This window comes from Chenopodium album, chromosome 27 (genome assembly GCF_948465745.1).
Source record: "Chenopodium album chromosome 27, dcCheAlbu1.1, whole genome shotgun sequence".
Taxonomy (NCBI): domain Eukaryota; kingdom Viridiplantae; phylum Streptophyta; class Magnoliopsida; order Caryophyllales; family Amaranthaceae; genus Chenopodium; species Chenopodium album.
The window spans coordinates 2,095,315-2,219,841 of record NC_137860.1 but is presented as its reverse complement, the minus strand read 5'-3'; the positions used below and the strand labels follow the sequence as shown (position 1 = coordinate 2,219,841).

General features: G+C 34.8%; 8 protein-coding genes and 1 pseudogene across 13 annotated transcripts; 5 read left to right on the top strand and 4 right to left on the bottom strand.

Moving 5' to 3' along the window:
- Nucleotides 1-30,614: 30,614 nt before the first annotated feature.
- Nucleotides 30,615-31,675, top strand: LOC145618977 (protein STRICTOSIDINE SYNTHASE-LIKE 10 pseudogene; annotated as a pseudogene).
- Nucleotides 31,676-39,932: 8,257 nt separating this feature from the next.
- On the top strand, nt 39,933-45,069 carry LOC145620364 (inositol diphosphatase DSP4-like). Of its 2 annotated transcripts, XM_081675030.1 has the most exons (6): nt 39,933-40,393; nt 40,718-40,811; nt 42,127-42,276; nt 43,804-43,861; nt 43,981-44,024; nt 44,133-45,069. In XM_081675030.1, the coding sequence occupies exons 1-6, from the start codon at nt 40,089-40,091 to the stop codon at nt 44,316-44,318; spliced, it is 837 nt and encodes a 278-aa protein (XP_081531156.1). In that variant the 5' UTR covers nt 39,933-40,088; the 3' UTR covers nt 44,319-45,069. The 2 variants fall into 2 exon arrangements, with proteins under 2 accessions (XP_081531156.1, XP_081531157.1); XM_081675031.1 differs by lacking the exon at nt 42,127-42,276 and having other exon boundaries at nt 39,940-40,393.
- A 4,111-nt stretch (nt 45,070-49,180) lies between these two features.
- LOC145621611 (1-aminocyclopropane-1-carboxylate oxidase 4-like) lies at nt 49,181-51,031 on the bottom strand. The gene is made up of 4 exons (XM_081676338.1): nt 50,830-51,031; nt 50,346-50,572; nt 49,877-50,210; nt 49,181-49,687 (listed from the first exon to the last, which is right to left on the bottom strand). The coding sequence occupies exons 1-4, from the start codon at nt 50,932-50,934 to the stop codon at nt 49,385-49,387; spliced, it is 969 nt and encodes a 322-aa protein (XP_081532464.1). The 5' UTR covers nt 50,935-51,031; the 3' UTR covers nt 49,181-49,384.
- Nucleotides 51,032-61,342: 10,311 nt separating this feature from the next.
- LOC145619472 (uncharacterized) lies at nt 61,343-71,396 on the bottom strand. Of its 3 annotated transcripts, XM_081674169.1 has the most exons (11): nt 71,223-71,396; nt 70,974-71,078; nt 66,290-66,351; nt 66,086-66,169; nt 65,955-65,986; nt 65,730-65,811; nt 64,187-64,415; nt 62,998-63,225; nt 62,340-62,632; nt 61,646-62,036; nt 61,343-61,561 (listed from the first exon to the last, which is right to left on the bottom strand). In XM_081674169.1, the coding sequence occupies exons 1-10, from the start codon at nt 71,244-71,246 to the stop codon at nt 61,664-61,666; spliced, it is 1,512 nt and encodes a 503-aa protein (XP_081530295.1). In that variant the 5' UTR covers nt 71,247-71,396; the 3' UTR covers nt 61,343-61,561; nt 61,646-61,663. The 3 variants fall into 3 exon arrangements, with proteins under 3 accessions (XP_081530295.1, XP_081530294.1, XP_081530296.1); XM_081674168.1 differs by having other exon boundaries at nt 61,343-62,036; nt 71,223-71,395; XM_081674170.1 differs by having other exon boundaries at nt 61,343-62,030; nt 71,223-71,394.
- A 1,130-nt stretch (nt 71,397-72,526) lies between these two features.
- On the bottom strand, nt 72,527-76,483 carry LOC145620247 (4-hydroxyphenylpyruvate dioxygenase-like). Its single transcript, XM_081674884.1, has 2 exons — nt 75,153-76,483; nt 72,527-72,971 (listed from the first exon to the last, which is right to left on the bottom strand). Exons 1-2 carry the CDS (start codon nt 76,340-76,342, stop codon nt 72,785-72,787), a joined length of 1,377 nt encoding a protein of 458 aa, XP_081531010.1. The 5' UTR covers nt 76,343-76,483; the 3' UTR covers nt 72,527-72,784.
- Nucleotides 76,484-80,038: 3,555 nt separating this feature from the next.
- On the top strand, nt 80,039-83,485 carry LOC145621375 (protein JASON-like). Its single transcript, XM_081676106.1, has 6 exons — nt 80,039-80,384; nt 80,508-80,568; nt 80,667-80,758; nt 81,962-82,777; nt 82,858-82,940; nt 83,260-83,485. Exons 1-6 carry the CDS (start codon nt 80,217-80,219, stop codon nt 83,366-83,368), a joined length of 1,329 nt encoding a protein of 442 aa, XP_081532232.1. The 5' UTR covers nt 80,039-80,216; the 3' UTR covers nt 83,369-83,485.
- Nucleotides 83,486-93,703: 10,218 nt separating this feature from the next.
- Nucleotides 93,704-96,199, top strand: LOC145620329 (aspartic proteinase nepenthesin-2-like). Of its 2 annotated transcripts, none has more exons than XM_081674978.1 (2): nt 93,704-94,000; nt 94,190-96,199. In XM_081674978.1, the coding sequence occupies exon 2, from the start codon at nt 94,228-94,230 to the stop codon at nt 95,896-95,898; it is 1,671 nt and encodes a 556-aa protein (XP_081531104.1). In that variant the 5' UTR covers nt 93,704-94,000; nt 94,190-94,227; the 3' UTR covers nt 95,899-96,199. The 2 variants fall into 2 exon arrangements, with proteins under 2 accessions (XP_081531104.1, XP_081531105.1); XM_081674979.1 differs by having other exon boundaries at nt 94,174-96,199.
- A 12,373-nt stretch (nt 96,200-108,572) lies between these two features.
- On the top strand, nt 108,573-113,423 carry LOC145620279 (3-hydroxyisobutyryl-CoA hydrolase-like protein 5). 2 transcript variants are annotated; one of them, XM_081674924.1, is made up of 16 exons: nt 108,573-108,677; nt 108,919-108,971; nt 109,541-109,624; nt 109,707-109,775; nt 110,071-110,134; nt 110,226-110,299; nt 110,411-110,494; nt 110,579-110,663; nt 111,141-111,226; nt 111,655-111,776; nt 111,856-111,916; nt 112,005-112,103; nt 112,364-112,465; nt 112,544-112,585; nt 112,844-112,950; nt 113,092-113,411. In XM_081674924.1, the coding sequence occupies exons 2-16, from the start codon at nt 108,951-108,953 to the stop codon at nt 113,141-113,143; spliced, it is 1,152 nt and encodes a 383-aa protein (XP_081531050.1). In that variant the 5' UTR covers nt 108,573-108,677; nt 108,919-108,950; the 3' UTR covers nt 113,144-113,411. The 2 variants fall into 2 exon arrangements, with proteins under 2 accessions (XP_081531050.1, XP_081531051.1); XM_081674925.1 differs by lacking the exon at nt 108,573-108,677 and adding an exon at nt 108,692-108,812 and having other exon boundaries at nt 113,092-113,423.
- Nucleotides 113,424-114,175: 752 nt separating this feature from the next.
- On the bottom strand, nt 114,176-119,396 carry LOC145620280 (uncharacterized). Its single transcript, XM_081674926.1, has 4 exons — nt 119,299-119,396; nt 115,838-117,959; nt 114,690-114,755; nt 114,176-114,580 (listed from the first exon to the last, which is right to left on the bottom strand). The coding sequence occupies exon 2, from the start codon at nt 117,957-117,959 to the stop codon at nt 117,192-117,194; it is 768 nt and encodes a 255-aa protein (XP_081531052.1). The 5' UTR covers nt 119,299-119,396; the 3' UTR covers nt 114,176-114,580; nt 114,690-114,755; nt 115,838-117,191.
- Nucleotides 119,397-124,527: the final 5,131 nt, after the last annotated feature.

The window sequence follows — 124,527 nt, the reverse complement described above, 5'->3', positions numbered from 1 at the left end:
TGTATTTTTATACTCCATATCGTGCAAGTGTATTCTTATACACATAACTCAAGCATCAGTTCCATAGAATCGGGCTCATTTAGCTTAGACATACTATAGGGTGCCGGGCGTGCATCAATGACATGAACACATGATGAATAGATTGAATACTGACATGATGCACCTAGGAACTCACCTAAGGATACATTTTTTTTTACTATGTATAGGAGTATGTCCGTGTTATTCCAGTTTCACGTATAGAAGAAGCTCTGTTACATTCTAAAACGAGATTTGTGCAACACGTCGCTTCTGTTTTAGTATAGTCTATATATTCTCCGTCTTATCAGGTTTTATATAGCCAGTTTATTTGATAAATATAGAAATACAATTATGCAAACTCATCGGAAAATGGTACGAGTAAAAACGTAGCAATAAATCTGAATAGTCATTTTCTGGTAGCAAATAAAGTCACAGCACTAAGAAAGTAAGAATAGAAACTTTTGTGTCTGTAACGTGGAGTTTTACAAAATAAAAAGGTTGTTTCTTTGTCCTTCAAAAGTTGTACAAAAAAGGAAAATTTTTGCCATTATCATCATTCAAATACCAATTATTTCTATTTTTAGTCATTCGTATCATAACATGGGCAAATTGACATACCTTAAGGTGTTACTTTGGGACCTTATTATTTCTTTTAATTATTTTTTTCTTTCCTACGTTTTTACTAAGATATGCTCAATTTTTAGCCACTCGAGAGAAGATAACCTATTTTCATCAAGGATCACAAGCTTGATCGGTACACAACTGTTATCCCCGGGTATATAATAGACATGCCTCATATAGTCGTATTGTAAGATCTATGGCATACTCTCTCATCCACGTTACTAATAATCACTGTCACTTATTGCATAACTTGCAGCAACTCAGCAAGTATAACTTTTGGAAATTCAAGTCATTATTATATCACAAGTACTCATTATAATTGCGTTGTAAGGATAAAATTTACAATAACAAATACATTAATAAATTTGTTTAGATATGAATTGTTGCACAAAGTACTGAAACAAATGTAATTAAATAATTAAAAAAAAAAAAAACGTACCTTATAATACATTGAGTAGGGCAAATGCAAACCCTAGCTCTCTTGTATACAATCAACCATGAATTTATTCTAAAAATATAGTTCTTGTATTAATCTCACAGCTATGAAGTACATGAATATATTTTGCAAAGAAAAAGGAACACAAAATACATAGGAAAAAAAAATCACATATGTTAGAAAACAACTACGAGATGAGAAGAACACAAGACTTATATATATAGCTCAAGAGGGATAGACGAGGGAGGAGAGCATCCACGGACAAAGAGTGAGAGCCTTTGACTTTTAGCCTTTGAAAGAGCGTAGAGAACTGGTAGAGATTAACCCCAACGTCCCTGGACTTGCAAGGTCAAGAAAAGTCAAGTGATGTTCGTGGGGTTAGAAGCAGAGGAGATGACATGTAAGAAGACTAAGCTCAGGAGAGATATCGCCGAGGCCATTATCATGGCAAGTTTATTATTATAAGTAATAATTGATAGGTGATGGTCAAAGAAGATTTGATGATGAAGAGATAGGGTTTGGCTCTAAGGGAGGAGCCTGGACCTGATGAAACAGGAGGCATAATGTTCAATAAGATAGAAAAAATTTGAGAAAATTTATTTATTGGAAGAAATAAAGTGAGATGAAGTAGTGTGGAGGAGAGAGAAAGTAGTGCAAGTGTTAGGGGGTTGAGAAGGGCAGTATTTGAGCAGTGAATTAAAAAAAATAAAAATAAAAATAAAAAGAGTAGAAGTGAAAAATTAAATGGTCAGAGTATAATTGGGTGTCTGAATTAGGAGGGGAGGTGTTGATAAGTCATATTCTATTGCAGGGGGACATTGTGGATGATGATAGTTTGTTTTCTTGGACTTTGATGAGACTTTATGGATTTACATTTTGGGGCAAAATGAGAGTAGTGAGTAGGTGAAAAGGGTTAATTTTTCGACAACCCGTAATATATAAGGTTGTCGTTTTTGTACAAATTATGAGTGATACAGAATAAGATTGATGTTATATGGCCAATTGAATTAGTTTGGTTTAAATTACTAAGCTGATCGATCTATCTGTTTTATTTGATTTTAATGTTTTTAATGAAATTTATCTAAGTTACAGAGGATAGAAACGTATTACTCGCTAATTGGCCTCTCTTGCTCTTCCAAAATCTTTAGTGTTGATTAATATACTATGTAAGTTTCAAAGTTTTGCTTATTTAATTTGATTTGATTAATAATACTCGTCTCTCATAAATTAAGAAATTCCTTTTCTCCAAAGGGGCTAAGGTGTGTAAATCTCTCATCATTACTGTATTAGATAATTTCAGTATTCTACTAGACTAGTAGTTCATAGGGAGTAATTGGTAGGTTTGGTTTGTTGATCATTTCCCTATTAGTGGAATTAAGCTCTTTAATTACTTTTCATGCATTAACTAAGATCTAAAAAACTCGGTAAATTAAAGAAGTGTATGATTGGTATATGTGGACCCTTATAAAATTTTAAGCTCTTTAATTTGTGTTAATGTTTACAACCACATAATAATTAATAAAGGTATTAATTAACTATATACAGCTGATGTCAATTATCTTAAGTGATTAAAGTTTTGAATTTTTGATGTCTAAATACTCCGTACTATATATGAATAAATAATATCTACGTACATCCACGTAAATTTGATTTTAAATTTTTAACCATATAAACCCTATGCACACAAATAGGACTTAGGGCTTGTTCACATTTATTGAACTGAGCTAAGTTAAACTGAACTGATTAGAGCTGAACTGAATTGATTAGAGCTGAACTGAACTATATAGAGTTGAATTGAATATTTTGTAAGAGAAGAAAATTAAGAGTTGAACTGAACTGAACTATATGGAGCTGAATTGTATATTTTATGAGAGAAGAAAATTAAGAGTTGAACTGAACTGAAATTAAACTGAAGTGAACATGCCCTTATATCTCTTTGTAAATCTTTATATACCAAAAAAAAGATTGGAACTTTTCATTATACAAGTATCGAGTAAAGAAATAGAAAAAATAATAATTATGAATTAGCTCAAAGCTTGGAAATTAGAGTACAGATTTTGCATGCAATTCAGAAAATATTGAGAGACGAATAATGGAGAATAGTGAAGTAGAAACACAGTACAAAAAGGTAGTGGTCCAAAATTACATAATGTTCTGAATATGTAATTAGGGAGCTTGTTGAGTTGTTGGATGCATCATTAGAAAAGGATGCCCATGCCCTAACATTTATTGATTGGACCCCCTTTTTCCTTGGGTGCGAAATGTTAGGGATTATATTTATAGATCAACCATTTGCACAAATTTTTATTTCATTTACTATCTTGTTTTTTTACTAATCATTGGTGTTTTTTGAAGTTATTATTCATGGTTGTTAATATGATGGGATTATTAAACTAGTTTTTAACTCATGTAAGTGTACATGTTAATCTTTTTATTAGATTAGGTTATTGGGGCTGTGCAATATATGAGCTTTATTCTAGAGAAATCGAGAAAAATTAAGATAGAATAAGGCTTTGATTGATTGATTAATTTAATTTATTGATTCAGTATTAGATCAATAAAATTACATATGTAATTGGATTGGATCAAATTTAGAAAGGGAGAAGGGAAATGGAGAAATAAATTCATTTTGATGAGATACTTAAATTGAAGATTAAAGTACTATGTAAAGATTGAATAAAGAATATTTGTTGAAGTGTTGAACATTGAAGTCTTGAAAGGAGAAATTGAAGGGCAGTCATAAATTTTTTTTCTTAAAATTTCTACAAGTCGAGTCAATAAATTAACAAAAAAAAAAAAAAAAAAAAAATCATCAACATTATTTGATACGTCTGATCTAATTTCAAATAATCAATACAGAGTACTTAGAATTTTAAAATAAGATAATTAAAATCAAATGTGCCTTAAGGAATACTTTTTGTGGTCAATCGTTAGGTTTTCTCATAAATTAATTGATATGAATTTGATTATTATGAAAGTATTGAATAAACAAGCACACTAATGAGTAATGATGTAGTGATATGAATTAGGCTGAAGTTGAGATACAAAATCGATCTTTTAAAGTATCCTCTTTGTTTCAAATTAAATAGCTATCTAGCTACTTTAATTTATGGTCTAACAATATAATATTTATTTATTTATTTTTTGTTTAATTTTTTTTTATTAAGGACCCATAACATCTAGCTAGCTCGAAAGATCTTGGACTTTGGAGTTATTCTCTTTTGGAAAAAACACAACTTTTTAATTTTTATTTCTTCATAATCTATCTACAAGGCAATGTTTTAGAATCTAGAAAAATAAAATACATGTCATTTCCTTAAAATTGAGGCTCCTTCAATATATTTCTTCCGTTCATTTTTGGTTGACTTTTTACAGTCTATTTCATAGTCCATGAAAATGAATTTTAAGCATAATTTTGTTAGATTGTATCATCGTATTAATGTCTTTAATTGGTGATGCAACTCTATTACTACACTTGTGTTTTGATTCACAAATTTCCATCACCATCCAATACCACTCTCGAAAGTATAAGAAATTACCATCGAACTCTGTTCAATTTCGAGGATTGATTCATTAATCATTCCTACTCGACTAAAACGATATCATCAAAATTTTGTGATCTACAATTTGACAAACCTTGAGCCGATCTTCTTTGTCTAAAGATTAAATTTGAAGCTCTCAATCTGGCACTGAAGATATGTTTGTGGTCCAAAAGTAAAATTTGTTTTAGCTAGTAAGTTAGTAATTATATTTGTCAAGTGGTCCTTTGAGAATATTTAAGTGACCTTACTCCACTTGCTAAAATAATATTTACAAAAATTGATATAATAATTTTTGTAGGGCTAATAATAAAAGCATTTTCCTAGAAACAAAATCCAAAAGTTTATAAATTTTCCATTTTGTCGCTGTTTCAAAAATTCAGAACATTGTCATAATATAGTGCTGAAACCTCTGAATCCAAAAAATTATTCAGTAGAAAATAAAAATAAAAATTAACATGCAATAGTGTTAAGCATTTATTATAGTAATCAGAGGTGCTATAAGCCTATAATAATTTTGACCACTGATTTATTTTATTTTATTTTTATTTTTTTATTAAACCCATGCATAAGACTATAATTAAGAGCACAAATTAATACACCAATAAAAACACAATCATATACAGAAATACACCTTTCGTCCCAATTTACTTGCCTTACATAGGTGAGGTGTTTTACTATACGCTCTAATTTTCTTTTTAAGGAATTCTTTTTATCTATTTGTACACTTGAGTTAGGGCTTACACTGGTTCACCTATCAATTTTATACTCTATATTTTCATTTGCATAGAATAAATAATGTACAAAAAATTATTACCTCCACAATCGTTTTGAATATTTGTAACAATTTTACTAAGGGCTTCTCTTCACATTATTTTCAGTACAATTCAGTTCACTTCAACTTCAATAAGTTCAGTTCAGTTCAGCTCAGCTCAGTTCAGTTCAGTTCAATTCTTATCTTAATTTCCTTCTCTCATAAAATATTCAGTTCGGTTCAGTTCAGCTCCAATAAGTTCAATTCAGTTCAGTCAGTTAGACAGACCAAAATTACTTGTCAATGTATAAGTTTGACCATAACATACTAACGAATAGCTACACAATTACACATTTACACTTGACGTAGCATATTACCAATGTACTAGTTTAACCTAAATATTAAATATTTGCACAAATTATATATACATATATAAAAAGTTGATATTATTGTTTAAAAAAATAAAAGTTGATATTAAGGAATTTTATATAACATCTATTGAAGAACATTAACATGATGACATTTGTTATTTAATACATTAGTAAAAAAAACTATATTCATAATTAAAACGGTGCATATAAAGAGTCAAAAAAAAAAAGTTAAAGCACGTCAATTATTAAGTATTTTGGAATGGAGGGAGTAATTGTACAAATTCATACTCGTAAAGTTATACAAAAAAAAAACAATACTCCGATCCCGCATTTAAAACATATATATATATAGAGAAAAATTCAACAACATATTGTATGTATAATAGATCGGAATATTTATTGAGAACACTATTAAGTCAAAGTTAATATGTGAACAATTTTAAGTCAAATTATTGTAAGTATTCAGAAAATACAAGTAAATTCGAATAGTGGGAATATCTAAAAACTGTATTATTATTATTATTTTATTATTATTATTATTATTATTACTCCGTATTATTATTATTATTATTATTGTTATTATTACTATTATATTATTAATTAATTAATTAATTATTATTTTACTGTAGAGCAGGGGCAGTAGGAAAGAGAAGGAACATAAACAAAGCCCAAGGCAATAAGCTATAAATTGGTACTCTTCAATCTTCATCAATGTCACACATTTATTGACTTATGCCTTTTGTCACACTATTAAATAAATAAAAGTGAATAAAATTGCACCAAATTCATGCAAAAGACAAAATATTCAGAACCTTAATTCTCTTAAATGTCTTTATATGTGAAATGTAATGATGTTGGTTGCAGCAGATCGATCAAATACGACCAAATTATTTGCATTTTTCTACTGACTTCACTTGTGTATTGTGTGGTCAATCTCGATTTTATGTGTAAGTCAATTTAATGTTCCTCTATGACTTCCCTGCTATATATGCCACACTTGTTTGGTTTCTGATTTTCTAAATTATTTTTGACCTAATTTAGACTTTGTCAAATATTTATAATTAATTTGTTGAAATTATAATACAAACATGTTTGTTCAAAATTGTACATTTTGTATATCGTTGTATGTATAGATTTTAACTTTTTATGGACTTTGAAACGTCTAGAAACTACTAGATTATAGCTCGGGATTAAATTAATGGAATTGGTTGTTGATGACTTGAAGGGAATTTTGTAAAGGGGTTATATTTATAATATCATGTTTAAGGCTTAGAGTTTGTATTCTTCCATGTTCAATTTGAAGTGTATGAAGTGGGTTTAATAGGGTAAGATACACAGATCTACGTGAAAGACGGGCTGCTGACACCAGCTTAACAACTGTAAGTCAGTGCACGCATTGGTTTCCTAGCGCATCCCTTTTCCATAACGACAAATCTTTTAAATTTCGGCTATGTCATGTTCATTTAGAGCATTATGTGCTAGGTTTGAGCATAATTAATACATTGAGCTTTAAGTCAATTTAGGTTCGTGGAGGGAAGGTGAGGCTCTATTTTAGTATTTGAGAAGGTTTTGGGCTACTAGTTAGGACTTTGAGGTGTTGGGCCTAGTGAGGTTATTTTAGGGTTTGGAAAAGAATTTGATTGGATTTGAGTGAATGGAGATCTATATTGGATTTAGTTTGAAAGGTTATTCAACATTTTGTCGATCCATTTTCATATTCATACCAAATTGGATAAGTTATATTCTTAATATTCCATTTTCAGGTATATTTGGGGAAACACAAAATTAGGTGTTGCATTCAATGAAACGTCAAAAAAAAAAAAAAAAAAAAAGGTGATAAGGCAAATTTATAGGGACCTTTTTTTTTTTTTTTTTTTTTTTTTGAAGTGTTACGAGTATCAGTATCTATATTTATTATTTGATGCTAGTAAATTGTAGTTCGTACTATATATTTCTCAAATAGTTGGTGAAACTTCGAGTTTCAATTTATTCACCATATATAACTGAATTATTAAAAACAAACCATGTACCATACCCTTTAATGAAGTTCATGCAATATTTTATCAAAATGAGATAACTTAAGCATTTAGTGATATATATAATACTACTTCTTAATGATATATCTCCTCTAACCTTAATCAAGTAATACATATCTCCTCTCATTGTCCACACCAAAACAAACTACTTCTTAAGAATGGTAGTCAGCTTATCGCACATTGTTTTAAAATTAAATGCATGCATTGCATGCAATTGTTTTCGTTGCTACATATAAGATGCAACAAAGAGTTGTGATGCTATGCATAGATTACAAAAAAGGGTAATGTTTTGTATATAGCATATCTGTATCAAATAATTTTTTTTTTTAAACGGTACGGTGTAGTACAAAATATGGAATTATACCACAATCAGGCCCTGTTCATTTCACTTTAATTCAGTAAAAATCAATAGTTTCAAAGAAGAATTTAATAGAGATCTACGAATTAAAAATTGTTTAAGCCTAGTAACATTAATTTTAGTTAAGCAATAATAATTTCAATTAAACGAGGTCTTAATCCAACATTTTCTTTTAAAAAAAATTCTTAGTCCAACATCCTTGTTGGACCCACTTTTATTTTTATTTTTATTTTTATTTTAATTTATTTTTATTTAAGAAAACTCACTAACTTGCTCTATTATTATTCTGAAGTCAGACCAAATAAGGTTATGTTTGAAAACCAATCGAACAAGAAAGAGCTCAATAAATAAAACAAGTAATCGATAACTCACACACGTGTTTTTCTTTTATAATCCTGAAAGATCGATCCAAAACTCAATGATAAAGTATATAACCAATTCTAGGCTTCAATCAACTTAACCAAAACCCTCGAATTGGTTTATATAATTTATCACTCAAAACACTCGGATGACGCTAACATCAAGTTATCAACATCCATATACAAACAAGATTCAAACACCTAAAACGCCTCAAGTTATCAACATCCTAAACAAGATTCATACACACCTAAAAAGCCTTAAGTTATCAACATAAACAAGATTCAAAACCCTTTACCAAAAACCTTTTACCGAAAAGAAAAGAAACCGTCATTTCATAACTCTAGTTCTTGAGAAGTCGGCTACTTGCGAAAACAAACAACTAATTTAGAGCAAATTGATGGCAATTGGCAAATATTATTGGCATATAAATATAAATCCCACTTGGCTATTCGAGGTTTCTTTTTATGATGTTGACTCCTTAATTTTACTACTCCATGCAAATTAAATTGAGACCTACTCCCTAGCTAACATCATAGAGCTAGCAACAACACTAATGTAATCTACTATTATAATATACGTAGTGTTATGTGCTTGTTTATATTATACTCTTTCCGTTTCTAATTGATTGTCCTATTTGAAATCTATAAAGATAAATTTCAATACTATGATTTTCTATACTTTAAGATAAATATCATATCATATATATTTTGAGATATAATAATCATGTGAAATCTTGTTATATTCATGTATCTCAATTTTTAGTTTTGTAACACGTAATTTGAAATATATTAAGCCTGTTTTCACCTTATATATCTTCACTTGTTCCATGTTTAATAAATTCAAATAAGTTCAAATAAGTTTAGGTTACTAAGTTCAGATAATTTCAGATCAATAGAAGTCAAGTGTATAGAATACACTCTAATTAGTAATTACAATCATATATTGAAAATTGTACATAGCATATTGGATAAATAAAAAGAAACAAAGGGAGTACTTGTATTTAAAAAAGGACCACTTCTATTATTTAAAGTTTGTTGGGTGCATGAATGATGTTGGAAAGTTTAAAATTAAAGCATCTTATTGTCGCTTTTAAGGGGATTTGAGTTTAGATTTATGAGCTAATTTGCCTAATTAGATACTAGATTAGGTGATTTTTTTTCATCAGCAAGTGTAGAAGTTGACCATTTATATTGCTAGAATTGAATATGAACCCGTTAACGTAAAGAACACACGCAATTGAACATCCTCTATACTTGTTTGTTTGAAGACAACATCCTCCATATATAGTTATATACTGTACCTCACTTTCTTTTGTTCTTTTTAACAAGTATGCGAGGACTATGTAGGTTTTTTTTTTCTTTTCTTTTTTGAAGTGAGGACAATGGAGTTGAGGCTGTCTAAATCAATAATGTATTTGATGACAATAACAAAATCTATTCCCTACCTTATAATAAGTTTAAGAAAATTCTTATGAATAGTGCATGAACATTTGTATCCCTAAAAATATTCTTTTACATATTTATCCCCATTGAATTCAAAAGCCTTAAAATTGTCTCTTGAATCACCAAAATTGATTAATAATTTGTGTTTATATCAATATTTAAAGCATTTTTTTTTACTCTCATTTTTTACACTCTCCATTTTGTACAAAGTATATAATTATATGATGACTTGTTTAATTTATTTAATTCGTCTCATCAATAAGTACTTATTAAAAATTACTATGCAAATAGATATAATAAAATACCATGTGTTTCGGGGTTTTTTGTGATTCCCTCGGATACTGGTCACGCTCTGCTGGCAATGAGACTCGGACACCTGCAAAATAACGAATATTCCGGTGTACGGAATATTCGCCTCCGACGCTCAAGTTAGTGAACGGAAACGGAAAAGGCTAGAGAGAGAAAGTAGAGAGAAGTTGGAGCTTTTTGATGCTCCGTATTTATGTTATGTCGCCAAAATCCCCCTCCCATCATAAATGATTGGGGTATTTATAGGGGTGAGAACATGTACCCCTCTAGGGTTTATACCCTAGAATTTCGTGACATGATTGGCTGCGCAATCAGAAGTCGCCATGTGTCGTAAGGGGCGCCGTTTTACGGCTTTCAAGGTTTTCTCGGGATTTGGGCCTGAGGTCATCAGGGCCCTTTTCTCTTTCTGATTTTAGCATTGGGGCATTTAGAGATGGCTGACATGTGTCACTATGACCAGTGGACACGTGTCACATTCTCATAGGGCCACGTGTCACCTGTTTATTGGGACACGTGTCACTATGAGATTGGGCCACGTACCTGGGGTATTTTTACCCTAAACATTTGCCCCTCAGAGGGGGTGGCTCGTACACTTACTGGCCGCCTCCTCTGATCTTGCACTCTGGACGTCCTGGTACTCTGGAAGGAGTTGATCTCCTAACTGACCAGAACGGCCACTTTAGTGGGACTGGACGTCCTGGTACTCTGGGAGGAGTTGATCTCCTAACTGACCAGAACAACCACTTTAATGGGACTGGACGTCCTGGTACTCTGGGAGGAGTTGATCTCCTAACTGACCAGAACGGCCACTTTAATGGGACTGGACGTCCTGGTACTCTGGGAGGAGTTGATCTCCTAACTGACCAGAACGGCCACTTTAATGGGACTGGACGTCCTGGTACTCTGGGAGGAGTTGATCTCCTAACTGACCAGAACGGCCATATATCTTCTTTGGGGTAATCTGGGCTTCCATGATTTCAGATGTACTTCCTGGCTTTCTAATCATGCTTTGTACGTCTGAGAACTGGGCGGACGCTTTTCCTCTTAGATTTTCTCAATTTTTGGAGACTAAGTGCTGAAGGTGTTAATTGTTCATCTGGTCTCTTTCACAAGTTAACAGAACCCTAACGTCGTCCTGGCCTTTTCTTCGAGTGATTTCTCAAGAAATTACCGTTTGAGTGTTTAGGCGGGAAAGATGGTTTTACCATTTTGCTCTCCTGAATTCACTCTATAAATATGGGAGGTGAATTCTCATTTTCACACTTTACCCAATTGTGAATTCTAGAGAGAAGTCAGAGCGTTCTAGTGAGAGAAAGTTATTTTTCCCTTAATCTTCAAGAGCGCCGCCGTGAGTTTGAGTTTTCCGGGCATTTTTGAGCTTTCCGGTCAATCTTCAAGAACTTCACCACCACCTTCAGAACTTTCAGAACGTACAGAGGTAGGCCGTCTACATCTTCTCTTTTACTCGTTTTCTTTTTCTTTTACTTCAATTCTGGATCCATACTCGGCTTCGTCCGACTCTTCTCATGAGGCCGGCCGTTCGCCTGGGACTGAGGAATCTAGAGTGGACGGAGAAGAGTTGTCTCCTCCCTGGAGTGAGTCTATGTCTGATGCGTACATACTCACCCCCACTTATTCTTCTCTGTCCCAACAGGCAATGGCGAGAACCATGCGTACGCGTGAGCTTAACGCGGCCAGGAACCCAGACGGAAGTCTGGTTCATCCTAGGGTCCCTTATGACCCTAGTGATCCAAGTACAATGGTGGAGACTGACTCCACCGCCCAAACAACGACCGCCTCCACTGGCTCTCATCACTTGGCCGTGGAGGTCACTTCTTCCTTCGAGGAACGCCTTAGAGCTGAAGGCGCCTCGTCCGCACCCGCTCCGGAACTTAGGTTCCCTCAATTTGCCAATTCAGTCATGGATGGGGCTGAACTGGTAGCCTGTATGGACAACCCTTCCAACCCGGGGGCGGACGCTTCTGGTTCGTCCGTCCCTTCTTCTCAACCTCGGCCTCAACTGGGTGGGGCGGACAGACCCTTAACAGGAATCTCAATCCGTGAACCGTCCGCTCTGCCTATTCGCAACGCCCCTCCTTCGGGAAATGGGGCGGACGCTGCCAAGGATAAAGGCAAGCGTCCAATGGTCGAGGAGGACGTTCCTTCTTCGATGGGCGTCCCAAGCTCAAGGGGCCGAAGCTCGGCCGAGGCAGCAGATTTGGACAGAGTGCTGTCTTCAGAGTTTGGGAGTGCCCCTTCTCACCAAGTGGAAGAGGAGGAAGTTGAGAAAGAGGCCGTGGGTGAGACAGCCGAGGGCGAGGAGGCGGCCGAAGAGACCGTCGCCAACATTGATAACTTTAGGGACCCGTACGCCTGTACAATTGGGGAGACAGCCCTAAAGTTTTTAAAGAAAGATTTTGAGAAGTATAAGGAGTCCCTCCATTTGGGGGAGGGATTCGAGATTCAAGTCCCCAGGAAGGCCATTGCTGTGGCTATCTGGGATGAGGAGAAGCCGCGCAAACGAGCGTTTTGCGTTTACCGGGCCGCCTTTGATGTAGGGCTCCGCTTCCCTCTTCACCCATTCGTCCGGACTGTCCTGGACGAGTATGACATCGGCCTCTTCCAACTGACGCCAAACAGTTGGTTGAACATCTTTGGGTACTTAGTGACGTGCATCGCTAAGAAATTTACACCAGACTTTGCGGTCTTTTGTGAGATGCACTCACTCACTCGGCTGGAAAAGGAGGTGGATGGTTGGCTTATCTTGAGTGCAACCAGGGATTACATGGTCGTGGTCGACCGTGTCAGTAAGTGGAGGGACTGGAAGCACCGTTTCTACCGTATCAAAACTCAGGACGCGGAGTTCAACCTCCGCATGAACAGGTGCCGTCCAGAGCCTATTCAACTCGGACGCGGAGACCTCAAGCCTGACAAGCCGCCCATCCACCCAAGCCACGAACACCAGCTCGAGTACTTCAAAGTTAATCGAGTCAGGCGGGGCAACAAAACTGAACGGGTCCCTAGCCATTGGGTTCCACTTGCCAATTGGCTTAGGGACCCTATCTTCATGTCTGCGTACGGCCTGTACCAGAACATGCCCCAAGGTGGGCACCTAGATATATAAACTTTTCTGTACGCACATAGAATTCTTCAGAAAAATATTCTAACACTTTTGCCTTCTGTTTTTGCAGCGGAGGCGTACGCTATGCTTGACTCGGCCCAAAAAGCGGAGGTTGAGATGTCCGAGGTGGACTTGGCCAGATACAAGGCTCGCTTCAAGATGTACGAGCAACTCAAAGAGGTAAACACTTAGCTTATTTTTTGAATTTCTCATTTCTTAATGCGTCCGCTCTGCTATATTGGAAGGAGCCTACTTCCTGAGTTTGCACGGACGCTCTATGTCCGTTCATGCATGCTGACAGGGAGCTCCTTTCCCAAATCGCACGGACGCCATCAAATTGTTCTGACTTGGTGTTTTTGCAGACCTCCTCTTCCACCCCGAAGGCCAGGCGGAAGCAGCCGGCCACGTCCACTCCTGATGCAAACGCATCCAAGAGGAGAAAGACGGTTGCTTCCAAGACGTCTTCTCAAGCAGCGGCCATGGCAAAGTCGCAGACTGCTACAACGCAGTCTAAAGGAGAACAACCCCGGCTGACACAAAGCGGGGCCTCCAAGCCCACGGAACCTGTTGCTGGTCAGGTCCGTGAGGAGTCCGTCCCTTCGGACGGTGGGGATAGGTTAACCCCAGAACAAATGACCGGTCGCTGGATCGGGACGGTGCTGGTCAACCCACCGTCCAGCGACGCTGAAGGGAGCCGTCCGGAAGAGGAGGAAGCTCCTTTACCGCCTCCTCCCACCAACCGTTCTCCTCCAACCTTCTCCACTGGTTAGCCATCTTTTTCCTCACTTTTTATAAGTCTGTTGTAAAATTCAGCTAACTTCTCTTACACGGTCGTCCGCAGATATATCAGAGGAGATGCAGTTGAGGGTACCCGGCCAGTCACTGACTGGCGCGGACAGGAAGGCCATGCGCGAGGCCATGGTTCGCGCGGTCCCACAAGCGCAGCGTGATAAGCTGCGGGGGATCAACGAAGGCTTCCTCGGCCCCATGCTGAACTGCAGTGCCGAGGTAGACTTCTATCTCCTTATGTTTTTGCTCTCAACACTTAGCCAACTTTTTATATTTTTGACTGAGTTTCTTCCTTCTGTCCGCAGCTCTTCCTCCGTTTGAACGCCTTCCTAGATTGGAAGGACAAGGAGAATGAACGGTTGAAGAACGCTTGGATTGAAATCAGGAAAGCTGAGGACGCTGTAACTGGGACGGCCGCCGTCCAAAGGGTACACTTTGAGACCCAAATAACCGCGCTGTCCGACAAAGCGGCGCGGCAAACAGAGGACCTGGTCAAACTGGGCCAGGCACTCGAACAGGAGTCCTTGGCCAGGGAGGCCATGAGGGTTGAGAGGGACGAGGCCGTCCTGGAAAAGGAAAAATGGCGGTTGGGCTTCGAGGCGTCTGAGGCCCTGAAGAGCGAACTGAAGATGGCACAAGCCAACCTTAAGTCTGCGCTAGATGAAGCGGACGCGTTGAAGGCCGAGGTGGAAACCCTAAAGAAGTCCCTTGCGGACTATGAGGAGCAACTTAAAACTCCTCGGCCGATCAGCGTTGAAGAAGTCATCCGCATCGAGCAAAATGCAGAAGACAGGCTTAAGGCATACTTCTATGATGCCTTCAACTTGATGGTGGACGAAGGTGAAGCCGCCTACTACGAGGAACGCTTCAAAAAGCGGCTTCAGTACGTCTGCCTTAAAGAAGAGGCAAGGAAGGCCGGCATGCCTCCTCCAGAACTAGTAGTTACTTCCCCCGAGTCCGGAGAGGACGGGGATGAGGAGGAGGAGGAGGCGGACAAGAAGGCTGCCCCGGCCAAGGACGCCAAGATAGCGGAGGAGCCTGCCACAGATAACACGGCTAAGTAGAGCTCAGGTCCTCCAGCAGCCGTCTGCTCAGCTTTCCTTTTCTTTTTCAGCTTCCTGTGTACTTAGTTTATTTTGTACTTTTTCTTTTTTTTTTTTTTTTTTTTTTTTTGAGGCCGCCTGTACAAGCGGTTATGTAAGCATTTCGGCCGCCTTTGTGCGGTCTTATTAATGAAAGCTTTGTCCGCCTTATGGCGGCTCTTACTTCTGTTTCATACTTGGCAATTTTTTGCAAATTTTATGCTTTTTGCAAGTTTTCCGTACGTCTCAGTATTATGCCTTTTCGTACGCTTCTAGGGGTATGCCCCTTTATTCGGTGTTCGCCTAGTCCATTTTCTAAGTGGTTTGATTAACTTGGTAGTTTTTATGCCTTAAAAGGGCATGACGGCTAGCAGGTTAATCAAATCATAGTAATGATTGCCCTTGGGCTAGGTGAAGCACCGAATTAATTTAATCGGCCGTTCGGCTATCATTGTACGAGTGGTCCGTTGAATCTATCGCTCGGACGTACCCTAGAAATCCTGAGTATTATCTCAACTCAGAGATTCCTTGATTGGCCGGGCTAAATGCCTAGGTATGCCCTTGCCCTATTTATAAAGGACACTTGTTCTCTACACAAGTTCGGGATACCTTGCCTCAATCGTCCGCCTAGATTTGGGCGGACGCATCGATCTCTGAATTAAATCAGCTTCTTTTTTTTTTTTTTTTTTGTGTGTGGCCGAGTTGCTATATTGGGAGCAACCTTGCTTCCTTTTTGATTCGGCCATTCAAAAAGAATGATAGGCCGTGTTACTACATTGGAAGCAACTTTGCTTCCTTGTTAACTCGGCCATTCAAAAAGAATGGTAGGCCGCGTTACTTTATTGGAAGCAACCTTGCTTCCTTATTAACTCGGCCTTTAAACATAAAAACAACAAACAATTCAACAATGCCTGACTTTCATTAATTTTTGTCAAAAGTACATTGTTGTGGCCGTACGGCTTTAATTACAAGGCTCGGTCAGTAGACCTAGCTGTATAAACAGCTTTTTGGCTAAGTACTTAAAGAAACCAAGCTCAAACATGATACTTTTTCAAGTTATCAGTGTTCCATGTCCGTGGGATCTGACGGCCATCAATTGCCTCAAGGCGATATGTGCCGTCTCGGACTTCTTCCCTGATTCTGTACGGTCCCTCCCAGTTTGGAGTCAACTTGCCGTCCTCGTTGGCACGACCAACAGCTTCCATTTTTCTCAACACTAGATCCCCCATCTTGAGCGGCCGCTTAGACACTCGGCGGTTATATGCCCTTGTCATCCTTAGGCGATAAATTTCATGCCTAAGCGCCGCATTGCCCCTAGCTTCCGGAAGGAAATCTAGGGCGGTCTTCATGGCCTCCCAATTGGCCGATTCATCATAAAGCATTACCCGCAAAGTGGGCTCATACATTTCAATTGGGAGTACGGCCTCAGCTCCATAGACCAAAAAGAATGGAGTCTCCCCTGTAGAACTCTTTGCTGTTGTCCGTATGGACCATAGTACATTGACCAGCTCGTCTGCCCATAGGCCGCCTGCTTTTTCAAGCCTGCGCTTGATCCCATTTGCAATCAACTTGTTATAGGCCTCCACTTGACCATTGGCTTGTGGTCGGCCGACCGAGGCAAAGCAATGGGTAATGCCTTGGTCGCCCAGCCATTCTTTGAGTTGACGCGTCTCAAATTGGGGTCCATTGTCGAACACCATTGACTGAGGCACCCCATACCGAGTGATAATGCTTTTCCAAATGAAGGCTGACACATCCGTCCATTTAATGCCCCGGACGGCCTCAGCTTCAACCCATTTGGTGAAGTAGTCTACTGCCACCAATACATACCGTCTCTGGCCGGATGCAGGAGTATACGGTCCCAAAATGTCCATGCCCCATTTGGCAAAGGGGAGTGGACTACTGATGGCTGATAGGCTATTTGCTGGACGATGAATAAGGGTTGAAAATTTCTGGCACTTGTCACATTTTTTCACCATTTTCATGGCGTCCGATTTTAGGCTCGGCCAGTAATATCCCAACTGCGTCGCCTTTTCAGCTAAGGCTCGGCCTCCAATATGCGAACCACAATGCCCCTGATGAAGGTCATCCAACACATTATGCCCTCTTTCGGGAGTTATACATTTAAGGTAAGGCTTCACAAAGGCTCTTTTGAATAGCTCTCCGTCCTTCATCTCAAACCAGGCCGCCTTCCTCTTCAATAGCCAACCTTCTTTCGGATCGTCCGGAAGTATTCCATCCCTTAAGTAGGAAATGATTCCGTCCATCCAGGTTGAACTTCTATCTATTATATGAACGGGCTCGGCATCAATGCTCCTTTTTTCCTTTACCTCCCAAAACACTGATCTAGGAGTATCACATGACGCCGAGGAAGCCAATTTGGAGAGGGCGTCCGCTTGATGATTCTCTGAACGGGGAACTTGCTTGAGAGAGAAAAGCTCTAGGCCTTCGGCCTCATTTTTAACTAGCTGCATGTACTTCATCATGGCCGGCTCCCTGGCCTCAAAGCCACCATTGACCTGATGGACTATTAGCCGGGAGTCCGAGCATACTTCAATTTTGGTTGCCCCGGCCGCTTTACACATCCTTAGGCCGGCCAACAATGCTTCGTACTCAGCTTCATTGTTTGACGCTTGGAACTGAAACCTCAACGCGTACTCATACTTGTCTCCCTCAGGAGATTCACATATAATACCAGCGCCACACCCGGTCGCTGTTGCACTACCATCCACAAACACTTTCCAAACTCGGTCCCCGGCCGGCTGAAGATCAGGCCGTGTCATTTCAGCCAAAAAATCTGCAAAGGCTTGCCCCTTGATTGCCTTCCTTGGCTCAAATACAAGGTCAAAACCTCTGAGCTCTAAGGCCCACTTGAGCATGCGGCCGCTTGCCTCCAAAGTTGAGAACGGCTTCTTCAAGGGTTGGTCTGTATAGACCACGATTGAATGTGTTAAAAAATATGGCCGCAGCTTCTTAGATGCCATGTACAAGGCCAGGCCAAATTTTTCAATTGGAGGGTACTTCAGCTCAGCATTGTGAAGTACATGGCTGATAAAATACACTGGGACCTGATGGCCGTCTCTTTCAGCGAGAAGGACGGCACTTAGAGAGTGTTCAGAGATGGCAAGGTAGATGTATAGTTTCTCATTCTTGAACGGACTGACGAGGCGAGGCAATATATGCAAGTGATTTTTCAACTGTACAAATGCTTCCTCGGCCTCCTCTGTCCACTCGAACATGGCTTTCTTCTTTATGGTTTGAAAAAAGTAACGGCACTTATCCCCTGACCTTGACAAAAATCTTCCAAGGGCTGCTAAACAACCGGTCAGTCTTTGCACTTCCTTGACTGTTCTTGGAGACTTCATGTCAAGGACGGCTTGAATTTTTTCAGGGTTGGCCTCGATTCCACGTTGATCAATCAAAAATCCGAGAAACTTGCCGGACTCAACACCAAATACACACTTCTTTGGATTTAACATCATCTTATGCCGCCTGAGTTCGGCGAACGTTTCTCGTAGATCCTTGAGATGGTCGGCCGGCTCTTTTGACTTGACAATCATGTCATCAATGTACGCCTCCATGTTACGGCCGATCTGGTCTCTGAAGACTGTATTAACCAGCCTCTGAAATGTAGCAGGGGCATTCTTGAGGCCGAATGGCATAACCTTGTAACAGTACAACCCCTGCTCGGTCACAAACGCTGTTTTCTCTTGATCTTCTTCCCACAAAGGAATTTGATGGAATCCGGAGTATGCGTCCATGAAGCTCATGAGGGCGTGTCCGGCTGTAGAGTCAACCAAGCGGTCGATCTTAGGCAAGGGGAAACTATCCTTAGGACACGCCTTGTTCAAGTCCGTGTAATCCACGCACATCCTCCAAGTCCCATTCGGCTTTTTCACAAGAACTACATTGGCCACCCAATCTGGGTAAAAGCATTGCCGAATGAAACCGGCGTCCAGCAGCTTTTTTACCTCTGCTGCGGCCGCCTGATTCCTTTCTTCTCCGTGATTTCTCTTCTTCTGGCGGATAGGCTTTATCAAAGGATTCACGGCCAACTTGTGCACGGCCAGGTCAGGGCTTATTCCTGGCATTTCACCAACTTCAAATGCAAACACATCTTTGAATTCTCTTAACAGCCGCACTAACTCATCCCCAAGCAATTCCAAGGCTATAGTGCCGACACTAACTGTCCGTTCTGGGTGGTTGGAGTCAAGCACTATATCCTGGTGGCTGCCGGCCGGCTGGGGCCTCAACTCATCTGGCCGGCCGACAGTCATTAGTTGCTAGGCTTCCTCTGTCCTGGTCGCCTTACGCTTCTGGCCGACCTGGTATGCTGGGAGTGAGGCTCCTTCCTCCTTTACCTCGGACAACTTTGGGCCGCGTGCTGTTGGCTTCACGGCCAGCTGATTACATTCCTTGGCCATTTTCTGACTTCCTTGAATTGTTCCGATTTTTCCGTCTGACCTTTCAAACTTGAGCAACATCAAGTGAGGCACTATGACCGCCTTGGCTGCATTGAGAGTAGGGCGGCCAAGGATTACGTTGTACCCAGTCAACTCTTTTACCACAAGGAAACGGACGACCATGTCTCTTCCTTCCCCCTTCTGCCCGAAACGGATGGGAAGGTCAATCCGTCCGACTGGATGAATGATATTCCCCCCAAATCCTACTAAAGGATGAGTTATATCTTGGAGAGCATCTTCTGGGAAGCTTAAATTCCTCAAGGCAGAGAGACTTATGATATCGGCCGAACTGCCCGTATCAATCAATACCCGTCCCACCTTCAAATTTGCTATTTTCATTACAAAGACCATGGGATCATTGTGCAAAGCTCTGACCTCACCACGGTCAGCTTCACTTATGATCACTTCAGGAAATGGCTCGGCTTTAACAATGTCCATTTGCATCACATTTGACAGGTTTCGAGCGTCCTGCTTGATTCCTTTCATGGTGGGGCCGCCTGAGGCAAAGCCTCCTGATATGACGGCCACAAAACCTGAATCAGTGCTATTCCCATCATCTTCCTTGTCATTTTTCTTTTCGCTTTGTTGCTTTTTCTCGGACGTGTTGTCTGTCCGCTTGAAGGTGAATTTGGATTTGGTCACATAGGGTTTCAGTAGACCCTTGTCGGCCAACTTATCCAACAGTCTCTTCAAATTGATACACTCATTCGTGTCATGACCCACATCCTTGTGGTAATGACAATACTTGTTTTTGTTCCTGTACTGGGCTGAGCCTCTCAGAGGCTGAGGCTTCTCAAACTCAAACTTGTCTTTTATCTCCATCAAAATAGAGTACCCATCCTTGTTGAACTCATACTGAGGCTCGTATGTCTTGGTTTTCTTTGACTTGGGTTGCTGGTCATCAGCTACCCAGATTTCTTTTCTTTTGTTTCTTTCTTTCTTTCGACCGGCCGAGTCTTGCCGAGAAGATTGTTTCTTCTCAGCCCCCTTGGCCGGCTGTTCTGATTTGGTGAGCAAACAAAAATCCGCGGCCTCAATATAGGCTTCGGCTTCCCGCAATACACCTGCGTATGACCGAATCTTTTTTCTTACCAAATCAAACTTAAAACCATTATGCCTTAATCCCCGGAGAAATTCTGAGTAAGCCATTTCGTCCGGAAGATTATGAATTTGGGCTTTTTCTTGGTTAAACCTTTGGACGTACGAACGTAGTCCTTCATTCTTTTCTTGGACAATTGTAGCCAAGTTGAGACTTGTCTTTCTTGGTGGGATGTTGTATGAGAAGTTTCCCACAAACAACAAACTGAGGGTGGTAAAGCAATTGATGCACCCGGCTGGGAGGCTGTTAAACCAATCCTGAGCTACCCCTTTGAGAGTGGCCGGAAAGCATCTACACCATGTAGCATCATCTACACTTTGCAAGTACATCAGATTCCTGTACGAGGTAACATGCTCTTCTGGGTTGCCCGTACCATCATAGGCACCCACTAGTACACTCTTGACTTTTGCTGGTTGAGGAGATACTAATATGTCTTGCGAAAACGGAGGCGGCTTATCTCCCAAATTCAACAAACGCATCTGCCAGTCAATGGGCTGAGGCTGAGCGGACGTTCCAGCCAGGTAGGGAGTCTGGCCGAACATCTGACCATACGGCCCATTTTGCCCAAAAACTTGGGGAGTTGGTTGCATCCACCCATTGAGTACCTGAGGGGGCTGATATGGCAACGGCTGAACTGGTCGGGGAGTAATAGTATGACTCTTGCTAGAAGCAGCCGTGTTGGTGTATTGGGAGAAAGATTGGTTGGAGATTCCCTCCGGCATGGTTGGGGTAGAGGCCGTGTCAGAGTATGCGGCCCTCTCCTTTTGTTTGTGCCGAATGTAATCCCTTGCATCCTTAAAACGCTGGGACGGTTCAGCCTCTACTCTTTTTGGCTGTCTGCCCTTCCCCCCAGCCGACTGTGTTTTCGCCAGCAGGTCAGAGAAATTGGTCCGAGGGACTCGGGGAGATCTTCCGTGCGGACGACGGAATGGGGTATTACCAGCATCGGTTGCATTGGTCTTGTTGTTTGCTTTCTTAGAGATACTTCCTCCCCCTTTTTGCTGGACAGCCGCTAACTCCTTGCGGAGCTTAGTCAGCTCGGCCATTAAAGCAGCCGGGGAAGGTTGTTCGGCCTCTTCAAATGAGGCGGTCAAAGGATTGCTTGAGTGTATGGTAGTATGTATGTCCTCTACATATCCATCTTCGCCTGGACGAGGTCCAGAATTAGGTGCCTGACCCTCTATTGCCATAACGGACGAGTATCCCCACAGACGGCGCCAGATGTTTCGGGGTTTTTTGTGATTCCCTCGGATACTGGTCACGCTCTGCTGGCAATGAGACTCGGACACCTGCAAAATAACGAATATTCCGGTGTACGGAATATTCGCCTCCGACGCTCAAGTTAGTGAACGGAAACGGAAAAGGCTAGAGAGAGAAAGTAGAGAGAAGTTGGAGCTTTTTGATGCTCCGTATTTATGTTATGTCGCCAAAATCCCCCTCCCATCATAAATGATTGGGGTATTTATAGGGGTGAGAACATGTACCCCTCTAGGGTTTATACCCTAGAATTTCGTGACATGATTGGCTGCGCAATCAGAAGTCGCCATGTGTCGTAAGGGGCGCCGTTTTACGGCTTTCAAGGTTTTCTCGGGATTTGGGCCTGAGGTCATCAGGGCCCTTTTCTCTTTCTGATTTTAGCATTGGGGCATTTAGAGATGGCTGACATGTGTCACTATGACCAGTGGACACGTGTCACATTCTCATAGGGCCACGTGTCACCTGTTTATTGGGACACGTGTCACTATGAGATTGGGCCACGTACCTGGGGTATTTTTACCCTAAACACCATGCAAATATGCATAAGGTATAAAGACCACCAACAATAATTCTTCTTAAAGCGTCCATTGTGCACGTAAGAATCCCTAGTTATTTTAAATGTATTTACTATACGAGCATCATAAGTTCTAGCTAGCTCGTTTCATCGTTTATACAATTTTTTCAGACCACCTATAATAGTGAACGTATGCTTAGTTGACGATTACCTGAATTTAACATCTAAAACTTGTGTTTGACCATAGGTAGTTCTCTAGCTTGATAAATGGTTAGAAGATCAACTCAACCAAAAGCGTAGCATCCTTATACCCAACGCTTAATATTACACCTGAAAGTGAGGGGTAAGTGGATGAGATTTGAACCCGTAATATGTTTTATATACATACTATCATCAATATACAAGATTACTATTATACCTAGGTAATCCATGTTTATACACTAAATTATTCCCTCTTCTTTGTACTTCCTCGTCTTTGTATCCTATTATCTCCTCTAATGCGTTAGGAATGCCCTTCGTGAGGTTACTCTTTGTGCTTCCTCATTTTTGTACCCTACGAAAGGGATTCTTAACACTCTCCCGGTTCTCACTCTTAATTATTCAGATGTTAACAAGTAATACTTAATTAGTACTCCCTCTGCACAGTTTACTTGCAACATTTTGACTGGACACACTTGCCGATGTACATGTTTGACCGTTAATATCTTTTATTATATAATTATATAAGCTATAAAAAGTTTATATTAAGAAACTATACAATAAAATAGACCCAACAACATATTACATGATTACATTGGCTTTTATATAAAAGCTAAAAAAGATGGTTAAAGTGAGATGTGTGAATAGTGCAAAAAGTCAAAACGTTGCGAGTAATTTGGGACGGAGGGAGTACGTAGGATGACAGAAAAATTCAGATGTAATATAATCTTAATTATTACGTATTGCTCTTAATTAATAATTAAATATTCAGATGTAATACTTAATTATTCTTAATAACTCTTGGAATTATTCATTTTTTTGAGCTTGTTTAAACGACCAAAATCTCAAAAAAAAAAACCTAGCTAATGTACTTAGTATTCAAAAAGTTGACACCCAAGCGTTGATCTGGGTAGTAGAACTAGCTGACCTATGATGAGAGGTGTTAGTTAAGTAGGATTTTCCTTTTTTTATTACAAAAAGATAATAAAAAAATTTAATACATCAAAATGATATGGGAATTTTCACCATTCCTGCAAAATATCTCAATTATTTCTTAAATTGTAGGTAGATTTAGACTTATTGACACCAACAATATGTCAATATATTATGTATAGACTTATTCTTTCAATGGTGATTTCCAAATTTATAAATGTGAAAGTCAAAATTTTTGACATTATATACACACACGGTGTTCTTTAAATTAAATCATTGATCCCTAAGACTCTAAGAGAATTCCTATTATTGACGCATAATTCGCATTCACTTATTAGAAGTTGACAATATTACACTAATTCCAAGAGGATAAGCTACAAAAAGTACATTAATTTGAGTTAAATTCACGTTTCTTTTGTTTTGCAGTGCTAATTATATTGCTATACTAGTACTACGTATCGTTTCATGCATGTTCTTTCTTCTGGCAATTTGACTTACAATATGAGTACAATGTTATATAATTGGTTAATTTATATTCCGTACTAGACAATAAGACTAACTAGGTTTAGTTATACAATTCCACAAGCTATCTTGCTCTAATTTCTTGCTTGTACGTTATAAACTTATAATCACTTCTTCATTCATACAATACAAATAATATTTCTAGTATTTTTGTTTCCTCATTTAAGAAATTGAAAATATGTACTCACATATTGAATAAGTTGAAAGAGAGAAGAAATCATGTCCCCGAGAGTGAATCATGCATGGGATTAAGAGCTAATTACATTGCACTTTAAGGGTTCGAATTTCGAAAATGGGTTAATTATTGGCTAAACCTCATAAAAAAAATGATAAAATCATACGCATTTCAATATCATGCATTGAAATTATATTTTCCATATTGATTAACGTAGGCAATCAAAGTAAACTTTCTTGATGTTTCTATTACGTATACTAAGGGCCTGTTCACATTTACTTAATTTCAGTTCATCTCAGTTCAATTCAGTTCAGCTCCAATTAGTTCGGTTCAATTCAGCTCAGTTTAGCTTCTAATTTCATTCTCTCATAAAATATTCATTTCAGCTCAGCTCCAATCAATTCAGTTCAGTAAATGTGGACATGTCCTAAGATATTGTTAGAATAATATGTTCCCTTTGTTGTACTTATCTAAACTTATTTGAGCTTTTTACCCCTAATAATGGGAATGAGGGTGGCGGCGGTTCTAGGATGGCTGCGATGGGGACAGTGGAGGTGTCGATGATAGTGAAGTGGTGGTGGAGGAGAGGAGAGATATTTAAGAAAAAAGCAAAAATTACAAAAAAATTACCTATAAAACAAGTTGTAGGTCACATGTTTAAAGAAAATGGGGGTCAAAAGTAGAATGGTTTTGGAATAGGTCCCTGTTCACTTCACCTTAAAAAAAAATATTCAACTAAAATAATTTCTGTTCGGTAAAATTAATTTCATTTCAGTAAAAATAAGTTCAGCTCAGCAAAAAAAATTCTGTTTAGTAAAAATAATTTTTATTTAGTAAAAATCAGTAAACTTAAAGAAGAAATATAATAGAAAACCGGTAAAAATAATTTCAGTTCAGTAAAAATTAATTTCATATTAGTAAAATTAATTTCAAATCAGTAAAATTAATTTCAATTCAGTAAAAATAAATTAAGTTAGCAAAAATAATTTCAGTTCAACAAAAATAAGGTGAAGTGAATAGTGTGTAAATTAAAAATGGGATTATCACTACTAGAAATAGGGCCATTTCCGACGGAATTGTTCCGACGGACACCTAATTCCGTCGGAGATTTCCGACGGATTTTTAAAATCCGTCGGAAATCTCCGACGGAATAAAAATTCGTCGGAAAATATGTACTTTCCGACGGAATATTCCGTCGGAACTTTAAGTTTCCCGCGGAATTAATTTTTGTCGGTGATTAACGACGGAAATTCCGTCGGAGTCTAATTAAAAAAAAAAAACAAACAAAACCCTAAAACACCCCACTTCATTTAAGCTCGTTCCGCCCCCTTTATCTTTCTCCTACTCCTTTTCATTCTCTCTCCTCTCCTCATCTTCTTCTCTTTCTCTCTCCTCTTTTCTCGGTGTTCTCTATCTCCTCTTCTCCTCGTCTTCTCTTTCTACTCTGATCCTCTTTTCTCAGTCTTCTTTTCTCGCTTCGTCCTCCTCTTCTCTGAGCAAATTAATGGTTTTAAGGAACAAATTCGTGGTTTTAAGGAGCAAAGTCGTGGTTTTAAGGAGCAATTTCATGGTTTAAGGAGGAAATTCATGGTTTTAAGGTCAAGTTCGACCATGAAAATGCTAGATCTAGTGTTTTAATGGTCGAACTTGACCTTATATACCCAAATTCAAGACTAAATTTGGTTGATTGTGGTCGAATTGTTGTGGTAAGTGTAGTAGATCTACAAAGTTTTAATCTTTTGTTTTTAGTTTTTTTTTCTGTATTTTATCTTAATTTTTCAGTTTTTTTTTTTCGGGTTGAGGGGTCGGTTAAGGTGGTGGGTGATTTGGGTGGTTCTGGGTTAGGGTTCGGTGATAGTGGCTAATTTGGGTGGTTCTGGGCTAGGGTTCGGTGATGGTGGCTGATTTGGGTGGTTCTGGGTTAGGGTTCGGTGGTAGTGGCTAATTAATTTGGGTGGTTCTGGGCTAGGGTTCGGTGACGGTGGCTGATTTGGGTGGTTCTGGGTTAGGGTTCGGTGGTGGTGGTGGCTGGATCTTGGTTAGTTTGGGGAGTGACGGTCCAGGCTTAAGGTTAGTTAAGGGCTTGTGGTGTTTTGAGGTGGTGATGCGCCGCGCCGGTGGTGGCGCGGCGTTTTTTTTTTTAAATTCTATAAATCAGTTTCCGACGGAAATTCCGTAGGAATTTTCCGGCGGATTTGTGTCCGTCGAAAATTTCCGACGGACTTTTCTAGTGCCTGAAAATCACTTGCGACAAAAAGATTCCGTCGGAAAAGTGTTTCCGACGGAAATTTCGTCGGAAAAGTCGATTTTCCTACGAAGGGTGTTCCGACGACGGTTTCTGACGAAATTCCGTCGGAAACGGGTTTTCCGACGGAAAACAAGGTGTTTTCGAGGGATTTTTTCCGTCGAAAAACAGCAGTTTTCTAGTAGTGTATTTAGGCTTTTATGCATAGATAAAAATTCCAAGCTAAGCCAATTTAAGACTGCTTCTTAAATTCTTTTAGTTCAGCTTAAATTAGAGATCGATCCTAAGAAAACATAAGACTACTTCTCTCTAGTTCATCAGTTCGATCCAACCCAATTTTTCGAACCGCTTTTTTTTTTTTGACAAGAAGAGAAAGGATTTCATTAATGAAAGATAGTCCAACGGCACCTACAAACAATTCCGAAGAAATCTAAAATTCCAATACAAATACAATTCACCTTAGAACTAGTTACATCGCAGATTCGATCAACAATCGCCTTTATTAAAATCTTCATCAGAAGCAATATAATCTGTGAGTTAGCACTAATTCGACTTGAGATCCACATATGAATAGTTGTTTGGGTGAAAAAACTCATATAGCCTTCTAGACACTTTTGGAGATTGTAAAACCCTAAATCTTTAAACTTTGACAGACGAACAAACAAATAAAATAAACCTAATAGATCAAACTCCATCATAAAGATGTGATCTTTTATTGAAAGCAATTAAAAAGGTTTTTTGGGGCTTACCACCGGTAAAAATACCGATGGAAGCCCCTACAAAAATTTACAATTGAGATCAGAAGAAAAGAGATGGAAGAGAAAGAGAGAGAAGGAGAAGATTGAAGGAAAACCTTTAAAAAAGTAGAGAAAATCTAACAATGAAGGCTAGAAAAACTCTCCCAAGAGAGAAACCCTAAAGGGAACCAAAAAACCCTCCCAAGGAGAAAACCTAGAGGGCGAGTACGATTTTTTTTCTTCGAACCGCTTTTTGAATACCTTTAAGTATAATCAATTAACCATTACATAATGTTCCTACGTAGAAATAAATCAAGGATTTTTTTTTTTTCTAAATTAATGAAACCCTCGTGGGGGTGGAGGGGTGTGTTACACACAATATGACAACATCAAGTGTTAGTTTGGTACGTGGCGAAGAGGTTGCGCAAATGCAATAATGCAACTCCTCGCATATTCCCTGAATGTACTACTTCCTCTTTCTCTTCCTTCACCTCTACTTTCTTTTTTATGATTATTCCTCCATAATCACTAAATAATTGTTGGACCGAATATTTCCAAAAGTATAATATGACATAAAAAGTATATATTAAATATTATAAGCATGCAATTTTTTTGTGGTTAATGGTCACTAGTGTTACTAGCTCTATAGGGAACTCATTATTTTGATTTGATGCCCTTATTATTCTCTCTAATTTTAATAATTTTTTTTTGTCTAATTGTCTTGATTTTGTTCTTTATTTCTATGTGCCACTCTTAAAATATATTTTATGTCTAAAACTTTAGAGACCTTTTTGTATAATTTTTTATTGTTCTTAACATGGAAAGTAATTAATGTGACTAGTTAGTTCTTAATCTATTTTTTGACAATGAGAAAAAGTAGGAAAAAAAATTATTATATTAGAAATGTCACAATGTGCGGTGTTTGAGGTTAGAGTTGGCTTAGTGCTAGATCATTTCATCCAATATATTTGAAGGTAACTAATTGTTGAGTAAAAGCTAAACAAAGCAAAATTGATTGATTCAAAATTAAATGAATAAGTCAAATCTAACCATCCCAACTTAATAAAAAATTTATTAGCAAAGTGTTGTTATTTTTTAGGATCACAATGATGTTAAAGGACCAACTTAATAAAAAATTTAAACTAATGGTTAAATCACAAGAAAATCTTTTTATATTTTATCACGTCTCCTTTCACGAGAGCCCGTTGAACTTTAATTTAAATGTGGATGCAACATGAGCTCTCGTTATACCCAACACATAATATTCCACAAGAAAGTGTAGGGTAGATGAAATTTGAACTCGTGACCTTGATTCATGCTAGCTTTGATACCATGTTAAAGGACTAATTCAACCAAAAGTTTATTGAGCTAATGGTTGAAACCCGAAAACATATTTTTTTACTCTATTAGACAACTTTACCATAAATATATAGCATTTGAGATTGCATCAGTTCATATGTTCGTGGGTGTTAACGACAACTCTTGAATCTTGATGGTTGATATAAGCTTATCTGCCTTATCATAGTCCAGCTTGTAGACCGTTGTGTAATTAAAAAAACCGTTGGTTTTTATTAGCACCACGGTTAAACCATCACTATTATTGACATTATCAATACTCCATCCGTTTTTTTTATATGCATCACTTTGACAATTGCAATATTCACACACCATGATTGACTTAATTTTTTCACCTCTAAAAAATGAATAAATGTTATTATATTATATATCATTAGATTCGTCATAATGTCTAGTTTCATAATATAATTTTATTACAATTTTTACTAATACACAATTAAAGATATTTATAGTCAAAGTAGCGTCTCGGCAAATGTGCCGGTCAAACTGATGCATATAAAAAAACAGAGGGAGTAACTCGTAAGACGTTTGCTTATAATGACGGTTAGTGATAGAGAATATCCATATAATATTCTCATCCTAGGTTTAGGATATATTTTGTATAAAATTATTTTTGATATCTGTACATATCTTATAGTTACTTAATATGATTAAGTTTCTCATTGTAACCCTATAAATATTGATCAATGGAAATCACTCTAATCAAGGAGTTTCATATTATCTTACATTTAGCCGTTGGTGTATACAAACTAGTTTGCTAACACCGACCGATTCGCGAACCACGCAATTGTTATTTAGCTGTTATTACCTTATTGAATTAGGGAGTTATAACTACGAACTCTATTTTTTTTTTTTTTTGGACATTTTGTGAAAAACTACCTTATAAAGCACTTTTTTTTGCGAGAAACTACCTAATAAAAAAAATGTTGTAAGAAACTACCTTATAAAAGGATAAATGTTGTAAAAGACTACCCTTGGTCGAAAAAACATCGTTGACTTTTATTTTCCGGCGTTGATCATGTCACGTGCCAATTAAGGAAAAGGGAGGGAAAGAGTGAATTAAAAGTCACGTGATTGGCACGCGATGTGGTCTACGCCGGAATTTGAAAGTCAACGATGACTTTCCGATCAATGGTAGTCTCTTACAACATTACCCTTTTATAAAGTAGTTTCTTACAACATTTTTTTTATTAGGTAGTTTCTCGCAAAGAAAGTATTTTATAAGGTAGTTTTTTTACAAAATGTCCTTTTTTTTTTTTTAACAAAAAACTAAAATAAAGTTGTTTACAAATTTTTAGTGGAGTCAACAGTCAACTTTACTTTTCAAAGGGGTAATCCATATATAGATGTGAGAATTTGGCTTTTATAAGGATCAACGGTCAAATTCCCTCTTAAAAAGGAAAAAAAAAAAAAAAAAAAAAAAAAAGAGGACAAATTCCATTTACAAGTATCTAGTATTTTTAGTGCAAGAAATTTTCTCGATCAAGAGATTACGATTTGCCTTTCAGTGTAAAAGTTCCATGCTTTAACATATATAGAATCTTCTGAATAATGTTAGATCCAGATTATATCAACTTAATTAGGGTGTATATATATTTTCAAGTGTTACTGTTAAGTATGTACTCAGTATAATATTTGAACATGGTGGTGTTAACGAGAGTTGAGCAAAACTCCAATCAATCTCATGCAATAAAAAATTGTGGAAGTTAAAACTTACCACCAGTCAACCACCATCCCAACTTAATGGTTTTGACTTTAATAATGTTTTCTATTGGGTTAAAAGTGACCCAAATTCCATAAAAGTTATTACATGTATGTCTCTAGGTGTAAAAAAATTATGTATGTATATTGAGAAATTAACGGAGAATAGTGAAAATATATGAAATTGGTGAATGCTCATGAAGATTCTAGATTTATGTAATTATGTAAAGCAAGTATGTGTGTAGAAGTTCCTACGCACTTCTTGACTTCTTCCACCTCCATACACCACCTATATATATATGTAAGGTGTTGGACATCTGCTAAATTAGAGAGTAAATATCATATAATGGTTTGTATTGCTTTTTATTATTCATCAATTGGTTGAGTATTTATATAAAACTTATACTCATAAGATAAGAAATAATCTTTCTAAAAAATATACCATACTTTTTTTTAGTTGACACCTTTCTATTATCACGCTTGCCAACGCATGTTTTCAACAATTAATATCTTTAATTATCAACATTGTAAAATTTTAAAAAGTGAATATTAATAAATATACATTAAAACAATTCAAACAAGATCCACATGAATATGTTTTATCATATTTATAAACCACAAAAGTGAGTCAAAGTGTATTGTTTGAATAGTGTAAAAGACCTAAATATATTATTCTCATAATAAGATATATATGGAAAATATAATATAATGTAATACAAACCAGTGCCGAAGGAGTTAAATTCCGTTTTCTAAATGCTTTTCGACTCCGATACCGGTCATGAGTATTTTACCGATACAAGTTCTCGTTATTATCAATGGGATTTTCGGTCAATTAATAGAAGTGATCGAAGTGGAAGATTGCTAAGATATGATCCAAGACCAAACGCGTAACTGTTCTACTACGAGGACTTTCTTTCGCAAATGGGGTTGCATTGAGCAAGAAAAAAGACTTTATTCTTGTTTAGAAACAACAACATATCAAGTGCAAAAGTATTGGCTTACCGGTCCTAAAGCTGTAACCGTAGAGCTATTTCTTTAGCTTTCAGGATGACCAAATAATACCAACCGGAACACAAATGGTGATTTTTGGATTTCTCATAACCCAACTAAACCAATCAAAGTTAACGAGTCCGGAACGATCTTAGAAAGTTTAGATATAGAGCGAGCGACGTAACTGAGTTTCACAATAACTTGTGGATAGGTTCAGTTATTCAGAATTACATTATATACACTAGCTAAATTTTAATCATAATTTTATATAATGTTATTAGTAAACGTCTATTATTTATAGGATATGAATGTGTATTTATTTGTTTAAAAAAATAAAATAAAAATTGCATGCCTTTATTTATTTTTTGTTTTTCATACTTTTCAATCTCGATACTTTCATTGCGCACTCGCCAAGTCACCAACCCTAACATATTATGTGTTGGAGACTTGGGGTTACTAATTCCACGACTTTCAATTTCAAGTTGTATGTTTCAAAATAAGATTAATTTCTTTTTCTTCATGTTGTGATTAAGCTTATAATCAATGTAATAAATTGTGTCATGACTAAATCAATATTGATTTATGGTTAAAACCAAAATCAATTTCTAAATTTAAGAATGGTTGATTGCCCCTTTGTTCAATGGTGTTCTTAATTTTTTTTTTCTCTATTCCACACAAGAGAGGAGTATTTTTGTATCCATGAAGGTTAATTGCCAATAATCAACAATGGCATAACAACACAAATTCAATCAAACTTAGGAAATAATACTATGTCACACCATGACATTAATCTATAAAAACTTATTTTAATTTATTTGACAGTTATTGTAACATACACTATAATAACGCTAAAAATATATGAATCATTTATGTTATATAATATACTATGCTTGATCTATTTGATTCATCAATTTTTTTTGAAAATATTTTATCTTGTCTTGTTAGTAAAAATAATCTCAATATTTATCTCTTTGCTCAAAATAATCCATAAAATAATCCTGACTATGGATCATTTTTAAAAAATCTGAACTTTGAGGTCATTTGATTTTATTGATCCCAACCAGTCACCCAACCTGTAATACTAGGTTATAGGGCACGTGTCAACACGTGATTAGTTGAGAATTTTAAATAAAAATAAAAGAAAAACTAATAAAAATTAAAAGAAACCCTGCCCCCACCCATGACCACCCTCCCTACCACCTCCCACTGACCTGCTTCCAGAGCCCCGAACCACCGTTCACGTCAGCGCTCCCCTCCCCCATACCCTAAATCACCTAACCCCTAACCCAAAACCCCCCATATCCACACCCCGAAACTCTAAAAAAAAAAAAAAACCATCCCCACTACACAAACCCCCCAATCGACACTCATTTTTTTAGGGGATTCGCAAGTGATCTACAGTTGGTGCTTCCCAAATTTAGGTAATGAGGTTTTGGGGTGGGGGTTTTGTGGTTTAGGGGTTAGGGTTTGTAGACACCCATTTGTGTCTCCCCAAAACCAAACCCAGTGATGAATGCCTTTCACTTCGAACCATAATCGAATGAGGTGAAAGTGTGAAAAGTCTTGTGTTGCGGTTAATTTTTATTAAAAATCTTTTCTTTCAATCTGTTTTCGAAAACCCACTCTATTTTATGAAAACGTCCAATCTAGTTTAGTTTGTTCCATGATAAGGGTCCAATAATGATGTAGTTGGATGGGTCTTGAAAAGACCTTTCCAACGATATATTATAAGCCCAATTCCGATGAATAATGAGGAAGTTATGGCCAAAATACTAAACTGGGTCCAAGCCGGATTTTACCTACGACCCAATGATCAGGAGGAGGGTCCAAAGGTTTAATCCCATTCCTAAACTAATTAGGATTGATTAGAATCTTCTATAAGATTCTAGAATATCTTAATTATCCTTTTTTTTAAAGATAAGATTAAGGAATTTGATTTAAATAAAAACTTTCCTTTTATAAAAACTTTCCTTTTTTAAAGTCCTAATTCTATTCGAATTTAAAGATGTTCAAAGACAGTCAGATATTATTTTCGTGCCTCATATTTTTTATCCAAATTTTATATGGTTGGATAGATCTTGAAATTATCTTTCCAATGATATATTATAATATTAATTCCGAGCTATAACGAAAAAGATATGAAAGAAATACGAAACTCTATCCAAAACTGACACCCTTTCACTATTCGGCCATATCTTTTTTCTACAAAAGATTTTAATCTGATTCCAATTGCATTAGAAAGTAGACTTCAAGATCTTTCCAATGACATATTATATAACTTATTTGGACTTCTAGATCAAAAGATATGATAAAAACAAAATTCGCAAAAAACTGTCTTGTCGCGAAACGACAAGTCTGTCGCCTGGCGACAGGTCGAGTTTCTGGCGACAGAGTGGAGTTTTATTCCTTATCAAATTCTATGATTTTCCGGACTATTTTCCTTATAAATAGGGTCCCCGACCTCTGTTTTTATTCATCAACTCTCATTAAGAATTACTTAATTCTTTCTTTCTCTCTCTTTCTAAGCTAGCTTTTTTTATTAAACACAATACCGCATTCACAAGATTTAGAATCACCTAGCCAAGTTCGAAGTTGCCTTCGCCCTAGACGTGCAAGGTTTGATAATTTCTGAGGGTTTGGTCCCAAATCCAGTCTAAACTTTTTAACTCTTTCTTTTAATTTATTTAATTTAATTCTTTGATTTATTATTTTCATTGAAGTTTACTAATTAACTTGTGTATTTTGTTATTAGAAAGAGGTACGAAGCTTCAAAGTATGTAATCTTATTACTCTCTTTCAATGTAGAAAGCATGTTTATTATTTATTAATTAATTCCTAGTATCATGTTAGGATGTTATTTTATGCTTTCTAGAATCATGTTTAGGGTGCCTTTTATTATTTCTAATATCATGTTAGCATGTTAGTGCCATGTTAGGTTAAAAGCTTTGATCTTTATTGTTTAGTGACATGCTAGGATTTGTTATTAATCTTGTTAGTATCATGCCTAGGATCTTGCTATCATTATTAAGCTTTATTATGCCTTATCATGATTATTATTATGTTGCTTGATATTATTTATATTATTGTTGTTGCTTGATCACGCCTTTCATGCATGTTTAAAGGGAATTTGTACTTGAAATCACGCTTAATAAGATAATTAATAATTTGGTTTAGGTTAATGTGATTTTAATTCAAGTGATCGCCAATAATAGTTTTATTTGTGCATTAATATTCAACCAACATAGATTAAACAGGTTTAGGGTTAACCTAATGTTTGCATGTTAGTCGAAAAGCGCACATGAATACGAGCAGAACAAAGTAGAGGCCTATTTTATAGGGCGGGTCCTCTCTTTTATAGATTGGATTCGTACCCTCATCCCCGAACCTTATTTGGTTCAAGACCTTATGGAGTTGACGATCTCCTGGATCGTTTTGGGTTTACAAGTTCCTAAAACTTATTGGCGACTCTTTTGCTCTAGCTTTATTCCCTTTGGAACGCCACCATACTTTTAGTGTATGATCACAGTGGGGTTCAAGCTTGGGGTTATAGTGCTTGAAATATTCCCTACAGGGTTGTAGGGGGATGATGGGCAATGCCGAATCCAACGCCGGGGAGGTCTAGATGTGACAACGGTTAGAGGAAGGGGAGTACCTGGGCGGTGGGAGAGCGTTGTCGGAAAGTTGTTGGTGGGGTTGATTTTTTTTTTTTTTTAGTTTTTATTTTTGTAATTAATTTTTTTCAACCAATCACGTGGTGACATATGTATCTTAAACAATTTTTTTAAACCTCTTTAACAAGTTACGGGCCGGTCACTTAGGACCGTTAAAAGTGAATAACCCCTAAAGTTTGGATTACTTTAAGAGAACAGACAAAAGTTGGACGCGTTCCAAAAAAAAAAAAAAAAAAAAAAAAGGGACAAAAGTGCTAGAGATTAATTACCTTGATTTTACAGTTGTATAAATGGCAGAAAACAGAAGGAGGATGATGATTATATCGATTAGATGAGAATTACAGATTGGATGATAATTCCACTTTCGAGAGGTGGATGATCTCCTAATATGAACTTTCGAGAGGCTCACTCTCTCCCAATAACAAACTTCACACAATATTCAACATATCGTATTCCTCCTAATGAGGTCTATATATAAAAAAAAAACCCCATAACAACCCTCTAGCTTATTCCCCAAGTCACTACTAATAGACTATGACTAATATGCCTTTCCCCTAAATATTGATTCCTTGCATTATCCGCCACCCAAACTTTCACCTTGTCCTCGAGGTGGATAATAATCGGAACTCAATGCTCGGCCTCGACAACAATTTTCGACCTCGGCAACAGTGACTGAGAGTGGGTTGCAATGACCTCCAAAAATTGATGAAGTACAAGACTGGCTTTTATGGTTAAAGAATTGGTCGTATAAGAAGTGGAGTGATGAGGTGAAAGGCTGGAAAATGGTAGAAGAATATTTGGGCTATGAGTGTTGGAGAAAGAAAAAAGGGGCCTCAAGTCAGTGAGCCCACTTTTTTACTTAAGTTAGTCTGCTGGCCTTTCATCACTTTTGTAGTAGGTGACCTTGGCTGATTTAAATCCTTTGTAATTGCTTTAAGTGGTATTACCATAATACCCATACTCGCACATTCAATTTTTGACCTCCTCTCCAAGCCAACAAGAGATCTTCTCTCACACTCTTCTCTGTCTAGATTATTCTAGAGACCCCCAAGCAGCAAGCGTTCACTCTTGCCACCATCAATTGCGCTGCTCACCAAGGACCTTCTATCGACCAAGCCACCTCCGTCCACATCACCGTCGCCAGAAAACCCACCAGAAAAATCACCTTTTCCCACCCCACTACCTCTAAGACCAACGACCCTGAAATCTGACCCACTAGCAGCCCCTTGTTCAGGCTCACTACTCCAACAACCTAGACCACCACCAGTCCGCCAGTGTAAAAACCTGGTCCACCTCCTGATCTACTGCCATCAGCCCCTCCTTTCTTGAAAACAACCTCCTAGTGAACCACCCATACTACGTATACCACACCCCGTGCTCAACCCTCCACCAAATTCACTAGCACTGGTAAATCCACCTGCTACTTCACCACCTAGTTCGCCAACAATTTCACCTAGACCTCTACCTGTAAACCTATCCTCGAAATCGCCAAGCCTTCCCCCATAGTTGAGTTTCCATGCAAAACCCTCAACTTCGCAACCGATCTCACCGTCAAATTTTTCAGGGGTACCACGTCCCCCACCAGCACCCCACCTGTTTTCTTTACCATTGCGCCACCAGAGAATGAAGTTGCTAACAACGGAGTAAAAATACTGGTCAGATATGGAAATTTCTAGTTTGTCCTCATGCTTCTTTTACTCCCGTGATGCAATTTCTCCATCATATCACCACATGAAAATTTAGTGGTGGCTGACTACTCCGTAGCAGTGACTTGATGTTCTTCCTCCTTGAGCCCTTCCCGAATCAAACCTAGCTCCACTCTAATTTGAGAAAACGCTTCATTAAATATCTTCTCTAGATTTCTTTGAAGGTTATCAACAATTCTCTTCGTGGATTCCTCCATACTTTCGAAGAATTGCTTTGGTACCTCCTTCATTTTCTGTTCCAGTGATTATGACAAAATTGGAGCTCCGGCGACCTCTATTTTTCCCCTCTAGAAACAGAATTTCAGTAGCTTATTCTACTAGGATAGATGCTCTGGTACCAATTTGCTAGAATTTAGCTTGATTACAGCAGTATAAATGGCAGAAAAACAGAAGGAAGATGATAATTATATTGATTAAATGAGAACTATGCTAAATTAGAAGATAATTCCACATTCGAGAGGTGGATGCTCTCCTAATATGAGCTTTCGAGGGGCTCACTTTCTTCCAATAACAAATTTCACACAATACTCAGCATATCTTATTCCTCCTAATGAGGTCTATATATAGAAAATACCACCCCCTAACAACCCTCTAGCTTATTCCTCAAGTTACTACTAATAGACTATGACTAATATGCCTTTCCCCTAGATATTGATTCCTTGCAAAAAGTTGGAATAAATAAAATTGGAATTATTTTACTAATTTTTCCTAAATTAAATCAAAAAAGATGAAATAATAAGAAATATTCAAATCCATAATTACTTTATTTAACTTCTTTTTATTTGGAATAAGCTAATAGTGGAATAGTGACTATTACACTATCAAAAAGTCTTGCATGGACCTGGTTCACAATAATATTATTGTGGACCCGAGGTCTATACACACGCAACAGACATTATATTGAATATAGTGACCCTTATTTTTAATATAGTAACCTTATTTTTAACATAGTAACCTTTATTAAAACTAGTACAACGTTTAATAATATCGTGAACTTGAAATATGACGCTATTACCCTAATTTTAACATAGTGGCCTTTATTATTCATATTGACCAATATATAAAATGTTTCACTAAAAAAACTAACCACTTAGGCCTATATATTACCAAACTAACTTTTAATTTAACATAATGACCTTTTTTATAATTATAGTGACCCTTTTTTTTTATTAATAAAACAACCATAGTTTCTCTAATGTTAGTAGTCCACAATAAATTAGTGTGAACCAAGTCCATTTAAGAATTTGTATTACACTATTCATATGTCAAATTTGATCATGTTTATAAACGCTATATGTTGTTTATTTATTTACTAATAAAAGGAGTATAAACAAATGCTAAAATATGATGTATATTATTATTGGATTAGTGAATTAGTTTATATCAACATAGATAGAATAGCAAGTAGCAACATTTCTTTTTATAATATGTCATTCTTAGAATAATGCCAAAACTCAAAGACAAAGGTGGCGCAAAAATACGCTCCCCAATGAAGATTTTTTTGACAATACCCCAATGAAGATAAATTCTTAAAAATTGGGCAATAAAATTAAAAGGTTAGAAGTGGATTAGGGTGATGCTGCCTCCAATTAATTAGGTAATTAGACAATGACGACGAATAAGCACCATGCCTCACGCTATCTTTCATTCATTTTCATTTTTCCACACTAGCTAGTTTTTATTATAACAAAATCTCATGCTACTACTTTATCTTTTGTTTTTCTAGAAGGCATGCTCCATAGTGGTTAATTTCAATTTTTCATTTTTCAAGAGTTGAAAAAAACCAAAAAAAAAAAAAAACCTAATAGATTCAATAAATCCAATAGTGGTTGTTTTCATTTTTCAAAAATATTGTTCAAATATGATGATTATATATACTTAGGGCCTGTTCAATTCAGCTTAATTTCAGTTCAGTTCAATTCAGTTCAGTAAATGTAAAACAGGCCCTTAATCAAACTTTTAATTTAACAACTAAATGATAAAATTAAAAAAAATAAAAATTAAATTGTGAGCGAATATAAATGACACGAAAAGTTTACAATGTTAGGGGCAGAGGTTGTCCAAGATGGAACTAAGACATAAAGATAATATTATTGAAATGAAAAAAAAAAATGTTTGAAGTGAATACAACCTTTCTTTGAACTTGTCTTCACATAAAACATAATGTTCTTGATTTTATTTAAGCTCTAGTTTTAGCTTGGCCTTGATCTTTCTAATAAATCTGGAGTCTTTGGATTGGAATAATTGATGCATGTATTGATTGGACTAAAATTTGACCATGTTTTTACGCTAATATATAAAAATATTGAAAATGAAACTTGTTTAGATTTGTCTCAACATCTATATTTACAATCATGTATATATAATTTTCAATATTTTGTTAATACGAGTACATAACAAAATATATACTTCGTTTTGTAATTAAATAGTTTACAATTAAAAGATAAACCTTATTTGATCTAAATAATTATAGTATGACTTTACTAGTACTCAATAAAAAAGATATTACCTAATCTAATCTAGATGGTTATAAATTTGATATAATCAGATTCTACTATGATTAAGGGCCTGTTCACATTTACTGAACTGATTGGAACTGAACTGATTGGAGCTAAACTGAACTGAGCTGAAATGAATATTTTATGAGAGAGGGAAATTAGAAGCTGAATTGAACTGAACTAAAATTAAGTAAATGTGAACAGGCCCTAAGATATTTACAAATTTAATTAATATATAGGGTTTTTGTGAAAACATATAAATTAACTCCTAGTTTTTTTTTTTTTTTGGTTATTTAGAGAGCCACAAAGGCGATTGATGAAGAGAATCCCTCAAGATCAGAGAAAAGCTTTAACCGCAATCTCTTAAAATCAGATAAAAGCTTTAACCAATCGAGCTAACCCTAAAAACCCGTAGTAGTAGGTTTTTTGTACGGATAAAACTAAAAAAAAAAAATCGTCCTTGCATTAATTTTCCTCCCATTTTATGTCCTCTCTTTTCTACATTGCCGTCTCTCTGTTTCCAAATCCCCACTTTTTTTTTTTCCTCTCTTTATTCAATTCCACCATTTTGACTCTCTCTTAAAAAAAAAAAAATAAAAAAAAATAAAAAAAAATAATAAAAAAATCCAAACCTTCTCTCTCCTCTTTTTCCAACTCTATATAAACCCCTTCATTGACGCCAAACTCATTTCACACCGCGCATTTTCAAACCCCTTCTTCCTTTTCTTCCAACAATCAACATTTTTTTTAAAAAAATATAAATAATCCTTTCAAAAAAAAAATAAAAATGAAGGTTGAAAGATCATCATCTTCACCTAAGTGTGGTGATTGTGGTAATTGCAAAACCATCTTCGTCGTCGACAAAGATAACAACAACAATAAGGAGGAATATAAGCATCTTTATAATACTGACGATGATGCTAGTGTTGGTATTTTGGATGATGTTAATCATGATTATTACGATGATCTTAAAGATCACTTCTTCGTTCCGCCATTGAATTTTTCATTTGTTGACAATGGCGTCTTTCGGTCCGGCTTCCCCGAACCTCCCAATTTTCCGTTCCTTCAATCTTTAGGTCTTCGTTCTATTATGTAAGTTTTGCGTACACTCTGTTTATTTTTGATAAATATTAGCCGAGCTTTTTAGTTGAGTTGGTACTTTAATAATTGTTCTGTTTATGTTATTCTTTAAAGTGTTTAGTCAAACGTTTGACTATTACTCCGTATTTATATTCAATTTATGAAGTATAAGATAAGATATACTATGATTAATTGTTCATAATTTAGTTTAGTGAATATTAATTATTGACATTGTTCTTGCTACAATTTGATCTTAGAAATAGATTATGCTTTAATTAGGATTTGTGTTGATTAATGTGGTCTAATTAGGATTTGTGTTGATTAATTTGTTCTTAGATATTTGTGCCCGGAACCATATCCTGAGACAAATTTGGAGTTCATCAAGAATAATGGAATCAAGTTATACCAATTTGGAATTGAAGGACACAAGGTAAATTACTTGTTTTTGCATATCTATATTTAATTATCTATGGTCGAATTAACAAGTAGAGTTTAGATGTACGCAATCTTATCTTGCTATTATCGACATTCTCAAATTTGAGTTGTCAATTTGAGTTTCTTGATTTGAAATGATTAATTTAGATTAGATTCGATTCGATTCAAATCACAACAGTTTACAACCTTTGATCTTCGAGTTGAGACATTATTTCTTTTGTTTGCCGAGAAGAATTATCCATACACGGTATCCAGCACACAAATTCGATACACTACGTGCCACCTGTCATCTTCTAATTGGTTATTTTCTTCTAGAATCCTTTTAAATGTATACTAATAACATATTTACTTTCGGTCATAAACCGGTCTTTAAAACTGTACTTTGATAGTTAACTAATAAGATGGTCATGCTTTTTTATTTTTATGGCGTAATTAAAAATGGTCCTAATATTTATTTGTAAAGAGGAATATATCGGTTGATTTGTCGATTGCTGCGACAACTAAAAATTAAAAAGGATTTTTTTAAAAAGATTGATTAAAAAGGAGGATCTTTTAAAATGGAAAATGGAATATGCCTTCAGGGTGTTTATGTATGTTGTATGTACATGTACTAGCTAGTGTATATTTTTTTGAAAATTTATGTGTTTCAAAAACGTTATGTAGTCTTGTCACATGCTATCATAGAATGACTGAATGAGCATGGAATATTTCTGTCCTATTGAAATCGTCTGCTCTATGATTGGTTCTTTATTTGCCTCCTTTGTAGATTTTTTTGATTTTTTTTAATGTGAATTTCCTTTTTAGCCAGTTGCCATTGTAGTACATGCTTGAATAGATGTTTTTTATGATCAATTCTACTCTTAAAGTGTCTCAAGTTGAATAGGTAGAAGTGTAGAACTTACATGTTGTTGTTCATGCTACTTTAAAATTACTACCACGCACTTAGGCAATCACCTAAAATTTCTACTATCTATTTTTTTGGCTGTACGATTGGGATTGATAAGGTTTAGAGAGAAGTTTTAAAGCAGCCGTTATAAGATTTTTGGGTTGGTTGCGCTAGTTCAATTCACTTGAATTGAAAAGTTATCGTGACGTGTATGAACTTACTTTTAAAGCATTTGAAAATTGTTTTAGCCCTTCTAATAATTTGATTTAATCTTTTTATAAGGCGAAAAGAACAAAGCTGTAACATAACTGTCCACTCGTATTAATTTTGTGACATCATGTCTATAGAATTATATAATACTAGGTACTTGGTCTATGTAGATCTCATTCTAGTTTGTCGTATGTGTATTTATTTCCATGTGCAGATGGCAACTAAAAATAGGCAAAATGAAGTTGAATGCTTTAGTGAATCCAACAACTCAAAGAATATGCTGATTCAATTGGTTGTTTTGAGTTTAGCCCTTGAGTGTAATGCGACTTCACAGCCCATGGTGACTAATCCGTCTCTAATCATGGTTAGCCCCTAGATTATAATTAGCTTCTTCACTTAATTAATTAATCTCTACACACTTTAAAGTATATTTATTTAGGGGATGATCGATCAAGTTTTTAGCTGAAGAACATTTAAGATATAAAAAAGTTTACATGATATGTAACCTTGTACTTTTATAAAATTCACGTGATTTCCTTTACATTAAACGTCCATGTCTAAACTTTTAAAATAGGTACATTGTTTGAAAAACACGCTATGTTGTTAGGTTCTATTGAATATTTGAATATGTTAATATGGTTGAAGAGCTCTATTTTTTTTTTCCTTAGGTTAAGGCATTAAGGGTCTTGTTAATAAGATAATTTGTCCGGTTCAATGATGACGAGTTTGTCACTTAAAATGATAAATTGTTAGCTTGCTAGCTACCGTGTCCATGTTGGTAATCACAATCAATTTATAGCTTCTTCTAGAGTCTTCTAAAATGACATGCAATAGGAAAATGAATTGGGTGTTTAAGTATTTTTAAGCCCTTAGATGTTTTTCATGTGGTTCAAATTGATAATTTGTGGTTCATATGTCTAGAAAGAAAAAAACATATAATGAAAGCAATAGGCGAGTGAATTAGTTTGGATAGGTTCAACGTATTAAAGCCAATCCATTTGCGAACTTGATGCATGTGATGAGGAGGAAAAAACATAAAGGGTAAAACTCCCCTTATAATCTATTATTAGCAAAACTCGAACTTAGAACCTCAAGGTCGCGCCCAAAAATAGACAACTTTAATCTAATGATAAGAGAAATGATGTTAATTAAGGAAGAAGTTTCTAATTTACCTAAACAATGGTCCCCTAAATTTGATTGACGCATGTTTTGCTGGTGTCAACTAAACTGAATAATTCAATACTTACCTCATCCATGACGAGTTAAAGTGTACAACATAACATAGGATGACCTCTTTTTTTTTTTGGTGGTGGCCGGTTTATCTTATTTGTAGTACGACTTTATATTTTCTAAGGATGTCTTTGATTTTTATTGCTTGAATTTTATTTAACTATGATTTTGTGGGTTCATGTTAACTGGAATCTGAGCAAGTCACCACTTTCCTCTTTAATTCCTTTTCCAATCACTTGATAGTAGGAAGTTACAAATCTTTTGTACTCTTTCTTCATTTTGTTTTATATTACTTAGTCAGCTGTAAAGGAATAAGAAAAGATAATAATGCTTGTACGAGTAGTACTCAGGTCACTTTTCTTAGTCTGTTTCATTCGTCCGACCAAAATTACCTGTCATATTATACACTTGTTAAAATTAATTTTACTATTAATCATATAATGGATGGACTTTGAATTTCATATAGAGTTATTATAAGTGTGTGTAATTGTTTTTTTTAGTGATTTCGGAAATTGAATTATGTAAAGTATTTGTTAATATTACTTGTACGAGTTGTACCTCTATTGGATGAGTGCAACGCGTTTGTTTTAGTTCATTTATGTGGCTTGTTATAGATTGAAATGAAATTTTCGGAATTGAATGGAAGTTTAATTTCTTGTAGGAACCATTTGTTAACATCCCAGATGATGCAATACGTCAAGCTCTAAAAGTTCTCCTAGGTATGACATATAAATAATTTCATCATGCCTAAATTTTTAATCCTAATTTCAAAGTTCTAGCTTTGCTTTTCTTTTTTCTAGTTCAATCTTAACTTGTTTGAGTGTTTTTTGTAATGCAGATGTAAGGAATCATCCAGTTTTGATACACTGCAAAAGAGGAAAGGTATTGCATCTTATAGCATAATACGTGCTTTCAAATTCATTCGAAATATTATTGTCTAGATCTTTAAGAACTAATGGTGTTTCTCCTGAATTTTGTTCAATCTTTCAGCACCGAACAGGCTGCCTGGTGGGATGTTTAAGGAAACTACAGAAGTGGTGCCTGTCATCCATTTTCGACGAATATCAACGTTTTGCAGCAGCCAAAGCAAGAGTCTCAGATCAAAGATTTATAGAGTTGTTTGACACATCTAACTTCAAGCATCTTCCCATTTCTTTTTCTAACTCGAAAAGGTAACTAACCAAGTCATGGTACATACTACTGCCTTAGAATAATTTGGAGAAGGTATGAGTATGTGTTCCTTAAGCACTTGAAAGGCTTATTATTCGATTTTTCGATGATACACTCGATCTCCCATCAACAATTGAAAGTAATTCAATGCGGAAAAATAAAAGCTTAAGGCGTCGTTCATTAGGCTCAAATAGCTACAATAGTTACTATACGTCTCCTCTTTTAGTCTATTTTAGTTTACCTACCATGTGTTAATTTTCTCAAAATGTAGTTAGATTTTACGTGTTGTTCGAAATTTACGTACTTATTTAGCTTAGCTTAGTACTTCATGTAACACTTCTAAGTGATGAAAGACAGTGAAAGCGTTAGGATGACAGATTGACAGCTCGTCAATCTTCTCCATATTTATCTAGTTGTTTCTACCAATGATTATTATGATGAAAAAGACGTCGAAAAATAATTGTACTAGTGATTCATACTAACCGCCCCTATCTATTTTGCAAGTTGAATGTAATGTAACAAAAATGTTGGAAATTGAATGCTTTATGAATGTATTTGCAAGGAGTTGTCATTGTAAGAAATCTCATCCAAGTGTGGTTCTTGTGAAACCCGAGTATGAAGGTAGCGAAAATCCTTGTCTTCCTCAATTTTTAGTCGATTATACGAAGATCTCTACCCTTTCATTAGGGTAATTGCAACTGTGTAATGCTTATTGCTTTCTATGATATATGAGAATATGACAGATATTGATCTTGAATCCTTGAGGTGTTTGTGTCTTCCAGAAAAATTTTCTTCTTAGTTTTGTTGGTTTTTCAATTTCTTTTATAGATGTTGACTTAGACTGATGGTTAATAATGTTCATGGATTAGATAGATAATGAGACTGTTGTTGTTTTTGGATGTTTGAAGTGCTCATTACTAGGGAAAAAAATAGGTTGAGTTACTTTACGAGCTTGTCCCAGTTTATCTCAGTTACCAATCACCATCAACTGTGAAGTCCACATTAATGAAAAAGTTAATTTATTTACGAAAATGCCATGTGATAAACTATTTTTATTTACTGCTGACAGAAACTTGTATATTACTTTTAAGGAAATCTCGCAAAAAATAATGGACATTTAAGTTAGTGTTTCGACAACCATCTAACATCCGAAGTAATTTGTGGTAACATCATAGCTTGGGCTACGATACCACTTATTGGGCCTTGCTCATAAAAGTTGGGCCGCACATTCACATTCAGTTTGTACTAGTTTTCATACTTTGTTTTTTTTTTGAGGGCAAACGGGCTAATGTTTTTATTAATCAAGGGACAAAGTGTCCGAGAGTACATAAGGAGCAACCATTTCAGGGCAATGGTTAACCCAAATTTGTTTGACTCCAAACGGCATTAGCTTAGCAAGATGATGGGCTACAGCATTCCCATCTCTTTTTACAGCATTGTGAACATGAGAGTATGAGACTATCTCTCCATACATTAAATTATCCATAATTATTTGTTATTGTAATTACTTTTTCTCTCAATTTAGTGCTAATATAATAAGTTTTGAATCAAAAAGTTTGACCAAATGTTTCTAGTTAGACGGTTAGACCCAAGAATTTACAACATAAACTACCCCCTGATTTTCCATCAAATCTAAGCTAGATTTCCTCCCTTTTCACAATGTGACATCCTCAAGTATATACTTGTATATGAAAATCAATTCAATACAGCATGAATTAGAGCAAGGGACTATAAATTTAACTTTACAACAAACATGTCCTTTCGTGATCCTTTTTAATAAAATTACTTCATAGTCTGATAAAATATATGCCTATTATATATGCATGCCTTTAAAGTGAGGATGTCTTTTTTTTTTTTTTTTTTTTTTTTTTTTTTGAGGGAGAGTTGTGTCTTGTACTTAAGGCATGGAGGATATTACATATTTTTCTAGTGTAGATAATATAGAACGAAAAAAATATTAACATATGTAGTATATTGAAATTTATACGTATATTAATATATTCAAATTTTAAATAGTTACTTTAAAAAAAAAAAAAAAAAATTAGTTACATAAGATTACCTTTTGATAAAGTTTGAGAATAAAAAAATTAACGGTTAAAGTTCAAATCAACTATAAAAAGCAGGACGAACATCGATTATATACATAGTCGAAACATTTAGAGTACTCTATGAGTCTATGACTCTTGAGTATTGAGCTCAATCTTCATCCTTTACAATATTTATCTTTGATTATAATGATGGTGAATTGTAGCTCCACTTAACGAACATAATTTCCCTACATCTAGGTAGTGGCGTCGATCATGAGTGCATCTTTTTTTTGTGGCTTTATCATCATCATGTTTCTCATTTACATGTTGTATGTCTTCAGCTTATTTCCTTGCATTCATGCATGCATGGAAGATTATGCCTCTTGTGCATTTGTTTCTGTCTGCTGCTTTTCGATCAAGGTCTATCTACACTGTTCTTGCGTATTGTCACCAATCTTTAATGGAACTCACAAGGAGTAGCCCAATAGCCTATAATAAATTAGCTTAGTCACCATCGTTTATTGTCCCATTTGACTTTTTCATATGTCTCAACTCATATTTTTTTAATAAAATATAACGCATAATTAAAAGCTATTAAAAAGTTAAGGATTTGTTTGATATCGTTTTTTATTTTTCAATTTCTTAATTTTTTTTAAAACAAAAAACGAACCATAATTTTTCGAAATTACAAGAAACAAATTTAACAACAAAATAGTATACTTGTACATGTGGAAAAGTACAAAGTTGAATTGAAATCTACAACTTGCACTATGCTATATTGCTATTCCATGTTCGATAATTCTAGAGCATCACTTTAATTGATTGAGTTCTTGCTTTACTAAGCTAGGGACCTCACTCACCTTAGATTTCATGGTCACAAGGAAATTAACTCATCAAAAATCTTCATATTATAAATGATTATTTGTAGCTCCATGTATGAACATAAAATGGCCTACTTGTATCTCATTATTCTTGCATTAAGCTATTGTTTGAATCTAATTTTAGACTATATCATCATGTTGTCGTCTACAATCAATGTCTTCTTTAAGCAAAACTTTAGTATGTTTTTTTGTGTCTCTTCTTCTGTTTTAGCTCTTAAGAGTCATAAGAAGCTATAAATTAAGTTATATTGACGTCCAAAGAAGTGCTTTTGTACTAGATTTTGGCCTTATGAGCATTGAGAGGACATACGAAGATGTAGTCATTGATGTTGTAGATGATATTAGACCCTACACCGTGTTTACGGTTTACCGTTTTAATTAGCTATAGTAGCCCTAACCTTAGATCCTACCTTTGGGAGCAAAAGTAGTATTGGCGTGTTTTTAACATTTCATCACTTTAGTTATATATGTCAAAATTAACATGTAGGCATAATGGACAAACATGTTCATTTTACATGATAAAAAAGTGGCCTCCATGTGTAATGAAAAAGTGCATGTTATTGTAATGAGTAACATGGATCGAGAGCATGATGTGCAACACACTTCGGAGGTTGATGATCTACATTACCAAGCCTTGAAAAAGAGAGGCGCCGAGTGAGCAAATTAACAAAATTCAGAGTACAAACTAAAACCTGCTTAAAATTAACCATTTTGGTACTCATAATTATTGCAAGTACAGGTCTAAAGTAGTTAAAAGAGTCAAATATTGGATACCTAGAACAAGAACCGAACCAAGTACTACTTCTGTCATGGACTTATGGTAGATTTCCATGTTAACAAGCCCGAAATTTCCCAAAGGCCCATACTTGTGAAGCATCAAGAATGTGGTCAAGTTATTAACAGTTTAACACCAATAAATTGATCAAAATGGTCTTTATATTGAACATCTTATAATTACAAGCTTCTATCCCCTCTCCTCCTCAATTTGAAACTCGATTCTTCTTAAAATATGCTATTAGTTGGAGTCTAAGTACGCTTTGGATAACAGATGATTCGGGTACCATGCTAGCTCAACGCCTCAACATATAAAGTTCCAGTTCCAATTACGTATTTTACTAGAGTTGGTTACAAACTTACAACTAAATCCGGAAATTGAAATTTCAAATAGATACCCTTCTACCAAAAAAAAATGGATACCCGTGTTTGCTCACCCCTAGTAGGCTGTCGATAGCAGCTGGCCCGACTAACTTAAAAAACAATAATGCATGTACTTCTTAGAGTAAAACTGTAAAAATATAAGTATAAAACCCTATCCTACTATGCCAAAAATGTGTGTTCTGAGTCCTTACAGTCCTTAAGTATTAGCATATTCTATTAATTTATTAGGATTTGGTTTTTACCTAAAAAATGGACTAAAGTGCAGATAAGCCTGAGAAGATGAAATTAGATTTACATGGGACTTGATTTAAGAATGTAAAATATCTGTCAGATATCAGACTGAAGATTAATTAGTTCTGAGAGGTTTTGCAGAACAATCAGATATAGTGTACAATATAAAATTCTGTCATGCCCAATTGACAAAAAAAATTTCAAAATAATATCTTGTCTAATTTCTACTGCTAGTTGTTTTATATCTAAGTTTAGTAGTTTACCATTCTCATCAGTTGATTATGGAGTAATTTCGCAATCACGAAGACTTGTACTTATCAGGAAGTAAGCATACAACGCGCTTCATCACAGCAAAAATCAATTCTGTAACGGGTGACTTTTATGTGATTTGAGATGGCTAAATCTATTGTACTCCGTATAGAAATACACCCATAACCCATTTTATATAAGTTACATTTATTTATAGCAGAAGAGGTTTTTACGCATATTGTTAGAAAATACAGGACAAGATCAAGATGCCTCTTATAGAAAATACAGGGCAGTCCATTACTCATAACTCATAAGTAATCAGTTTTTTTTTTTTTTTTTTTTTTTTTTAATATTTAGTCTAAAGCAAAGTACATTACATGTCACCTATTAAATCATTATTATTGGAGAAAAAACATAATTAAACTTAAACACAACTTTTACATTATTAGCAACCATATAAAAAATTTCTTTATACTATCATATCATTCATATGATATGATAATCTATAATTTGATTATAATGGGTTCTAATAAGCAGCTGCAACAGGACCCAACTCCAATTTGACACCATTTTCCAATTGCTTCATAGTTTCAAACCTTGGCTCCTTAGGCTGGAATTTAAGCCCTGCATACAGCTTCATGTAGTCATCAAAAACAAATTTCGGGTATATCGGTTTTTGCTCCTCTGCATCCTTCTCCACCAACGACGGTGCAGGGTAGATCACTGCATCACTAGCAGGGTTGTAGAACGAAGCAATCGACATTCTAGTCCCGTCTGTTTGGGCTACGACTCGGTGCAGAACACTCTTGTATCTCCCATTAGTGATCACCTACATAAAGTAACACAACATTGTAAGTGATAGCGTATAAAACATATTCCTGAGCTTCAACCATCAGCTTAAACTTTTAATTGAGATGGACCACTAACAGGTCTCAATACTAAAAGGTGACTTGTTGCGCGTTTCACTTAAGACTGGTTGTTACTAAAGTGTATATGTACAATTTTGGAGGTGACATACCTCAAGTTGGTCACCAAGGTTGATAACAATGGAGTGACGCATAGGTGGAACATCGATCCATTTGTCGTCTTTAAGTAGTTGGAGGCCACTAACTTTGTCATCCTGGAAGAGGAGGATGATGCCACCAGCATCGGTGTGGGCTCGGAGTCCCTTGATCAAGTCGGGTTTAGGGCACGGTGGGTAGTTGCTCACCTTGGTCCCATAGTTTGGTGCACTACTTCCATAGAACACCTTCTTAAGGTAACCTTTTTCTAGGCCTAAGTTCTCACATAGCAAGTCCAAAAGATCTTCCGCTAATTTTTCCAACTTCAGAGCAAAATCCTTCATAACTTTCCTGTATGTTCAGAAAATAGTATATGTGACTATTAATTTCAATAATAAATTAAAAAAAAAACATTTATTTTAAATACGAGATAATAGTATGTGTGACTATTAATTACAGTAATGGTTTCATTATGTCGGGTCTCACCTGTATTCATCATCGAGATCAGGGATTTCGGTGATGTTAGAAGTAGGAAGATGGCGCAGATAGAAGGTGCTTTCCCAATCCAAGTCCTTAATCTCAGTAGACACATTCTCTAGGCCTTTGCTAGCAACTAGCTCTTTGAATCTCTGTTCCATACATTTCTTGTAGTGATCCTTGGTGATCCTCTCAACAGTGTCCAAAACATCATGTGGAATTCCATGATTCACCAACTATATCAACAATGATATTCATCAACAACAAATTAATTAGCCAATAAAAATAACTTTTACATGCTTTTTATGAAAAAGAAAAATAAAATCATTATGAATAAAAAAAATCGTCAACAAGTTTAGTCAATTAAAGGAGTCTTTCCCTAGTGGCACGGACTCACTTGTGTAGTCGTGCCACTAAGTGAATCTATAAAGGTATATTTATAACCACTTTGCCGAAAATAGAAAATAAAATAAAGAAAACGTCTAAAATTTACCTCGAAAAAACCCCAGTTTTCACAAGCATCATTGATTTTTGCCATGGTAGCTTGTCTCTCCTCACCATTAAGATTCCCCAAATTGATAACTGGAAAATTCTCCATTTCTTATAACTTCACTCTTTTTTTTTTTTTCAAGTATAAGCTGAGTTTTTCTCTTATAGAATAATCTTTCTTTCTTGCTATGCTCTTTGAATTGTGCATAAATGAACTTTGGTCTGTCCTATTTATAGATGGTGGGGAAATAGGATTAAGAAAAGTAAACAATAAAAAATTGTATTTGATTGAGATTTTGTGAAATTTATTTAATTTAATAAAAGCATATAAGTGGGACCATATATTCAAAGAATGTTTGGGACCTACCACATGAATTTACTTGTAAAATAGTCTTATTACATGTTTCATTAGTGATGGCTTAGCTTAATAGTGGGTCTAGATTCTTGACCAAAAGAGAAGAAGAAGCATAAATGCCATCTATATAATCTAAGAATATTTGAGTAAGAAGTTACCTAGTATTTTCGGATTTGGACTTTGAGAAATCATAAGATTAGTCCGCTAAAAAATAGGATTCTTTCTAAATTTAAATTAGGGCGCTTATTAAGCGAGTTATAACTAGTCGTGTCAAAAAAAAGTTTTTTAATTCAGCTTTATGCCACAAATTTAGTTGTTGGCAATATTAATGAAAAAAAAAATATGTAACTTAATATTTGTAGGGGTACCATATCTGCTCACTATTTTTAAAAGTTAGTTAAAAAAAATACAATTAATATTAAAGAGGGCAAACTAGTAAATATACATTTTAGAGGATATAATTATCCGAACATTATTTATGAGAGTTATTTCAAATTTTTTAAATGGTAGGGAAATACAATCAAGTCATCTTAATGAGTAATTTTACAAAATCTATATTTTTTTCAAATTACATATTCAAAAATATTAACATCTCAATTTGTGCATTATAATTGCAAAAACGAAAAAAATTGGGTGAGTCTGATTTCACGCAAAAGCTTCTCATGTAAAAAAAGGTGAAATAAAATTGAAAATAACAACAACAAAGCCTTAGTCCCAAAATAATTGAGATCGACTAACATGGATCATCATAAAGAAATCAGAAATGAAAGTGGAACAAAGGGAATAATTTTCTTACAAGAAACTTTAATTGTTTTAAGTCTTGACCTAATTTTGACTTGATAACTAAAGTTTTGGCTATTATTTTGAAGATAATTGTACCACATTTTTTCTTAGATGGTTGGATATTTCATAAATAATTAAAACTTATCAACTATTATCTATCTTATTATCTATCTTATTTAAACTTATTAGTATTTGATAATGCCAAATATTTGAAGGAGAAAATGCACTTTAAGAATTATGCTGTAGTTATTTACATTGAAGAAAAAATGCAATCCCTAGCTACCATTAATTACTCGACATACAAAAATTGTGCATTTTGAGGGAGAAAAATGAAGAATCACTCTAGCCTGAAAAATCACATGAGACAAAGTTAAAAAGGGATCTTACATGTGAGGGGGAGTGTTGAAGAATTAACCCCCCAAGTATCACCACATATAAGTGTCCCACATTGGTTAAAGAAGAGAGATTTAAACCCTTTATAAGGCTAAGGTTGTAATCCGTTACTCGATGATAAAAGCTAAAAGATCCTATAATATTACATCTGCATAGTAACATGTAACATTAGCTAGCTAGAAGCCTAGAAGATCACATAATAGTCGGTAGGTGACAAGGTCGTACAAAATGCGCGTTACATCAACTGATATTATAATTATAACGAAGTTGTAAGATTACCAAACGAATCCTTACAAACTCATGATTAATGTCCATGCACGTGCAATTCGATCTGATAATACCTTTCAATAATTAAGTGGTTTTGCCGAAAGTAAGTATAAGAGTGTGGGTATATATGATTCCTAGCCTAACCTAATAAATCCGGCTATTCATCATTGGTATTCTTATGGATACCTTTTCACATTATTATATATTATTATAATATTATAAAAAATTAATATTATTATTCCACGTTAATGTGAATATAAATAGATCTAGATTATCTTTCAATAAATAGGTCTAGATTAGTGAAATATATACTGTTAATAATGACATTTGTTTGGATATATATTACACGTATTTTACCAAATAAACCTCTATACACAAACAACTTATTAAGCTCTCGGTGTCAACATTTTTTTACACGTATAATAGGTGGACATTAAACTACTCAAGAGTAGGGTATATGATATTATGATAATGATTATTTTAAAAAAAAAAAATCTAAGGAATTAAATTCAATATATTTTACAATATTATATGGTTTTTAGTTTTTTTTTTTATGCAATATGGTTTTTAGTTTGTAAGTGAGATTTATAATTACTCCGTATTTAATTTATCTGTTTTTTTTTTTTTTTTTTTTTGAAGCAACCAAAACTAGGCTTATATTAATGCAAGTTTATCCATAAGTACATACGGAGTCACTTCCGGGGGACAAGAGTTATCCCACACTTGTTCAATTCCGAAAGGAATTAGCCTAGCTAGGTGATGCGCAACAAAATTGACATCCCTTCTAACATGGGACCATCTAACCAAATTGAAAAAACAACATAAAGAAAAAATTTATATGTTTATTTTATAAAATAATAATGAGATAGAATAAGGGCAAAACTAGTGTAAAATCCAGCTGTTGCATTGGTGCATTTATAGATTCACTACATATTTTGTCTGATATTACATCCTTTCTGTTTCTATATCTGTTGCTTTAATACTTTATACTAAGCATTCTTTTTGTAACTTTGTTGCTAGATTTAAAGCAAGCTAAATAATGATATGAGGACAAAGTCTTCCATTACTTCATTAAACTCTGGTTAGGGATAGATTATAAATATTAACGGTGTAACATGAACTATGTCAAATTGTCAATTCATATCATACCTACATGCATACATATAGCATAGACATGCATGCATGCATGCACATTATACTAGTCATGTGACAACATGTACTCAAGTATAGTTACATTTGTGTAAGGTTACGTACAAAGTTATAACATATGTGACATAATATGGATCAGATGTCAACAATTAGTTTAGCTTGTTAAAAAGTTTGAAAATAATACTTAAACGTCAAAACTTGGGATCAAATCATTATAATTTACGACTATTACCGCATTGAAAAAAATATGTCACCACATGATTTGCATGAGGAAAAGAAATGAGACATCAGCATCCAAATATCTTATGTACATTTGTGTAAGGTTACATGTTTTGTTGAATTTAATTTCGTACTTATAGTTAGCTGTAGTTTTTGGTACGACGCTAAAAGTTAGCTTTTGTTTTGTGGCCTTTTTTCAATGGAAATAGAATCTGAGTGTTCGTGAATTGGTGCTAATTGTATGTCATATGTATTAAAAAGGCTAGCTTCTACTAAATGCTTTGGATTGCCGTAGCATATATCAGTGAGCTGCAATTTGATTAGAACTGAATCTTATAGTATTAGTTTTAAGTGTTCACATTTAACAGAGAAATATAATAATGTAATGTTATTGTGCCTAATAATAAACATGACAACTAATTGAAGATAAAGTATGTACTAGAAGTCTTTCCAAAAAAAAAAAGTATGTACTAGAAGTCTAGAAGAATTCAATCTCATAATAGTGACTAAAATTGATAAGTCCCTCCATTTTCTTTTGTTCTTGCTTCTTATTTAGAATTTTGATACTGTTTACAATTTGAAGCAATTTTTAAAAATATTTTTAATATACTACCTCATTTTCTTAAAATTATCATTTGTTGTAAATAATTAGAAACGGAGGTATTATAAAATTATACAAAGTTAAATGGGATCAAATTTTATTCGTCTCAATGAATATTAGCTATAAGAATTAATTTTTACTGATACAGTAATTACAAATGTTAATGATCAATTAGTTGTATTAGCAACTGTGTATAGTCGAAATCGAAAGAATATTAGAAACAAAAAGGGTATTACAAAGTAATTAATTTTGTGAGTGTTTACAAGAATAATAATTTAATTTGGTCGTGATCTGATGGCATTCAGGACTTAAATACCTGTATTAAGGGCATGTTCTCTTCCGTTTAAATTCAGTTCAGTTCAGTTCAGTTCAGTTCAGCTCTTATGTCTAATGATATTACTAATGTTATAAAGCCAAATTTCATTCTTTTAAGCTCTTATTACAACGACAATAACAACAACAAAAAATAATAATAATAATAATAATAATAATAATAATAATAATAATGATAACAATAATACTAATAGTAATAATCAATAATTATAATAATAATAATAATTAATAATAATAATAATAATAATAATAATATACACATAGGTATAGTAATATATAATCAAAGAGCACTAATCCGTAGTTAAAAATCACTAATTAATAAGTTCAGTTCAGTTCGGTTCAGCTCAGTTTAGTTCAATTGATTTCAGTCAATCAGAAAAGGCCCTAAAACTTAACGAATTAATAAATTAAACTTTTACCCTTGCTTCAAAAAAATAAATAAATAAATAAACTTACACCCACTATACCTATGAGTGATTGCGGTATGTGTACCACAATAAAAAAAAAATAGAGTAAATGTAACAGAAGTATCTGGACGTCATTTATCCGAACAAAATCATAGATATGAAGACAATGTTGCATTATTTCATGCCACTTTAAATACATAATTATCACAAAATAGCTTTGGGAGCAATTGCACATGTACACTAGGTATTTATTTGCAAATTGATCATTAGTTCGTTTAAAATAAATAAAAACAAAAAAAAAAAAGATCAAACTTCGATAAATAAATTAAAGAAAACCAAAACAAAATGAAAACCAATGAAAAGAAAACAATTAGTTTTGTTTAGATGGGAGAAGAAAACAAAAATGGAGTAATGGACAAATCACTATGAAGCAAAATGGATCACATGGAATGCATTATTGATATTATGCTCTTATACTCCATAATTTGTAACACGATCTTTGTTTTTATTAATCATGCTTTATGTTTTGTACAGTTATCAATACATACATGCAACACATTAAAATGAAAAGTAATGCATTTAATTTGAAATTTTCATATATAAAAAGTGATGCATCTAAAAATTAAAAACGCGCGAATGAAGTATTATCTGACTTACAATAATTAATATTGTGTAACTAAACAACGAAACAAATCAATCGTACAAGATTTCAAGTGAATATCATGTATTATGGAGAGAATATTAAATAAAATAGGAATTGCAACTATTTATAAGATTTCAAATACAAGCACCAAAAAGAAATAGAGGGATATTGTAAGTCAATAACTAAAAAGTATATATTCAATTAGGCTTTTTGATTTATAAAATTGACAACAACGTTTCAAATGCTGTTAAGTTTCTAATTGACTTGTCATAAATGGCATATGTGCAAGAATTTTCTACTTTGTAAAATTGGCGTGTTAAATTTGTTAATTGCTTGACCTCCATGGAAATTTCCAAAACAGTGATATTTTGGTTAAAATAAATTTTTTTGTGGCTTATAAATGTTCATCTATACTTTAGTATTTAAAAACACAAACCACAAATTGTCATATGACACATGGCATTACAATTCACAAGTCACTCATCACCCCATATGCCACATGTTACCTCCCTTAATATGTATGTTTAAGTCTTTATGCATTCTACAACTTGCAAATTCACGTAAGAAAATGAAGTGTTTTATTTCCACCATAATAAAATAATGTTCAATTAAGTACACATTACATAAACATATGAATTATTATAAAAATTGTCTTTTCATCTTCTAGACTTTAAATATAATTTAAACTAATACGTCATTTCATATCCCACATTCTTCATGTATATATATCTAACTATTCCATGTTCTTTCACAATTCTACCCTCACTCTTTTTTTCTTTTATGTTTTAGAAAAGAAACAATTACTTTGTATAAAAGCATACCTACATATGAATATAATTAACCCAAGTAATAACCCGTGCATTGAACGGGCCAAAAAGCTAGTTTGATTTGATATCCAAACCCCTCTTAACTTGTGACGTGCTTGACTAAAATTCCCAATTTCTCCTGCATTTTGGGAAAAAATATATATATATATATTAGCATGGGTCCTTATGTTTATATTTAGGTCATTTTCATAAATGAAATTTAAAGACAAAAACGTGTTAAAGATTTGAATTTGCATTATTTGGAATGATTACTGTATGCCATAAGGACCATTAATAAAATTCTTTTACATTAAAATTATCAGTGCCTTTTTGGTGCAGCAGGCCACATGGTGTGGCCTGCAAAAATAATGGGAGTTACTGGTATTGTCAAGGTTATTTGTATTTTTCAGGTGTTACTTGTATTTTTTTTTCAGGAGTTACTTGTATGATTACTTATTTAGGGGTTACTTATAATTTTTTTTTTCAAGAGTTATTTGTATGGATTACTTATTCAGGGGTTACTTGTTTTATTTTTTTTCAGGAGTTACTGATTACTTGTATTTTTTAAGGGTTACTTGTTTTTTTTTTAAGGGGTTACTTGTATGGATTACTTATTCAGGGGTTACTTCACTTACTTGTATGAGTTAATTCAAGAGTTACTTGTATGATTAATTATTCAAGGGTTACTTATATGAGTTACTAGCTTATTTAAGGGTTACTTGTATGCATGGGTTACTTGTATGAGTTACTTATTCAAGGTTACTTGTATGAGTTACTTGTTCAAGGGTTGCTTGTACGTATGCCCTATACCAAACCAGTAACACCCTACAAGTAACCCCGACCAAAATTAGTAACACCCTACAAGTAACCCCTGACCAAAAACAGTAACATCGTACAAGTAACTCTTGAAAAAAAAATTGTATTCTGGGTTACTTGTTTCAATTCTAGAGTTACTTGTATTGTGGGGTTACTTGTATGGAACACTTGAATGGGTTGAGTAACCCCAGATCAAAATCTCGTACCAAAACAATAACACCCTACAAGTAACCCCTGACCAAAACTAGTAACACGTATACAAGTAACCCCATAATACAAGTAATACCTACAAGTAACCCCTGACCAAAACCAGTAACACCCATACAAGTAACCCCAAAATATAGGTAACACCTACAAGTAACCCCTGACAAAACCAGTAACACCCATACAAGTAACCCCAGAAACAAGTAACACCTATAGTAACACCATACAAGTAACCTCTGCCGCACCATGTGGCCAGCCGCATACAAAAATTTGTGTAAAATTATTATTATTATTTCTATAACAAAAGGTATGTTCACTCATTTTTTAAATGTATAACATGTTAATCAAATTTAAGCTAGGTTATAGGTGTGGTGAGTTTATTGGGGCAAAATAATAGTAAGTTGATTTGACATATGTTATATTTTTCATTGTAGATTAGCGTACATATAAAGGTTAAAATTTAATCAAATAATAAGACAATTACGTTTCAAAATAATAATAATAATAATAATAATAATAATAATAATAATAAGACAATTAAATCATATCAGAAAAAATAAGTTAAAAGTAAGGTGTCTTGTCAAAAAAAAAATAATAATAAAGAAGCAAAAATAAGGTGAACTAAACATAACTTTAGTCAAATTCATTAGTCAAAATCAGCTTTCAGTTATTCACATAACACAACTAAGATGAAATGAAGAGTTGAATTCACATGTTAAATTTGTTAACTCGAGTTCCATATCAAAACAAAGTAATTAGGTGGCAAAATTTTTGTAGAAATCTGTCTAAAGTCTATTTTTATATTATAAATTTCTTCTAAAATAACTTCAATTACTTAAAAAAAAAAAACTTACACCAAACATCTGATTTAATTAGAACCTTAGTAATTTGAGCACCTTATCATTTTTAGCTATTACATTATTATTAATTCTTTTTATGTATAAGGCTCTGTTCTCTTCACCTTAAAAATATAATATTAAGTAAAAATAATTTCAGTTCAGTAAAAATAAGTTCAGTTCAGTAAAAATAATTTCAGTTCTGTAAAAATAAGTTCAGTTCAGTAAAATTCAGTTTTCTTAAAGAAGAATTATAATAGAAAATCAGTAAAAATAATTCAGTTCAGCAAAAATAATTTCAGTTCAGTAAAATTAATTTAAGTTCGATAAAAATAATTTAAGTTCAGTAAATATAATTTTGTTTTAGTAGAAATAATTTCAGTTCAGCAAAAATAAGGTGAAGCGAACAGGGCCTAATTGTCAAATATAACTTATTTTAAATAAATGTTGTATGTTATTTTTAAATAACTTATTTTTAAATACTTGCTCGAATACAATCAAATGAATCATAAGAAAAACATTCTCACGACTACAAAGAATCGTTAGATTGTCTTTCCAATAAGGTTGTATTTTCTAACGATATAAGCGGGAGATGCTCCATAATGCAAGATTTACTCGAGGATCTTAGTTTTAATGAAATAATTTTTTATTTAATTCAATATCTTATTTATTTGTTAAAATCAAATCTTCTTTGTAGATATCGTATGACAATTTATTAATAAATTAATTTTACATTTTTACTATTAAAAAAAATACTATTGTTTTATTTGTATGTACGGATATGCGAAGTATAGACAATATGTCACCCCAAATTAGGGAATTAGGTACTTTGCATCATTTTTTAACTTCTAATTATCTATTTTATACATTTTTTCCTTTAAACAAATAAAAGGGATATTTAATTATTTTGGATCAAATTTCCCAAGGCCAAGAATGCTATTATTCAATAGAGGGCCCGTTAGCAATTAAGTTGAATGGATTGGTCCATAAGAAGAAGCCAAATGAGCTAGTAAAACTACCTTTTCATGTGCTTTGCAACTTGGGCTTGTTTTTAATGGCCTTGTCAATAAATTATTACTCCCTTTGTCTCTAAACTTTTTTCTTTCTTATCCAAAAAAAAAAATAAATAAATAAACGTTAGGAGAGAACTATGATTTGATACCAAATATGGATTTTTTATTATCATTATAATATATACTTCATGTTAGTACACTGGTTATATATTTTACAAAATATTTGTTAGGAAAAATTAAATTCATTTTATTGTACATTTTTACTATATTAATTTTCATAACTTTTAATTGATTATGATTAAATTTGAGTAGTAGCGACAAATATTAAAGTTAAATTGTTACAAGTAAAATAAACGGGACAAGATTGTTCACTTCTTAGTTCTTATCCATGCTTTGAATTCAATGGACAAAAATTCTTAAAGAATAGAAGGTGATCAGTAATCAGTCAAAGTCGTCCATAGACACTGGTCAACTAATTTTAGATGGGCCAGTTTGACAATGACTTCAACGTCTGCCGATTGCCGACTCTATACAAGGGCCCTTCCCTACTAAAGTTGGAATATTACGTCCTTAATTACATCACCTACAAAATTAAACAATGTAGTATTAGTAGTAAAACTAGTAATATGTCACTTCTAACTTTCTAAGTACAAGACAATAAGAAACAAACACATTAGTAGTCTCCCTTGCCAAAAAAATAAAAATATTAAGTCGAGAAAAAAAATATATAATTGCATATAATAGATTGCAGGTTTGAATATCTTTCCGTTTGTTATTTGAAATATACTTTAAGATCTTAAAAGCCTGAAATGACCTTTAAAAAACTGATTCAAAATATCAAAGAATTTTTTTTTTTATGTTGATTCTAGACTTTTGCTTAGATGTGACCATTGACTTCTTTTTTCGACAAATTACTGACGTAAAAAGTTATTTTTGACAAATGGTTACTAATAATAGTAACTGACACACGGGAGGCTGCTTCAAGAGCTCTTCATTTCCAACTAAGATGATGTAGATTTATGCATGTATTAATGATGGTCAAATATGTAATCAACTTGTTTACTAATATGCCAAATGTACCATTCTAGGATCTATCCTATTTCTCTTCACAATGACATTATATTATGACATATGCTATTGACCTATTGTCATTTAGCTTATTTGTTTAGAGTCTTTGCTATGCTGTCCTTGGGGCATAAACTACAAATCTTTTTACTTAATTTTGTCTAATGAGGCGTCTTGAATCCGCAGGCGGCTTCTTTCAATTGACTCTCAGTAACCTAGTGATTCTAATAGCTGCTACGAGGTCTCGCTGCCTGGCTAATGAGCCAAAAGTTCGACGGCAGCATAGTTCCCGTGGGGTATTAGCGCAAGAACCAGTAATTAGTCGATGTATTATATGAAAAGTACTGTTATTTAGGACCATTGTACCAAATGTCCTAAAAATGTAGCTCATGCATTATTACATTTAGTATTTATAGGACCATTCTACCAACTGTCCTAAAAACGTAGCTCATGCAGTATTATTAGTGAACCATATACAACTACGTTTAACTTTCTAGGATTTTATTTGTTGATAATTTAATAACACTACCCTTCATAGTTGGGACTTGGTGGGGTGGGGTGGCGGGGGGGTGTTTGGGGTTAGATAATTTCATCGAGACCACGATTTCGAAAAAACCACGCATAAGATTATAAGATTAATCCTATAGAAAACTTTGTAATAAAGTGATTGATGAATTTCTGATATGAGTTGTACAAATTTCTCATCTTTGGGCAAGGTTGTTTCACAAAGTTTCATCCATCTCAACAAGATGTAAACCATATCAAATCTTGTTCTATCCCAGGAAAACTCGCTATATTCAGCACTATGCATTTCTACAAGAATTACAATCGTTAATTCCAGAGTTCCTGCAATGGAAGGAGCTCCTGTCATCGCTTTCATGTACATCACAAACTGTTTTCAAATAATTCAAACAGCTAGTAAATTTCTACCTTTTACCCTTGGATGTTTCATTGTCGATCTTGAGGATAGGAGCCTCCTTGCTCTTGCTGATCATTCAACGGCGAGCTGACTACAGAAATGTCTAAGCTTCTTCCCTCTGAATCAGGGGCAACTTCTCTTACATCGGCTATTCTTGATTCTGTAGCTTGGATATCATTCCATTGACCATCACCAATCGGGTGCTCATTACCTTGGTCTGCTTCTACTAAGCGAACAGCACCATCCTCGGCGACAGGAACTGTTTTTGAGACACTTAAACATGCTTTGTCAACATTCTCATCAGATGAGTCCACATGCTTAGTTAGCGGACGGGTGTCTTCCATGTCAGAACGAGTTTCAGCCTTCTCAAAGACTTGCTTTGTGTCAATTTGCTGCCTGTCACTTAAAAAAACAAGGGAACCAATCAGATGCTGCATATTATTAATAGTAAACATCCTCGACCACTATTCCAGAAACAAAAACAATACAAATACATGAAAACCTATCTGAACTAATCTCTTCTGAAATTAGCATATTAACGAACTCTAACACACAGATGGCAACACCCAAACTAAGTTTTCATCCAGCAAGTACGCAGAATTAGTTTGGATGGAGTAAAAATTTGTGGGATATATGGAGTAGTATATAGTGAAACATCCAGATATACTGAGCACACACACTCATAAGGAAGGTTTGTTCATTGACCTCTGAAGCTGCATTTGTAGTGCATTAACATAATTTAGAAGCTCTTGCTTCTCCTGCAAAGCAGCTGATTCCTTCTGTGCAGCTTCTTTAATTCTGGTTTCAGTTTCTGTTTCTGTAATCCTGACCTTCTCCTCTGCTCTAACAACAGCTGCTTCTAATATCACATTACGTTCTCTAGCCTTCCCAAGCTCGCTTCTCCATAAATGTGCCTCCTGAATAGCTGAATCTCGCTGTTTAATAAGTTGTTCTATTTCTTTACTCAGAGCCACGACCTTCTCTTCAGATTCTTTCAACTGCATTCAAGCAGCATTTCTCAGTCAAAACATACTATATAGTGAAAGATGGTTTATGTTACAAAAGAGTAAGCACACAATCCAGGACATAAAGTTTTATTTATTTTTATTTTTATTTTTTTTAACAGTAATATATGGGGTGCCCCTCCCATCACAGGAGGGGTGGGGGTGAGGATCGAAGCCTGGTCACACTGGGGGGAGATGGAGGGACTCGCCATCCCTTCCACTCCTTGATCCTCTCCAGGACATAAAGTAAACAAAAAGTAATTAGCACAAAGAAAGTGATGCTGAAAATGTTTATATCATCCAGCTCTACCACCATTACAGATTATATTTTGTCACAACGAACACACACAACAAAATACCTTAACCGCAGTAGACTCCAACTGTCTCTCATAACCCTCTTTGAGCTGCTCCTTTTCAGCATAAGCAATTCTCCTTTGGTCATCCATTCTATGAGCTGCAGATGCAGCAGCCTCTGCAGCTTGAGCAGTGTCAGATAGCTTTTCAGTTAATTCCTTTATTGCAGAATCCCTTGCACGCAGCTCTCGTGATAAATTCTGTAGTTCTTCATCTTTCACACGTAAAGTCTCCTGAAAAGACAATAAGAAATTAAAAAGTCATCATGGAACTTCAATTAATATCTTGTCTAAGCTCTGAGAATAGACACAGATCCTTAATTTACAGACTTCAAAAACTCCAAGACAGACAATTAACCTTTGAAAAAGAATTAAGGCTACAATTCATAAAAGTGCAAGCCCTACTGCCCCATGCCTATCTCAGGAAGTCAGGATTGACAAGCACTGTAAGATCGTTTTTATATACAATCTGCAGTTCTATTGTAAACACAAATTTTAATCTGCTACAACTATTTAAACAAATAAATCGGTGAAATGTGTGTATGTGGGGAGAGGGGCTAACATAAAAGAATTAGCGGCAAAGTTAAGCAATCATCATTGTTTAACAGCCCTACAAAAAGCTTTTGTCAGCCCTATCCAGGTATTTGAGACGAACACATTGTAAAAATGGGGAGTGACATCATGGTTGTAGTTGTCTACTTTGATTTAAGAGTGTATTGTTTCTTCCTTTTCTTGGTAATGAAAGATTTTACTTAAAGAGGTAAGAAGTTTTGAAGGGGGACAGTGAGTCCTAAGTATTCACAGAAAGCAGAAATCAGCAACATGATAGATCCTTCCAGTCACTCTGTACATTGTGAAAGACGATACTACTCTGGAAGTTTTGCAAGTGAAGACCTTGAGAAAAAGACACCAATAATAATTCATCCGCACATCAGTCTTACTGTTTTATTATAACAAACAAACAAACAAACAAACAAACAAACAAAAAAAACAACCCATCCAAAAGCTTTTTTTTTTTTTTTTTTGAATTATCAATAAGTCATCTACAGAATCATCCCTTTATCCAACTACAACCTCAACTATCACTTGATCATTGGAAGATCAATTTAACATTCTTTATGAGGGTCAAAAAGCCTAGATTACAAATGCCAGGAAAAGATAACCATTTGTAAAAATAGATTGACCACCACCATACCTTCATGATTGTTGTATCATCCATTTGGCCTTCAGGAGGTTTGATTAACATTGATCCCAGAGCATTTCTCAAAGAAACCTTCATTGCTGCCTCTATTTCTTTTGAGGCTTCTAGTGCAGTTGAGTTCGCAGCTGCAACAACAGTAGCGACCGTACCAAGTTGAGAAGAGCCACTTCCACTTAATGAATTCACAGCCTCTTTATGGGCCTTTAGGACCAACTGAGCCGCACTTGAATCATGCAAAATGGTCAAGTAAAAAACATAAGCCATAAAACAATAAAGCCAGCTCCACAACAGTTCAGTCATTCACAGAGCAGACAATCATCACCAAAATAAACATCAAGCAATCAACCAGGAACATAAATCAACATGAGCCCAATTTATTAAGCTCTTAAACCTCACATAAAGAAAGGAATCAAACAAAGAATAACTGAGAAGACAATGAAGTACTAAATAACAGTTCAAGTGTTTACTTATTACACTAACAAGATGAAAGCATATGACTGAAAATCATCCAAAATATGGAAGCATACCATGACAGCTAAACAGAAGCAGGATAGTAGGCAGAGCTATAAAATGGCCAATTTTTTGTCCAGGAAAAGATAATAATCACCAATACTGGCCATTTTAGAGAGTGTCATTTGAATTGCATTGTTTTGCATTGATTAGTTGCCGAAACTTTTGGAAAGCTAATAATTTGAATTTTAAATTTTTTTTAAAAAAACACAAACATTTTGATAAAATTGAGTCAAGTTACAATAATTGCGCCAGGAGGAGTAATTTTTATTTTTTTTTTATTGTTAATTTCTAGAAAGTTGGGTTAAAAACCCTCTTGTTTAGGGACTGACTTCTCAAATCTTAGTACCAAAGTATCCTCGTTTACAGTTTTAAATTCACAAAATGAATTTACACCTAAACTGCAAAAAAATCCAACAGATTTCTGCCAAATACAAACAGAAGGAAGTGCTTCCTTTGAGAATGGCCACAGAAGCAGCCTACACCTCCTCCAGTAGCAACTAAGCAAATATGACAATATAGCTACTAAGGTTTCTATATTTCGGACAGTGTTAATGGTCAGCTATGTTACAGAACAAACATCTTAAATGGACATATTGATACAAAAGATGTTAATTGTGGAGAAATTGCAGATATCTGATACAGAAGCAGAAACTGCAAAATGGTAGAACACGATGACTCTGTATGTGGTAGGTAATGATCCCTCACTGAATTTTATGAATATATACATAGTTTAGGTGTGAATTTATGTATATTTTCCTGATTTGTATTATAATAATGAAAGTATTTTGTCGCTCACTTCAAATCAGTGGGTGATATGAATGAAGTTGTATGTGGGTCCTTGTACAATTGATGATAAAGCTCTTGATCATCAAGACATAGGCTGCTAATTTTGGTTAATCCTTGCAAATATTACCAGAACTTGAAGCACATAAAGTTATAGAAAGGTAATTGATGAACTTATAGAGAGAAGTAACCAAGCCTTCTTCATAAACAAATTAACATAAAATGCACCACAGGAACTTACTGTAATGTTGACACCCAAGCTTTTGCAGCACCAGGAGTTTCTGCACAAAGGAAATAATCTTTCTTCTGCGGGGTTCCGATATCTGTATGTTCTGTTAAGTACTCTATGATATAATTTATTTCTCATCCCCCTCCCCCTCCCCCTCCCTCAAATTGAATTGTATACTTCCAGTAACAGAATTTAGGAACTGCATACAACTTTAACGGTAAATAAATCATTGGATACAGATGCAGCACCCATCATACTTTGGTAGTCCACTGAAAATATGAAACCACAAATCAACATCTCATCTCCACAGAGTCACAGAGAACAAAGAAAATAACTTAATAAAGCAAAGTTGAACTAGCATATCATACTGGAAATTCACAGGAGACAAGGTAATTGCGCTACTTGCATCAAATAAAATGGTCCCCTTGACATTTGGCTCATTTCGCTTTAACCTGAATTCAATTGAATATATAATGAAGAGGAGACACATAAAAAGAGGCCAAAAAAATCCATTAGAAAGCTACTATAACATTAGCAATTATCAAAATAAAGAACATGGCCTAAGATACTACTTGTATTCCATTTTCCCAGTGCTAGGATCTAAAATCATCCATCTCTCGTTCCATTTTCTCAACTACAAAATAGAAAGATAAAGATGAAAAACAAGATTAGGTTAGCATAAGCATATATTTTGAAAGAATTTGGCAACTAAGAAGTTAACTGGATAATGTAAATAATCTACAGAATAGTCATAGCCAATAACTACTTTAATGCACGAGAATGCTAATCATGATTATGGAAGGCTCAATGTCTAGTGCAGCCAAAAAAAAGGACCTTTAACAATAGGGACGTTCCGATTCTAGGCATAGAAGGCTCACCAAACCAATATACAACTTTCATTGGGCCAAATTTTATCTCTAGACCAGATCAACTGTAACTTAGAGACATGATAATGTCAGTCATTGTAAGCCTTCCTGCTACTCTTGTGGGATTACCAGACGGAGGCCTAATTTAAGGATAGTTCCATGAACATTATTATAAATTAATCAAGGGCCATAAAAGTTCAGTAGCACCATCAAGAAGTGCACATTTCCATTTTATATACTTTAATGATACTGAACTGGATAATTTACATAGGTGACATAAAAGGCTGAGGCAGTGTGGCTTTCCCAAATTACTCTATTGGGGAGATACAAAGAAGCTGTGCTAGCTATTAGTTCTGTTTTTTTGTGTCTTTGTGAGTACCCTTTTGATGTACTTTTACTTTAGCAATATTTAAAAATATTTAAGAGTTAGTTTGATCCTTGATATAACAGTGAAGACCCAAAGGTCACTGTGCTTGATGAAACTGAAAGCTGCTGCCCAGTATGTAGTAGACTGTCAAGAGATAGACTGGTGGGGCTCTCTTGCATTGAGTGAGGGGGATGGGGTATCCCAACAAGCATTCAGTTTGATAGGATCTGTGTCTGTCTTCCCATACGAGATAATGAAGGATTCATTGGACTGATAGTAAAAGTAACAATATCCGACAGTCCATATATATGCAGAACAAAAGCAAGGAAGGCGCAGGCATTATTAGTTTCCATACAATAGTAAAATCACAAGTGATGGCAAAGGGGCATCAGAACTGAAATCTAGCAACGGATATCTAGTATGAACAGATAACATCTTAATGATGACAGCTATAAATTAAATAGGAACAACGAAGGAGAAAGAAGGAATGTCTTATAGACCCACCCAAGTTTCCATAATCGTGAAAGGTAGGGAAGTGTTTTCTCTCTCTAGAAGACTGTAACAGCTGCGTTAATAAGAGGCAAAGTTGATTGACCCTTCCCCCTATGTGTGGAGACCAAGTAAAGGTGAAAGATTGAAAAGGACTGCACAAGGGATACGGGATACCCCGTGAAAAGTATTCCTTGTCAGGCCCAACGTGTCCCTATTGGGACTTCAAATCAAAATAGGAATTGGTTCACTATTCTATAGGGTTCATAGAAGGTGCACCACAGACAACAACAATAGTGAAATGAACTAATTCAACAAACAATGATCAAGGATGCTTAACCTTTTACAAATACAAATGTTGGACTGTTCATGAGATTTTTATAACTGAAAGTGGCATATAGTGCCAGCCCCCCCCCCCCCCCCCCCCCCCCCCCCCAAAAAAAAAAAAAAAAAAAAAACCAGTGAAATTTTCCAGTAGAGGCTTGAATTAGCCTCATCCATTTGTTACCCATTACGATTCAAGGGTTAATATCTATGTTTAATAATTGAGAGACAAATTAAATGACTGGTATCTTCAACCAGAAGCTGACCTCCCTTAAGGACAAAAACTTATAGTATAAATACCCTTGAGTGCTACAAAGCTCTCCTTTCACATGGTGTTAGAAAATTTAAAATACATGGTTTACATGACCTGTGTGTGACCTTCCAGCTAAGATCAGACTATTTGATATCAATTCCAGAACCCAGCCCCAAAAGAGCCTTCACTGAGTTGAACGATCAGCTCCTTCAAGGAAGCTGGCCAGACACCCACAAAGGATGAGGGTACAATATTCAACCCAAAAAAGGAACAGCAATTCACTATGCAACATCTTAGCTCCTTGTTATAAGTGGAATAGCAGCTAGTGTCAAATAAACACAATAGGATAAATTATACTCATAGAAAACTCCTTTTACTGGGTGAGACACTGAGACCTCAAAAGTCAAAAGTAGGTAACATATCATGTACCAGGCTACTTCTAGGATTCTACGATACAACTTCTCCCAAGCAACGTCATTATTACCCAACCATTTAGATCACTTCACAAATTACCACAAATCGTGCTCTGAAATTAACACCACTGTCATTACATGCATAGTTATCAGAATTGGGTTTCTACCTTGAATCGGTGAACGAGGTAGAATCGAATCGTAGAATCGTACGATTCTACAAAATTGTAAAATTGGGCTTCAAAATGTAACAAATGACTACATACATAATTTTATAGCAATGAGAATGATAATAATATATATTGTTGATAACATAATATCGACAATACAAACATAAAATAGTTTTAGAAGTAATTTCGCACGCGCATAACTCACTATAAACTATAAAGCCAGATTATTGGTACACATTCTTAACCACGAGAGTACACGACAATTGTTGTTAAATTATGAAAAAAATAATGTTGCTGACTCGTAAAGTTGTTTCCCCTAGACCCCTAATAAAAAAATCCAATGATAATAGAAAGCTAAGTGCCAAGTTAGTTCATTTAACGAGATAGCTAAAGAATGACAACTACAACAAACTCATGATATAAAAGTGTTTTTTATATGCCCAAAGTTGAGTGCATAAGAGTCATGAATACATTCTTATGCCCACAAAATTTAAATTGTTGGATAGAATTTTATAAGTTATTTTAATTGATGTTTCATAAGCTTTATAATGATTTAGATTGAATAATATATAAGTCATTGACTAATTAGGCTCAACTATGACACCCTTACACTCTTTAGATTATAACATAAAATATATAATTGATATGGGTACGAAACCATATCTATTAGAAAGTAGACTTCAACAGCTTTCCAATGATATATTATAAGCCTAATTCCAACTTAGGAATCAAAAGTTATGGGCTTAGGAAAATCAGGCTTTTTGCAGGAGTGGAATCGGTATAGAATCATAGAATCGGTACCGATTCCACCGGATTCTACCGAGGTGGAATCGGCGCCGATTCTATGAGCGATTCTACAACATAACGATTCTGCTGACGATTTACATCATTTAGGCGGATTGGGATCGTCCAAATCACGATTTTAATAACATTTACATGATTATCAATTTGTGCACTTAACACCATCATTTTCTCTCCCTACACTTTCCTATTTAATCTTTTCTAAACATCTTTTCTGTTCTTCACCAAACTCGTCGTAGAAAAAAGAAAATTAACATCCACCCTATGAGGGTAGATTATAGGTGTGTACTAGTCATACATAAGAAGATTACATAATAAGCCTTTTAGTGATCTACAAATAGTAAATAATGATTGTCATCTTATTTTGTGAAATGTGAGCTACTAGCTTTTGCTCAATTGTTATGATATACAGCTGATATACAAGATTTTTTTAAAAAATAAATGTGTACCTCACATGATGTGCAAGCCTTTGCTTCGCTTGAGTCTAAACCCTAGTGTAGTGTACCTCAAACTTTTTACAATTAAGCTTCAGTATATCAACTATATTCAAATACTATGACGGTAAGGATTGTCTCAAATATAGTCATTCCCTTCAAGATATATACTCCACAAGATTGCCATCACAGAATTTTTTACATAACATCTCCTCAGACTTCCCAAACCCCGTATTCTGAACTAGAAACAATATATAATATTCCAAGGACAAACCCAAGTCTCATTTTGCAACGAAAAGAGCCCGTTCCGGGTCCTATAGATAAGAAACCACCTTATAGTGAAGGAAAATATGAAGAAGGCACACAGCTTGCCTGGCATAACATGCATATGTTTGGTGTGATATCCACTCTTTTTCCAAGAACAAGCACTAGGATCTCTAAGAAACCAAAACCAATAATCACATGCATCCAATACTTTCTCTATGATCTCTTTCAGATCATTGTCTAAAATCATCTACACAAAAAACTCATTACCTTGGTTGCCTAACAGAGAGGTGATTCTTAACTGTTTGTAGACTCTTAAAAAAGCATTACATAGACCACTTCCTACAGACTCAGCTCTTAGATCAGAATCAGATACTTGTATACCATCGCTGAGGATAGTAATGTACCACAGATTGTATATCACATCTTCATCAAGAGGCAATAACTCAACAGCCTCAACAAGCCTCCATTCATATTGAGGATATTCTAAAGCACTCACCTTTAGCTTGCACCTCATAAAAGTTCCCTAATTTGTCCTCCCTAGTCTCCAATAATAACACAACTTTCCATCCAAATCACACAAAGACTACTCATCTACCCAACTCCCTCCCCCGACCGAGCTCCCACATAAAAATAACTCCCATCAAGTCAATAATTTCCAGTATTCCACCACCTATCATTGACTTAGGATCACTAAATTTGAAGAATTAACATTGATTTGGCATTCTAGCTTTCACATAGTTTTACACATAAATCAATTTGAAGGTTCTCTAATCCCTAATTCAATGATCAGCTAAAACTCATATATACATGAACTTCAGAAATAAATTATTATGAAATTAATTGAAAATAAAATACAAAGAAGAAGAAAAAATTACAGTTTCAGATCGTTTATAAAGAGGGCCTTGTAACAGATTTCGACCAGAATTCGAAGCTAATTGGCGTTTGATCTTCTCAAGACTAGCTTCAGTATCCTCCATTTTCTGCAAAATAACCAAAAATGAAACAATTCAATTCGATTGCAATTCGCAAACTACAACAATCAATTTGTAAAAAGCTGATTAAATGATGAACATAGAAATCAAAGAGAAAGGGGGAAGGAGAAGAGAGAAAGAAGAGAGACGAACCGAAGAAGCTCCATTTGACGCCATTGATGAAGTTGATTGAGCTCAAAAGGTTAAAAATGGAGGATTTTGGGTGTTTAGGTTTTTGGTAATTGTGGGAAGATGTCGTTGGAGCTCGGGAATACTGGTAGACTGGTAGTTTTCGTTAGTCTTTGGTACTACTACTCTCTTTCCTCACCAAACTACCTTTTTTTTTTTTTTTTTTTTTTTTTTTTTTGAGCAGTCAAAAATTAAAATGTGAGATAGAGACAATAGAGTTATAGAGAACAAGAGATTTATTATAAGAGTACAAAATTGGTTTTACAAAGTGAAGTTGTTAATGATAAAAAAGAAAAATTTTACGGAGTATTATATATGAAATAAAGTAAAAGTGAGTATAACTTAGAAAAATGGATGAAAACATGAAATGAGTTAGTCTCAGAAAAATGGAGTAGCTTTGAAATGACATTATGTGATGAAGTAATCATTTTCCAATTTTTCCATATCTCATTTAGGCTCTATTCTCTTAGCTTTATTTATACTTCTAACAAGTTCAAGACAAAATATTCTATGAAGATAGAATTTAATAAGAGCTAAAAAAATTAGATAAGATAAGCTAATTTGCTTGAGAAAAGCATAAAAGCTTCCAAAATATGGGTGATTGATATGTAAAAAAAATTAATTTTTAAAGGCTTATATAAATAAAATTACATTGATCGACGCATAATTTTGTCATGGATTCCCAAATCAATACCATATTAGAAAACATTTAAATTGTTATGTAACGTTCCACGTTCGTTTGCAAGATCCAATTATACAAGAGTAATCAATTAAGAATAGTCTAATTCCCCTTTCAAAAATAAAAAGAATTGCACAGTTCAAATTGTTTTCCAATGAACCAACCACAATCTATTACACATAGTTTAACTTAATTTAAACTCAATGCTCCAACAATAAAAGTCCTTTACAACTCAAAAGGTCACTCTTAACAAATATTTTAATCGAAACTTTATCAATGCTTTGACATATAAAATTCATGATAAAGATAAATAAAACTGGTAAATGAGTATGAAACTATGAATGTTTGAAATCACTATATGTTTCCTCTATTGTATATTGTAACAATTGCATAATTTAACTAGACAAATTTAGTCATTCTTGTTTCTTTGCTTAAAACTTTCAAGTATTATATACTTGTATGGTTGTATACTTGTATGTATAAAAATGACTAAATTGGTTATATAAATTGACATGTATAAACTTCACTTTTTTTTATTGCACCATCATAGCTTCCTCACAAAACAAACATATGCTCCAGATTCACCATATACTTCTCATTTGTGTAAGCGTCAAATGACTTCATAGTTGATAAATTATTCACCATATACATCATAATAATAATTATATGTGATACATACTTTAGTACTTTAGTAAAGCTCAGTTGATCACTATACACTGTGCATGATACGTTTTGCATAATTACACTTGGTTGATAAGTTCTTAATTACGAGATCGTTGGAGCCAGCAGCTCACCAATTCAGTCATATTCCTATTCATGGCTGCAAAACAGCAACGAAGTTTGTAACTCATGCAACATTTGTATCTGCAACAGGCTTGCGTTCAAGTGTCTTCTCATACTCTTCAATTGATTTGAAAAGCTCTGAAAAGTTTCCCTTCCCAAATCCTCCACAGCCTCCCTTTTGGTACAACTTGCCTTCTTCATCTTTCATCATGCAACCAATTCTTTGGATAATCTCAATGAACATAGTTGGCCTGATCACATTAACACAGATGAAACTTGAGGCATTTATGGATTTACATGTAGTAAATAAAAATCATAGGTTAAGGAAACAACCCTTGCTAGAACATCCTAGGCATTTAGTGTCCTCGGAACTTATCTGACTATATAAGAGCCCATAGTAGGTTAATGCTGGTGAGTCGTATAGCCTTAAGCAACATGAACACATCTTAAAGCCAATTAAAGTGTTGAGATCATTTGTAACTATTCCTAAAAAATGGTGTCCTATTCCTAAGTTAACATTCTACTTTTAACAAGTTTTTCCTCGCTGCTTTCTCTCAAAGTTCGGACCCACACTCTCCTCAAACTCCATATCCTAAAGCAATACTTGTATTAACTAACTGCTGAGGTAAAGGATTAATTCATTTGAATTCCAAACCATAATGTCAATCCTAACATGAAAAACAAGAAACATTCCAATTCCAATAAACATGTAGATTCAAGGATATTGTCAAAGGTGTCAGCTGGAAATGACAAAGAGGTATAGCATTTCTGCTCTGAAGCACACAAATAATCCTGCAAAAACAATCTATTAGCACAAATATTTCTGTGCCAGATTTACTAAGAATGAGGCATCAGGGAATTTTTTGTATGGTTTGATGTTTTTCCTATAACCAGAACGTAATAACTAATAAGGTCTCTCCCATTGTAACTTAAGGGGTTGGGCTAATCGATTTGAAAATAAAGATTGGTCATTGAGAAACGTCATCCAGCACCTATCAATAAGGTCCATTGGCTTTGCAATTCATCAAATACTACATATAAAGTCATCTTTGGATGATAGTAAGATTGTTTAAATAGAATCTCAAAATGGTTCCTATTGACCCTTCATGGGAACTAGCTATAGCTATATATGCCAATAATGAGGATCCGGGGAAGATGCGACTCCCAAAGGAAGACAGGACAAGTGCATAAGCAGTGGGACAAGAAAACGCGACTGGAACTACCAATATGACCGGCAATTGAAAGACAAAAGGATCAATATGAAGACTAAAGATCTAATATGGAAAATATGTTGCAGCTGTCTATACAAATGGAACACTGAAGAAACTAGAATAATGTCCTTGATCTCTATATTTATGTTTCAATCCAAAATCAAATTTCTTTGTTTCAGTGAGGCATTTGTGCTCAATAAGTTGTACTCGTAAATAAGAACGCTAGCCACACTAACTCTCGTAATATGTATAAACATTTAAGAACAGTCCCACAGTACACAAATGACTGAAAGTATGTTCTCCACCTAACCAAATTCTCAAAATCTTCATTGTGGCATCAGAATTTCTAATTTTTTAACAAAATGTGTATATTGAAAAAGAAAGCACAAAAGCAACAAATTAGACTAACATTAAAAATAGCTTTCCACTTGAGCCCCACACTTTTGCTTAAAATAGCCAAGGAAAAGGCTTCCCAGTGCAGCCAAATCAATCCCATAATAATAGGCCACATTTACACTCTTTTAGACACTTTACTAATTATAGCAAGTAAGCATTTCAAGCCACAATTATACTGGAAAACTATGCAATTTGATCATTTTAAGTCACCTTATGGGAATTTTGCATTGTAATTCTGATAAAATTACAGCTTGAAATGTGTAAAAATGCAAGCTTGATCAACAAAGTGGCAAAATGCATGTAATTAGTTTGTTGAAAGGAAAAAACACCTTAGTGATCAACAAGGTTTAGCTCAAATGAGTCTCTTCAGAGACATCTAATAAAATTGGAACGATATAGAGGTTTAGCTCAAATGATCCCATTATAAACAATTACTCTTTATAATTGCCATCCTCAAACACTCCATAGAACAATTTGCAAAAACAACTCCTTAATTAATCCCCCAAACCGGAGAAGCTTAAGCGGGGGTATAAATATACTCCAATGCTAATTAGCTAACTGTAAGCAACCTAACACTCGATATCAAATATCAAAAAAACACCAAATTTCTCTCTCATTACCTACTTCCACAGTTCAACCTTTAGACATCTTTGTGAATTAGTTAGATATCACATAACTCTAATTAAAATAATATAAGCAATCACAAGTCAAACAACAAAATCAAATCAACATTACAAAGTAACAGACCAATCAATCCAAGATAATCAAATAAATAAAGCAAACAAAACATAAAACCAAAGGTGATTAGAGTAACAGAAATACTACCTGTCCCCAATAGGCCTAGTAAAAATCTGAAGCAAAGTACCCTGATCATCCTTATCAACCAATATCCCCAACTCTTCACACTCCTTCATCTGTTCTTCACTCAATACATCCCCAACTCGATTCTTTAAATTCCGATAATACGTAGGTGGTGGTGCCGGCATAAACTCGAACCCGCCAAGCCCACTCCGCTTCCTCATCTCCCTAAGAGTCCAAAATATATCCTCACTCATCAATGCCAAATGCTGAACCCCAGCTCCTTCATTATGCTCCAAGTATGTTTGAATTTGACTCTTCCTCTTCGTCCCATACACCGGCTCGTTCATCGGTATCAACACCGTCTCCGAATTGTTAGCCAGGACAGCCGAGTTCAACCCGCTCTCGCTCGTCCCAACATCATCGGCGGTGAACTCGGCGAACTCATGAAACCCAGTAAACTTTTTAACATACTCAATAGCTTTAGCTAGCTCCGGGACATTCCCCACAGCATGGTCTAATCTCCGGAGCCCGAAATCGAGCCCTCGAAACGACGATTCCTCCGGCATTACCTCGAACCCGGGAAGAAACCATTCACTTGGAGGACCAACAGTCCCAGAATAATTCTTATTCTTATTGTTATTGTTATTGTTATTCTCAATCCAACCTCCATAACTTATGTAGCGAAGAACGACGTCGCCGTAGAGGCTGACCTCGGACAGAACGACGCCGTTTCCGAGGTGAATCGGGGGAGAAGCCGGGATTGCGCCGTGGGCGACGCTGATGCTGAAGGCAGCCTCGGCGTCGTCGACTTCGACGGCGACGGCGCGAACCCCGATGCCGTGGGAAGTGAGGAAAGAGGTGAAGAGAGAGAAATCGAAGGTGGGTATTGCGGCGGAAGAGGGGGAGGAGAGAGAAGGGGAGTACGGCGAGGTGAAGAGGAAGTTTAGGTCGCCGGAACGAAGGAGGTAAGAAGCGTGGACGGAGTTTCCGGTGGAGAGGTCGGATTTAGCGACGGCGGGCATACCGAGGCCCCAGGAGAAGCGACGGCTGACGTTGGTGGCGTCGCCGCACCAGAACTCGATGTGGTGGAATTTTTTGACGGAGAAGCGGTCGGACATGGGGTTGACGCGGACGAAGTTGGAGTAGCCGACGAGTTTGAACTCGGGCGAGGTGGTGGTGGTGATGGGTTGAGTTCGGGAATCGAGGGTGCCCATTGATGACGTGGAGGAGAGAGAAAGTGGGGTGCAGTTGAGGGGGGTGAAGAGGCGGAGGAAGGGAGGAAGTGACGGCGGAGGTTGGGTGGTGGAGGTGAAGAGTGGTGGAGGTGAAGAGTGGTGGACATAGAAAGTGTGTCCAAGTTTGGAGGGAGAGAATTAGAGTAGTGGGGTTTTTATAGTAATACTTGTATGATATTATCACATTTTTTACTTTTGCATTATTGTTAATTTGTTATACTCTTATACTTTGGGTCTGTTCTGATTTACTTAAGTAAACTAAGTAGAGATGAAATGAATTGCAGAATTGTTTATGAGCCAATAAAATTAGAAATTGAACTGAACTAATTGGGGCTGAATTGAACTGATATAAGCTGAAGACAATAGGCCCTTCGTATTTTGATCAATTTTTACGGTTTTTACATATGGTAAGTTGGTAAGAGATTAAAAATGTAGAGTAATCCGTAGTCATATGAGATCTTAATAGATATGTTTCAAGGTATAATTTTCGATTATTAACTTTTTATAATTTATAATTGTTGCTAATTAAAGATACATAATACTCCGTATTGGTTAAAATACAATGTTAAGACTACGGAGTAATAAATATACTGATCAAACCAAGCAAAGCTTGGTGGAGTTGGTGGGAAACTCACCTTGTGACTTTGAGGTCACAAGTTCGAGCCCCACTAATTACAGGTCTTTCTGATCAAAATAGAACATTAAAGAAAAACGATAGAATATGATGTTTAATGTCAAATTTATTACTCCCTCCGTTTTTTTTTATATGCATCACTTTGACAATTGCACTATTCACATACCATGATTGACTTAATTTTTTCACCTCTAAAAATAAATAAATGTTATTATATTATATATCATTAGATTCGTCATAATGTCTAGTTTCATAATATAATTTTGTTACAATTTTTACGAATACGCAATTAAAGATAATTATGGTCAAAATAGCGTTTCGGCAAATGTGCCGGTCAAACTGATGCATATAAAAAAAACAGAGGGAGTAAGATTTTGGATTGGATTTGATAAGATGAAAATGAAATTATTTGTTAGGAGTAATTTATGGTAAGATATGAATGTGTATATGTGTGTGAGGTGGAAGAACTATCCTTGAAGAGGAAGGTTGACTGTGAAACTTGGTGTTCAACGTCAACGTAAACGTAAACGTTTGCCATGGACCGTTATGTTAAGGGGTGAGAAATAGGAAGAGAATTAAAAGATGAGAAATTTAAGTTTGAGGATTGAATTACGTGATCCATGAGTTATACTTGTCACTTGCGTCAATTACGTGGAAGTAATTTCCACTTCATTGTCCCAATTTTTAAGTTTTATTAAACATGATGATATATCCTCCCATATGATCTTTTACTAAAAAAAATAATAACCTTGGTTTCAAAAAAACCAAAAAAAAAAAAAAACAAAAGTAAAAAAAGTAACTTAATGTAAAAGGAAATTGGAGATATTGTTTGACAATTGAACAAGTGTGAAAAAACAAATTGGTACATAAAAAAATGGCATATTTAGTGCGGATAAATTGGGAATATATAGATGAGTAAGAGCATCTCCAATGGTTTAATTGTAAGGACTTGCTTGCAATATTAATAAAATTTCTAGCTACATGCTTACCATTGGAGAACAAAAAATTGAGCAACATGCTAGCAATTGTAGCTCAAATAAGCTACATGCTTGATTGAAAAATAGACAAATAAACTCCACTCATATTGTAACATGTGTATAATTATTTATCTATTTTATAAAATTTATTTTTTTACAAACTAAAAAATGTTGTAGCTTACCATTGGAACACTTTGTTGCTAAAAAGTGTTGTAACTTAAAAATTAAAGTGGAAAAGCAAGCTACAAAGCATTGTAGCTTGCCATTGAAGATGCTCTAATGTAACCTTAAAAATCTCGAAACATGTTGCAATCGTTCCTTAAAAATAGGAACTAGAATATGGAATATATTATACCAAGCTCTTCAATAAAACAAAATGTGAGTAATAGCAATCGTATTCATTTCTTTGTGGCCACTCTATGAGTTTTACATTTGCCTAGCAATGGATTGAAGAGAGTTTCGTGAAGCAACAACCTCGATTTCTACTGTTTTAAGGAGAATTAGCAACCTTCTAGAAGAGAATGACACTTTCTTATCTCTCCTTCAGGTGTTGGAATTCCTTTATCGTCTTAAAGTCTACAATCATAATTTTAAATTTGTAGCAGATTAATTAATTGAAAGGACAATAAAATTATAGAGTACGATGGATTTTCACATTGTATATAGTTAAAACAAATAAACAGTTATAAGTACTTATAAAAACCAAAATGATGTGAAATTGTAGTAAAATAAATAACGTGAAAGTAAATGAGCTAACATCAATCAATCTAAAAAAGATATACTACACATTATACACTGAAGATGACGACATTCAATTCTAATATGGAAAGACGTACTAGTACATATTTTTTAAATTTTGAAGGACAAATAAATCGTGTAGAATTGACTAATATGAGTGCCTAATTGGTATTCACAAAATATGTACTTTTAAAGGGGGTTAGTTTATAATCGACTTGTGAAATTGTCCAAAATCAACCTACATTTAACTTGGATGGTGATCCATATTAGACCAAAGCTAATTAAACTTAATAAGCTAAACACATGAATCTAATTTACACCCAACCTGAATAGGACTTCAAACATAACATACCCTACCTTGACTCACAAAAGACCTGTACATTAACAAGTTAAAATCGATTCAACTTGACAAACAACCAATCTGACTCATCTGGTATTCATAACCCGCAATTTCATGTCAACCCTAATTAATTATATTGGTGATTGCACTTTACCCATCAATTTGGTGTCTATCTAAAACTTGAATCCAATTTGCACCCAACTTCAATATGATGCCTTGGTGGGGATGGGGAGTGGGCGATTTTCAGTGATGGTTCAAGGGAGGAGGCAATTTGGGGGATTGGACGATTGGTCATCTGGTGGTAGGTTAGTGATGTTTAGGTATTTAGGCCCTGTTCTCTTACGTTGAAATTCATTTCAGTTCAGCTCAGTTCAGTTCAGTTCAACTCAACTCCTAATTTCCTTCTCTTATAAAATATTCAATTCAGTTCAGTCCAGTTCAGCTCAACTCCTAATTTCCTTCTCTTATAAAATATTCATTCAGTTCAGTTCATTTCAGTTCAGTTCAGTTCAGTCAATGAGAACAGGCCCTTTGTACATGATTAACTTTTTAAAGATTATATAAGAAATAGATAGAATAGTAGACTTAAGCATGGATCGAGTTCACTCAAGGCCGATCAAACACGACACAAAAATGGCTTGACTTGTCACGAGCCCGATACTGCATGAGAGACATGTTAGTGGGTCATGAGTTGTGCATGAACATCATTTTCAAAAGTTGGCACGAACATAACGAGTCAGAGTCTCAATCCATATTTTGAACCACTTCACTAAACATGATCCAATATAAACATGATCCAGCGCACGTTAACACGACATGTGAGTCTACACAGCCCGACCCGTGCCCATCTTCAGAGAGAATGAACTAATGAAGAAAGGAGAGGAAGAGTTTCCCTCCAAAATAGTTTAAATTTCAAAATCAGTGAGCAGAAACGTCTCACTCTCTGTCCCAACGCAAAATCAGCATTTTCGGATATCAAGTGATAATTGCACAAAATCACAAATTCTCAGACACACTTTCTTCACTTTTCTCTCACCTCACCTCAAAGTCACACTCGATTATCAGCTTAACCTAACCTAATCAATCATCATCATCTTCTTCATCATCACATTTCCCCCAAATTAATTTTCTATAAAAAAACCCTAATTTCCATCATCTTATGACATGCCAGTGACTTACTGCGACGTTTTCGGATTTCTTTGGCGATCTGTTCAAGCAATGTCTTGCTTCTTCGATTGCTTTGGAGTTCGAAACAATAATCATCATCGTCGTCATCATCATCATCATCGTCCTCAACTTGTTCCTCATGATTCTCCTACTTCTAATGCAAGAGTTAGTTTCTTGATGTTTGATTCTTCTTGAATTTGCTCTTTTTTTGAAATTTAATGCTGTTTCAATTTCAATTTGTTTTAGGGTTTAGGGTTTAGTGATTTGATTGATTTTGTTGTTGATTAGGTTGGTGATCAAGAAGAGGTGCGACAAAAGATTCGTCTGTCGAGTCTTTTTACAGCTGAAGGTGAATTGATTTTGATTTTCGGCTTCATTGATGTGTTATGTTTGAATTTTGTAAAGAATTAGCTCATTTTTAACTGGCATTATCTGAAATTGGTGCAGAAAATGAAGAAAGTGCGGTGAAAGCGCCGGAGAATGAAACGCTTGTACGTCGGGCGGGGCGATCCGATGTCCATGAAGAGCTTGTGGAAGAAGTAAGTTCTTGTTGCTGTTACTATATGAGTGTAACTGGTGAGATATGTATATGGTAGAATGTTTAATTGATATATGAAATTATAACTAATCAGCTGAAAGGAAGATGTTGAATTTATGCAAAAAAGGGGAGCTTTTATTATGGGGTACTTGTGAAGTTTCGAGTATAGGAATCACTTTTGTAATGGTCTTTATCATTGAATTTTGGATAGGCTTACTGTAGTGATGATAAATGATTGGAATAACTCTGATTCTAGATTGTTTCATGGCATTATCATCAGTCATTTCAGTAATGTGTCTTTGTCTGATCATAAAATGCTTCTGTTTTTATATCTGGATTGAAATTTTAGAGCTAGTCAAGTAGGACATCTCCGTGGACAACATTGAGGCTTATCATGATTCATCATTGTGCTTGGGCTGTAATGCTCATTGCCTTGCAAAAGAAATTTTGGCTGATAAATCGCATTGTTAATTGTTCGTGATATGCACCTGTTTGCTGACATGTTGCTCAGATCTGTGAGCAATAATTAGCTTTACTATGATGGACACTTGCATTCAATCACTGTGCCAGTCTAATTTCTGTGATAAGGTAGTAGCCATTCAATATAGGTAGATGAATCAACCAACTATGAGAAGCCAGACAGTATAACGATTCTGGTATTATCAGTACGTATAATGAACTAGGTTAGCTTGAGAAAATTGCATCTTATCTCGCATTCTATTGGTTAAGGTAAATGGGGTCAATGTTGAAAGTGTTCTAGCATTTATATCAACAGCTTTATCCCTAACTCTTTAGTGGAATCATACCTCTTTGTCCAATTAAATGTGTTTTATTTCTCATGGAGATGTTTGTTGTCTAAATATTAGCTGGCTTGAGGAGCCTCTGTCCACTAGTATTCCCTGCATTGGAAAATGTTGGTGATCTAACTGTCAACTGCTTTGGGATCCTTCTATCTATAATGTGCCCAACAGAAGCAAGTTTTCTTTGTAGGATTAAGGACACTACGAAAATCTTGAAATTCTTGACAACTTTGACTTATCCATGATTTTATGATAAAAGGGTGATAATTTAGGCCAAGGAATTGGTCAGTCAATTATGCTGTTTTTGTGTTCATTGTTTCAAGTCAGATCTTTCATTTGGGAGGGTGGGTGTACAGTTGTCTGTTCCCTAAAGATGTATTCTGATATCTATGTGTTGAAACCAGGCCAAGTTCCTTAAAGCATGTGGCACACTGCCAGAGACTCCGGCTGAAATCCGGAAAAGAGTTACTATTGTGGAGAACTTTGACAATTCTGACTTACAAAGACCACGCAGTATGCAAGAATTTTCACCAGACACTCCAGTTGAAATCCAAAATGTAGAAAATTTGGAGAGATCTGACTTGCAAAAATCTCCTAATGTTCTGGAGTCTTCACCAGAGACACCTGTTGAGGTCCAAAGAGTGGGAACATTTGCTGAAAATTCAGTGAAATTAGATGCTCAAAGATCTCAGAGTGTGCTAAAATCTTCTCCTTATCCAACACCCGTAAAAATAAGTGATGACATGCAAACACCAGGAACTGTATTTGCGACAAATATGAAAAGTCTAACAAAAGGGAATGGTCGAATACGGTCCCAGTATGTCTATACAGTCTTAAATCCAATAGAGAGTCTTTGTCAGTTGGATGAGTCGAAAGAAGAGGATACTACTCTAGATGCATCAGATCATGAAGGAGGATCAAAGCAAGGAAATGCTACTCCTCCTGCGGTGGGTTCAAGTAAATGTTCAGTCAATGAAGAGAAACTTGGAGATGTCAGTTTATCTGCATGGCTGAAGCCTCCAGCATCTAAGTATGACGGTGATCACCATAACCTTGGAGCTGCCAGCTATAGAAAGCCTATAATTGGAAGAACTCCTGGAGATAGGCCTATTATTGGGCTGGTTGCTACTCATTGGAATGATCAAGAGGAAGCATCTCATATTTCACCAAAGGAATGGGATGGTAATGGCATTCCAAATTCAACAACTAAATATAAAGAGGTTTTTGTCTTCACTCTTAAGCTACTTTTATGGTTTAACTTGATTATGGAACTTTGCTAATTCACTGGCATCTTTTTCAGGATCAGAAGGTTTGTTGGCATGCTACTCCGTTTGAGGAAAGGCTGGAAAAAGCGCTATCTGAAGAAACTGTTGCTCCCCAAAGGTAAGCTTTGTGTCTTCTTTCTTTAACTTTTGAGTTTGGTGCACTGATAGTTGAAACTCATTGGGGCCTAAAATATGTTGAAGCTAGCTTGGATGGCTACTGGGACACCTGCAACTATATTTTTGCTAAGCCCCTTTGCATAGCTTATTGAAGATGCAGCTTGAGGAGTGCTGCAATTGCAAATTTGCAATGATATTTCATATTTCATTGTGATTCTATATTATAATATTTAAAAATCATTTATACAGGTCAAATTCTATATTAGTCCTTGTGGCCTGTTGTGTCATCGTCTCTTACATGCTTCATTTTCAATTTGTAGGAAACCCATCACAGGGGCGCCAATATCCTTTGAAGACATTGAAGGCCAGGATACTGCTACCTCACAACTCCAGTCAATAAGCTGTCCAAAATCTGTGGTTTCTTTTTGAGTATGAAAACGATTGTTTTCATTGACAACGATTTGACATTAGTTGTCCTTTCAGTGAATATAAAGATTCCCCTGTGAGTGAATATCATTACGAATATGCTCGATTTGAGTAGCCACATGTTTGGGGAAGGGAGAGTTAGGGGGGTGGAGGGGTCATAGAAGGTATATGATTGGATCAATTCATGAATTCAAATGATATATGCAACTTTTTCAGCAGAATGAAATTTTAGTGTATATATAGAGCCAAGTAATTGCTATGGAGTATTTTCTGTATTTTGAAGATCTGATTAGGGATTGCATGTGCTAATGTTAATGTTGCCATTACGGTGACAGGCAACATATTGCAACCTTGCTTTTTCTCTCACCTGTAATAATATTTGCTGTATTTTGAAGTTCAGTATCTGATGTTCCAGTGATGCTCCTCTCTTATCATCTACGTAGTATAATAATGGATTGCATGTGAATGTTACTATGCTTGATAATGTCAATGTTTCCAAGACAGGCATGATATCGCAACCTTATTATTATTATTATTTTTTTTTATCACCCGTGTTACTTGAATAATATAATTATACGATTGATGACAGTACAGGAAGTTCTTATTTCTGAGTTGAAGAATCTGATGCATAAAAGCAAAATTTTATGTTTAAGCTTTGATTCTTAAGCTCCATTATATATAACCACTTGAGGGGCTGAGTTTTGGAAGAAGTCTGGTTTACAGTAATCTTGAGGTTATTTCATTACTCCTACTGTACTGCGATATCTGTGGTCTGAAGATTATCTGTCGGTTTCAGATTCTTGATTTCCTGCTCCTTTTGATACTTGTCCGTTATAATAGTTAAACTCTTATGTACTCTGTAGTCCGTACATTGTAGAATTTACTCCATTTCGAAAGTCATGTTGTCCTCACTTTCAATAAATCAAATTTTTTTGAAGTCTATACAAATCTCTAATTCCCACATAATACCTCCGTTTTTATTTAGTTGACACGTTTTCACTTTAGCCCTATTCAGTATTTACACATCTCTCTTGACCGTGTTTTGCGCTTTACACGTAATGAAAAATATAGTCATGTGGTATCTTGTTAGATTTGTCACGTTATATATTTTCAAAATATCAACTTTTCATAATTTTTGTTTATCGATAATTAAAGAAATTAATGATTGAATAAGTGCATTGATAAACTTAACTAAAGAAACGTGTCAACTAAAAAGAAACGGAGGTAGTACCAAACATCTCAATTGGAAAAATAATTGGGGAGCAATTTAAGGTACACATGGTGTACAAAAGGAATCTTGTACTCAAGTTTCCTATTGGTTGAATTGGAATATTCCTTTTATGTGGGTCAACTTTATTTTCATTTGAAATTCAAACTTGTTTTTTAAATTTTCAACTTTTGAATTTCAAATATTTCTATCCTTTCACCTACCCAAATTAATGTAGTATATAATCCCAAAAAAAAAAATTAGATTTTTTGACCTCATTTTTTTTCTCTCTCCTATAGTTTCCCCTCTAATGTATCTGGGTAAATAACTGTTGAAGAACAATATACAAATATGAGTTTCTGAATTTCATCGTGAAACTAATTTGGTTCAAATGGCGTGAAACTAATTTCATCGTGAAACTAATTTCAGCGTGAAACTATATACAAATCTACTGGCGGTGCGATATGTAGTCGGTTAAATTGCGAATGCCGTGGGTGAATGTGATGCCGGTGAGCAACCTATCGACGTCGGTGAATTTTTTGTAATGTTCATGTATATTCTGGCTCGTCGCGGTGTTGCTTACTATCTTAAAATGAATTGTAGTGATTATATATTTAAAGAATAAACTAATTTGAATGAAAGTTTGGGGAAGGTGTGAAAAACAAAAACAGATTTAGAATTATTAGCTGCAAAATTGGTTAAAGATTATGTTTTACAATTCACCCAAAACAAACGATCCGGAATTTGATTCGACTCCAAGAGAACGATTTGTTGGGATGCTCATACAACATTGTAATATATAGTTTTTTTCCCACAAAATGAACGTGCTGATACCCCTTAGTCCAATGGTTAACTTTGAAAGCTGCATGTGCATACATCAAACCATTGTTCGGACACTGTGACGGCATAAATTGTATTTTTTTTTTCTGGTTTTAATTATTTTTAAACTTTACAAAATCATATCTAAATTTAAAATATCAGAATAACATAAAAGTTAGTGAATGAAACAATGTTATACGTATATCTTTTATTTAGTTTTTAATTATTTTATGTCCCCTAAAAACATTTTTTATTTTAAAGAATCATTCTTCTTTTAATAAAATCTTGTTTGATAAACGTGTCACTATGAGATCTCCGTACAACATGTTTAAAATGCTTGTACACACTATAGTTTGAAATGAATTAATAAAACTAATGGTATGTATTGTGGAATATGTGGACCAGACTTCCAACCGCCATCACCTCCCAATCCACTTTGCCCTTTTTTTCCCTATTACACATTTTTTTTTTCTTTCTTGAATCCATTTTTAGTACATGCATTTTAAAGATCAGAATGACATGTTCAAATTCCATAAGGTGTACAATTTGGCATGGTGGGAGGCTTTTATATTATCCTAAGTTGAAGTACAAAGATGGAGAATACCTTGTTGTTAACAAAACATAATTTTTTTTTATTTCTTTGAAGGGAACAAAGATATACTTTTAGATGTATAACTAATCTTTAATAACTATTTTTTTTCTAAAAAAAATATTTTCCAATGGTCTAATAAACAAACCCCTTGAGTTATGATGGATAATCATCTTGTGTTCGAATCTTATGGAGGTACAAAAGAAACACATTTTGCTTTTTATTTTTTTATAAATTTTCATTTTAAGTATCATTTTTGTATTTAAAAAATCATAACTAATTGTTATTAATATAATATTAAGGAAATCATATTTGTATATATAAGTCAAAACATACACCATATTTCAAAGTGGAAAAAAAAATTCAAAAAACTCTTTTTATTTTAAATGTTTTGCACGTAAATTATTTGTATAATGTGTCCAATCAATTTTTATGAGCATAAGCCAGGAAATTTAGTCTAATAGATACACTATAAAAATTAATTTATTTTCATCCAATGTATGTGTTGATACCCCTTAGTCTAGTAATAAACAAACCCCTTGAATGACTATGGATAGTCGTCCTGTGTTCGAATCTTATGGAGGTATAAAGAAACACGTTTTGATATTTTATTTTTTATAAATTTTCTATTTTAAGTATCATTTTGGTATTTAAAAAATCAAAAATAATTAATATTAATTTTAAAGGAATCATATTTGTATTTGTAAAATCAAAACTTACACCGAATTTCAAAGTCATGAAACTTATTGGAACTTTGTAACACCTTATCAAACTTATTATATCTTATTGAACTTATCAGACCTTACTAAACTAATTTGAACTTATTGTTCCTTATTGGACCTTATTAGTACAAGTATCCATCATTCGGATTAAAATTCGAAATTTAATCAAATCAAAACTGAATTATTAATTCGGATCGGATTCGAACTTTAAATCGAATTGGATTGGATTGAATTTTTTTTGAAAATTCGGACGTTCGAATTGGATTGGATTGACCTTGTTTAAATCCAAAAAAACCGAAATAAATTAAATATGAAATCGTTAGTTTATGAATAAGTATTGTTAATATAATCATGCTAAACTATTATTATAATTATTATTATTTATCATGTAACCTACTTACGTTTTCAATACTTTTATTAATCGTGTACAACTATACTTTTAAGAATTAATTTTTTATTATTGTATTTTAATTTTTATTTTCGCATTAGGCCCAAAATATTTGAAATGTATTTTAATTTGCACTCTCATATCGAATCCAAATAACCGAATTTTAAATCGGTTTGAATTAGAGTGGATTTGGTGAGGAATTCAGACCGGGTTGGATTTTATAATTGAAAATTAAAATTATTTCGGATCGGATTGGATTTGGGATAAATTCAAACCAAAAACCGAATGGACACCCCTACTAATTAGACCTTATTATTAGACTTGATTAGAACTTATTGAAATTTATTAGACATTATTTAACTTAATGTAACTTATTAAACCTTATTTAACTTATTATTGGACCTTATTATAACTGATCTGAACTTATTAGACCTAAAACTTTATTTTTTATCAGGTGACGAGAACAAGCCCTTAGTGAATGACGGTGCGCAATTGAAATAGTTTTAAATTTGACCGCCTATCAAAATATCTCACTTTGATTAATATATTTAAGATTGAAAAATGAATTCAGGATCCTAACACATTTATTAATATCAAATCATATTTCAATTTCTCGTATGTATTCTAGGCTATAATTTGAAAATGAATTCTTATTTTAGTAGCATCATTTTTCAATTCTTTTTAGCCCTTCACTAATGTTATATTTTTACCCCTTCTTGACTTATATGCGGAGTATTTATAATGATGAATTCATGTTAATATCTCTTACCATTTTAACTTTTGTTTCTTCCTTTAAAATAAAGTGTGCATACAATAGACTTTGTATTTTATTATCTAATTTTTTTTGTATGACAATAGAGCCCTAATTAATTTCATTGGTATAATTTTCAATTTTATTTCAGCTATTCCTAGTTTACTTTTAGTCCACCGTGACATATTTTAATATTACTTATAATAAGAATTATTAAATATTTATACTAGTCAAGTATATTAGTTTTTAAAATAACAATATAATAAATTTTGCATTGTTAGTCTTATAAACTATAATGGTCATGAGATCAAATACTCAATACATTCATTTTATTTATAATTTTATTGTATGTAGTCGATATTGAATGAAACAAGATGCAGAGTCAAGTGGTGCCATAGACTTGTTTTTAAATTATATTTCTTGGTATCAAGTTACTAATAAAAGTATTCACTGAATATGTTTAGTATTAGTAGACGAATGAATTTATCAAATTTTATTATATTGAAGGAGATGAAGAAACTTTAAGTATGCGCTAATGGTGAAAAGGGAAATTACTTTTTCTCTCCTAATTACTATTGGAAGCTAAATGTCAGTGCCACATGAAATTTTACCACCATTAAGAGTTCATTGAATGGGAGTTTAGCGAAAATCTTCCCTCATTTTATTTTCAGTAAAGGTTTAAATGTTAAGTAATCATTTTTGGTTTTATAGAATCATAACTAACAAAAGAAATGAACGAATCATTTATGTTTTACAAAAATCAAAATTAACAAACATATTTGTTCGAACTCTATGACAGTACATTGGTTTGATGACTTTCCAATTTTACGTAATCATATTTGTTTTTAATATATCAAAATAACAAAGTCATATTTTTTTAAAATTTCTTTTAAGGGAATAAAGTTATACTTTTATGTGTAACTCTCTATATATAATAAAAAAGGAACTATAAATATTCTTTAATTTTTATTTTTTATTAAATCAAATCTACACAGTGCTCTTAAATAAGTATTTTATTTTTTTTTTAAAAAAAGTATTTTTTAAGTAACAAATTTTCAGATTTAAGAAATTTTAAAAGATAACCACTTCAGTTAATACCCAACTTACAATAAATGTAACCTATGTTGATGGATATGATGCGAAACATACAAAAACGATTATATTAACTCCCAAATAACTTATATAAATAGTTCATTTTAGTGGATGTTTTTTAATATGATAAATTTAATATATACGTGTATGATTTCAAACTCAACTTAATAAATTGAAACTTACTTAGTAATGGATAACATATATAAATTTAATATTTATAAGTGCAAGTGTTGATACCCCATGACTTGGTTGGTCAATGCTTTCCTATTGTAAACAAGTGATTCATGTTCGATTCTTCACTATACCAGAACTTTAGATCAAATCAAAACTGAATTATTAATTCAGATCGGATCCAAACTTTAAATCGAATCGAATCGGTTTGAATTTTTTTGAAAATTCGGATGTTCGAATGGGATTAGATTGACCTTGTTTGAATCCAAATAACCGAAATAAATTAAATAATAAATCGTTAGTTTATAAATAAGTATTGTTAATATTATAATAAAAATTAAGATTTATCATGTAACCTATTTACGTTTTCAATACTTCTATTAGTCGTGTACAACTATACTTTTAATAAATACTTTTTTTATATTATTGTATTTTAATTTTTATTATCGTATTAGGCCCAAAATATATGCAATGTATTTTAATTTGCACTCTCGTAACGAGTCCAAATAACCGAATTTTAAATCTGTTTGAATCGGATTGGATTTGGTGAGGAATTCAGATCAGGTTGGATTTGATAATTGAAAATCAAAATTAATTTCGGATCGGATTGGATTTGGGCTAAATTCAAACCAAAAACCGAATGGACACTCCTACTTATTATTAGACTTGATTAGAACTTATTGAAATTTATTAGACCTTATTTAACTTAATGTAACTTATTAGACCTTATTTAACTTATTGGACATTATTATAACTTATATGAACTTATTAGACCTAAAAAGTATTTTTATAAGGCGAAGAGAACAAACCCTTAGCGAATGACGGTGTGCAATTGAAATAGTTTTAAATTTGACCGCCTATTAAAATATCTCACTTTGATTAATATATTTAAGTTTTTTTTTTATTTTTTTTATTTTTTTTATTTTTTTTTTTTGTTGAAACACATTATTAAACCAAACAACAACATACAATAATCATCATAATATATTAATAAGCGTATTATTACCATTTAAGGAATCATATTGTCTTTAAAAGAATCATCCAATATATTTGACATAAATATAAATAGTACAAATAAATAAGTAATACGATAATATATGTGCTGATACCCCTTGGTGTAGTTGGTGAATGCTTTCCTATTATGTATAAGTGATCCGTGTTCGAATCCAAACTACTCCATTTTTTTTTTGGGTTTTATTTTTAGTTTTCATTTACATAATAGCCATAAATACTAATATTTCCCATTTTAAATTAGACTTTTAAATACCAATGATACTAATTATGAATAAAACAATTCGAATCATGATTAATTTAAATTCAATATACCAATTATTATTATTTTTGTTTGCATTTTATATTTCATTCACCTATTACCCATAAATAGTAACGTCCTAATATAAAGTAGTACTTTTAAATACTAATGTTACGAATCGTCAATAAAACAGTTCGAGGTCTGGTTTCTTCAAATCTAAAATTATGAAACTCCCACTACAAGCCCAAAACCTTTCCGCATTTCTGAGCATCAAATTCCATAAAACAACATCTTTCCAAATTGAAACAGCATCAAAATGGTATTAACAGGATCAATTTAAATATTGGCTTACTGATTCATATCTAATTCATACAAATACAAACATTTTCTCAAAGACATACATATGGCAAAACCTTGTAAATTCTTCACCGCTTGCAAAATACATACCCACACCGGAGTACGACTGACTTGTTCTTCTCCGTTTGACCGATTATATGAGAATCATGTTCATTTATATTGTTATTAACCTCGACCTTAATCTCTTCATTACTAATGTTAGTAACCTCAGCTTCTTCATTAATAATCGAATGACATGCATTGTTGCTTCTTCTTCTGTTACATCGTTTGATTCGATCTGCATCTCCGATTGAGCTAATCACATCGTTTATCACTTCATTAAGATTAATGTTCAAACGAGGGGACATGTTTTTGCATTCCATTTCACTGCCACAATGTCAAACACACTACTGTTATTTATTTCAGATTCAACAAAATAAAAAAAAGATACTATAAAATTATATTTTAATTTAATATTGACAAAATGATCCTACGTATAAAAAACAGATGCTATAAAATTATTGACAGCAAATAAACCTCGATTCCATTTAACAATTGCTTCCATTACAATGGAACCTAGAAAACTCCTTCAATTAAATAACATCTCACAAGAAACAAAACCAAAGATAACATACAAATCAATCTATTAATCTAAACGATTTACCCTTTCAATTCAATCTTTATAAAAACCTATTTTTTACTCAAAAATCATATACTTCAAAATCAAACAATGAAAACCCTAAATTATCAAAATCATCAAACTAGGAATTTTAAACGAAATAATTCAGCAACTAACAAGATTACCTGCGAATATTTGTAACAGATTGACGAAATTAATATCCACACTTGAATAATTTCTTCACAATTCTTCCCTTATTCAAATTGGATGTGTTCTTCGCTAAGAAATTTTGGGGGAGAAGATGGGAAATTTTGATGCTTAATTGGGAAATTAATGGTGTATTATCTATTAATTGTTGCCGCCCACTGAAAATTTTGCCACTCACCTTCCTCACAATGGCGCCTAGGCTGAAAATTTTGGCGCTCATCTTTCCCTCTTCTTTTTTTAGTTTCCATTATTACATTGATGAGTTGGCGTTTTTTTTATTGGTGGTGTACAAAAGGAATCTTGTATACTTAGTGTACCCCTAACCTTTTACAAATAATTGTTAGGTAGTTTATTTACTTGTATTCTCAACCAAATAAAAGCAATGACATTGTTATCAACTCTGTCGAATTAGTAAGCAAAAGACAAGTTGTTTTTGATGGCAGTTACCGTTATCGTACATGCAATTAAATTTGTTAGGTCACATTTTCCAAATCGATTGCTTTACTAAACAGAAGACAAGTATTCTGCTGACTTTTATTATTGGAATACTACCATAATAGGAATCCATTGTTGTGTATTGGAAATGGCATTGGTTCATGGGTAAGCATTGGAATGAGCAAGGACAAAACACAAAGGCCATTTTTGCACTTGCTTTGAGATGACTTCATTTAACCTAATTCAAAGCAAGAAGTGTTCCTAACTCTTTATTCCTAAATACTCCCTCTAACTCGTTATATGGTACACAATATTGTGAAACATCCAAAAAGAAATGCAAACATTATGTTATGAGACAAAGAGAGTGCTCAAAGCTCGTTCTAGCTTGATTTAGCCCAAAAGACTACTTCTAGTTCACAAACTCAATTTTAGCGGATTTTCGGCCCAATCATAGGCTCAATTATCTATTTTGCTTAAATGACCTTGCTTTTTAGCCAAAGCCGGACTCAACTCCTTATCACTTCAAGTCCTAAACAAAGGATTTATCATCATTTAAAGCGCATTTTGTTTGAGATATAGCTACCATGCCATTTTAAACACGAGTTACTATAAGGTGATATGGGAATTGAGTCAATGGACCGAGATGGGTAGTTGTCACAAGTAGGTGGGGGGATGTTGGGATTGTTTCAGATGGTGTCCTTATATTGGGTTGTGTTTGTCTATCTAAGATAGAAATAGTTTTAATAAAACATATTTAGGGTATTTCAAAGGTTAACCTCTAAACCTTAACTCGCTGGTAGGACAACTAGACTCCCGTAGGCTAATAGTGAGCAATTGATCCAAGGCATACTTACACTTTCCCTTTCAAAGAAGAAAACCTTTTTAAGCAAAAGTATGAAATATAAAAACTTTGACAACTATCATTAATGTTATTATCATCTTTGATTATGCCTAATTAAGAGATTATCTCTAAGGAGGGAGTAGGTAGCAACATACCAACATTTAAACTCACAACAAGGGCAAAGTGGGCCCATATGACGGCTAATTCCTCCCTTGCCACGGTCTTCATACCCTTGCGTGTTTGGCGGGGAAAATTGCGAACTTTGAGCAAAAATACACACTTTTTTTTCTTCTTGTTTTTACAAATAGTCATTAACTTGTCTTCTACTCCTTTTTTTATTCCAAAAATGCAACTTTTAAGTCAAACATTTTACCATTAAACACTGTAATTATACTGCTTAATTACACCACACCATTTCTTCTCACTGAAAAACTTGTAATAAGTTAGTGTTTCAACCATTTTTCAGTATAATTAGTCTTCTTAATATGGTGTGAAACCTTAATTCATTAATCAATGGAGGACGAAGAAGATTCACCCAATAAACTTTCCAGATACGAAGAAAATTACACCAGGTAATTTTAAAGTTATTAGTGCCATACTTTAATTTAGCATTGGCATTTGACTAATGAACTAACTTTGATGAGTAAGTCTATGTTAATATTCGAGATTGATAATACGACTCCACCCATAAATCGTACTCGTAACAACACTAAGTGAATTTAGGGAACATAGTCATTTATATACTACAAGTAGCAAATCTCCAAAACGCGTTTGTACAAAAAAAATTATATTATTACTTTTATCTATGTGGTGTTCTTCATTTTGACCAAGAAATTGGAAATTTCAACGGTTTGAATAACCCACTTTATTCTTATTAATTGAATACTGAAATCATATGTTTGGACTAACCCTTTTTCCTTTTCTTACTACTACTTCTTCCTTTCCTATATCTTTCCTACTTATATTTTTAAATTTAAGTTCAATCTTTTTATAGCTTCTTTCTCATTTCGCACTTTTCTCTTTCCTCAAATTTCAGCTTCAAAGAGCTGAAATCACAAAAATTATTTGATTTTTTTCATTTTTTGATTGGAAGTTTCATTCTTTTGGAGTTGGGTTTTTGTTGATTCTTGTTTCCCACCAAACAAATCAAGGGATTATAATTTCTGGGATTTTTTTTTGCTCAAAGTTCTGTCCTTTTTTCCCCAGGTTAGTTCAATTTCTGCTAATTTTATGATACTGTGTTTGTGTTACATTTATTAAAATTTATATGGAAGTTTTAATGATGGTTTGTTTCTGTTTTTGCTAATTTTATCGATTTCTTATGTTTTTTTTGGGTGAATTTGTGTTTTTATATTGAGAATTGCTTCTAAATCTTGCAGCAATTTGTTGATGCAGGGGGGTTTTCTCTCGTCAGAGAAAAAAAGATCATCCTTATGGTTTCCAAAGCAATATATACCGCGATTTTAGTAATAATTTCATGTTTGATACTAGCATCAAGCTCTAGTATTCATGATCACAACCCTTTTAATTCCAATGGCTCGTTGCTCGAAATGCCGGAACACAGCTTCAATACCAATGTCAATGTCAATACTGTAACAGGTTCGGGTTCGGGTTCAGGCTGCAGCAGCAGTCTGTCTGCTGCTCAGAATCACAGTAATGCAGAATCAGAAGAAAGGGTAGTTGTCAGTCATGAGAATGATGAGGGAAAGCTAGAGAAGTTGGAGGAACAACCACATTTAGTGAAACTCCCTTTAAGACACAGGACAGTTGGGGAGGAGGGGAGGAAGCAGTCTGTTATTGAGTCTACATTCAGGGACTTGAACAGAATTCAGACTTTTCGACGAAGGATTACTGAGAACAAGAATCAGAAAGCGAATTCGAGGCTTCAGAATCATAGGCAATTGCTTGAGGAGCAGCCTGCAAAAGAGTCTGATGTAAGTGTGTTGCAAGGGCATCTTGTGGGTAGTTTGAAATCCGGGGTTAGTCTTGGTTCAGGAGAATACTTTATGGATGTATTTGTAGGTACTCCTCCTAAGCATTTTTCGCTGATTGTTGATACAGGAAGTGATCTCAATTGGATACAATGTGTACCTTGCTATGATTGTTTCGAGCAGAACGGGCCTCATTATGATCCAAAGGATTCGTTGTCGTTTAAGAATATTAGCTGCCAAGACCCTAGGTGTGATCTTGTTAGTGCACCTGATCCTCCAGTGCCTTGTAAAGGTCGAAACCAAAGCTGTCCGTATTTTTATTGGTATGGTGACAGTTCGAATACTACAGGGGATTTTGCCCTTGAGACTTTTACAGTGAACTTGACATCTCCAAATGGGGATTCAGAGTTTAAGAAGGTGGATAATGTTATGTTCGGTTGTGGACATTGGAATCGCGGTCTCTTCCATGGAGCTGCAGGGTTGTTAGGACTTGGAAAGGGGCCGCTGTCATTCTCCTCTCAGTTGCAATCAATATATGGACATTCGTTTTCATATTGTTTGGTGGATAGAAATAGTGATCCTAGTGTTAGTAGCAAGCTGATTTTCGGGGAGGATAAGGATCTCTTGAACCACCCGGAATTGAAATTTACTAAGCTAGTAAATGGTAAAGATAATCCAGTTGATACCTTTTACTATGTGGAGATAAAATCGGTCTCAGTTGGAGGTGAAATGTTGAACATACCAAAGGAAATGTGGGATTTCATGGAGGATGGTGGTGGTGGAACTATTGTTGATTCAGGAACCACTCTCAGCTATTTTGTAGAACCGGCTTATGATGTCATTAAATCGGCATTCATGAAGAAGATCAATAAGTATCCATTGGTTTCAGACTTCCCTATCCTAAGTCCTTGCTATAATGTATCTGGGGTAGAGAATAATGACCTTGAGATGCCTAGTTTCAGAATTCAGTTCAGTGACGGCGCTGAGTGGAACTTTCCTGTTCAGAATTATTTCATAAGGATTGATCAGGAGGTGGTGTGTTTGGCAATGATGGGCACGAAAAGATCGGCCTTTTCTATAATCGGAAACTATCAGCAGCAGAATTTTCACATGTTGTACGACACGAAACGATCCAGGCTAGGATATGCACCTACAAGCTGTGCTGATGTCTGACAGAACATTGCAGAAGAGCATATAGAATTGATCAGTTAGAGAAGGAAATTTTTTCACACAATTTGGGTTTGAAAGGGGCAGTAACTCTTTATTCCTTTTCTTAGTTTGTTGTATTTTCATTTTCTTTTTGTAGATTTGGGTTGTTTTTCTCTTTAATTCCAGCTTAGATACTTGAAAATAGGTCCCTTGCAAAGTTCTGCTAATTTATATACTGGAGAACAGGGAATATCACCTGTCCCCTGAAATGTACACATCTCTTTATATGTTTTTTTGGCAATTTATGTACAGCATCATCTCCCTATCCCTGATTCAGATTATCTACCGAAACAAATCTATATAAGAAGAATTTGTGTTCATGAAATTTGAGTAATCTATTTTACCTTGTATGTTCTTATCAAATTTTATTCCATGTCTTTACATAGATGTTAACCAAATACTTCAGGAAGGGGTTTAGGAAGTTCACTAAGAGATTCCTAAAGCCAATTTTACTCGTCTTTGTCCCTTTGTACCCATGAAAAGTGAAGAGACTCTCATTAAGTAACATAATGGTTAGATTTGTAGATTTTTTTTTTTGTTACTGTAGCAGAATGTTTGACCAATTTTCCTTGAAGAACCAGCACACCATCTGCTCTCCAAGGGCAAAGTGAGCAACCCAAGTAGGCAAGGAGCAACATAACAAAACTAGCAACCACAACAACAACATCACCGACAATGGAATAGAACTCGAATAGTAATAACGATCAAGCAACTGTTCTGTAATGCAAATTGCTTCAAGCAATGGGGCAACCAGTGTAACTAGTTAAAACCTTGCATGAAATCTTTACGAAACTGGCAAGTGACAAAATCACGTAAAGTCTTGTGTGACCATTTATCATGAGGGTTACATCATTATTATTATAGCGGTTACTCGCTCTGTTTTACGATGGTAACTTCATTAGTGTTACTTGGTCAGTATTACAAGGGTTACCGGGTTAGTGTTATAGGGGTTATTTGTTCTTTTACAAGTGGGCACATAGTGTGGCCAGCCGCACACAAGACGCATTGAATTGATAAAATCCAGCAAACGGAAAAGCATTGGCACCAAAAATGAACAAAGGTACATTTTCTAGAGTAGGAAAAGCGGAAATCTGACCATTTTGTCCGTATTGAACCAGAGTATCATAAGACTCATACTCAATGAACAATTTCTTATTTACGAAAGCTGAGTGTTGAAATGAATTCTCCATCACCATCTATCACCTCGACGTACCACAGGAGACAAAGGCTGCAGAACAGAGAGCACAACAACAACCCCTTCCAACTACAAGACCAAGCAACGCCCATTGAGGCAGCAAATAGAAACAGCAGGACAGCAGCAGGGCAGAAGACAAATTTGGCTTATTAGTTATTTACAGTGGTAATTTAACATGAGACAAGAGTAGTAAATGTAGCAATTAAGGCCTTAGGCCATCTTGTTTGTATTCGATAGTAGTATAAATAGAAGAAGCCTAAGTGAATTCTTGGAGAGTGATGGCCTAAAGCCAATTACGTTGTACGCAAGCCTTGTGCTTTATCTATCAAATTAACCTTCCGACCAAATATTAAAATCTGAATCACCACGTTCGTTGCAAGTGTTCAAACACAAAGGGGCATATCAACCAAGACATTTCAGATACTACCAAATCATCAACTTCTACTTCCATACCACTATCATCATCATCATCAACTCGGCGAACAAACACAACTTCAAAATCAGTATAACATATGTGTTTTAGCTCAATGATATGACATACAAGAGATGCTTGATCAATTAGGTAATACAAAAGTTTTTCAGCATGCATTTATAATGTGAATTTGTATAAAAAAATTTGTTTGAATGAAAATTTAATTTTGATTGATTGTTTTATTTGATTAAGCTTGGATAATCGTTGCCATCAAATCTCGCATGCACAATAATGAGTGGTGGACAACTTGTATTTCAAAAGTGCACATTAAGTTTGACACCATTGACAAAACTCCCATTTTTTATTAGTGAATTTAATCAACATGAAAAAAATGGATATTAAAATTATTCATATATTAACAAATTACATAAAACGATATGTATATGCAATTACGTGTATTAATAAATAATCATCATTTTCATATTATGTTTAATACATTCGTAAATAAATCGTTATTTATTCATCTTTTAAGTATTTGTTAAAAAGAATTATAAGAAAAATATGTTAATTGAACCCATTTACCATAAATAAGATCCGACTTTGATACGGAACTGATCTGCAATCTAGGTATAGGACAACAATCTTCACATAGGTGGGAATTGAATTAAGTTGTATAAAAATTGTCGAGACCAACGGGTGAATGACTCGTTTTCGCTACGACCACCATCTCAAAATTGTCTTTCAGGTGATACAATTCCAAACATGTTTTTACACAATGGACTCATTTCAGAACAAAAAACCAGAACATATTTTCCACAAAGCGTCTCATCGAATTCAACTAATTCATCATTCTTTCGCTTAAGGTAATTCAAGTCACGAATACAAGACAACAAACCTTCAACATTAATCTCATTATCACCTAATTTCTATTATTTTTAAAGAAGAATTAGGATAATCACGCAAAACCATATTAAAACCTGATTTTTGAATTATGAAATAAACATCAATTCAATCTCAAACTGTCATTTGTTAAAACTTGAGAAAGTAAGTAAATATGCTTTACAAGATTTTAACATCAATTGCAGAATTGAATTTATGTATCCACTCTTATTATATTGCCAAACAAAATCGCTTGAAACCGAAACGCGAACCTGTGATCCAAGGCTTTAGATGTACGAAGGAAGGTATGTCACATTTTTCTTTATGCTCTTTACATCCCTTACGGCCTTACCTCTCCTCTCATCCATCATTTTTTTTGGTAAGTAGGAAATAAACACAAAGAAAAACTATTTTTACAATTGTGTTTTTCCCTAAAAGTTGTTTTCCGTTAAAACAAACGACCTAAATAATAAATTAATAAAATAAGGCCTTTTGGTGCCGAACAAGTATGGGTAAACCGTAGTCCTTGTGAGGTTGCCCTGGAGCTGTCAAAAACTGACCCGACCCGAGAACTCGACCTGAACCGGCAATGATATGAACCCAACGTGTACCCGGACAATGGGGTGAAACTAGTGACCTGTAACCCGACCTAAAACTGACCATATGTTAACCGACAACCGATTTGATCCAATACTTTTTGATCTGACCCGAACCTGCTCTCGACCTGAGAGTAACCATCAATCGATTTAATCCGACCCAACAACAATCTGTACCCGAACTAGTACCCGACCCAATTAGAACCTGTACCCGAGTCATTATGGAAGGTTTAATAAAATTTATTATATGCCTTTTGTTCAACTTATATACTGATACAAATCTGTAAACCCACAATCCGATTCAGCTTGTATACCTTTTATTACTCATATATAGGTTTAATAATATCTTGATAAAGCTGATCAAATCATGAAAGGTGTAATTATATAGGTTCAACTTGAGCACATCGATATTTATTGGAATTGAACTTGAACTAAAACCCAACTTAACACTAACTCGAATCCGAATGTATAATCTATTAACCCACTCAAACCTGACTCACACACAACCCGAACTTGAAATTGGATCTGATCTGAATTTGGCTTGAATAGAACCTGACATAAATCTGAAAAGGTGAACGACCCAGAATAAACTCAACTGAAATTGACCCGATCCAAACTTGAACCTGATATGAGGCTAGATTGACCCGACATAACCAGACCCTTATTTAACCCGAGACATGATTTGACCCAACCCAAATCCGACTTGAATACCCGAATCGACAACTCTACTATAATACATGAAATCGGAGCGATTTACGAGGTGTCGGAAGCTGGTGTTGGAATTTCTCGGAACACTACGGGATGAATCCCGGGATCATATAATATTGTGTGGACCCATATATGACCATTATCCGGCAACGTAAAGGCCCAGTGAGAGCTTATAGCTAATATAAGAGGGATGTACGAAAACGGATAAAATGACCATTTAAAGGCAAATTGGATGGTTCCACCCAGGCACCCACCCAATTAAACTCTCGGAGGTACTAAGGACCATGGTAAACATCTCGGCAATTTTATTTCCGGGCGAAAAAAGGTCAAAAAATTACAAAATTGAAGGCTATATAATCCACAGTTTTGAGGAATTTTTGAAGTTTCGGGGCCCGGTGGCGAAAAGTGTTGAGACCCTAAAGTTGTCAAAAACTGACCCGACCCGATGACCCGACCTTAACCGACAATGATCTGAACCCAGCCTATACTTGAACAATGGGTTAGATTATAGCCTTAAATTTTGCCACTTTTCGCCACCAGACCCCAAAACCTCATAATTTCCTTAAAAAACGTAGATTATAGCCTCTAATTTTCGCCCGGAAATAAAAATTGCTGAGATGTTTACCATGGTCCCTAATACCCTCCAAGAGTCTAATTGGGTCGGTGGAACCATCCAATATGCCCATAAACGTTCATTTTACCCGTTCACAACTTGAAGTGATTTCGTAAAATCAAACTACCACAAACTTTATGACAACATATAATGATCATACGTGGTTTCAAACGGAATTATATGACCCCGAGATGTTTCCCTTAGGGTCTCAAGGCTTTTCGCCACCGGGCCCCAAAACCTCAAAATTTCCTCAAAAAGCGTGGATTATCCTTCAATTTTGTAATTTTTTGACCTTCTTTTGCCCGGAACTAAAAAGTTCCAAGATGTTTACCATGGTCCCTATTACCCTCCTGGAGTACAATTGGGTCGGTGGAACCATCCATATGCCTTGCAACGGTCATTTTACCCGTTCACAACTTGAAGTGATTTCGTAAAATTAAGCTACCACAAACGTTTAAGACAACATATAATGATCATATGTGGTTTCAAATGGAATTATATGACCCCGAGATGTATCCCATAAGGTCTCAAGGCTTTTCGCCACCGGACCCCGAAACCTCAAAATTTCCTCAAAAAGCGTGGATTATTATAGCCTTCAATTTTGTAATTTTTTGACCTTCTTTTGCCCGGAACTAAAAATTTCCAAGATAATTACCATGGTCCCTAATACCCTCCTGGAGTACAATTGGGTCGGTGGAACCATCCATATGCCTTGCAACGGTCATTTTACCCGTTCACAACTTGAAGTGATTTCGTAAACTCAAGCCTACCACGTACGTTTATGACAACATATAATGATCATATATAGTTTCAGATGGCATTATACGACCCCGAGATGTATCCCTTAGGGTTTCAAGGCTTTTTGCCACCGTGCCCCGAAACCTCAAAATTTCCTCAAAAAGCATGGATTATGGCCTTCAATTTTGTGATTTTTTTTTTTTACCTTTTTTAGCCCAGAAATAAAAATTGTCGAGATGTTTACCATGATCCCTTATATCCTCCGGCCCTCCAGGAGTCAAATTGGGTCGGTGGAACCATCCAATATACCATTAAACGATCATTTTACCCGTTCACAACTTGAAGTAATTTCGTAAACTCAGCCTACCACGTACGTTTATGACAACATATAATGATCATATATAGTTTCAAACAACATTATTTGACCCCGAAATATATACCCTAGGGTCTTAACACTTTTCACCACCGGGCCTCGAAACCTCAAAATTTTCTCAAAAAATGTGAATTATGATAGCCTTTAATTTTGTAATATTTTGACCATTTTTCCGTTCGGAAATGAAATTTTCAAGATATTTACCATGGTCTCTAATACCCTCCAGGACTTCAATTGGATTGGTGGAACCGTCCAATATGCCTTTAAACGGTCATTTTACCCGTTCACAACTTGAAGTGATTCCGTAAACTCAAGCCTACCACGGACGTTTATTACAACATATAATGATCATATATGGTTTCAGATGGCATTATATAACACCGAGATGTATCCCTTAGGGTTTCAAGGCTTTTTGCCACCGGGCCTCGAAACCTCAAAATTTCCTTACAAAGCGTGATTATAGCCTTCAATTTTGTAGTTTTTTTTACTTTCTTTCGCCCAGAAATAAAAATTGCCAAGATGTTTACTATGGTCCCTAATACCCTCCGGGAGTACAATTGGGTTGGTGGAACCATCCAATATGCCGTTCAACGGTCATTTTACCCGTTCACAACTTGTAGTGATTTCGTAAACTCAAGCCTACCACGGACGTTTATGACGACATATAATGATCATATATGGTTTCAAATGGCATGATATGACCCCAAGATGTATCCCTTAGGGTTTCAAGGCTTTTCGCCACCATGACCCGAAACCTCAAAATTTTCTCAAAAAGCGTGGATTATATATCCTTCAATTTTGTAATTTTTTGACCTTTTTTCGCCCAGAAATAAAAATTTCCAAGATGTGTACCATGGTTCCTAACATCCTCCGGGAGTCAAATTGGGTCGATGGAACCATCCAATATGCCCTTGAACGGTCATTTTACCCGTTCGCAATTTAAAGTGATTTTGTAAACTCAAGCCTACCACGGACGTTTATGACAACATATAATGATCATAAATGGTTTCAAGTGGCATTATATGACCCCGAGATGCATCCCTTAGGGTTTCAAGGCTTTTCGCCATCGGGCCCAGAAACCTCAAAATTCCTCAAAAAGCGCGGATTATAGCCTTCAATTTTGTAATTTTTTGACCTTTTTTCGCCCGGAAATAAAAATTGTCGAGATGTTTACCGTGGACCTTAATATCCTCCGGGTGTCAAATTGGGTCGGTGGAACCGTCCAATATGCCCTTAAACGGTCATTTTACCCGTTCACAACTTGTAGTGATTTCGTAAACTCAAGCCTACCACGGACGTTTATGACAACATATAATGATCATATATGGTTTTAAACGGCTTAAAAAAAACCGAAAAATGTATCCCTTAGGGTTTCAAGGATTTTCGCCACCGGGCCCCGAAATCTCAAAATTTCCTCAAAAAGCGTGGATAATAGCCTTCAATTTTGATTTTTTTTACCTTTTTTCGCCCGAAAATATAAATTGCCGAGATGTTTACCATGGTCCCTAATACCCTCCCAGAGTCCAATTGAGAAGGTGGAACCTTCCAATATGTCCTGAACCGGTCATTCTACCCGTTTGCAACTTGCTCCGATTTCGTAATCTCAAGCCTACCACGGACATTTATGACAACATATGATGATCATATATGGTTTCAAACGGCATTATATGACCCCGAGATGTATCCTTTAGGGTCTCAAAACTTTTCGCTACAAGGCCCAAAACCCCAAAATTTCCTCAAAAAGCTTAGATTGTAGCCTTTAATTTTGTAATTTTTTGACATTTTTCCACCCGAAAATAAAAATTGCCGAGATATTTACCATGGTTCCTAATACCCTACGGTTGTCCAATTGGGTCGGTGGAACCATCAAATATGCCCTTAAACGGTCATTTTACCCAATCACAACTTGCATTGATTTCGTAAACTCAAGCCTACCACGTACGTTTATGGCAACATTTAATGATCATATATGATTTCAAATGACATTATATGACCTCGAGATATATCCCCTAGGGTCTCAACACTTTTTGCCTCCGGACCCGAAACCTCAAAATTTTCTCAAAAGTGTGGATTATAGCTGGAGCTGTAAAAAACTAACCCGACCCGAGAACCCGACCTTAACAGACAAAGATCTGAACCCAGCCTGTACTCGAACAATGGAGTTAAACTAGTGACTTGTAACCTGACTTGAACCGGACCTGATCTTAACCTAAAACCCATTTGATCCAATAATTTATGACCTGGACCCGAACCTGCCCCAACCTGATAGTAACCGTCAACCAGCGGCCCGAACACTATCCGAACCTGAACTAGTACCCGACTCAATTAAAACATGAACCCGAGTCATAAATGGTTTAATAAAATTTTATATACCTTTTGTTCAGTTTATATACTGGTATAATTCTGTAAACCTTCAATGTGATTTAATAAAATCTTTTGTACAGTTTATATAACTTTTGTTCTCTATTACTCGTATATAGGTTTAATAAAATCTTGATGATGCTTGATCAAATTATGGAAGGCGTAATTATATAGTTCAACTTGGCCACATCGATATTTATTAGAATTGAACTTGAACCAAAACCCGACTCAACACTAACCCGAACCCGAATGTACCATCTTGTTAACCCATTCAAACCCGACTCAACACAACCCGAACCTGAAATTAAAACCGATCTGATTTTAACTCGAATTGAACCTGACCTATATCCGAAAAGGTGGACGAATCGTTCTAACTTGAACTGAAATTGACCCGACCTGAACCTGATCTGAAGCTAGATTGACCTAACATAACCTGATCCTGATTTAACCCGAGACCTGATTTGACCCGACCCAAATCCGATTTGAATACCCGAATTAATAGCTCTAGGTTGCCCTATATATTTTAATGGATAAACTAATAATATAAGGCGCCATCCTTTTCCTTAAAAAAAACGGCCTAAATAAGATTATTATTTTTTAATGAAGGAATTAAAATGAATTGCATGACAAAAAAAGTGAAAACCCAAATAGAACGAAGTGTGAGTGGACCAACGACACCTTTTGACTTAAAGTACTACTACATGGATTCCGCTAGGCTGCAGTATCTAAAGGCCCAATTATCAAATATGGAGAAGGGCTTAGCCACTTAGGGCCTATTTTGATACCAAAAAAAAAAAAAAAAAAAAAAAATAGGTTAGTACTCGTGCGATGCACGGTTTATATAAGACCTAATTTTAATTTGTACATTTAAAAAATAAATCGCTATTATACATGAATATAAATAAGAATTACGTATATTTTGTAATTTTAAAATTTTTTATTTTCATCAAAATTATGATATATCTGCTCAACGTTGTCTAATTTATAGTTCAATAAAGAAGGTCATTTATTAGTGTATTATTTAAAATTGTTACAATTTCCTAAGATAAATTGATAAGTTTTAGTTGTAATGTAGAAGCTTCCAATATTTAAATTTCAAAAATGTTAAATATGATAACTCTACCAAAAAAAAAAAAAAAGAGATGACATCATCATTGCATTTAGGTGGGAAAATTTTCATTGAGAAAGTGACACGTGGGCAATAGTGGCGTCAGCAACTTCTGTTTTAGTAGTAGTTAATAGATTAGAGTGTTATCTTATTTATTCTCTTCAGTCTCTTCAACAATACAATTTTTCTTTGAAGAATAATTTTCAAGAGAATACACTATTCTAAAAAAAAAATATTTTTTCTATGTTTGTTTCCTTACAATAAAAGTTGTAGAGGAAAGGAAACATAGGAGTGAAAGGGAGAAGTTTGATGAGAGGAGAGGTATGAGATGTAACTATGTAAGGAGTATGGAGAAAAATATATGGCATTTATTCTACGTAGTATATCAAAGAAAAACATTTTTCACTTTGAGAAAATTGTTTTCCATCCTTTACTAACTAAACAATGAAAAATGAGCAAATCATTTTATTAAAAAATATTTTTTGCCAAAAAAATGGATTCTAACTTAAAATATAAAACTTTATTGGGAATAATGAGAGATTAGCTTATTGGGAGCCCTTAGACGGTCCGACTACAAAATCAGCTTTGTGGTGTTTAAAAATGGACGAGTTAAGTGTTGAAGAATAAACCTCTCAAGTGTCACCACATGTAAGTGTCCCACATTGGTTGAAGAAAAGAGAATTAAACACTTTATAAGGCTAAGGGGCTACTCCTCCTATTGCCATATGGTTTTGGGATGGAACTTCCTTGGACTTGTGAAGTGGACTCTCTCTCTTGGTTTGCGGTGCGGCTCAGGCCCGCGTTTATCATGGTATCAGAGCAAGGCCCACGGTATGGGACCTATAATGGCTTGAGTATATTGCCAGGCCTACGGTTTGGGACCTTTAATGGCATCAAGTATTCTGGGCCAAATTGAATTGGATCAAGTGATCCTTGAGTAAAAGGGACCTTACATGTGAGGGGGAGTGTTGAAGAATAAACCTCTCAAGTGTCACCACATGTAAGTGTCTCACATTGGTTGAAGAAGAGAGAGTTAAACACTTTATAATGCTAAGGGGCTACTCCTCCTATTGCCATATGGTTTTGGGATGGAACTTCCTTGGACTTGTGAAGTGGACTCTCTCTCTTGGTTTGCGGGTGCGGCCCAGGCCCGCGTTTATCATTAAGAAGTTTGTTGGAGTTCAATAAATTGCTACTTTGAAAAGATAATCAATCAACCTAGTATTTTCTATTTTGTAAGATATCTATTTGATCTATCCACGCAATTAATAAATCTATTTTGGTGCTTGGTAAAATAAAATGATTTAAAGAGTTAGTCAAAATATCTTATGCAATTAGCTTATCAAATTCAGCTCGTCTTATATGTGGTTAGCCACACCGTGTGACCACTTACAAAAAAATAAAGTAGCCCCTATAAACCTGATCAAGTAACCCCTATAATGGTGATGAGTAATTCCTATAACACTAACTGAGTAACCCTATAATATTGAAGAAATAACCTCTTTGACACTGACCAAGTTCCTTATAACACTAAAGAAGTAGCCCTTGCCACACGGTGTGGCCAACCACATATAAGACTTTGTGTATCCTATTTGTTGTATCAACTAACTATTAGCTAATTAAAAAACAAATCTAGCCTTTTAATAAGATGGTACAATATACATTTACAACGTTGATAATCGATCTGTTTAGTCATGTTGCAATTGGTTCTAATTTGGTTTCAACATCGGTCTTAGTATTGAGTCCTCCGATGCTTGAACTAGAACCGAACAAAAAAAGTTACTTAATCATCATAAAATAATTCAATAGGTATCATTTTTTGAAAAAAAAAAAAAAAACTAATTAGCAATCCAAATTATAATTTTTTATTAAATTATTATTAATATTATTTTTTTTAAATAACAAGATATCGGTTTCAGTTTCCATTTTAAAATTTTAATTTACAAAAATATTAATTGGAGTTTTGAAAATTCCTCCATTAATTATCCCTACCTTGAGTGTAACAAGCTTATAAGTTCACGAATGAAAAGTTGACTACGTTGTAAAGTTGTGATCTTTCTAGAAGATGTTCCTGTCCAATCTGTACTAAATCCCATTTGTCAAAGAGGGTGGCATTCAGCTGAGCCACAAGTGACATGAACATGATACAATCATACAAATAACAAGATTGAATGTTTGGTGCTTAAATTTATTATACAAATAAATAATTCACAAAAGGGTGGTAGGTACCATAAAAAAAAATACTCCTACTCTAAGATCCATTTATTTTTTTTATTACTCTCAAATTATTTTTCTTCAGATTTTAATATAATAATATACTTAAAATATTACTTCGGAGTAGTAGTTCTTTGTTTATTTTTAGTTATAACGTTATAACTTTTATATTTTGTTTATCTGTATTGATTTATACTATATGCTTAAGTAAAAAATAATTTTAGATCCATCTTAATATATACTTTTAAATTGTTAACTTAAATATGTTATTACTTGAAGAATTATTTGCATTGAAAATTTTCCGATTTTTAATAAAATTAGGGAAATTCCCAATGGTAACCCCCAACTTTTGCTACGCACCAATGGTAACCTCCCCTTTTTTTATTATACAAAATGACCTTAATTAAGGATTTCATCTCACTTATGACATTAATGAGTGTTATGTAGTTAAAAAAAATTAACTATGGTTAGCTTTGTAAAAAAAATAAATAAAAAAACACCAACCCTAACCACCACCTCCACCCTCATCCCTTACCAGACCTAGCCAGCCCACCTCCAACCTCACCAAAGCCACCGAACAGCCTAATCCCTCACCAGACCGCCGAATCACCCACTCGAACCACCAAACAATTGCCTCCCCCCTTTCCTCCGCCTAGACCCAAACCCTAACTTCGCAACCTTCTCTCTCATGTGGCCATTCTTTCTCCGACCTAGGCCGTTTTGGTTTCGATTCAAGGCGGGATCGGAGAAGGCAGAAGGTGAAGAGAGATCGAGAGGGTGGAGGAGAGGGCGGAGGAGAATGAGAGAGAGAGGGAGGATCGGTGGTCTAGGGTGATCGTGGCTTGGGTTTCGCAATCTGGGGTGGTTGGGGTTCTAAGTTCGGCGATCTGGGAGGGCCGGGTTGTCGGGGTCTGTGTTCGGTGACCTGGGGTGGTCGTGGTCTGGGTTTGGGTTAGGTGGTTTGGGGGAGGTCGCGGTTTGGGTTCGATGGTTTGGGGGTGGTCGTGGTTTGAGGGTGGTCATGGTTTGGGGGTGGTCACCGGGAAGGGAGATTGTGGCTGGCTGGTTGGGGACTTGGGGTGGCTGGTTTTTGGTGGTTGAATTAATTTAGTTTTTTTTTTTTTTTTTTTTTTTTTTTTTTTTTTTTTTGTAAAAAAAAAATATATATAAAAATCTAACTATAGTTAATTTTAATCAACTATTTAATGAAATAAGGTTATGAGTGAGATGAAAATCTTAACTAAAGTCATTTTGTATAGTTAATTTTCAAGAGGGTTACCATTGATGCGTAGCAAAAGTTGGGGGTTACCATTGGGAATTTCCCATAAAATTATTAGAAAACGGATGGAGTAAGAAGTAACAACAACCCATCTACTAGTCTTTCGTCAATGACTTGTATTCCGTATTAAATTTTATTACAGGTCGCTGACAAAGTGACAACTTCTCTACCTACTTCCATCATTTGCTCTATTTAAGAATTTCCCCATTTTTTTTTAATACTAACAACCAGCTAACTGTATACTTTACCATCTGATTTCTTTCACTGGTAATTTTTTTTTTGCCCAATTATAAAGTTTCATGCTTTATTTGATTAATTAATACAGTGTGATCTTTAACATGATCATCTGCATTTTTGGGTTTCTGGGTATTGTAAATTTTTCATCATTTCTTGTACAATGATGTTAGTTTTTGATCTAATGTTGCCAATTGTGTTTGAAAGTCCTAATTTTGCTGTTAATTACAGTTGGGTATAGCTTAACTGACACAATTTTCAATTTTTTATGCAGCAAGAAGGTTTACTGTTGAATTATAATCAAAGATGGCAAACTCAGAAGGACCAGTAAGTTCTTTAAAGATTACTTCTGTTTGATTTTTGTTTGATTAGTACAATTTCTATACTTTACTTAATTTTGTTATTTAAGTGTGAAGATAACAAGACGATCATTTTTAAATTATTATTGCAAATTAGGCTATTAATTCTGCTCTTTCATAAATTTGAAAATGGACTTTCCCTAAATAATGTAAATTGCTACAGTATATTAAGAATTACTAGTAAATACAATTCCCAAAACGATGTTTAGTTAGGAATTCACGACAAAAGCACGTTATAATTCAATATCCTCATTCAAATTTGGGAAAGAAAAGTATAATATTTGGTGCATTAACATATATGAGTTGAGTTGGGGGATGGTTGTGTTACAATGCATATACCGACTATTGTTGTTGATCAGTTATACTCCATATGGAATTAAATGTTTGGGTTTTCTAACAGTTGAGCATTTTTCTTTAGGTGTTTTTGGGGAATTTTTTCTCTTGTTCCGGATTCTTGTACTGATGAAAGATATGGCTAATTGTGTTTTTGAGGATGGATTCTTATGCATAAGAAGTTTTGTTTAAATTGATTATCAGGTGGTTATTGGAGAGGAAGCAGGGAATGTGAGATTGGTTACACTCAACCGTCCTCGCCATCTCAACGTGATCTCGCCAGAAACGGTGCTTATGAGTTTTAATATTTAGGACTGCTCTTACATGTAGAGCTTGAAGTGTAACTAACATTGTTTTATGATTTATACAGGTGTCTCTGTTGGCAGGATATTTGGAGAATTGGGAGAAAGATGATAATGTTGAGCTTATATTGATCAAGGTTAATTCTGTTCAGAATTTTTAAAATTTTACTATGGTTGACAAAATTATTATCCTTACTACCCTGAAAGCTGAAAAATCTTATTATTCCACCTAAATGTCTGGTCTACTCCATATTTGTTTCAAGGAACCATCTTTCTCAGTGAATTTATATTTCACTTACAGACTTACGAAACTGTTTTTTTGTGGATAAATATTCTTAAAGTGTAAATATAATTGTAGCTCTCTTTACAAAACTATGATCATTAGTCATTTCTATTATTGACTGTGTGCTATTGCCATTCTGTCTTGCAAAGGGAGTAGGCCGTGCATTTTCAGCTGGAGGAGATTTACGAGTTTTCTATGAGGGAAAGAAATCAAGTAATAACTTTGATCTTATGAATTTTTAGATATGTATTCCAACCCAGATATATTTGCTAACAACATCACTTCTGTGATTTGCTTTTGGCAGAGGACTCCTGCCTCGAAGTAGTTTACAGGATGTATTGGCTGTGCTATCACATCCACACCTACAAGAAAACTCAGGTTGTGCATCGTAGAATATGCATGGGGGCTTCATATAGTAACTAAATAAGTGAGATGCATCTTGAGTTTTCTTTTTGCAAACTGTGGATAATAAGCCAATATCATTTTCAGGTTGCTCTGGTTAATGGTATTACCATGGGTGGAGGTGCATCATTGATGGTTCCAATGAAATTTTCTGTCGTAACAGAGAAAACAGTTAGTTTCTTATACTTGAAAACAGTTCTTTCATGAGCCTATTACCACATTATTCACCTTAGACATTATCTTTTCTTCATATAGGTTTTTGCCACTCCTGAAGCTGCTATTGGGTTTCACACTGACTGTGGCTTCTCATACATACATTCTCGATTGCCTGGTTACTTGGGTAAGCTAAGCTTTGTGTAAATTCTTTTGTTACTAGCATTGGAAGTTTCAGGCAGAACTTGAATCAATTGTATGTGGGGAAGTAAGCAAGGGATAAAAACTGGATAGTGTGGTGGATAAGGGGTTGAAAATAATGTGGGGATATCTGGATATGTAGGGTTCTAGGAACTTATAGAGCCCTTTAAACACAACATGCTATTTTTGGTAGAAACAACTAATTTTGATGATATCTAGTGGACATTTTCATATTTATCAAGAATACAGTATAGATGTTGGCTTCACATATTATTCATAAGAGCATCATTGCAAGTGTTGGCTTCTTACTTTCTGAAACTTTAAGTGACTTATTTCTATAGCTTTGTTCACGGCAGTTAGTTGCTAACTTTTGATCACATATTGCATAGCTCTAGTTCTAGGATGTACATATCTCTTACCTATTTCGAGGCATGCACTTAACATTCTGATCACATCTTTGCAGGGGAGTTCTTGGCTTTAACTGGTACAAGATTAAATGGCCAGGAATTGGTTGCAGCTGGACTGGCTACTCATTATGTGCCTTCAGAGGTACTATTATTTCATTTCAGAGTATGACACATTGTGTCTGCACCCAAAAAATTCAAATAGAATCCATTTGACGGCTATTTGAGGATCATAATGCTTAAAATACTTCCTTATGTGTATTTCGAATTTTCAACTGCCTTTAGATTCCAACTTTTCCAACAAAGTGAAGATTTTATTTGTTAAAAATATGTATAATGATCCTAATTATACACATACAAGGTGGCATATGAGATATGACACTTCCACGCCTTGCTCTATGATCCTTTTTCCTCAATATTTTGACTACTTGCAGTACTCTTCCTTTTTTGTGTTTATTGGTTCTCTGAATTTTCATTGAAACTGATTAGTGGAATGCAATGATCCTGCATCTAAAGTTTCACTTAATCTGCATTAAATTTCAAATTGCTTATCTATCTTATTTCTCTGAACAGAAATTACCTGAGCTGGAGAAACAGTTGATTAGCTTGAATAAGGGTGACAAGGATGCTGTCAAGTCTTTGATTGAAGAATTCTCTTCTGAGGTTCAGATTGATGCAGGCAGCGTTTTGAACAAGTAAACTTCTGCATAACTAATATGTGAATTCTTCTGAACCTGCTACCCAAATACTAATAAACATTTGATAATGTTCCAGGCAGTCAATAATTGACGAATGCTTTTCTAAGGATTCAGTGGAAGAGATTATACAATCATTTGTAAGTTTTCATTGAAGGTCTATTATATGCTTTTATGTTTTAGATTCTAAAGCATAAGCATATTATTAGTGACAATTATGATGTTCAGGAAGCTGAGTCATTGAAAGAAGGAAATGGATGGATTGGCCCAGTTCTTAAAGGGTTGAAAAGATCATCTCCTACTGGATTAAAAATCACACTGAGATCGGTACCAATTTGCCCTTTCATTGTCTTGTGATTATTGTTTAAATCATCTCCACTCTTACTTTTGTTGCAAATCTCATATTTGAAAAAAATTGCTTTCTACATTGGAGAAATTTTCGTTAGGTGACTGGTATATTAGCCTAGTGGGCTACTGGCTTCTGTTACCAATTTGTTTTATTAATAGAAAACTACTGGACTTGTGTATTGTATACCTCTCTTCCTGAAAACCTTATTCCACTGATCCATTGTCTATAACAATTTTAGGTGCGTGAAGGAAGGAAACAAACCTTGGCCGAATGCCTCAAAAGAGAGTTTAGACTCACAATAAACATTTTAAGAAGCTGTATATCAGGCGATGTGTATGAAGTAAGTCCCAAAAGATAATGTACTAGCTATCTTTACATGCGTCGAAAATATTTAATTACTGTATATTTTGACTTGCAGGGCATCAGAGCACTCACCATTGACAAAGATAATGCTCCAAAGGTGTTTTTTCCTCTCATATTCAATTTCTCTGTCAACTCAGTTTGGTTAAATGAATTTACTTGTATGATTCCTGTTTTACATATAATCACATAAAGATGGATGAAGAACATGAAAAAGTTAATGAAATTAAACATAAAGACTTTCTGGAGTTTATCAAAATTCGACTTAATTGAAGACAAGTTCTCTCAAAATCCGTTATTATTCTCACGGCATACATTTTGGTAGTGTGCTTAGATGGAGTGTTTATGTTAATTGCAGTGGGACCCACCAAGCCTCGATAAAGTACAAGTTAAGGACTTGGACACAGTGTTCCAGCCATATGAAGCTCATCTGGAACTTCAAGTTCCAGAGACCGAAGAATGCAGGTTAGTGTTTGCGGCTGCCTCCATCCCCCCCTCCCGCTCCCACTTCTCTTTTACTTCCTCTACTATATGCAATCAGCATTATGCTTAAAATAAAACTCTCTTGTTTTAGTGACTGTTGGTTCTTGTTGAAATTACCTACAGGTGGGATGGAAAGTATGAGCACTCAACTTACGCAACATCTAAAGTAAATTAGAAGGTTCCTCAGACTTCAGTAGTTCGAACTGTTATTGAATAATCTTGTGGCTAATTATTTACAGAATGAAATTTGTACCAAACATTTTCTCTCAAGTAATCAAGTATTATTAAATAATTGTGTTTGATGCGGAAATCTTTGCTTTATAATTATTTGTGTGTAAATGTGAGGTGCCACGGAGAAAGTAGAAGCAAGCCAAGCAACGGATCTTCGGTGTGTGGATCTATGAACGGAATTTGACAGTGTACTTAAATATGTGTTTAGACAAGATTTCAAGCTGTATTACTTGACTAATAACATGAGTTGTTATGTTGGTTTGATGATGCACATTTTGGGCTGTGCGTTGTTGACTTGTTCAAGGAATTCTGAGTTCCAGGTGTTTATTGTCTGAAGTTCATGTTCATACTAGGAATCAGCTAGAAGGTTGCTTAAAATAAGTGTAAACATACTATATGACTCTTTTGAAGAGGTTTCTCATTTATTACCATAAAAAATGGAGTGCTATTGAAATGAGAGAAAAGGTCCATTCATGAGAATCGCTTGAGCAGTTCCAACTAGCTATGCAATCGGTTTATCTACTTCCTTTACGAGTTGTGTAGTTGACTATGAACGTGGAACAACGTAGAAACTTCTTAGAATCATTCAAAGAAACTTCAGGTCTGAAACAATGGGGGATTTGAGCCTAAACCAAAAAGTTTAGCTCCAACCCTTTCCATATAAAGTAGGAGAAAGAGTATGCTAAACAACTCTGGAAAATTCAAATTTGTGCCTTTAGAATCAACCAACTTGTATGAAATTAACAAGAAATTTGGAGATTTAACTCATTTAAGTTTAGTCTCCCTTGTGTAATGCAGACTTCTGGATTTAAAGGACTAATTGTGTAACCAAATCCTATACTATATTAATAGGCAATTTCTGTTGTTGGAAAGGGTTTGGTCCAAGGCCTTATTTTAGACTACTTGTCAGACTCGAAGTAAAACGAAGCTCACCCACAATAGGCTCTGGCAGAAGTTAAGTGAAGCTCTAACCACAAGATCAAAAGGTACTTGGATATAATCTTATAGATGTAAAAAAATGGCGCAAAATGGAGCTATGAGCTAAAGTACTGTACTTTCTGAATCTTTACAGTATAGTGTCAAGGAAGGAGTTGTACATAGCCAGTTAAAACAGCAATACCTAGTATAACTACAGGGGGAAGGATCACAAACGCGCCAATGCTAGCAAAGAAGACTGAATCATTCCTTTTGGACACTTCATTCAGGTAGTCTTGTCTTCTGATGTTGCGCTTCTGAGATATGGTCAAGAATTTGGGGCTCACTTTCTTCAGATTCTTTTTACCTAGTGCAATGATGAAATCGTCATCTCTGCCACCCACCAGTTGCGCGAGCTGCTCTCGTATGGTTACTTTTCCTGATGGATCAGGGTCACTTTCATAACCTGAGAAATTTGAAGACAGGGCATCAAATAAAAATCTGGTTGCTTAAGGTATAGAGCATAGCAGCTCTCTTTGAATTCAAATGAGTGATCAGAAATACAGATTTCATACCAGAAGCTGTTGATGAAGTTAGTTGATCCAATAGACCCAGCTGCGCCCGTGCAGAAGTGAATTGCCCTTTTAAATCAGGAGAAAAATATAAAAGTTTGATAGACCACATCAAGAGGGGACTTGAACTACTAGGTGTAGGCACAAATTTTAAATATACAAATATCAGTCAAAATATATGAATTAACGAGTAAAAATATGATAGGATTGAACAAAGTAGTTAAGTACCCCAAAAAAGCCGCCTTAATATACCCCAAAATCCCCCAAAAACATCCTGTGACGGTATTATAAGCATGGCAACCTTGATATCTTGAACAATTCTTGGTGTTACTTATCATAACTAAATGACCAGAAGAACCAAAAAAGAACAAACCAATTTGATGGTGAACTTCTGAACTACACTGTCTCAGATTCTTACTCTAAACTCTCATGTATGATCTAAAATCCCATTACTTCTTACAAAAATCCCAAACTTCTATATCTCAGATAGATGTCCTTATTGTCCTATAGAACACCCAGCTCAAATCTTTGCTGATCAAATGCCCCAAAAAAACTTGTAAACAAAATTTTTGTTAATGCAAAAGGGGAACAAAAATATCATTCCGTTCTAAGATTATTTGTGATCATTCCAAACATGTTTCCCGAAGAATGGATTAGTATATTAAACAAGAAATTCATATTAATATTTGTGATTATGCAATATTGTTGGGATACTTGCTTGGGTTATGGTAAAATCTGTGAAACACAATACGCTGTCGACAATTTCATAAACTAAAAGCATGAATGGGAGCCCATAAGGAATTCAAAGGACTGCAGTTATGCACAGGAATCTAATAACAGCTAAAATCTAATACATGATAAAAATTGTCTACTGTATCAAAAAGTATCACCACCCCTGAGGTTGTGTAATCTTCATCTAAGCTACTCGGATTCTGGTACTAAACTTGGATATGAATTCGAGTCCAAGTGTTTGACTTGGTAATTTTTGTGAAAGTTTTTCCAAATATGAACCCATTTTGGAGTATCAAGGATCCAACACGGACATTTAAGGTGAAATGAAAAGTCCGAGTTACATAGGTTATAATGCACATATCTACACTCCAAAAGCTTAAAATTAACCAAATCAAATGAGTCCACAAAGGCAAACTTACCAGCATCTTCAGAAGCAGAATCCTCCATCTCTTCTTCTGTTGTAACTCTTCCTTGACTTCCTTCAGACTGAGCAGCTGCAGACCTTAATTGTACTCCTGATAAAGGGCATAACTTAAAAAGATCCTTATTTTTTGGGAAGTTGGAGTAAGTTTTAGGGACACAACCAAACAAAGCCTTATTAGCACTGCTAGTTGTGAAGTTCAAAGCCATAGATTTTTCTCAAGAATTGGTCCTCTTATTTCCATATTGCAGAGCAGAGCTATCTAAAGTATCAATTCCATCATTTTTATTTATTCGTTGGACTGCAGTTTTCGAATAAAATCAGCAAATTTTTTCATGAATTAATGATTCATATATGGTCACTTAGTGAGGAAATATATGGAAAAAGAATTCCTACCACATAATTTTCTGTGGCTGCTACTGATTCACACATCACAAATAGTGTCAACATCAACTCTGGGTTCTTCTTAGTCATTGAGTTTTATTTTATTTTTGCCATTGCTTTTGTTATGGGCATGAAATTATGAATTCGTTTTGTACTTGTGGGGCACAAATGGAAAACTATGAGCCACGGCTAAATGAACTAGGCCACTTGAAAAAATTGTGGTACACACATGAAAAAACATGAACTGTGGCTAAGCAAACTGGGCCAAGGTGCAAAATCTACACTATCTCTAGCATATAATATACGGAGTACTAACTACTAAAGATATACATCGCGTAGAGGGATGATATACCATGCACAATGTGAGGACTCTGGAGTCTAAATAGAGCCATTTCTTATTTTTCATGGCATATTTCAAGGGGGGAAATGGGTGTGAGAAAGCACGTAAACAGCATCGCACTCATCAACATATGTTGCACAAATGCACATCCCTGTGCACCTCATGCAAGAACAGTGCATAAGAATACAGGTTAGATCGTTTCTTCAGATGTTGGAATTTATGGACCATTATCCCAGTATTGATCCAGAATCTGAGCATATAGAAATTTCAACTTAGAATAACACATGATCCACTGAGAGGAAGGCCAGCCATATTCTAGAGTAACCACATGTTTCAGCAAGTCCCAACAAAACATCTAAAATTCAATTTGACACATTAGCCATCGCTGGGCCAAATTCCTTTTACTAGCAGGTTATTCCAACCGAGTAAATTTACATTATTACTACAGAAAAGCCAATACAAACTCCAAAATGCAATCCCACAGTTTTACACTAGGATTCTCAAGTAAGCCAAAACAGTTCAGCCACAAGTTACACAGGATGGAGTCCATTACCAAAAAAGAAACTCCGACTAGGAGTACCAAAACCCTTCACTTTCAGCTATGAGAACTACAATTCATCAGTTCATTTCAGTGCGAAGATCTCATAACCCCATGAGCATAACCACCGGTCATTATTAGAGAAACAAGTGAGACGACACCTGCAGGGAATACCTTTCCCGACTTCTTGAATCGTGATCCCATCACAACAAGGAGTGCAGCAGACAGGCCGAGCCCAACTGAAGAAGCAAAGACAGGTCGTTTAGGAAGCTCAGTGTAGACATAGTATAACAGCAGGGCAGACAGTCCACCAGATGCAAGTGACTTCTGGCTGCCGCTCTTTAAGTAGCCCATAAGGCCTCCAAGTCCAACTAGGGCAGCATAAGCAAGGGTAAGTTTCTGGGACATCGAAAGACCCTTATTCTTCTTGGCATCAGCATCATCTGATCCTTCATCACCTTTGTTTTCACTGTTGTCATCACCTCCATCTCCACCCCCACCCCCACCTCCACCATTTGCATCTCCACCACTACCATCGTCACCACCTCCACTAGAGAAATCAGGCTTAACGTCAAACACCTCACTTGGTGACTCAAAGTCGAGACTAGAAGTGCTGGAGACAGCTGTTGCAATAATGCCCCTTTGGAGGCGGGTATTAAGCTGAGAAAAACTTGAAGATGTTAAAGGGAGTTGGCAGATCCTTGATTTGGCTGTTGAAGACAGATGGAGCTTATAACAAGAAGAAACAGAGGCTCCCCCATACTTCACGGATATAAGCCCGCTTCCAGGTAAGGTAGCATGTGGCTGAAGCTGAGGCAGTACCAACGAGGATTGAGAACCAGTTATAAGCCTGGTCATCTGTCATACCAAATTGAAGTTTCAAGCAAAAATGAGACACATCATACTCAAGACAGCTCCAATATAACTCTCAAAAGACTGGAACAGAGCAACCTTGACAAGGGAAAACATGGAAAAGCTCTATCCTTTTTTTCCGTGGGCGGAAAGAAGTTAGGAGCATAGTGAATTCAGAGGTGATACTAAAAAGTTCTAAGATTATATACATGATGTCACAGCCCCTCACAAAAATAGCATCAACAAAATCAATTTTACTCAGGCTCTTAATTAAAGCCATTGATTACATGAGATAAAAGCCACCATATCAATTTTTTTTCTCTTGGGAATATTGAAACAACTCGTTGAATCCAATATAACTATGGCATGCCAATCCAGCCCACCACCCCCTATATTACAAGCATGCAGAGCAATTTTCTGCTCAAGCTTGCAAAAAGAATTTTGACCTTGCCACTCATAAGTTCGCAATCCTACAGTCCTCCAAAATTTTAAGAGGATGATAGACAATGACAAACGACTAGATAATTTAAAGATAAATCTCACAAGACCACAAAGAATAACATGAAAGTGAATGAACATGGATAATTTCAACAATCATACGAACACGCATGCACACACACCCAGCTTGATCAAACATCAAATTATGAAATTTATTCAACTCCATAAAAATACTTAATGAAAACCCAAATGAATTCAAGAATAGTTCAACATTGATGAGTATTATATGCCTATTCTACCACCATTAAAGGCCTTCACAAATTTTTATCTCATAATACATTGTGTTAAAACCTAAAACTGACAAATTTTTATTGGGGGAAATTAGAGCAACATTTGGAACCCATAAAAATACTTAATGAAAACCCAAATGAATTCAAGAATAATTCAACATTGATGAGTATTTTATGCCTATACTACCACCATTAAAGGCCTTCACAAATTTTTATCTCATAATACATTTTATTAAAAACTAAAAATGACAAATTTTTATTGGAACCTATAACTCTATCAATCAATTGTGAATTCGTAACTTCTAAGTATAATTTCAATTTTAATAAAATCATATTAGCAGCTAATTTTCGTTCTGAGAGCTAGTAATTAAAGAGAACAAATTCAATTCAAGATTCAAGATAAAAACAAAAAAAAACCCAATTTTGCAAACAACCTAACAGAAATTACAAGTGGCCTAATTAGAGATTAATCGAATACAGTAAGAATAACAATCTAATTCAAACAATTTTATTGCAAATAATGATATACGTAAATCGCAAATTGATTATTCGCAGATAGAAATTGGATGGTTTATTACATGAGATGAGACGAAAATAAGAGAGAGAAAGAAGCTTACTGTAGCTAAATTGGGCGTTGTTTTTGGGAAGGTGAAATGTTCGATTGAAAGAATAGACCCTCCTAATTATTTCTTAAATCTTAACTACTCTCTTTACTTCTTTAGTAATGGGCTTTTGGGTTGCAAGTGTTTTTTTATGAATTGGGATAGTTGAAACCATACAGATTCGACCAGGATTGCACATCTTGGCTTATGGTGGGTGAGTCTTCTGACAACAGTTTTCTGCATTCGGCGAGACTCGTACTTGAGATCTCCTTTAAGTGATAATAAGTTGCTTATCACTTGAGCCAACTCTTGTTGATGAAACCATACGAAGCCTAGTTAAGTAAAAAAGCAACTAGTTGTAATTTTATTGGGCTTTACACTTAAGGCTTTTGTACATGTTACATAATAACCAAAATAAAAAATAAAAAAATCCCAAAATCTACCATGGGCCAAGCCCTTTTATGCCCTTTAAATAGTCCGCCCCTCGTACTCACTTAATCATACATATGAATGAAAATTAATTCTCCCTCCGTCCCTTAATACAAAGTCTCATTTTCTTTTTGGGTAAACCAAATACAATGCCTCTTTCTATTTAAATGTTGTATTTTTTGACATTATTACCCTCCTTTTGATGAGTTATCATCTTTTTCCCTTTACTTTTGGCGCACCACGACAGCTACCCCTAGGGGTGAGCAAACCGGGTACCCGATCAAAATTTTAGGACCCGGACTTGGAATTGGTTGGAACCGGGTCCTAAAATTCGGAACCGGAATTGGAATTGGTTTAACCGGGTCCTAAATTTTAGGAATTGGAATTGGAACCACCGGGTACCGGTTCCGGTTCCGGGTACCCACTTATGTATGTAATTGTTAAAATATAATACAAATTATAATTCTTATTTTAGTTAGTATCATTATTAGTGTTTAATACTTATATTTATATATGCATTAAGCTATTTGTATTCATGTTAGGTATTAATAATACTTTTTTTATTGTACAAATTAGATACATTTAACATATTTTTATTATTTAAAATTTATTTAGTTTAGGATATATTGGGTAACCGGGTACCCAACCGGTTCCGGGTCCAAAAAGTTGAGAATTGGAATTGGAATTGGTTATAACCGGGTCCTTAATTTATTACCCGGAATTGGAACCACCGGGTCCAATCTCGATTCCAGACCCGCCGGTTCCTAACCAGTTCCAGTTCCAATTCCGGGTACCCGGAATTTTTGCTCACCCCTAGCTACCCCTACGACTTGTATGGGCCCTATTCGTATCATCCCAATTTGTCCCTCACCAGCATGAAGCAGTCCAGTCTCCGCAGCAACGATGTAGTCGAGCGTGGTATCCTTGATCTGGTACGTGATAGAGTTATAAGAAATAGAATATTGAAAACCTCGAATTATATTATGTGACTCCCTGAGTATATATAGTACATGAATAATCAATAGAATATGATTACAATAATTAATAATGATAATTATGATATAGTAATTACTTTTTTTTTTTGACATAGTATTTCTTTTTTTTTTTTTTTTTTTTTTTTTTTTTTTACACAAATGATATAGTATTTCTTTATATTTTTTTATTACTGTATTATTAATGTTGTTTAATAAGCAATATCTACCTATCTCTTGTAGTGTAAGACACTGAGTTAGGCAAAGGAACGCTATATTGCCGCCTTACAAAAAAAGGGAAAAAGTAGCGGAGGCGAAGGCAGAGGCTGCGACTGTAAGGTTTCGCAATGAAGTCCATCTACAAATTAAACTTGGAGTTTTTGTCGCTAATTAAACCACAATATTATTGTTGCCAATGATCTCCTTTCAAAAAAAATGTTTAGGCATACTACTATATACGAAAGTATAGTGCTTGATTAGCTTCAATCTAATATAAAAAAAAAAAAAAAACCGTCAAATAAAAATAGTTAAGTATTGCAATTATTTATTTTTTCAAAATAATACTGTAATAATTACCACGGCTAAATTATCTACTCTGCGACTAAGATTAGCAGCATCACGTTGCAGCCCATAAATCTACTGAAAAGCCTTAAACAATATAATAATTAGTAAACAAAATGTAAATCTAGTACATTCATCAAATTATATAAAGAAACACAAATTAACCTAAGTGTAGGAAACATAATGACGTTTAAACTACATGAATCTAGTACATGCGCAAGACATTTTACGAAAATTACATATACATATAGTTTCACGTAATTTGTTAATTATATTAAAAAATTTAATATAATTTTTAATATAATTGTAATAGATTCCTCAGCAATGACATTCAACTATTGATTATCTTCCACCTATAAAAAAAAACAAAACAAACATCGCGCTTCTCAATTATATATTGTAGCAATTTTTTTTAAGAAAATAATAATAACCATTACCTGAGCTAACGCATTTACTCTACTCCTTAGATTCACGTAGTGTTTGGATCTAAATTGCCATGGCATTAAGCCTGAACACCATAACATCCTTAAATTGTTTAAAATCTTGGGTCAACAATCTAACACTCTCTTCAATTCCCTCTACATAAAGCTATACCTGAATTCTTTCTTACAAGACCATGAAATCAACCAAATCAATTTCATTCAAATTCACATTCAATCTCAATACATCAATATTTTTCTTCAATGACTGATAATCCGCCGCCGGAAACGTCGTCGCAGCTTGAAGAATCGCGATCTCTGCCCAGATATCCCTCAACTCTCTCTCAATTCCATCCAAATCCATCACAATTTCGCAATTAGGGTTTCTGTTTTTTTTTTTTTTTTTAATAAAGGGTTTTGTTTGAAAGGGTTTTTGTTTTACTCGTAACAGATTTCTTTTTGAGGAAATTCAAGTTTATCCCCTTCTTGGGTTAATTTCGTAATTTTACCATTTAAATGAAAGGGTACTATTGTATTTTTTGTTTAACTAGTCGTATTTATTACTTGATGTCAATTAACTGTTGGTAACCATGGGTTAACCTTAGGTAGATTTGTGAGTTCACAACACAATGGAGAATTTTGTTCCTGACTTAACTATTGTAACTGACCACCGCCACATCAATCTGCAAACCTAAGCTGCCATGAGTAGGGGTGCTTATCGAGCGAGTCGATCACGAGATGAGGGGTGCTCGATTCAACTCGAAAACTTTTTACATGTGCTCAAATCGTGCTCGCTAAAGTTTCGAGCAAATAAATCTGCTCAACTCGTGCTCGTTAAAGTTTCGAGTCGAGTCGAGTAGCTCACAATCTGTTCGTTAAAATTTTGGTCCTTCTATTATTATATGCCTTTATTTATTTTTTGTTCAATTTATATTGTTTTCCTTATTATATATATATATATATTATTAAAAATTTACTCTTTTTTTTATGATATAAATTAAGGCTTAATAAGTGTCAAATTTGTTCAAAAATAGTAACTTTGTTTGCAAATTCTATATTAATAATATATTATCGAGTTGCTCACGAGCTTATCGAGTCGAGTTAGATTTTGCTCAACTCGTGCTCATTAACATCTCGAGTCGAGTCGAATTCGAATCGAGCTAACTCGAGTCGAGTTTTGACCGAGTTGCTCGCGAGCTGCTCAACTCAATTAGCACCCCTAGCCATGAGCTTCAATGAAAATGGAAATCTCATAGCTTCAATGGCAAAGAGAAATCAAAGCTCAATTTTAAGCTTTCAATGGAGAAAATAATGGAGGAGGAAGCAAACTCACCATGCTCTGAATTACTCATTTTCTCTTAGGCTTGTTGTTTAATTTGGCGGCGAAGCCACCATTGATGTCAGTGTTGGTGATATTGTCGGTGTTGGTATGGTGATTGTATAGTTTGAAGAAGAAGATGAAAATAATGATTGAATTTCGGTTGTGAATTAAAGAAGGAAGGAGATGAAAGAGGAAGTTGGTGATGGTGGTCTTTGGTTCCATTAGTGGTGATGCGCCTTCGTCTTTTATCTTCCTCTTTCAACTCCTTTTACTAAAGAGGAAGACGAAACCAAATGGTAAACGACGTAACAGCACAAGGCCCACCATTAGCTTACTCTTTTTTTTTTTTTTTTTTTTTTTTTTTTTTTTTTTTTTTTTTTTTTTAACTTTACTAGTTTTTTTTATTAATATTTTAGTCTTGTCTCTTGAGATAAACCCATTTTGTTTATCTGTGGGATAAATGGTGGTCTCCTCTTTTCTTTTTGTTTGGAGAGAGAATGTAACACCCCAATAATTCTCTCTTAAAACCTGTAAATACCCTGAACAAAATCCAAGAGAATTAATGGCGTGCTACCGCCACGTGCTCAAACGTTAAGGCTGTATCAGAAATTAGCAGCGGAAAAACTAAATCAGTTATAAATAAGTTTCAAAACCAACAAACAAAATCAGAATAAGTCTTACAACTTGGAACCATTAAGGCCCTTATTCAAAATCCAAACTAGAAGAAGTAGTATATTAATAAAACCGAGTTTAAATAAATTCAAAAGTAAGTAGCAGATTAAGTTGTGCAAAGTAACCAACACTCCACTCAAAATCCCACACCTTGATGCGAATGCTGAATGTATAAGAACCTGTGGTTAATCTGCTCCCCAATATTACAAGTGTAAAAATTGGATCGTCACAAGGTCATTGAAAGGCGAAGGCCATGACCAAATAAAGACACACAAAAGCACGCAATCAGCAAAGCTGAGTACATAGGAGCTGCGAAATATAACAAGAAATCCCTAGCATGCTACTAATAATCAATCACCACGTATCATTAAATTATAGACTCAACACACGACTCAACTATCCATTTTATTAAGACTTCACTAGTTAATAGTAGCTAACTCATTTTATTTTATTCATTGGATTAAGCAATAGACAAGGTTGTCCATCCCATGCTCCATTTGGAACATCAATAAAAGAAAAACCCCATGCCTCCTTTTGAAAACATCAATAAACATCCAACGGCCACGGGTGCGACTCCGTAACCGTAGCTAGTATGAGATCTCATCTAACTCCTAGTTTTGAAAAGTATATGAAATAAGAGACTCGTAGATCAGACGACCTCAAGAAAAGTGCACGGCTAATATCCCGTGTACCCCAACCCCTGATTGTCATTACTCCAAATGTGCACCAATCTAGAGTTTTATTGCTCATCCATCTTGCACTTTACGTGATTTACACGTTTAGACTCCGTGATGACTCATATGCAAACAATACAATCAATCCAATATCAATTCAATCTAGTAAAACAAGTTTCCAATTTCAATTCTTGATT

Coding starts and splice junctions, on each gene's coding strand:
- LOC145620247 (XM_081674884.1), bottom strand. CDS start 76,342: ATGGGCACCCTCGATTCCCGAACTCAACCCATCACCACCACCACCTCG. Junction 72,972..75,152: donor ACTAGGCCTATTGGGGACAG/GTAGTATTTCTG, acceptor TAATGTGATCAG/GCCAACTATGTTCATTGAGA.
- LOC145620279 (XM_081674925.1), top strand. CDS start 108,951: ATGGCAAACTCAGAAGGACCA. Junction 110,495..110,578: donor CTGTCGTAACAGAGAAAACA/GTTAGTTTCTTA, acceptor TTCTTCATATAG/GTTTTTGCCACTCCTGAAGC. Junction 112,104..112,363: donor TAAAAATCACACTGAGATCG/GTACCAATTTGC, acceptor TAACAATTTTAG/GTGCGTGAAGGAAGGAAACA.
- LOC145621611 (XM_081676338.1), bottom strand. CDS start 50,934: ATGGAGAATTTTCCAGTTATCAATTTGGGGAATCTTAATGGTGAGGAG. Junction 50,573..50,829: donor AAAACTGGGGTTTTTTCGAG/GTAAATTTTAGA, acceptor TTGTTGATATAG/TTGGTGAATCATGGAATTCC. Junction 50,211..50,345: donor GATCTCGATGATGAATACAG/GTGAGACCCGAC, acceptor CTGAACATACAG/GAAAGTTATGAAGGATTTTG.
- LOC145621375 (XM_081676106.1), top strand. CDS start 80,217: ATGCCAGTGACTTACTGCGACGTTTTCGGATTTCTTTGGCGATCTGTT. Junction 80,569..80,666: donor GAGTCTTTTTACAGCTGAAG/GTGAATTGATTT, acceptor AAATTGGTGCAG/AAAATGAAGAAAGTGCGGTG. Junction 80,759..81,961: donor ATGAAGAGCTTGTGGAAGAA/GTAAGTTCTTGT, acceptor TGTTGAAACCAG/GCCAAGTTCCTTAAAGCATG.
- LOC145620364 (XM_081675030.1), top strand. CDS start 40,089: ATGAAGGTTGAAAGATCATCATCTTCACCTAAGTGTGGTGATTGTGGT. Junction 40,394..40,717: donor TTAGGTCTTCGTTCTATTAT/GTAAGTTTTGCG, acceptor ATTTGTTCTTAG/ATATTTGTGCCCGGAACCAT. Junction 44,025..44,132: donor TACACTGCAAAAGAGGAAAG/GTATTGCATCTT, acceptor TCAATCTTTCAG/CACCGAACAGGCTGCCTGGT.
- LOC145619472 (XM_081674169.1), bottom strand. CDS start 71,246: ATGGCGTCAAATGGAGCTTCTTCG. Junction 63,226..64,186: donor ATGATACAACAATCATGAAG/GTATGGTGGTGG, acceptor TTGTCTTTTCAG/GAGACTTTACGTGTGAAAGA. Junction 62,037..62,339: donor CTACAAATGCAGCTTCAGAG/GTCAATGAACAA, acceptor TGTTTTTTTAAG/TGACAGGCAGCAAATTGACA.
- LOC145620280 (XM_081674926.1), bottom strand. CDS start 117,959: ATGACCAGGCTTATAACTGGTTCTCAATCCTCGTTGGTACTGCCTCAG.
- LOC145620329 (XM_081674978.1), top strand. CDS start 94,228: ATGGTTTCCAAAGCAATATATACCGCGATTTTAGTAATAATTTCATGT.